The sequence below is a fragment of the Ixodes scapularis genome, unplaced genomic scaffold (assembly GCF_016920785.2).
Source record: "Ixodes scapularis isolate PalLabHiFi unplaced genomic scaffold, ASM1692078v2 PGA_scaffold3__209_contigs__length_174095766, whole genome shotgun sequence".
In the NCBI taxonomy this organism is placed as follows: domain Eukaryota; kingdom Metazoa; phylum Arthropoda; class Arachnida; order Ixodida; family Ixodidae; genus Ixodes; species Ixodes scapularis.
In genome coordinates, this window is record NW_024609868.1 from 147,959,224 (window position 1) to 148,103,402 (window position 144,179).

Sequence of the window (144,179 nt, forward strand, 5' to 3'; positions counted from 1 at the left end):
TGTCTCTGACTGTACGTCAGAAAGCTTTGACGTGCAGACAGACGTACGGTCAAAGGACGTAAAGTTCGTTCGGATACCACTATTTCGTCAAACCTATGAATACGAAAAGTAATCTATGCACGAGAAAACGATTTTGGGACGTGAGCCCATAAAACCGCTGACGTTAGAGATATGACACGCAACCGACCGACAACCTTGATCAGAAGGCCGCGGAAGCGCCGAACTAGACACTTCGCACTTCGCCGACTTCGCTTCGCCCATAGAGTCTTCGCCGAGCTTTCATGAACGATCGCTCTCGACTCGGTTTGTTTGCCCGCTTGCTTTAACCTGTCGATCCTGCCCGGGCTCTACAATGTCTTATGTTTTAGTAGAATTTCTACTCGACAAGACCCAGCCTGTTGTGAGTTCCGACGATGTAAGGGACTTAAGCGGTGTCGTTGAAGACGACAGGGTGTAGCAGGTCTACTGGGCCGGTGATGCGCGAACAAAAGGATCGTTCTACGACGCGAAAGTACTCTACATGGCAGGTGAGTAGAACTGAAGTACGGCGAGTGATGTACGAGTGCTTTGCATAACATGCTGACGGCTTAACTGCATTTGCAGCCAAAGCATTTTGTGTAAAACGAATAGTCAAATCGTGTTTCTCTAACAGTGTGGCGTAGCATAGCGGTTAGGGTGTCCGATTTGTACGCATGTGGTCGCGGGTTCGATGCGCGGTGGTGCTGCTTTTTTTTTTTTTTCTCGCTTGTTTTATCGAGGCATTTGGTGTTATTTATGAGTGCGTATAGCTTTACTCTTATATAAATGCTGCCCTTGTTGATGAAATTCCCTTGGCAGTGGCAGTCAGACGTCATCTGATGGACCATCAGATGACGTCTGATGGTCCATCACGTTCCACCAAGGCTGCTGACTGGCAGTCAGTGTCCCAAATTACGTGGCTTGATGGAATTTTCAATAGGGAAGTGGAAAGGACACACGTGAACACACTGAGCGCCTGACACAGGTACTGTCCAGGCTAAGGAGGACGGGATTTCGACTCAAACGGGAAAAGTGCAAGTTTGGGGTCAGCGAGGTCAGATTTGTTGGACATCTCATTAACGCATCTGGCGTTCACACCACACAGGAGAAAGTACAGGCCATCCTTAAAGCACCAGAGCCGAAAGACAAATCGTTTTTACAAGCGTTCTTAGGGCTCCTTGCTTTCTATGATTGCTTTCTCAAGAACCAAGGGACCGTCGCTTCGGTCGTGTACAGACTTCTTGAAAAGAACGTTCCGTGGAAATGGGAGCACAAGCACAACGAAACTTTCAGGAGGCTTAAGAATTTGATTCGAGAAACAACCATCTTGGCACATTACGATGAAAGCCAACCCCTCCTGCTGTCCTGCGATGCATCTCCATATGGTGTGGGAGCTGTGCTGGCTCAGAAAGACGCTCAGGGGCGAGAGGCGCCAATTGCATTCGCATCACGAACACTGGGAACCTCTGAGAAAAACTACTCCCAGCTAGACAAAGAAGGATCGGCGATAATCTCTGCAGTAACTTATTTCCATCAGTACATCGCTGGAAGGCATGTCACCATATTGACAGATCACAAACCACTTCTTGGTACTCTTGGAGCCAACAAGCCAGTATACCCGGTACTGTCGCCAAGAATGACACGCTGGTGCGTCACGCTAGCTGTGTATGACTACGATTTGGTATACAGACAAGGTCAACGTCATTGAAATGCTGAGGCTCTCAGCAGGTTACCTACTGTCGAATGAGGATGGACCTCGTCCACCCGGAGATATTTACTCATGTTGGCATGCAACCCGGTTCTGCAACTGTCGTCACAGCGAATTGCAGAACTTACTCAACAGGACCCAGTGCTGTCGCAGATTTACAAGGCTATCCAACAAGGTAAACTCCACAGGTTAAAAGGGGATAAATTTATCCCCTACTCTAGGCTATTCACGGAATTATCAACACAGCAAGGTTGCCTAATTCGTAGTTCTAGGTTTATCATCCCCAGAGCAGCACAACCAGAAACTTTGACCCTTGTGCATGCCGGCCAAAGAGGCATTGTTGCTATGAAGGCATGCGCTCGCGGGTACTTCTGGTGGCCCGGACTGGACAAAGACCTCGAACACAGGGCAAACACTTGTACCCTAAGTCAACAACACCAGCGAGCACCACCGAGCGCAACTTCTCCAGAGTGGCATCGAGCAACAGGACCCTGGGAAGTACTTCACCTGAACTTCGCTGGACCACTCGAAGGAAGGATGTTGTTGATTGCGGTTGACTCCTACAGCAAGTGGCTCGAAGTACGCCAAATGACGGTTATACAGTCGTCGTCATTAATTCAAGAACTGCGAAATATCTTCGCAACCTTTGTACTCCCACAGAAGGTCGTAACGAACAACGGGACTTCTTTCGTTTCTCAGGAAACTCAGCAGTTCTTTAGGAACAACGGGATTAAACACGTCACCAGCGCCCCGTACCAAACAGCTACAAACGGTCAAGCGGAGAGGATGGTGTACGAGACAAAACAGGCACTGACGAAGGATCAGGCCGGAACGCTGGAATGCAGCCTCTCACGGTTCCTACTAAAGCAGCATACCACGGTCAGTTCAGTAACGAACAAGACCCCAGCAATGTTGATGTTTGGCCGTGATCTACCGACCGCGATGACTCGCTTGAAGCCAAGTGACCAGCAAAGTGAAAAGCTTAAGTAACATTCGGAGAGTTCACGAGGCATTGCAATTGACCTTACTGTCTTCGTGAGAAGCTTTTCAAAGAAACCATCCTGGATACCTGGAATCGTTACAGAAAGGCTTGGTCATCGTTCATTGCTTGTAAAGACCAGCCGCTGAGTTCTGAGGCGCCACACTGACCACATTCGATCCTCATTCGAGGATCGAATGAGGATCGAAAAAGTCAAGCGGCGATACCCGAAAAGGATTGCTGCCTGCCATCTACATCCCCAGCATCATTGGTCAGTCCAATGACAGACGAGACACCACAACCCTGCGCCAGAAGTACAGCCACCGACGAAAACAAAACAGGACCAGCTGCGACACTTTTGACACCCAGACCGCAACGACACACGCGACCCCCTAATCGCAGCCGTCTAAAGAGGAGGCAAGGTGTTGTGTCTGTGAGGGATGTGCCTGTGTTGAGGGCTTATTCCAACGCGCATCCCAAGAACGAGAACGCGGAGAACGGACGAGCGCGCACAAAGCTGGTGCGGCTCGGGTTACTTTCAAGGTTCTTTTCGCCCTATGAAGCAAAAATAACATCCGCTGGCTTCGGAGAACGTGCTCCTCGGGCAATTGGCGCTCGTGAGAACACCGAATGCTAGAGGCTTGGAGCGGCCCGAAGCCAGACGCACGGCGCGCCCTTTTTCCATAACGTTGAACATAACAGCCCTTGGCTAAGACAGGCTAATGCTGGCCAGCCTAAGCCAGTCGATAACCAATGTTGGTAAACCAATGACTAACACACGCCAATGTTGGCCAGCCTAACCCTATTGGAAAGACCAGTTTAAACTGGCAACCAGTTCAAACTGGTACCAGTTTCAAACTTGGATATTGCTCCAGCTTGACCAGTTTCATACTGGTTGAACTGGTCACACTGCTGATGGTGGTTGAACTGGTCATACTGGTTGAACTGGTGATACTGGTTGAACTGGTCATGGTGGTTGAACGTGCCATGGTGGTTTAACTGGTCACATTGACTTGTCACGCTGGTTCAACTAGTATGTACTTGCTGTTGTGCAAATAATTCCACTGTGAGACGGTATAAGGAATCACTTCCATTTTATTCTTTCGGAGTGACCCTCTTCCTGCCCTGCCTCGAAACATCAGGCAAGAAGCCTTTCAGGATGTCGCGTACCACCGCCTGGAGCTCCAGGATCTGGCGACGCTCAGGCTCTGGCTTCTTCGCTCTCTCAAAGTACTTCAGGAAAACTGGAGAAATTGTAAATACATCTGTATTAAACAGCTGTTCAAGGAAGAAAACTTGAACTTTTGTTTTTCTTTTTGTTATAATTTTGTAAACATAATATATATAATTTAAAGAAACTGGAGGGCTTAATTCCCTGTAAACTTTTTGAAGCATTAGAAATGCACAACACAAAGACAGAATTACTCTTTCTGCCAATAGGGAAGCGCGATTCGAGAGCGGCCATGAATGACAAGTATTGTCAAAATGTGATCGGTACATTCAGGTTGGTGTGGGCGTAACATCATTTGAAACTTACAAGTAGATCTATCAAGGTCAAAGCATATGGTTTTGAACTCTTAACTATACATAGCATTGAAAAAATTGCTTCTTTTTTTAATGGATGAAATCTCAACGGTAATAGGCCACGGATGAATTAATAGGAACATTAAGATGAAGGACAGAACGGGCACATCCTTCACTGCATTTTATTTTAAATTAAGTCGGTGCAAGTCTACAAATCATTGGTAAACATTTTAACAAAAAATGAAAGCCGCTTACAACTCCCTGTAACGCCGAATTAGAGCGCAGCTCTTGAGGAGGAGGAGGAGGGAAGGGCACTGGGGGTGGGTTAAACTAACCAGGGAGGGGGTCATGGACCTTGGGGGTCACGTGACCCCCAATGCCGATGATGTCATCACTGACGTCACTGATGACGTCATCAGTGACGATGGCGATGCGGGTACCGATGACGTCATTAGTGACGTCACTGATGACTTCACCAGTGATGATGACGATGACGATGCGAATATCGGTGACGTCATCAGTGACGTCGCTGATGACGTCATCAGTGATGATGACGATGAAGATGCGGATGCCGGTCACGACATCAGTGACGTCACTGATGACGTCATCAGTGATGATGACGATGACGATGCGGATGTCGGTAACGTCATCAGTGATGATGACGATGACGATGCGGATGCCGGTGACGTCATCAGTGATGATGACGATGACGATGTGGATGCCGGTGACGTCATCAGTGATGATGACGATGGCGATGTGGATGCCGGTGACGTCATCAGTGATGATGACGATGACGATGTGGATGCCGGTGACGTCATCAGTGATGATGACGATGACGATGTGGATGCCGGTGACGTCATCAGTGATGATGACGATGTGGATGCCGGTGACGTCATCAGTGATGATGACGATGACGATGTGGATGCCGGTGACGTCATCAGTGATGATGACGATGACGATGTGGATGCCGGTGACGTCATCAGTGATGATGACGATGACGATGTGGATGCTGGTGACGTCATCAGTGATGATGACGATGACGATGCAGATGCCGGTGACGTCATCAGTGACGATGACGATGTCGATGCCGGTGACGTCATCAGTGATGATGCCGATGACGATGTGGATGCCGGTGACGTCATCAGTGACGATGACGTCATCGGGGGGTCACGCGACATCGGCGGGGGTCACGTGACCTCGGGGGGTCACGTGACCTCGGGGGGTCACGTGACCTCAGGGGAGTCACGTGACTTCGGGGGGTCACGTGACCTCGGGGGGGGTCACGTGACCCCCCAAAAGGTCACGTGACCCCGGTGGGGGACTCGCGCGGTGCATTATGGGACATTTCCCATGATGCACCGCGCGGTTACGCCGACGGCGACGGCGACGGCGACGGCGACGCCGCTCAAGCCGGGAACGGGCCCCTAAGAGCTGCGCTCTAAAATGAAAGCCGTTTACAACTCCCTGTAACGCCGAATTAGAGCGCAGCTTTTGAGGAGCAGGAGGGAAGGGTACTGGGGGAGGGGTGGGTCAAGGGACCTCGGGGGGCGGAGTGTCACGTGACCCTGAGGAGTGGGGGTCGCGTGACCTTGTGGGAGTCACGTGACCTTGGAGTGTCACGTGACGTAGGGGGGTTAGGTGAACTGGGGGTCACGTGACGATGCCGATGACGTCATCAGTGACGTCACTGATGACGAGGTCACGTGACCTCGGGGTATCCCCAGGTCACGTGACCCCGGGGGGGTCACGTGACCTGGGTAACCACCGTGACCCTTGTGAGGGTAACCTTGGTAACCCTTGTGACGGCAACTCTCGTGACCCTCATGAGGGTAACTCTCGTGACCCTCGAGATGGTAACTCTCATAACCCTCGTGAGGGTAACTCTCATAACCCTCGTGGCCCTCGTGAGGGTAACTCTCATAACCCTCGTGGCTCTCGTGAGGGTAACTCTCATAACCCTAGTGACCCTCGTGAGGGGAACTCTCATAACCCTCGTAACCCTCGTGAGGGTTACGAGGGTTAGTAACCCTTGTAACCCTCGTGAGGGTAACCCTCGTGAGATTAACCCTCGTAAACCTCACGAGGGTTACGAGGGTTACGAGGGTTAATCTCACGAGAGTTACCCTCGTGAGGATTACGAGAGTCAGTAACCCTCGTAGCCCTCGTGAGGGTAAACCTCGTGAGATGAGCCCTCGTAACCCTCGTAACCCTCACGAGGGTTACGAGGGTTACTCGCGGTTACGCCGACGGCGACGCCGACGGAGACGGCGACGCCGACGCCGCTGAAGCCGGGAACGGGCGCCTAAGAGCTGCGCTCTAAAACATACCACAAGTGGCTATAGTGGCAATTATAAACCTAGGTTGGCAGTACCAAAACACCTGGCCAAAGACACCAATCAACCTAAATCCAGGTTGTAAAACATCCATGACCATGTAACTAATAATTTTAAGAGCTGATTTTCAGGCAATATGTCTCCGTCTACTCCCGGCAATGTGTCCATACATTCCCGAATACAGAGATTTAAAGGGCCTCTCCAATCATTTTTAGAGCGCAGCTCTTAGGCGCCCGTTTCCGGTTTGAGCGGCGTCGCCGTCGGCGTAACCAAGGTCATCCCAAGGTCACGTGACCCCCAAGGTCACCCCAATGTCACGTGACCCCTCCAGGTCTCGTGACCCCCCGAGGTCACATGACCCCTCCCAAGGTCACCTCAAGGTCACGTGACCCCCAAAGTGACCGCCACGTGACCCCCTGAAGGTCACGTGACCCCCAACGTCACCCCAAGGGCACGTGACCCTAGGTCACGTGACCCCTCCGAGGTCACGTGACCCCCGAGGACACGTGGTCCCCTCCCCAAGTTCACGTGACCCCCCGAGGTCACGTAACCCCTCCCAAGGTCACCTCAACGTCACGTGACCCCCACGTGACACCGCAAGGTCATGTGACTCCCCAAGGTCCCCCAAGGTCACGTGACCCCAGGTCACGCCTCCCCGAGGTCACGTGACACCCCCCCCCGAGGTCACGTGACCCCCCCGGAGCACATTAAAGAATGAGAGGAGGAGGAGGAGAAGGAGGAAGGGTCTACCCTCCCCTCAGTACCCTTCACTCCTCCTCCTCAAGAGCTGCGCTCCAGTTCGGCGCTACAGGGAGTTGTAAACGGCTTTCACTTTTAGAGCGCAGCTCTTAGGGGCCCGTTTCCGGCTTGAGCGGCGTCGCCGTCGCCGTCGGCGTCGGCGTCGGCGTCGGCGTAACCGCGCGGTGCATCATGGGAAATGTCCCATAATGCACCGCGCGAGCCCCCCACCGGGGTCACGTGACCTCGTGGGGGGGCACGTGACCCCCCCGAGGTCACGTGACCCCGGTGCATCATGGGAAATGTCCCATAATGCACCGCGCGAGCCCCCCACCGGGGTCACGTGACCTCGTGGGGGGCACGTGACCCCCCCCCCCCCCCGAGGTCACGTGACCCCCCGAAGTCACGTGACTCCCCTGGGGTCACGTGACCCCCGCCGATGTCGCGTGACCCCCCAATGACGTCATCGTCACTGATGACGTCACCGGCATCCACATCGTCATCGTCATCATCACTGATGACGTCATCATCACTGATGACGTCACCGGCATCCACATCGTCATCGTCATCATCACTGATGACGTCACCGGCATCCACATCGTCATCGTCATCATCACTGATGACGTCACCGGCATCCGCATCGTCATCGTCATCATCACTGATGACGTTACCGACATCCGCATCGTCATCGTCATCATCACTGATGACGTCATCAGTGACGTTACTGATGTCGTCACCGGCATCCACATCGTCATCGTCATCGTCACTGATGACGTCACCGGCATCCGCATCGTCATCGTCATCATCACTGATGACGTCATCAGCGACGTCACTGATGATGTCACCGACATTCGCATCGTCATCGTCATCATCACTGGTGAAGTCATCAGTGACGTCACTAATGACGTCATCGGTACCCGCATCGTCATCGTCACTGATGACGTCATCAGTGACGTCAGTGATGACATTATCGGAATTGGGGGTCACGTGACCCAAAAGGTCACGTGACCCCCCAAGGTGAAGTGACCCACCCCCTGGTTAGTAAACCCCCCCCAGTGCCCTTCCCTCCTCCTCCTCAAGAGCTGCGCTCTAATTCGGCGTTACAGGGAGTTGTAAGCAGCTTTCACTTTTTTTTACTTGTCTTAAACTTGTGCCGAGAGTGACCGCAGACAACGCAATAACACTGAGAAACTACCGTATTTACTCGAATCGAACTAAGGTCCAAAAATCGAGTGCGACTCAAACGAGTGCGACCCAAAACTGCGCTACTATATGGCCATCGATATTCCAAAATAGTCGCCCATTACGCGCTAAGAAGCTACGTAGCCAGCTCGTGTTTCTTTCGTATCAGCGTGGAAGTTACCACTGCAAAGACCCGCCGCGTTCACCATGATGCTGGATTCAAAAGAAAAGGGATATTGTGCGCAGAGAGCGATGGAAATTGGGCCGCATCACGTGCGATGGGCGAGAGATGCATGGTGCACGATCCCGTCTGCCATGGTTATCAAGGCCTTCAAGAAGTGCGGAATTCCTAACTCTATTCCTAACGCCCCGACGACGACGCTTTTGTGGAGCGTTCAAGTGCCGTCTGACGGCAGTTCAAGCATTCAGTCTCCGTCCCAAAGTGTTAATCACAGGTCATGCTAGTTCTGACGTCTTGTCCCAACAGCAGCTCGCCACCGATTTGTTTCATAAAGCGGGAGCGAGAAAAACGTTACAAGAGCGGGCAGCATGATTTTTCGCCTAAGCTAATGCCTGTGCCGTAGACACGCGCGGTCTCTTCGCGTTTGCCGAACAGGCACACTTTCCAAGTTTACGATTGTGTGATGTAAAAAAAGAAGAGTTTAAGTGTCACGTGTTTTAGTGGTGGCGAAATCCCTTACAAAAAATAGAGCAGCCAAAGAAAGCAAAATAGTAAAGCCATACGCACTCCGGAGAGCACTTCGGACGGAAATGGCTATACGCACTCCGCGGAGAGCTCATGCCGCTCGGGCCACCCTTTTTGAACGGCGCTTGTATCACTGGGGAGCTGGTTAACACAGCCCCCGCCTGCGTTCACGACGCTTCTTGGCGACAGTATAGTATATGGCTGCTAGTTACAAAACGTAACCAGCACACACCGCTTCGCGGCGTCCAGCCGGCAACCCAAGCCCCGCTTTCCCCGATCGCACCTCTCAAGAGGGAGTCCCATACCATTTAGTTCTGCAAAGCTTCGTCGACAACATTCGTATTTTTGTTTTCAGTGTTTATTGTAAAAACCAAATGTCGTAAATATTACCAAATGCCTCGAAAAAATAAAAAGCTCGAGAAAAAAAAAAGTAGGCCCACCGCGGATTGACCTGCGTCCACTTGCGTATAAAGCCGACACCCTAAACCCCATTCTATGCCATCGCTCAGAAAACTCGTTGTGACCATTTGCTTTATACGAGATTAGCGGAGTGCGTATAGCCATTTCCGTCCGAAGTGCACTCCGGAGTGCGTATAGCTTTATTCATAGCAAAAACATAAAGAGAGGTAGAAAAACACCTAATGTCCAATCTGATTATTGCATGGAGTTGGAAGACTACCACCGTACCAACTCGCCCGGTTATTCTTTCTGTCAAAGAATAATAGCCAATAGTAAGAAATAAATAAATGCCAACTGTTAATTGGTTACAAAAATCGTAAATGATGCAGTGCAGCCCTACCCTGCTCTACTCTTTTTATGATATCAGATCATGTGTAAATGTATAGGACAGTTCATAGCTAACATTTATGTCCGACCCATTATATTGAATCTTTTCTCTAAGAGCTCGAAGTTATATAAAAAAGTGTTCTTCCTAAATTGAGCTGCACCACTGAATGTACAATAGCATGTGACTTGTATGTATGTTTTCAGCAAAAGAAAAGGATGCATTCAAAAAGCGCCAATCATTTTGCTTTTTCTCTGTTAGAGCTTCTTTCAGGTATACACAAAATGTGGGTGCCTAGGTCTAAAACAGTGGAGTAAATTGGAGATTTGGGCCAGTTGGTTCATTCCAAGCAAAAAGCGCCGAAAAAATGCAGGGACACAGACGAAGGGAAACAGGACAAGGCGCACTCTCAACTTACGTTTATTAAAAATTCACACGTTATATAGCCACACACACAAAAAAAAAAATCCTTTCTACCCTATCTACTCAGCCCGCGTTTCAAAAATTCAAACTCATTTGTAGATAAGGATACAGACGTGTCACTTATACAATTCTTGACTCTGGTCCTAATTTCATACGCCTCGTGTAATTCCCGCGACACTTTATCTTTGTACCTAGCCAAAATCTTGGTGTCATTGAAGGCCGGGGTGCAAGAGCATCTATTTCACTGAATTGCAAAGTGCCCCGAAGGCGTCGTTCTTGTAGAGGCAGCGTGCTCTCGGGTGCGATCATTAACGCACCTGCCCGTCTGGCCCACGTATGTCATCCCACACGTCATGGGGATCTCATAGACGACGCCAGTGGCGCATTCGACGTACTTATTTCGATGTTTGGTAGTGCAGGGATCTGAAGATGGCTGTGGTGAATTGATCTGGCGACAAAGTCGCGCCATCTTATTGGGCGCTGAAAAACCTACCGGTACATTGTAGCGCTGGGCTACCTTTTTCAGATTGTGCGTTACATTGTGCATATATGGAATGGCAACAGGCCTCGTGGTCGGTCTATCGCTGTTTGATTTCCGATTACCTTTAATCTTTTTGATTAAGCTTTCTGCCACTTCAACCAAAGCTCTCAACGGAAAACCAGCCCTCTGCAGGCGTTCTATCTGACCCTCGAAGCTGCCTTGCGCACTGTGCAAACATGACTTTCTGAGGGAAGCCCCCAGGCACGAACTGGCTATGCCCCTTTTCACTACTTTCGAGTGGGCGGAATCAAAAGGAAGGATGCCCTTCCTAGTTCGAGGCGCGTACTTCGAACAAACATGGTCCCCCAAAAACGACAGCTCGAGGTCCAAGAATTGCAGTTTGCTTTCTTTTTGTAACTCATGCGTGAATGTCAACCCGGAGCAACACAATTTACACACGTCTAGCAACTGAGAGACTTCACTGCAAGGGGGCCCCGCCGAGCGGCTAAGGATGAGGAAATCGTCGACGTATCTGAAGATTTTCACATTGTCATCGTTCGAAATGTTCAAAGCGATGTTTTTTCCACAGCTGCCTAGAAAAATGTCACACAAAACAGGTGCAACACTGGACCCGATGCAAACGCCTTTTCTTTGCACATAAAGACTCCCCTCGAATGACACAAACGTATGTTTTAAGTAAAAAACCAGGAGCTCAAGAAAGCTATCAACATTGATGCCCGAAGAATTCTGGAAAGCGACAACTCCGTTCTGGTCTGTGCATTGTCTCACCGCCGAGAATAGGGGTTCATGAGGAATCGAGTAAAATAAATCCTCGACGTCGATGGAAAACCCACTGCGCATGCACTGGCCCCCTTGCCTCAAAAATTCAATGACACATTCTGAATTTCCCTCTATGAACGGGTCATGCAACTCAAGCGCGCACAAATGTTTGCGCAGGAAATTACCCATGTGAAACTGCCAAGCGCCTCTTTCTGTAACAATGGCCCTAAAGGGAACTTCAGGCTTATGTGTTTTAGCAGTAAAGAATATGTCGAGGTTCAATTTCTTGCTCGACTTCACGCTCTCCAGCCTTCTACAGGTCATGCCAGGAGAATTTGCAGAATTCTCCGGTCTGAGACCTGGAAAAAAGTTGAGAGGTACAGGGATTGCTTGAAGATCACGTGCTATTCTTCTGGTGCCGGGACACACGCTGCGGAACAAGCCTTCAGAAAACACCTTCGAACAGCGGCACAATACACAGATGTCCTTTGGGAGCAAGTCCGGACTTCGCTGGTGAAGAAGAGTGCCGCCAGCGTCAAGAAGCAAGAGGATGTCACCATTCTTGGAGGTGCCACTTTACCACCAGACATCAAGTCTGCCTTAGACCACGGACCAAAGTTTAGCCAGGAACCGAGATTGTGCCCTGTCACAAAGCTGTCCTTGGTGAGATGGATGGGCGGCTTGGCTGTGCCTGAGCACCAAGAACGATGCGTGGCCGACGGCGTGGACGTTCTCCAACGCACCGCTGGCCAATCAACGCGAAGCTTCAAGACCAGCAACATCGTCACCTACTTTTCGGAACACAACCTCAAGCTGGTTACTGCTGACAAGGAAGGAGGATTCGTCGTTGCTCCGTCCGCTCTGTACGGTGCGAAGGCAAGCCAGGCCATCGACAAGAATTTCAAGCGAGTCTCTCCGAGACCCTTGTCAAAGGTGAAATCTCGGGCCCAGGACTTATGCAGCAAATTGGAACTATCTGGGTTGCTAAAGAGCGTGAAGTCGAGCAAGAAATTGAACCTCGACATATTCTTTACAGCTAAAACACATAAGCCTGAAGTTCCCTTTAGGGCCATTGTTACAGAAAGAGGCGCTTGGCAGTTTCACATGGGTAATTTCCTGCGCAAACATTTGTGCGCGCTTGAGTTGCATGACCCGTTCATAGTGGGAAATTCAGAATGTGTCATTGAATTTTTGAGGCAAGGGGGCCAGTGCATGCGCAGTGGGTTTTCCATTGACGTCGAGGATTTATTTTACTCGATTCCTCATGAACCCCTATTCTCGGCGGTGAGACAATGCATAGACCAGAAGTGAGTTGTCGCTTTCCAGAATTCTTCGGGCATCAATGTTCATAGCTTTCTTGAGCTCCTGGTTTTTTACTTAAAACATACGTTTGTGTCATTCGAGGGGAGTCTTTATGTGCAAAGAAAAGGCGTTTGCATCGGGTCCAGTGTTGCACCTGTTTTGTGTGACATTTTTCTAGGCAGCTGTGGAAAAAACATCGCTTTGAACATTTCGAACGATGACAATGTGAAAATCTTCAGATACGTCGACGATTTCCTCATCCTTAGCCGCTCGGCGGGGCCCCCTTGAAGTGAAGTCTCTCAGTTGCTAGACGTGTTTAAATTGTGTTGCTCCGGGTTGACATTCACGCATGAGTTACAAAAAGAAAGCAAACTGCAATTCTTGGACCTCGAGCTGTCGTTTTTGGGGGACCATGTTTGTTGGACGTACGCGCCTCGAACTAGGAAGGGCATCCTTCCTTTTGATTCCGCCCACTCGAAAGTAGTGAAAAGGGGCATAGCCATTTCGTGCCTGGGGGCTTCCCTCAGAAACTCATGTTTGCACAATGCGCAAGGCAGCTTCGAGGGTCAGATAGAACGCCTGCAGAGGGCTGGTTTTCCGTTGAGAGCTTTGGTTGAAGTGGCAGAAAGCTTAATCAAAAAGATTAAAGGTAATCGGAAATCAAACAGCGATAGACCGACCACGAGGCCTGTTGTCATTCCATATATGCACAATGTAACGCACAATCTGAAAAAGGTAGCCCAGCGCTACAATGTACCGGTAGCTTTTTCAGCGCCCAATAAGATGGCGCGACTTTGTCGCCAGATCAATTCACCACAGCCATCTTCAGATCCCTGCACTACCAAACATCGAAATAAGTACGTCGAATGCGCCACTGGCGTCGTCTATGAAATCCCCATGACGTGTGGGATGACATACGTGGGCCAGACGGGCAGGTGCGTTAATGATCGCACCCGAGAGCACGCTGCCTCTACAAGAACGACGCCTTCGGGGCACCTTGCAATTCATTGCAATAGATGCTCTTGCACCCCGGCCTTCAATGACACCAAGATTTTGGCTAGGTACAAAGATAAAGTATCGCGGGAATTACACGAGGCGTATGAAATTAGGACCAGAGACAAGAATTGTCTAAGTGACACGTCTGTATCCTTATCTACAAATGAGTTTGAATTTTTGAAATGCGGGCTGAGTAGATAGGGTAGCAAGGATTTTTTTGTGTGTGTGTGTGTGGTTATATAACGTGTGAATTTTAAATAAACGTAAGTTGAGAGTGCGCCTTTTCCTGTTTCCCTTCGTCTGTGTCCCTGCATTTTTTTCGGCGCTTTTTGCTTAAAACAGTGGAATTGACTTTTCCTGCAGGGCTGGAACACCTGACTCAATTTGGCTAGCAGCTTGAAACCTATGGGAACCTGGGGAACTGAACCACAAGAGTGAGAGGGACACCCGCCTTGCACTTCCTCAACGATGGCACCATGAGGAAAGGGGAGCTGCCCTAAAGTGAATGCAATGGCAGGTGGGTCGTTCCAGTGAGCCCCTATACAGATGATGCCAAGCAGAAAATTATTGAAAGATGTATTATTAAAAACATGGAGTGTGAAGGGCACGGACAAGAAGGGGGAGATCAACACAGCGCTGTGTTGTGTTGGTATCCTCTGCTCCAATATTCTTCATGCTTTCTTTTTAATGATTGGCTACCAACTGGTTCTGATGCTTGAATTTGTTGGTACATAATAGCAGCATGCTTTTATTGACTAGCTTCGTAAAAGTATGCGGCTATTTATTAGTATGCATTAACACTGTGCTTGCAGTTGAATCCTAGTCATTCATTAATGAACAAAAATTAAAAAAAACGAGGGTACAAGGTAGCTATACAGGCTAAACACGAATAACTTATTCAAGACGGGTTCTCAGGAAGATAATAAAAACGTAGAGAAGTGTCCATCACAGCTAAGTTTTAATGGACGAAAAACGAATAGGTGACCCAAAACAGGAAACAGGGGAAGACATGAAGTCACTCTGTACAATTTCTCGTCTGCTTACCACCACTTTACGAAGGGAATTCCTTCCTGGACCTTACAGCATAATACTGTTCACAACTCCTAACATACCCAAAAACAGTAAACGCAAAGAAGCAACCTACTAACATCTGGGTAAATCTGATTAAACAAACAACAGGAAATCTAAAATCTTGATGTTGTGCATGATATTTTTTATTTCCTGTTGAAAGCCCTTGAGGTTTCAACAGGAAATAAAAAATATCATGCACAACATCAAGATTTCAAAACACAGACGGACATCACACCTGCTTCTAATGAAAAATATAGGCCAAGAAACCTCTTCCACTCGATGGCAGAACACAGGGAAGGCATTCAACTAATTTCTGGGTTTCATCATTGTTATTGATTCTTTCAGTATACACTTGTGGTCACTCTCGTTAGTAAAAATTTGTTCAGTAGTGTTCTATAAGGCCACAAAATTATTACATAGATCACGTGTTTTTAAACAGCTGAATACAGATCCTCATTTTTCTGCAACATTTATACTAAGTTCAATCAGTCCTTAATGCGGGGTTTCGTCGCATGAAGTGTTCTATGAGTCGAGTGAGACTTTTTAGCGGTCCTTGGGACATGTCATGCTGTGGCTTATGCATTACTGGCTTTTCGTTGTTAATTTGTGGTATACGGCAAGCTGTATTAAATTTATTGCAGGTCCCAGCTGCACGAAGTGGGTAGACTCATCGTCAAAGACTTCAAGCCGCTATCTTCAAGCCGCACAGAGTGTTCTATGAGGTGAGCAATCATTTCTGGCGGTCCTTGGTACTATCGGGGAAAAATGAAATGCGAACAGAGGAGCCCGTGGCTCGCGGTACAGGCTGCGCCGCCTGGAAGTGAGCCTAGGGGCGAGGGTGCGTGGCCTACTCCGATGTGTTCACACCCTTCGATTGGCGCTCCCCAAGCTTCAGCAGTGCGCCTCTTAGTGCGCTGAAAGCTATCACAGCTATCTTTGCTGGCTCAGCGCGTGCGGTGCAAAGAAGCTCGCCGCACTCGCCGAGCAGGCAAAGATAGCGGTGACAGCTTTCAGCGCCCTGAGAGGCGCACTGCCGAAGCTGGGGGAGCGCCAATCGAGGGGCGTGAACACATCGAAGTAGGCCACGCACCCTCGCCCCTAGGTTCCCTTCCAGGCGGCGCAGCCTGTACCGCGAGCCACGCGCTCCTCTGTTCGCATTTCATTTTTCCCCGATAGTACATGCCGTGCTAGGGGTTTATGTAAAACTGGCCTTGTCCACTTTTATCCAATGTTTCTTAACGAAAAAGTGGACCTCTATAGTTGGATAGTGCACGGCTGCATGCACATGCACCCGGAATTTAAATATATTTTTATATACCATATATACAAACGTTTCTACTTCAATTCAAACAAAATAAATTTTAAAAAAACGGCGTGAATGTTACTTGAATGCCGCCTTCAGCGTATGTTTGTGGGGCCCTGAGGACATTGCATAAGGGGAAAACCCTTTGCAGTATGTTATTCAAAACTATTTAACCAAAATTTTAATAATATTTTTAATAATGGTTTTATGGGATATTTTTCAATTCTAGTTTCAAAGGCAGTGAATATTAAGGACTAACCCAATCGACACAATTTGCGAATGGCAACAATTTTGAGATATTCAATCCTCAACATCTGCCTTTTTGTCGCCCAATACCAAAACCTTGCGCTCAGAAGGCCTCAGGATGTCGTGCGGACGTAATTGCTTCGGACGCACCTTCACTATCCTGGAAGTATGACGCCGATGCTTCCACTAAGGACACACTGTCGAGATAGTAACGACGTACCCGGTACGACTATGTCACTCTTCTACCCGCCATTAGCGGCACGAACTCTTGAGCTCACTCTGAGCGCGGTTTTTACATCCGACATTAAAAATGCAAAAGTTGGACAATGAATACCTCCAAGCCGCTTGGCTTTTCGTGATTGGATTAAATCGGTATAGCCTTTCATATTGACTGGCTTTTAACACTGCAGTTGCAACATGGTCCATAAAGCCATCAATTACAAAGCTAACAGATTATGGTCAATTAGTCAACATGCTGTGACAATTATTCCTTTCACTAATGTCCGCCGAGTCCCACGAACACGCAGTGAAAAAGGCATCGACGATCACGGCCTTTTTTAAACATTCTATTAGCTTTCAAATAGAGTGTTGTGTATGCATGTAAAACGACTTGTAGAATATAATCATGCACATAATTTTTACAATGGTTTACGTTTCACACAATTAAGTATTGCATTTTTTATCGCAACCTTTAAAACATAAGCAAACCATCCAGTTTGATACTGAAAATGTATTCTATTCGGAAATAAATCAACAGACTACTACTTTGTTCGCCTTTGGCTTTATACTTAAAATAATAGGAATGTGCGAATCATAGATTTTGGGCTTAAACTGAATAATGATTTGAGCTTATTAACTTTTCAGTTGAATATCACATAGCTTCTGCACCTCTCTCTATGCTCGCGAATTCTGGGTCTGTTTACAGCAGTCATCCAGCAGCTGCAGGTTACCTTTAGGGCCTCCGAGATTGCTCTTCTCTTGACCTTGACAGCTCGTTTTATATTTTGTCAAGAACACTTTTTGTCTGTCACGAATTCAAGGGGTGCAGCGAGGTTAAAACTCAACAATGTCTCATAGATAGCTGTAGAAATATATTATCACGAGCACCTTTTTATGTGCAACCCCCCCCCCCCCCCCCCCTCCACCGTTGATAACCACAACCGTCAACTTCGCCAGGCTCGACGCGCTGCGCTCTAAATTTCCGCTGCTCCGGTTGATGTTCGACAGGGGAGTTCATATAGCCAGCGGCTAGACATAAAATGTAGCTAGTGAAACTTAATTTCTACAGCTACATGAGAGACATTATGTTTGCTGTTTTCTGTAACCTTCATCTTTGGGTTTTTCAGTGTAGCAAAGGAGGCAAAAAATTAACATTGGCCAAGGGACAAATATTAGCATGTACCGTTATGGTCAGTCGGCGGCCCTATACGGTTCATAATGCCGAGTGGCGTGGTGAGAAGGGTGCGTCCGTGGCAGACATAGATTGTAGCACCTGAGCTCCCCGCCTTCTGTCTGTGTTTGTCCCTTTTTTTTAAACTTGTCTTCCCTTGGCTATGTTCGCTGATACCGTTAATAACCCATTATCGCACCCAATGAACGCTGGCGATCGATGACACCGCCTGGCAAAGTGTGTCGACCCAAACGTCCTTGCTTTTTGTCTTCTGACTCTTTTGGACATATTGTTTCTCAGCTGTGCATCCTTTTGCCCAAACAGAAACCTCAAATGTACACAGGAAGGCTGCTGTCTGCAGAGAGAAAACCGGCCGCTGTAAAAGCGAAATGCGAGAGCAAAGCAAAAAACCACTCTCATTGCGAAAACGAACCAGTGATGCGTCGGATTTTGGGTGTAGCTTCTATTTTGTTTTTACCTCCAAACCTGTCAGTTCATTTCCAACAATAAATGTAACAACATACATAAGTCTAGCAGCGTATCATAATACATCGCAAAAGTATTTCACTACTGAAACACAAATAGATCTCGCAAATGCATCTTGATACAGAAATAGAGATACTCAAAAGTGTCGCTAAGATTATATAGCAATACTTTCATGTCGTGATGTTGCCCGATCGTAATTCCCCGTTCGTTTTTATTGCTGCAGACGCCGGTTACTTGTTTAAACATAAGCACTGTATGTCTGTGTGAAGGCTGATGCTCATGACCTTAATGGCAGCGAATAATAGCAGTTGACGAGAGCAAACATGTTTTGGCCTTCTACATTATAATATATTGTACTTTATCTTTTTACCTAACGCAGGGCGAGAACATCCCACCGACACCATGTGTCCTCTACACCAAGCAGGAGCTGGACGATGCAGTCTTTCTTCACCTTGTTGTGGATCGCGAGCGCTTGTTCCCCTTTTTTAATGCACAAGAGGGGCTGTGCATCTCCTTGGCAGCATATTGGCTGCTCAGCATCCAGTACGAATGCAAGCCCTCCAACACGCTGGTTGCTATGGGGAGGCTTTTCCTTGGCTTAAAAGTTTATAATGCACTTTTCTCGTCAGTATTATCAGGTTCACTTATAGTTTGCTTCCAGAACGAATGATAGAAGGTTTTATAGAGGCATGTTTTATTTTTCTTTCTTTAAATTTTAAGCACTTTCTGTGATAACTTATGCTGACCTCCTGAAGGCGAGGCATGCTTAGAATTTAGATGTACGAGTTCTTTATCCATAGTCGTCTTCCAGAACTTTATAATGTTCTTTGTACGTGAGCAAGAGGATAGCGTCTTCTACCGAAACATTTGCTTTTTTGCCGTGGAGTGCAAGTTCATTATGTGATATTTTTCATTACAAGTTTGCAGATAGCATTCTTCATGTCACGAAATGGCATACGTTGTATTTTTCATTTGTCTCTTAGGGTTCAATAAATGTTCAATTTAACACATTCTAATTGATGTCGTAATGAGCGTCCCTTACTGAATTACTGCTTTGGTTCAGTCAAGGGCTAGACCACCCCCCTCTTCCTTGTTTTCAATTAGTAATCAGATGCGCATAAAGAGACACGTGATAAGTGAAGCGTGTTGCCTGCAATCCTCTGAAACAAACAAAACATGTCACTTGATCTCCTAAAAGGAAAGCTCCCTTTGCCTCGTTTGTGGCAACCCATGATGCTTACAATGGTTCAGCCGTGCAGTACGATGCTTGTGGCCACTGCTTGCTCGCTTAGAGTTCGAGAAAGGGGGGCGCCGTAGCACTTCCCAATAGACCGATGTCACCAAGCGAACTGCGCAGGCGCGCGCATTCCGGAAGGGGTGCCGCCGCCATGCTACTTGTAGTCATCCCTTCCCGGCTACATACGGCTGCGCGCACGAACATCATCATAGATTATCATTTGGCACGCCCCGGTATCATGTTGATTCTCTTGCATGTTTTTACTTCATTAGATTGTGTCGTTTGTGATGCCTTACTTTCCTCAGCAAGTGCACAAAAAGCTGTTTCAGTCGTCTTATCGCTTTAGAATCGCTTTGTCGTCTGCTTCTTCGTCTTCGTGAACGCGTCAGCCCACTGCCGTTCACGCGGTAATACGACTGCGGCCGCGAAAAAAAAAAAAAAAAAAAAAAAAAAAAACGGGGCCATTATTCGAGCATTTTGACTCCTCGAACGTCTCAATTACCTTGCAAACAAGTGAACATCTAGTGCAATAGCAAAGAACAACAAAATTCGAGGGACCATCGGCTCGGTGTAGCACCACGGAACAGCATCAAATGTGATGAAAAACTGAGTTTGGTGGTGCTCAGTCTCGTGCATAACGTTTAATCAGCCATCAAGTAAGAGGAGCTAGACTTTCTCGGTGAGCGATAGTTTTCTAAAAGTTGTTTCATTCTGGTTGACAGCCTGTGCGACAGAGTACAGATGAACAGCGGGAGAAGCCTGCACACAAAGAACTGATCTACAGAAAGGCCATGCCTGACGCGCCGTAGTAATTGGCATCTATCAAAAAGAAGCAACCATGCCAGATACAGTACCTGAAAGCTTGGGCTGGAGATGATTTTTCGTGCACAGTTTCTATTCAGTTTTATTTTGTTTGCGCAAGATCCGAACGCTAACAGTCGCCCGACGGGGGAAGCTTTTTTCTGCGGTCTCGACTGGTGCTAGTGCAGAATGGATCAGTAATACCAGCCTAAAAGTCCACCACAAAATGAATGAGGTTCGTTTGTTACATTTTTGGGGGTAAGTACGTGTTGCACTTCTAAATTGCATGATGTAATGTTTTCACGTTTATATGAAAAAAAAAAAAAATGAAGGCTGCTTCCGAAAAGGTTGTTTAATTTCAAGTAGCGCATATCGGGAATTGCTGCTCTTTTTTAGTGATTGTCCTAATCTTTTGAAGCACAGTTGCGCTTGAAACATGTCGTCGCAATAACAATTATAACCACCAAAGTACACCGAGCAAGAAGTGTATTAAAAACGGCCTCCACAAAGCAGTGCGGAGGTCCTATTTGAGATAGACCAACGAATAGACCGCTTGGGAGCAAATGGTGAAAGAGATTCCAGCTTAGGGAACACTTCGGAACGCTCTTTGTCTCGTGCCCTGTAATCTTACACATTTTAGCTGACGTGCAATAGGTTGGATATAAATTATGAAGCAAATCGCGAAACAAATCGTAAAACGCTATTTTTCCTGGCGCTCTGTTCGGCTCTGTTGACCTTTCTTTGCCATGCTTCTTTCTTGCGGGAAGACATAATATCCAAGGCCTTTTTGCCTGGTGCTGTTATTATAGCTCCGTGGCATACAACATGTGAAGCCACCGATTGAAAACCATGAGTAAACACCTGGCTAAAAGTCTCGTGCTAACCTGAAAACTTCCAAACGCCGGGCGTACAATGCGCATCGACGCGGCCGGAAAACTGGGGAGAACTACAGGTACCAGGATGCACCGCGGCAGCGGTGGCGTCGCGCAACTCCTGGTGAGATCGGTCTATTGCGTTAAAATAGAAATTGTTTTCCGCTTCGCAACTTTTAAAAGTCAACATGCTCGTGTTATTAACGCCCCGTCAACATCTACGTCACCTTTGATATGCCCCTACCTTGAATGCTTCGTGTTATTAGCCAAATAAATTATTTGAGCACACTGACCAGCGTCAGCGAGCGAGCGCACGGAAGATCTTGGAGAATCTATCCCCGTCTCTTCCGCCGTCTGGGAATGAGCCTACATTAGATGGTCGCGTCTCGTGGATACACTCGTGCCCCCTGGCCCAGCGCAACAGGCCTGATAGGTCTGTAGCTCCCAAGGTTTGAGCAGCGCTTCTCGCGAGAAAAATCATATATTCTTAGATCAACGCCTTTTTACGCACCTCACGTTGCTGAAATGCGCAATGAAAGAAAACGTGCACGAACCAGCTGAAAGAATTGCGTTCTTTAAAGTCACGAGCTGTGCACGTATTTGATCCCCGTATTCGAACGTGGGTCTTGCATGATCGAACGCTACAACGCCGCCTTTATTGTCGCGTCTTGCAGACTCAGAAGCCAACATTACATGGCCGCGTCTTGTGAACTCGCTCGTCCCTTTAGTCTAGTGGCGAGTGCAACAACTTTGTTGCCTTCTACAAGGAGTCATTGACCCAGTAAGTATGACGTCACTGCGGTAAACAAACTGTTGCTAGGAGCGTTGCTATGGACGAATACATGGGACTAGATTTCACTCTGAAAGAACCATCGTTCAAAATCGGACGTGGAATTTGAACGTCTAAAACGAATAGATATAGAGAGTATAGATTTCATACTTACTACGGCGGAAGTTAGCCGTCTGTTTATGAAATATTTGCGAAAGCAACCTCCGGTCCTTGAGACGTCTCGAGATACCTACCGCAGACGACGAACGCATACGTAATGACTGAAGTATGCCGTCCACAAAAGTTTGAATCGTTTAAATTATTATACGATTTTGATATTCTATTTATTGAGAACGTGGCAGAGCAAAGAAAACTCGTCAGGTTCCTAAAAACAAATTGCGTTTGCCTGCCATACTGAGTAGTGCCTGAATAAAGAAAAGCACACGTTTAGAGATGTGCGAAAAATACAGCGACAGAGCATTTGTTTAGAACATCCTATCAAAGCAGCGCCAGGCCCTCTTTTTGATTGTACAGTTGACGTGCATAAAAATGAAGGATCAATTTTTCTGGCTCTAACATGATCGGTTTAAGAGCTCACACTTCGCTTGGTGGGATCGCAATATGGGTGTGTGTGTTTTTCGTATCTTCGTGTGACCATCACACTAAGAAAATATCCTGCCGATCTATCGTTTGCAGTAAGACCACAAATAGTAAAATATTTTATAAAAATAACAAGCAAATTGTATATATGTTACGGACAGTTCGTTTAATCAAACACATGTGCCCGGAGGCAATTTATGTGGCATCTGAAGTCCTTGAAACGTGTGCTGGGTTGCACTTCGACATTGACGCACTTCATGTCGTATTCCAGGCAGCACAGGTCATTGGGCCAATATTGGGAATATCTTGTAAGAAGAAGGCCAACATCGGCCCACCGTTTACTCTCAGTAACCAATATTAGAAATGTCTTGGAAAAATAGGGCCGTGATTGGCCCCCTTTATTCTATCACCAATATTGGGAATCCATTGGAATTCCATTGGCTAAATTGGAAACCACCTCCAATGTTGTGCCAATGAGCCTCCAAGTCGCCCAACATTGGACGGTCACTGGCACCCTAATGGACGAAATTGGATACCAATTCCAATCAAGTTCTAACGGGATTCCAATGTTGTCTTAAACTGGGCAGTCAGTGCATGGCACTTCATTGGATAAATAGGGCATAATTTCCAATGAAGCGCCAATGGGCTTCTAATATTTTCCAATATTGTGCAGTCATTGGCATACCATTGGATAAATTGGACACCATTTCAAATAAAGCATCCAATATTTTTAAATATTGGGAAGTAATTGGCACTTTATTGGAAAAATTGGATACCACTTCCAATGAAATGACAATAGGCTTCCGATGTTTTCCAATATTTCGCTGTCATTCGCACCAAATTATATAAATTGGACTCCATTTAAAATAATGCGCGAATGGGTATCCAATGGTGTCTAAGATTGGGCCGTTATTGGCACCCCATTAGATAAATTGGATATAATCTCAAATAAAGTACCAATTATATCCCAATGGTGTCCAATATTGATTAGTCATTGGCACCACATTGGATAAATTGTATACTATCACAAGTTAGTGCCAATGAACTTTCAATGGTCTCCAATTTTGAGTAGTCACTGGCACCCCACTGAATAATAGGAAAACCACTTCCAGTGGAGTGCTGACAAGCTTGTAAGTTTGGTAAATATTACGTAGTGATCGGCACCTCACTTAGATAAAATGGATGCTACTTCCATTGAGGTCCCACTGGGCTTCCAAATGTGTCAAATATGGGGCAGTCATAGGCAACACATCGGAAAATTTGGATACCACTTCCCATGGGGTGCTAAAGTGCTTCCAGTGTTGTCCAATAATGGGTAGTTATTTGTACCCACTGGATAGTTTGGATGCCAAGTTATAATAGATTTTCAATGTTTGACGATTTTGGAGAGTTATCGGCATTCCTTTTAATAAATTGGGTACCATTTTTAATTAAGTTTGTAGGTTTCTAATTTCCCTCGCTATTGGGGAGTCATTTAACTTAAAATGAAAATCTAGATACCCTATTCAATAAGCTATCAAAGGATTTTAAAATTGTAGAAGATTGGTACATCACCGTATCTACAGAATCACTGTTTTCTAATTGCCTTAAAATGTTGAACTATACTCGAATTGTGATGGGCAACTTTGATGATTTTTTGAATATATTCCTAATGTTGCACAACAATACAAATTCAAAGGACAACCGGAATCACGATGTCCTAGTTGCCGCTCAAAATTTATATCAGAAATTGTTTGAAAAACCTCGGTTTCACACCGCGTCAATATCGGACCAATTAAATATGCTGCATCGACGTTTCCACGAAACATGTTCGGATCTCTAGTTGAAGCGTCAACCTCTTTGCTCGAAGTTACGACAGAATTAGGTAAGATGTTCTGTGAGCCATCGTATTTTGTCGGAGACTTGTGGCCTAAACGCAAAGCTAGCTGCGCCGATCCGAAACCCCGCTCTTCATCGCAGCGTTCATGCGATTGTGTCTCCTAAGTTGCGGTGAATCTCTTAAAATTCACCCCAGCAGCGTAATTCTCGTCATTTTCACGTGCCGGTTGCACGAACCAGTTCGCGCTTCGTTCTTGATTTTAGCTGCGACTGCGCACTTTCTCGACAGTGGCAGGCTCTCGGCCAGAAAGCGCGAGGGCGTCCGTATAAGACGCGACCATGTAATGACTGCACCGAGCACAAAGGGGCACTGCAGCGTTCGATTATGCACGAGTGAGTGCCGTCTACAATCGTGCGTCAGCGTCTGTCTTCGGGCGATAACTGTGCACTTCAAACGCACAAACAAAAATGTTAAAATAAAAACACAACAAAATGCAGCTTCAGCTTTCGCTGTCCTATCAAAACGATAAGTATGCTTTTATTATAGCTCGCGTTCTTCTCATTTTCTTTCACACTTTTTGTATACCCACCAATAAAATTATTCCAGCTCATCGTCCGCGAGCGACATGAAGAGTAATGACGGGCAACCGAAATGCGACCGAGAATATTACATTTTTCTCACAAGAGCCGATGTCCAAACTTGAAAGCTACAGGCCTATAGAGGGGTCCTAGCTGCGTAGCATTCCCCGTGTCACCAAGCACAAATGGAAGGGACAAAATGGAGACGCGGTAGACACTCCAATATCGGATACGCGTTCGAGCGGACCTAATCGCGACCTTGGCTTGGATTGCGAAACCCGTGACAACGCTCCGAGGACAACAATCGGCGTGCGCAGCGGAGATGTGATACGGACAGTCTTGCTTTCAGATTGAGTACGGACGTCCACCGAAGGCAGTCGGCAACCTCGTGGTCAGGTAACCAGTTGTCAACTGAGGGAAGTTTCTTTCGGATTACCCTATACCGAGGTAAGTTAGTACCGGTTTTGAAAGTGGCACGTGCGTTGGACGCCCGTGTGTGTCTTTTGTTTATTTTCGAGAAAGTATGTGTGTACTAGATCGTTGCGTGTATTTTTCGCGTTAGTTTTCGGAATGTCGTCTTAAAAGGGACGAGTTAACCGGAATGTCACCTTAGCGGCATATGTCGTTTTCGCAATCATAGAAAAGGGAACGAAACAAACATACGACGAGGTGAGCACAACTGCCGTCTCACCTGTTTTCTATTGATGGCCTCTTCGCTTTTATAGATCAATCAGATTGCCGTTCAGGTTGTAATTAAGGTTCCGCCTTTACTGATATGTTCAGTACAAACCTTGAAGCGCTCGTGGGAAGTAATCTTTGAAATTAGATATTCAAAAGCTTCGATTTTGTTTTGCATCAATTACCGATTGGCGGCAAATTTCTTTGTCCGTCCTCACAGTATTAAAAAGAACCATTAATTCTAAAAAAAAAGCAGAATAAACCATGTCCCGCCTTTAGCCATTGCGCCCAATGTACTGTTTTCGTTGAAAAGCATCAACTATACTTTAGAAATGAAAATGAGCTATCTAGGTAATGAGCATTGATTTCCACCCATGACTAAGGTGGACCTTACTGAAGAATCTCTGTGTGCTTGTCGCAACTTCTTCGGGCATTGAGCGTGCCTAGAAACGCTTATTTTTTGGATCGAACTTTATTATTTTGCAAGAGCACACCGCTACGCGAACCGCAGCGCGCAGAACGTGAAAGAAGACAGCCCCGACTCAAACGAATCGGTTCCAGCAGCCCGTTGGGAAACGTCTTGAGTTACGGCGTGCTCCTACTTCAAGTCAGCTGTTTTGCAACGTACAGTCAGCACGAAATGAAACCCGAACGCCGTAACGCGTGGCCGTTGATACAGGCTGCTCCACCTGGAGGGCCCCTGAGAACCAATGAAAATGCGCTCGGGTGCGAGGGTGCGGGTCCAACTAAGATGAACTCTACTCTCGCGCGGCGCGTCTGGGAGTTCCGCGTTTCGCCGGTGGCGCTGTAAGCGCCGTCACATCCGATACAAATAGCACTGTTACTCGCTTTGTGTATCGGATTCCCAGCGATATCTCTTCAGCGCTGTCATTCACTATCGCTTTGTGTATCGCAAGGGCGAATTGAAAGTTGAAACATTTCGTGCTCAGAAGACCCGTAGTGCTTATGACGTGTCACCGGAACCACGCTGGGGCTCCGGTGAACAACGCGCCACGCGCGGTTTCTGAGAAATAGTGAAACATCATAAACGCGAAATAAAATTTGTTTATTCGCACGACCATACTCTTTATGAAAAAAAAAACATTCTGCAACAGACCGACGCAGATGCCTAGGTTTTTATGAGCAATGCCCATGTTTTTGCGCGAGGTTATCAGTCGAATCTTAAAAAGCGAGGAATCGCTTGCTGACGCTCTCTTTGGTAACCACCGATATGCCAGGCGTATCAATTCCGGAGCAGAATAAATTCATCCCCCTGTCAGAGCAGGGCCTATCGCAAAGAGCTATAGCCAGGTTAAGCGGCCGCCCGGTGTCGACCGGGCGACAGCGCGGCGACAGAAAAGCACCCCGAGTGACGGCGCTTACACTGCGCCACCGGCGAAACGCGGAAGGCCTAGACGCCCCGCGCGAGGGTTGAGGACATCTTAGTAGGACCCGCACTTTCGCACTCAGGGGCATTTTCATTAGTTCTCAGGGGCCCTCCAGGTGGAGCAGCCTGTATCAATGGCCACGCGTTCCGGCGTTCGGATTTCATTCCGTGCTGACTGTACGTATACATTCAATCCACTTTTTTGATGAGACCGCACTGTGCATGTGCACCTCTCTTATACAGAGCAGTTAATATCGGGCTCTGAAAAATCACATTTTTTGGCAGTTATTGACCTTTAACACACGTATCTTGGGTACCATCTGATATCGGAAGTTTAGCGGTTGCCCCAGTACGTTTTTCTGCGATTCCACCCCTATCTCTTGCTCCGTTTCGGAATTTAATGTCCCTCCAAGCCGGATGCCTAGCTAAGCTTCAGATGCTTGGCAAGAGCCGGCATGAAGAAGCCTCGTTGCAGCAACAACGCTCACGAATTATTATTCCAAGTCGGAGAGGCCCAGATGAGCTTGGCATGGTCCTCCTTTCATCGCGGAGACGCCAGAATCTTCCCTGGGTCTACCAAGCAGCTTCAACCTAAGAAACAACCGGGTGGCTACCGACCCCAAGTCACTTTCACTCTGTACCATGGCGCAATGCGCGCACCGGAGGAATTGATCCCTAACTGAAGATAACGTAATAAGGCAAGCGAGCTGGTTCAAGTTCAACATTTCTAAATTCCAAGACGGAGGCTACGAGGAGGGGACAAACACAAGACGTCTCAAACACAGCTACTAAATATTATTCAGGATCCCCTCTTCACGGACCCAAAGGCACGACAACTCATGCCATTTGTGAGATTGTGGGATGTAAGATTTTTTTATATTTCTCCGCCCCCCCCCCCCCCCCCTTACCCCAAGCGTTGCCAGCCTGCCCATCACCGACCGAGACGATGCTCTGCAGCACGGAAAAAATCCGCTCGTCGAACGATGTTTTATTGACCGATCGTTTCGTCGACAAGCGAAGTTTCATTGACAGTTCGCTTCATCAACAGACCTTGCACCGTTTCGTCGGACAGACCGTTGATGTTTTTGCAACAGACTTCCCGCGTCTTGCCTGGTCCACGGAAACAGAGCGTTTTTCTTCAGCGATTGCAAAACAGCTGTTTTATGGCGACTTGACCTAACCAAGTATTTTCCACTATTTCAAAAAAAAAAAAAACTTATGACCACTAAAACCACCAAACTTATACCACAAAAAAAAAAAAAGAAACATGGCATAGTTGATGAGAGGGCATTATGAAAGATTGTGTTAGAAAGTGCTGGTACTTTAGTTCGAAAGCAAATTGCATTCATAGTACTTTACTTCAAGTCTATTGCACCCAGTGTGCTTACTACTTTAATTGAAGTACATAACCTCTCATTTACTTTGTGCTTTACTTCAGGTACTTATTAGATGTACTTTACGCAAGACTGTAACCAAGCAAACACCTACTCCAAAATTAAACTCAGGCAGTGCTAAACCTCAAAATAGAAATTATACTCCCGAAGTACATCACCGACAAAAAGAAAAAGAAAAACAATTAGACACGCAGAAGCAGAATCAAATATTAAAGCGTTTCTGTGAAAAAAAAAAGATGCTTTCTATTTTCTAGCAGAATTTCGCAAACGGATCAAAACCTGTGCACTTCCTTGCGAGAATAGGAAACGCAGTGTTTCTTTAATTACCAAACCCTCGTTATTTCATTTGAAACAACCATCGATTCCACTTGGTACAATAAAAATATAAAAGTAACTTCAAGAGTAATTCTCTACTTTTTACGGTAGTTAGTAATTTGCTCAATTACTTTCCACTTGAGTAATTTCTTCTCTACTTAAATTACTTCCGAGCCAATTACTCAGTAACTTAACTTAATTACTTATTTTTAGTAACTTGTACATCTCTGGCTCAGGGGATGAATCTTTTAGTGAAAAGTAAAAGCTCATGGCGTAATTATTTGCGAAAACCGGTAAAACAAGCCACTCGACTGTATTCCTGGCAGCCATTCGTTTGCTTCCCCACAAAGCACGTCGCAGAATGTCACGAAGGCGAAGAGATTTGCTATCGTAATATTTGTTATTGTATTATGCGGACTCCGTGAGGCTGCAATGGTTGTGTCGAATTAATGTTTGTGAAGGGGCTATTCACTTAGCTTGGAAAGATGCTTCACGGGCAGAGGAATCGCTTATCGACCAACATGAATGCAGTCAAAGCCGCGACTTGAGGCAGAAGTATACGGAGCTACGCCGTGGTGAGCTCAAAAGGCCGGTTCACATATACAGCGGAGCGCTAAGTTAGCGCTCGAAGGAGCGCTCATGTGGCGCTTCCTGGCGCGTGATGTAGCGCTCTGTTTGCGCTTCAGAAGCTCTTTGTTAGCGCTCCATTAGCGCTACAGAAGCGCTTTGTTAGCGCTCTGTTAGCGCTACAGAAGCGCTCTGTTAGCGCTCTCACGCCCCTTGTGCCGTGCTTGCTGCTGCGGAATAGCGCGTGCACGGTGATTTTTGTGTTGTTGTTTTTCCTTTGGCATTCAAAGAAGAGGAAGTAAAAGAGCCGCTCTCTAAGCAGAGGGTCGGGCAGGCGACCCAGAGTCATGGACTCTGTGCGACTAATTGATTGGGTACGACCTCATATCTTTCAATTCGATATGTGTGACGCTGGTTTCAAGGACACGCAGGTAAACACGATCGACTTTGAAAGAGCTCTGTGTCTCGGTCCCTCAGCCTAGAAACAAGGTTCGCCGGGGACCCATCGGTATCTCGGTGGCGAGAGATTTCGCGCACCCAAAAGGCTCTTCTGGGAGTTAAGCCGTCCACACAGATATGCACTAATCGCGTATGTAAGAGCATTTGTCGCATTTCTATTTGAGCATCTCACATGTCCGCCATGGTGCTGCTGATGCACACCCAACCACAAGTACCGAAACCGCATGCACCTGCTAATCCGCAGCACCGCGGTACAAGAAGCGCTAATGACGCGCTAACACGGCGCTACTGAAGCGCTATAACAAGGCGCTACTGGAGCGCTAACAAGGCGCTACTGGAGCGCTAACAAGGCGCTACTAAAGCGCTAACCACGCGCTATATTAGAACGAAGTCACGCGCTGGAAGCGCCATATGAGCGCTCCTTGGAGCGCTCACGTAGCGCTAACTTAGCGCTCCGCTGTATGTGTGAACAGGCCTAAAAACTTCTAGCGCTCATCCGAGCGCGCCACTTAGAGAATGGCTCTCGAGGAATCATAGTATACTTGAAAAAGCAAAATATAGGATATCCTTTTATTGATCTTATCATGTCAACATTAAAAACTGTGAATATAGGTATTTTCCGACATATTTCGAGCCTGTTCAGTTTTTCCCCTAGAGCGCAATCGCTGTAGGGGAGGGGACGATAGGACATCGCAGACGACAGTCAAACTGGCAACTGTACGATTTGTTCAGACCAGCGTTCCAACATGACTATCCGCAGGTCGATCGAATGCGCCGCAATCGCTCAAGCGGTTTTGAACTCTTTACTTTAAAGCAGAATGTCTACCCGCGACAGTTTAGGTCATCTCATACTGCTGTTACACCCCTGATACGCAAAACACATGGCCACATAGGCGACAATTCCACTTTTCGTTCACAACGTACGACTCTGCCATAAGAATTTTATAGTAGTACGCAAAAAAAAAAAAAAAAAAACACGTTGATGTCGGTTGGCATTTAGCCTCTGGACACATAACCGAGCGCGTAACAGGTGACGCCCAGCGGCACCCGGCGGCAAAAACCGACCGATATTTGACGCAGTTTCCTCGGTTTCCTTAAAGTCGCTCGTCGTCACGTCGTTCCGCAATCTGAAGACGGCCATATCATAGCCCAGTGTACGCATCGTTGCTTGCACTGCTCCGGAGCTTCGTTGCGTCTAACGGCTTCGTTTGCTGAACTGACAATATTACGGGTAAAAACGTTAATACGACCAAGACACCACCCTCCCCCCCCCTGTGGCGTGTTTGGGCTGGGTGTCGGGATACAGACGGCCTTCTCTGTCGCTGACGCTCAAACGGCGGCTCAACAAGGTCCGTTAGACGACGCGTGCGACGTGTTCGAAAAAACGAAACCAAAAAACGTCTTGAGGTACACCAAAGCACTACTTATGATTTCTGAATGCAAAAGCATGCACGTCATTCTTCCATTTCCTTATTTCGTCTGCAACGCATTTGCGTCGACGGCAGAGCACGCGCTCTCCTCGCCGCTCTGGCCTTGGACGTTCTGTGATACCGGCGCGCTGACGGACACGCAGTGCCATGGGGTGGCGGTCGTTGAAACTGACGCGCTGCGGCCAATGGGAGCCTCGTCGACGCGCGCCAGCCAATGGGACCGAAGCCGAAATCCATCAGCTTTACTCCGCTCCTTTGTGATCGGAGAAACTAGGTGCCGTTTGGCTAGGCTTTTCGCGTGGTTTCATGGCTGAAAGCAGGCTTCACTTGGAGAAAGAATTCAAGGTGCCGTTTGGCGCGACTTCAAAGCTGATGACGTCGGCTTGCTCTATGGGACAGTTAATGCTTTCGCATTAAAAAAATCAAGCGGGAGGCCTAAAATTTCCACCTGTTTCCCAGGAGAAGGAAACAAATCATTAGGAATGTCGTGTTCCTCCCTTCTCGTTTTTGCTGGGGGCGCGTCAGTAGAGGGAAGGGAAAGGCGCCGTCACTACTTTATTCCTCCATTTTTTCCTTAAGAGTGCAGAGATTTGGACGTAGGTGGGTATGCAGCAGAGAGGGAAGGGGAGGTCGCCCTAGGAGGGGGGAGAGATAGGTGAGCGAAAGGGAGAAGGAAGGGAGGCTAGGAAATTCATATTATCGGATGACGTATATTTTCCCGCGAAATTTAGCGGGAGGAACAAATTGTTGTCTAGGACACTTGACGTCTATTTCCCCGCTGAGTTTAGTGGAGAAACTATGGTCTTTACGGCAAAATACCGTTAAATTTAGCCGGGAGTTCGATTTGACGCGTAGTTCACGGGACGTCAATTTTTTCACTTGGCATACAGATCACGTGACACTAGGTCACGTTATGTTTATTTCCCCTCTAAGTTCAGCAGGCACACTGTATTGGTGTAACAGAATGTTCACGTGGGCGAGTCAATACATGATTACAACGTAAAAACGCCCCCCCCCCCCCCCCCAAACAAAAAAAAAAAGGCGCAAGTGATGAGTGGTCACACGCAGAAATGGCGTTTATGTCCAAGGACGTGAAATTTCCCGCTTAATCTTGCTGAAAAACCGACGTATCGGCCACGTGGCACCGATTTCTTCACTTGGTGTATAGATACCGCCCTTAGTTTTTGTGTAAAATTTGGACAGCGCTACCCCAGAGTCCTGACTACAGAATGTAGCACGGGAGTGGTGCTTTGTAAACGTAAGCTCTGATGTTGAGAAAACATTCTCTCAGTTAAGCTATGTCTGAAGACTGGACAGGTGTACTGGAGGGAGAGAAATGTTGTGCATGCAGACGATTATGTAGGTCAACAAAGGTTTGTTGAAATTGGTATGATCAAGTGAGTTTTTATACCACGTATTAATCCGATTATCTGCTCATTAATGACTTGTTTGCATTAGTAAAACATTCCGTGCACTGAGACCGATCAGTACTTTGTATTGTCAATTATAGTAATTGATGTATATATCACCAGAAAAAAAACGGAATTCTGTACAAGTTTTAGAAAAACTTAATTTCTTTCCTATTGCGAGCTTGGAAAATTCCGCCCGGATTTTATTCCTGGACTGCTGAAAAAATATAAAACCCGTAAAAGGAAGGGCCCGTTGTGCAGGTCACGTGATGTCAATTTCCTCGCTAGATTTATTGAAACATACACATGTTGCAACAACGGACATCACACGGACGGACAAAAGTTTGGGAGTGGGGGTCCGCTTAAAAATCACTTCACACATCGATAATTTCACTAGAGCCCTACGCGCGTTATGCGAGCAAAGTCAAATACAGGGTGTCACAGAAAAAGAACATACGCAATAAAATGGCCTGTAAAAAAAAAAAAAAAAAAAAAAACAATAAATTTTGACGAATCTCGTACCAACTTTTCTCGAAAATGTACTAAACTGGTCACATTGATTTGTGCAAATTTCAAGTCAGAACTCCAAGTACAAAAAATAAGAAAATAAAAAACTGTTTTTTTTTTTAACGGCGGAGCGGCAGCTGTTGGGGAGGCACCGAACGACGGCCATGTTTTTTTGCCTTATCTATATTCCGCGACAACTTTTCTTGGCAATGCAGTGGAAGGTAGAGGCCCGCGTCCCCTCTCCCATTTGGAGTGTACGCAGGCTCTCCTCCTCCCCCATTTCCAGGGAGAGGAGGAGAGCCCACGCACGCTCAAAATGGGAGAGGGGACGCGGGCCTGTACCTTCCACTGCATTCCCAAGAAAAGAAGCCCGCGTATGCCCACACCAGGTGTGGGCACTGCACGTGCGCAGAAACCAAATTCGGGAAAACTGAATGGTTTGCGCATGTGCAGTGCCGTCGACAGCGCCACCGCAGCTGCGTGACGTCAGGGCCGCGTGTTGGTCTATAGACGCTTTCTTACTCGAGCTGCCACCAGTCGGCGCGGCCTTCGCGCGCTTTCCGGGTCGCCATAGCCGACCTTCAGTTTCTCGCCGTTGCTCCGCGTTGTGTGCTGCACAGGCCCCTACCAGAGCTTCGTTTTCGTGTTCTTTTACGTTCCGCGTTGAAATCTTACATTTTCTTTAGGTATTTTCGATATTTAGGACTTTCATTTAGTCATTTGAAATCTATATTTCGACATAGCTCTTGTATTTTCTTATTTAGGGAATGGAATCGGACAGCGAATGGATCTACGATACAAGATTATGAGGCTTCAATAAGCATGTAAGTTCATCCCATTCTTACGTTTTTGACGCTAATAAAGGCCCACAACACTATTGCGACACATGTAAATTTCAACTGACGCAGTAAGGCTATTGCAGTCGTGCTTCTCACAGCATGTACGCGCTCGTTTCCGTAAAGCCGACCCGCATATAAGCGATTTAGCGTGCGGCGAGACGAGCGACTAAGATTTCTCACTCGCCCGTCGCATCGCTCGGTTTTGGGATATCTAGAAAACGTCGCTCACCTTCTTGGTCGCTTGCTCCGTCGCTTCCATGCGGTTTGCCTCGTCGCGCGACTGACCGAGCGACAGCGAAGCGGGTCGCCGTCGCTTATCTCGTCGCTCGCCAAATCGCTTGCATGCAGTTTATATTCAATTAATTTACAAGCACACAACATTGAACCATTGGCGCCTCGATATCAAGTATAAACTGCATGCAAGCGATTTGGCGAGCAACGAGACAAGTGACGGTGACCCGCTTCGCTGTCGCTCGGTCAGTCGCACGACGAGGCAAACCGCATGGAAGCGACGGGAGCAAGCGACCAAGACGGTGAGTGACGTTTTCTAGAAACCCAAAAACCGAGCGACGCGACGGGCGACAGTAACAAATCTCCGTCGCTCGTCGCTGACTCGTCGTTGCCACCGCTCGTCTTGTCGCAGGCTAAATTGCTAACATGCGGGTCGGCTTTACGGAAACAAGCGCGCACATGCAACGAAAGCACGACTGCGATAGCCTTACTGCGTCAGTTGAAATCTGCATATGTCGCAATGGTGTAGACTGTCCTTTATTAGCGAGAAAAACGTTAAAATGGGATGAACTTATATGGTCTCTGAAGCCATAATCTTGCATCGTCGATCCATTCGCTGTCCGATTCCATTTCATAAATACGAAAATACAAGAGCTGGTGTTGAAATATAGATATCAAATCATTTTATGAAAGCCCGAAATATCGAAAAGACTTAAAGAAAACACAACTTCAACGCGGAACGTAAAAGAACACGAAAACAAAGCTCCGGTAGTGGCCTGTGCAGCACACAACGCGGAGGAACGGCGAGAAACTGAAGGTCGGCTATGGCGGCAGGGTCACCTGACGTCAAGATGGCGGCGCCCATGAAATGTTGCCTGAAAGGGTCGTATACACGCGGAGCGGCTCTGTTTACCAACACGGCCGGAAGGACGCGCATGCGCGGAAGCTATGTGGGCAAAAGCGGCCCGGCTTTCCGTGTTTTAACCACTGCGTTGTGTGGCGTGCGCTCGCTGTTGATGTTGTAGGGACGCTTCTAGCTTCATTTCTGCGTCTTATTTCCTGACAACGTATGTCGTATGCTATGTCCGACTATTTGAGCTCACTACCCGAGCCTGAACAGCAGCGGTATCGAAACTAACTGTGCGTGGACGGCGTTGCCTTCGAGGATCCGTACGCCGCAAACAAGGCCTGCTGGAGTTCCAACGTGAAGTTTCTGCCACCGACGTCGACGGTTCACGTCGTCGTTTATTTAGTTTTTTCACGAAGCCAGTTCACGGCCGACACGGTGCAGGCGTACAAGTCTCTCGAGGCCTACGGTTATTTCGAGCCGGTTTCCGCACTGCCGGTGGGATCAGCAGACTGTGGGTCTGCGGGAGTGTATTTATTAATTGACTAAATACACACAGCGTCTTGAAGTCAAGGTATGATATTTTTGCTACCGTCATGACCACACGGCATGACAAGCAGTAACGCTTTATCCGTTCTGCAGTCTTGACGGTAACACGTTACAAGTAACGGCGATACCAGGAACGCGTTACTTTTTCCAGTGACGTAGGAACCTACTCGTTACTTTTTCGACACAGTGACGGGTAACGTACTTACATTACTATTTAAAGTAACGTAGTTACGTTACTCGTTACTACTTCCCAAGTCTTAAAGAAATTACACTTCAATTTTTTCCGTGTTTTTAGGCGAAAGCCATGTGAATTTCTGAGTTTTGTGCGTTTTTCTTTGCGTTTTTTCTCGTGAGTATTTAGGTGAAACCGTAAAAAGAGATAAAGTAATTATTTTCAATTTCTGCATAAACATGATGTTTCTTGATATATGAGTGTATGCATACCTGTATCGTCAAAAGAGTAATAAGGGTTAAATCATAATTTAAAAAGTAACGCAGAAGTAACGTGCGTTACTTTTTATTGGTAACCCGTTCCTTTTATTTTTAGGTAACGTAGGGAGGTAACGCGTTCATTTTATTCGCAAGTTGGGAGTAACGTATTTCGTTACTTTTTTTCGGTAACGCCTACAACACTGCCGTTCTGTCACCGATCCCCTTCTGCTTGGTAGCACGGGCGTAGCGAGCCTCCGACGAGCGCTTGGCCGATGCTTTCTGCGCGAACACCGTGGGAACAAAATCCCGGAGGTCTCGATCAGACGACGGTTTTCCTGCACACAAGCAAACCTCAGGACGGAGATTGAAATGGAAGCCACACTTGCGTTCAAGAAAGTGCTTGCCGCACGAACAGTCGCCCGCGCTCGGCGACTATTATTCTCGATCCACGGATATTATCCAGCATCTGCGCCTTTCAGAATCAGCCGGGAACTCAGGGAAACTCACCCCGCTACTCTGCTGTACCTTTCGGTGCAACTAACGGCTACACAGCTTCGCGGCATGCTGAAGTGCTATGACGCCCATGCAAAACGTGCGCCCTTTTGCCCACACCACACGGCTCCGGCGCGATCGCAGCGCCGCCGGAGCTCTGTGACGTCAACCCCGCGTGTCGGTCTATACAGACAAATCTAATTGGACCTTAAGCCCCTACGTGCCGAGTTAAAAAGTGCGCTTTTATCCGAGTTTTTGGTTCCACGGGATATTTGCTAAAATTAGGTTGTTTGGGTTTTTAGTTAAGTTTCACGATGCAGAAAGTATCACGCCATAAATATGAATAAGTAAAACCGCCAAATGCTACTCCAGAAACGACGTAGCTTCGTCTGCGACGCTTCTTCTTTTGTGCATCGTCTGCTTTCGCAGTTTGGCGCTTGAATAAGACACGAGAGGCATTCAGGAGTGCGCCTGAAAAAGCAGCGATTTGGTGGCTCTGAAAAGAGCCATTGAAATCTGAACTACGGTCTTCGTAGTTGAAGTCAATTGGCTTACTCACACACAGATACACTCGCATGAAGAAAAACAAACATTTAGACTCCCGTGTGCCGGCGTAGCGCACGCCACACGAAGCCCCGGCTTGCGCTGAGTTGACGAGAAGCACGCCTGATAGAGAGGCGGAGCCCCGCTTCTAAAGCGTCGAGAACGGCTTGGTGCTTTCTTTGTTTCGGCGACGTTTCTGCAGTGTTCGGAGGTTTTGGTTTTCACGTTTCTGCCTTGAACAAACCTTGTCACCCACTTGATGATAGTGGGCCTAGAGGTCGGTCTTCTGTTGAAGACGGCCCTGCACTACAGTCGCACTTCCTTGAAGATTCCTGACGTTGTATACCAAAGAACCACATGGAACCTCTCGCTGGAACTCAGTTGTCTCATGGTGAGGTGTTGAGCATAATAATAAAAATACAAACAGCGTTAAAAAATGAAGTTAACGCACAGTGGCAAAAGTGCGAACGCTAAACTTCGAAAGCAGACGATGCATTAAACAAAAACCGTTGCAGACGAAGGTACGCTATTTCTGGAGAAGGATTTGGTGTTTTCTTTTTATTCGTATTTATGACGTGACACTTTCCACACTGTGAAACTTAACTGAAAACCGAAACAACATGATTTGGTCAAAAATCCGGCGGAAGTCAAGATTCGGATAAAAGCGCGCTTTTTCGCTCGGCGCGTAGGGGCTTTACGTCAAGTGAATCTGCAGCGCCATCTCTGTATAAGGCAAAGAAATATGGCCGTCGTTCGGTGACTCACCGACAGCTGCCGCTCCGCCGTTTAAAGAAATGGAGTTCCATGTATTAGCCCCGAGAGCAAGGAGGTTAGAAGTACTAGGAGGGGGCACGTTGCAATATTGGTGAAGCCTAGTCATAAAAAGTTTAAACGATTTTGCCCAGCGTGACCGCAGATCTCTCTGGCGATTGGTGCGCGTGACATGTCACGTATGAGATGGATGGTTGATTCTAGAAGGACTCCTCGCAGGCTTGCGCGCGCTCCGTCCGGTAGGTTTTATCAGATCGAAGTCTAGACTGTGGTGTATTCTAGTACCCCATAGCAAGACGAAGGCGAGCTACGGTCACGTGATGTGGTCACGTTGGCAAGGTAAGTGAGGAGAGTAAGGAGGAAAATGAGAAAGAGGCGAGGCGTCAAGGGAGCATGGCTTGCGGAGGCTACGCGGCCGACGTCATGCCCTCTCCTACCCTTCTATTCTCCATGCCCGAGAGCGAACACAAGCGTCGCTGCGGTCGCCGCGCTCTGATTGGGTGAGGTGTACCGTGACGTCAGGTGGAGGACTCCGCTCCGCGATCTCGCATCGGCTCGCTTCCCAGCACCGCTTTCCTGGTTTGGCGTTGTGTGCCGCCAGCTCTTCGAGGAGCTGAACTTCGTTTACCCGGTGTATAGGACGTTGAGTTAGGCCGATATTGACGTGCTTCCGTACGTTTTATAAGCCTGCTCGTCCCTTTTACCTTTAAAATTGGGTTACAAATCCCGAAAAATATCGGTGGAGGCGATTCCGCCGATGAACCTCCCCGTCCGTTCACACGACGCAAGGCAATCTTGCGAGTGGTCGGTGAAGCGGTGGCGCAAGTGTTTAAGACGCTGGTATTCTGTTCCTTGGATGTTCATGATTTAGGACGATATTGCATTCCTCTTTCAAGGCATTTGAAGTGGCATTTATATCATGGGCCTTTGGGTGGTCGGCAAATTAGCTCGCGACCCCGACTCTGCGCTGCCACTCTGCATGTGCTGGTTCGCAGATGTTTTAAAAGCCCTGCGTCTGATGATCTTTGAATTGCTCGTGGAACAGGGTTGTTTTACATAAATGTAGCTTCTTCGTGAATTAATTATATAGTTTATACACGAATGCCGGCATACTTCTTAGAAGCTCCACAATTACTGGAAATTAGTTTGTATGGTAGCAGCAAAAACGGCCGAATGGCCCCCAGTTGCCTGTATGGTTGTATGATATGTATTGAACTGCGCAAAATATTCGCAGCAATAGTGCCGTAATTTGGAATGTTTATACTTTTTCCTGACAGTCTTTATTTTAGCCTTGGGTATTCGGAAAATACACTGTTTAGTTCGAATTGTCATTTCCAATTAAAAGAGACACTGCTGCAGGTCCCCAAAAGCTTCCTCAGCCTCCAAACTCCCCACAGCTGGACTCTCTGACAACAAAGGAAAACAGGAATAAAAGCAAGCATTCGAACGTCTGTCCAGTGGTAGGTGCTTCACTAGTAGCAGAAAATGAACCTGTGAAGGGCGACAGTCTGCGTGAGAAAAACTTTTGGTATTTTAGCTTCAGGACAATTCGATTTAAGTAAAATATCAATTTTAGGGCTTATGGGACTAATAACGAGCTAGGCACTTTCGCTTACGTTTGTTATACATTACTTGAGCGCTTACGTTTGTTATACATTACTTGAGGGTTGATATAAACAAGTCCACAGATACCACCCGTGTAGTCCATTGAAATACTATCCGAATCCAGCCAAGGTCAAATGCGAGCAATGTATATAATAAATTTTCCTTGTTTTTTTTTTACTTTGTCCCTGCACTTGGGCTGTCTTACTTGTGATTCCCTCCCCATGGCCCAGACTGTACTTAGCATGTTGCTCGAGCAGCATGCAGCTTTTTTGCTTCGGCGATCTTTGAAAACAGAGATACAAAAAAAAATACTATACATAACCTGCCAATTCGTTCAGACCACCAGCAGCATTTATTGTGCGAGATGTAAATCTATAGTGCCATATTTCTTTATTTTCATATACCAGCTGTGATTCATGGGTTGCCTGCCCTGTCAACCATGCTTAAAATGTTGGTTGAAGTTTTGCCTGTAGCTACAAGCCATACCTCAATAAAGGCACATATAAAAATTCACACTTCCTACGAAAAACACGCAAAAAAAATTAAATAGAAACGAGCGCGCCGACAGCTAGCGTCGTCACAGCCTCCACAGGGCGAGCGGGGCGAGTCGGGGAAAAGTTCTCTCCTCGCCGTGACGTCACCCCGCTTCGCCATAAGGGGGCGCCACGCGAACTTCTCGGGGCTAATAGACCGTTCCATTAGGGTCAGAGCAGAGAGGGTAAAAGAGAAAAAAATGCACTCCCCCTCTCACCCCGCATCTCGTCCGCTCCGCCGAGTGGGTTGTAGCTAGCGTCCGGCTGGCGTGCAAACTCTGTTTAAAATCACGTCATTTTGGAACTTTCAAGCGCAGATGCGCAGATTTTGGTATGCCAGTTGTCGTGTAATATTATGCGAGATAAAAAGACCCACAGGGTTCAATTGCGCTGTTACCTGCGTGCAAATAAAAAAAAAAAAAAAAAACAGGGAAACCTGCGTCAGATTGGCCGGTCTCTTTGGCGAAAAGTAAATCCGGTTGCTGTACCTTTTTTACTATACAAAAGTTCGTACTGGTGTGGGCCTTTAGCGACCATGAGTGGAAGTCTTAAATAATAAATAAAACGTGCTCTCCTGCCGCAATACAAGCAGTAGTTGAGGGTAGTACTGCCGGCTCTCTGAACTGCTATTTAAGAAACAGAAAAAATATATGCCAGTTGATCATTTAGCAAAATAGAACAACAGAGAGCTATAGGATAATTTTGGAGTAGCCACAACTATTCTAAGAACGCGAACCACTTCACAACGGAAGCTACGAGCGAGAGTTCGAAGTTCGGTAGAGCCCGCCGATACAGCCCAAAGATGGAGAACGGCAACCTCCCGGTTTGTCGTCTGCTAGCGGAGTCGGGCGCGTGCCCTCTCTCTCGTTTTACCCCGCCGAACCCGCTGAACTTCCCGGATGTGTGGAGAGGGCGCTGCGGTGGAACAAAATGGTGCCGCCCAGAGAGCGCTAAATGGAATGGTCTATACACTTTTGCAAGTCCGGTCTCGGGGCGCCGCCATCTTGCCCAGTGGGGTGCGCTTGGGCGCGGCCATAATCCGATTAGGACGCCTTAGCAAGGCTTCGTAATCGGATTATGGCCGTCTCCAAGCGCACCCCAGCGAGCAAGATGGCAGCGCCCTGACGCCGGACTTGCGACACGCTGTTTACAAACAATCCCGCGTTTGCCCACACCAGGTGTGGGCACTGCGCGTGCGCAGAAACCGAACTCGCGTGAAGTGTCTGCGCATGCGCAGTGCCATCGACAGCGCCACCGCAGCTGCGTGACGTCAGGGTCGCGTGTTGGTCTATAGACCGTTTTATCGTGGGCAGCGCCATTTTGAGAGCGAGAGAGAAGGGGAAAGGGCTACTGGCGCTTTCCCCCTTTCTGGTTGTGTAGAAAGAGTGAAAGTCGCGGATGAGAGGGCTTGGCCGGTGTTGGGTGTCTGCAGTGCCCCAACTTCGTTCGCGCTATCTTCTACGTTTCGAACTTCCAAACTTAATTAGGGCCATGGTCTTCGATGGCGACAATCCCCCGGCCATCGGGACACCATTGCTGGTTGATAGGGTGGACGAATAACAACAGAAAGCGTCGAATACTGTCCGAGGACCTATGTAGCTTGCATGGAATCCGGCAAGGCGAGTGCGGCTGCAATGTTTTTAAGCTTCATCGCTTTCCGCGTGACTGGAAATGATGAACCATTTGTAAATTTTTGCTTGCAATGGGGGGGGGGGGGGGGGGGGGGGCGTACTTCAACATAGTCGTTTTTAGTAGTAATCAACAAGCGATACACGAAACGGGAATCTCAATTAACTTTTGTAAACACCCGGAACTGCTACAGATCGTTTTGCTGCGTTGCTTTTATCTTCGTGTCCGTGTTCTTATATTTCCTTGTGGATCAACGACGAACACGCTCCAGATGTACTTATATCGAACCGCAGAAAGCCTCAAAGCAGCCACGCATTATTTTACTCTTTGTTGCAATATTTTGAGTACTAAACTCCAATTTCTATCACTGACACGTTCGCCGCCGCTGTTCCCCCGTCGCCGCACTGGCGGATGCCATGACTCGAAAAAAGAAACGTGCACACTGGGCTCGAAAACGCAGATCGCAACACACGAGACGTACCCTGCAGCGACTATCCAGGCCTTTAAAGCGCCCAATTAACGGAAACAACCCACCAGCGGCACTCCAAGAAGCGCTTTTGCCGGCACTCTGGTATCGCGCAGGAGATCGCGATTCAGAAAACCGATAGAACTATTTTTTCAACAATTTCCAGCCTCACCCGGCGGCGGAAATGAGCCTTCAACTAAGCGTTGTAGATGATAAAATCGAGTCAGTCACCACTGCAAATTATCAATATTAAGCTAAATTCAGTTACGAAATTTTACAAGCTGAAACGGCTGTTATGATAAGAAAACTCGCACGCACTTTGCGAGCGTACCCCTTGTTCATCGGCGGTACAGCGTTCGGTCGGTGCGCGCTCCATTCACAAAATGTTCCAGCGCAGTCGAGAGGATGGCGTTCAGGAAACGCCTTTTCCAATTTACGGACGCAATTCACACTTGCCTTGCCTGATTCCTTGCAAGCTACGTGTGTCCTCGGTCAGTATTCGACGCTTTCTGTTTTTATTCGTGCACCCTATGACTCAGCGATGGTGTCCCGATGACCGGGGGACTGTTGCCATCGAAGCCTGCGGCTCTAATTAAGTTTGCGAGTTTAGAACAGAAAAGGAAGCCCGAACGAAGTTGGGCACAGCAGACACCCAACACCGGCCAAGCCTCCTCATCCGGGACTTTCACTCTTTCTACACAACCAGAAAGGGGGAAAGCGTCGGTAGCGCTTTCCCCTTTTCTCTCTCGCCCTCTTTCAGTAAAACAGTCAATAGGCTCCCTACTGTAGCCAGAGTTGCGCGCTTATCCCTCTTGCGCCGACGCTCCTGCACGGAACGGGATTGTGCACATCACGTGACTTAAGTAGGCGAATAGCGGCGCCGCGCTCTTAAGGCGAAGCGGCCGTACCGGTGGTTTTCCTGCGCGGTACTTGGATTTTGCTCTTCATGTGATTCCATCTCGGCGATAGCGGCGCGGCGGCACGTGGAAAACAGACGCGCAACTCTGGCTGCCAACTCAAAAAAAAAAGACTGTTTTTATTTTTTTATTTTTTAGTACTCTGAGTTCCGACTTGAAATATTAGCACAACAATGTGACGCGTTAGACATTTTCGTAAAAAGTTGCTACAAAATCCGGCAATTCTTTTTTTCTTTTTACATTTCGAAGACATTTTAGCGAGTAAAAATTTGTTTTAACCCTGTACAAGAGCGCGAAGGTCTTTGCGAGGGAGCTTGCACTGCACGGGAATTGAGATCCCTTAAAGCTTAAAGGAGCGGTGCAACCATATTCAATTGGAATGTTTTTCACTTGACACGAGCTTACTGGCACACCTGGGACTCAAGGATACTCACACGCAACGCCGCTGGCCAAGAAACTCCTTTGTTGCGGTGTAATTTCAAGGACAAAAGCGATCATTTTCATTCAATCTCTCCTTTGCGAAATTTGATGACGTAACGTGGGGATCGCAGTACACCCAAGTGACGATATTTGAATGCGGTTCATAGATTGGACCCGAGCATTGCGTGGGCACTCGACTTGGGCTCGTGATAATTGCTAGCTCAAGAAGCATTCGGGTAGTGGCCCGTGTCCAATCGCTGCAACGACGACAACAGCCGAGCCATAACAATGTCTGGAACTCAGCGCGTGTCCTGCTCTTTGCCAACCCCAGCGCGTGGCTATGATCAACACTGGCGGCATATAATCGGCTCCAGATCACGTGGCCGCTTGTTCTGGCTGCGAGTTGAGGGGGTGAACGCTGCTCGTTTTTCTTTAATTTTTTTCTGGAACTTCTATTGCGTGGAGTGAAAAACGAACGCGTGTTTCATAGGTCATTAACGTTGGGGATCCGTTTTAAGCGGTATTTGCGCAAAGTACAAAAATTGTTGCATTGCTCCTTTAAGGATACCTTAAAGGGAACGCGTCTCGTGTTTACATTCGGATCACGACAGTCGCTCTATGTGCCCACAAAATAAGCTGTACTTAAAATATCGGCACTCCAGTTTGGATTATCGTTTGGCTACCGCCATTTTGGTGCTTAGTGCAGAATGGGCACAATTGGCGGTCCTTGTTATTCGAAAATTCGACTTCCTGAGGTCTAGATACGGGATCAGAAGCTCAGATGACATCGTAGTCCTTTGTCGCTGATTGTTTTTTTACATTTCTGGGTGGCCGAAAAACATGTTCCGCAATTGCATAATAAGAAAGCTCCAGACAACTGGCAATTATGCTTTTAAGCAGCAATATGAGTGATCTGTCGTTACTGCGGAGCGTAGCTTTCCAAGCCACGAGGCAAGAAGGCGGAAGCGGGATTGTGGCCGTTCGACCGTCAATTTCTGTAGTTACCTGTAGTTCCCGCATGTCACTAATTGAAAGCTCACCAACTTCGGAAATAGGCAGCTCTTTATTTTAAGAATGGCCGAGAAATAATCCTTCAAAAAAAATCTACATTTTTTTTTTGTGCAGTGAATTTAGCTCGGCGTCATGGGCACCTTGATGTGGAACGCTCTGGTGGCTGCAGTGGTGGCACTGGTGACCTGCGTCGCCTGGTGGATCCGTGACAGACGTCGAAAACACAGCTTCTTCAAAAATCACGGCATCCCCGGACCAGAACCGGGCCTTCTCTGGGGAAATAGGAAGGAGCTTAAGAAAGACGCCATTAACGTACGTAATGTAGACCCTTTCCCACTATTCAGCCTGAAAGTACGGTGGGAATGTACGGCGGCAAAGAAAGTAAAATGGCAAAGAAAAGTTTTGTGTGTTTCTTTTCAAGATTGTGAGACGCGGCAGGTTGCCACGATGAACAGAAACTTCTCCAGGCTCATGTTAGATCAAATTCGAAGTAACAAATTCGTGTTATGAGATAAAAGGCACTAAAATATATAGAGAAAACAAATGCCTTAATTTTAACATGCATCCAACGAGGTAGAGGGGCTTAGAGCGATGAAATGGTATCCCGTTCATCAGCCAAAAGTGATCCCTGCTTGGTTGCCGCGATGTTGTACAATTTTGACAGCTAGACACGTGACCGTACCAAATCCTGAGGCTTTTGCGCAAAACTGACCGAGATTTGTACTGCGATCGCTTTAAAAAGCATGATAAACTACTTTTCGATACTGTTAGCCCCAGAGATCAATGTCTAGCTTCAATAAAAACCCAAAATACAGCACCGCGGCTGACGGCAGCTAGCGGAGCCATTGCGAAGCTGCCCGAGTGTTTGTCGTAAAAGCACATTTTTGGACCTAAAACAAACGAAACATAACTCGTCTCGTCAATACTGTTATTAAAGATCAATAATCAATCATTTGTGCGAGGCGCTTTGTTAAAATCTAGAACTATAAGGTCACGTCTCTAGTGGTCAAAAATGTGCAACATGGCGGTGGTTAATTAAGGGTCACTGTCAGCTGCCAGTTTATCGCTATAAGCCCCTCTTCCTCATTGCCTGCATCAGGCTTAAGACCCTGTCTGCCTTTCAATCTGTGGTTCAGGTAGCATATCAAATAATTGCTGTATAGCGCAAGGCAACGATGCAAGCCAAATGAAAGCAGAAATTATAAAGTACGGGACGTCCAGTGTTAATACTGAGCTCTGACCTTTATCTGAGCCAACTCACCCTTTTGGCTACGCCTTTGAATGCAAAATTCCACTGTAATGAAAGCCAAGCGAAATTTCATCCTCGTCCGTGGTGTCCGTGGCATGTCACGTGACCTCAAGTCATGCAACGTCATGGCGTCACGTAAATCACGGTCTCAAAAAGAAAAAAAACAAAAACGCGTAAGTTGTGCTCAGTGTTGGCTTTTACAATTTTCTTTAGAAAACACCAACTAAATTATTTTAAATCACCGCTGGGAACCGAGTCTTCAGTGAATAGATGAAAGAGGGACGCTACGTTCGTTTCGAGCCTTTGACGAAGATTGGCGCTGTTAAATCAAATCAGAAAAATGTTTTGACAGAATGAATAATGGGGCAAACTACTTAACTCCACTTTCTGCTGTGTATTATACATTTTAACGCCATATTATCAGACCGTCACCATGTAAAAACAGAAGAAAACAAATTATTAATCTAAAAATGTCATCATAGACTTTTTTAAAAATAAATTAGTCGTCAGTCGGACAGTTGTCCTAATTACGTTGAGTACGTTCTCGCACCACCACATTTTTGTAATATTTGATCAAGTTCAGTTCCATATAAAGTACGCAGATCAACTTATAAACCGGGTGTTGGCTTAAGGTGGAGTTATACCCAAATAACCTTTAAGAAACCTTATTTGCCTTAATAATTCTTTACAAACACTTTTCACGTTTCTTAGGTGATGGAGAATTGGATAGAACAGTATGGGAAAGTGTTCGGCTTCTACCAGTCAGAAGTGCCCTTCATCGCTCTTAGTGATGTGGAAATAATCAAGCAGTGCTTCATCAAGGAGTCCAACGTGTTCCACGACCGACCGTCAATTCCTCTGAAGGTGGAGCCATTTGCGAGCAGTCTGCCCTTCCTCAACGGTGAGGTCGGTTTCCATTTTCCCGGGGGGGGGGGGGGGGGGGGGGAGGGGGGGGGGGCAGGCTGAGAAGTTCTCCGGGGGGAGGGGGGGGGGGGGGTGCTGCGCGTTAGCTAACGAAAGCACGCTGGGATTCCATTTCCCATGTATTTTGTCGAAATGGCAACGTGGGAGTTATTTTCTTTACATGCCACTACTAGAAGCTCGTTACATGGCACGTTAACAGCGCCTGAGTAGGAATCATTATATTCCGGGCCCGGGGGGGGGGGGGGGGGGGGGGGGGGGCGCACGAGCCCCGATGCCCCCCCCCCCCCCCCCCCCCGAACTCTACGCCTATGTTCTATCGTAATAGGTTGTATGATGAGTAGCCACCCTTGTTTGCTTCGAACTGTTTTATATAAGAACACTTTTTGACATGTTGCGAGGCCTTTTGGTATGTATGTACTTGTTACTCGTTGTTTTGTAGCGTGCTTATGTGGTTTCTCTCTTATTTCAAGTTTTAAAATACAAGGAATATCACAAGTTCGCCTACTTTACGTTCCTTTTTGAAAACGTAAACCAAAATAAAACATATTTTCGCAATCGTAGAGGCGAACAATGCCAGTAAGGTTGCTTTATTTTAGTCATATGAGCACAGATTTCACACGATTGCTGCTCGAATAGAGGACATACAACCGATATATTGAATTTTTTTATCGGCTCTTCTTCTAGTCGACTATTATATAAAAAATATGTAAAAATATTTAAAAAAATTAGGTTTTTAAAAGAATTGCTTTTAAACTTTCAACATTTTTTATTTCTCACAACGTTTCCGTAAAGGTGACGGAGTGTCTAGTGAACAGATCACAATGACATTATTATATTTATAATGGGCTTGTTTTGGGCTTTCTAGAGAGCTGAAGAAATAAAATTTGCCTTAAGTACAGACAAACTAAAAACCCGTCAAGTTTGACCAAAACTCAACCCGAACGAAGACTTTGACAATTTTTTAGCAAAAAATAAGATTGCTAAAAAATTTTTAATACACCAGGGTATCTTTATAGTGTCTATTAAATGCGGAAAAAAAAAAGTTAAGATGGAAGAGGAAAAACAGTAGAGGCAGCAGAGGTTCTCAAACATGCGACCTGCGACGGCAGGCAAAAATACTAGAACAAACAAAAATAAATAAAAGATATGCGGTTGTACTTTCTTTCATTTGAGAAATTCCCCCAAAGCATATTTCTTCGTCAAAAAAAAAAAGAAGCAACTATTAGCCTGCCCGATTTGAGATGAAACCACCCATATTTATGGCAAACTCGAAGACTAAAAAAAAAGCAACAGTGAATACTGCATAACAAGATCTCGAGCATCCATCAGAGATTTAAGACCGTGGGTCATGATGTAAAAATCATTTGGATGCTGTTGGCATTTGCACGCCATTACACAAAGGCATTTTCCCATCAGCATATAGGTTAGTCTACACAGACGTCTGGATCAGACTGGAGAGCAAACGATTATCTTATAACTATACGTCCTCCTGAGTTACAACAACAGTCTTTATAAGTGCCGTTCTTTCACGCAAAAAAAGGGATAGACGCCTTAGGCCTCTAAAAACAATGACGGTTCACTTACACCATTTAGAAATTCTTGAAAGGTACTCAGGCCCCCTAGAACGCTACGATAAACATCTCAAACCCTTTAAATGTTTGAGGGGTATGTGAAAGTATTTGAGAAATCCTGGTGGGCCCTATAGACGGTTTTTCCATAGGGAAGATTGGTCGTCTTCATTGGTATGCCTATTAATTTATGAATTATTGGCTCCTTATTAGAGTGCTCGTTGGCTTTGATTTAACACACACTTACATAAAGTAGGTCTGATGCGTAGATGGGTTATGTTTACTACATCAGGGGATTCCTAGACATGTCAAATTCATTAATTAAAGAATGTAAATCACAATTCAATATATTCCTTAAAGTTTTTTTAGAAGTAAAAGTTTCTAGATACTTCACTCCAATGTTTTAGGCGGAATGATAGATTAATATGGTGAAACAAAATATTATCTATGCGCCGACTGCCCTAGCACACAATTTTAGCTTTTTCCAGCTCTAGCTTTTCCACACATACAGTCATTTAACATCGGCATGTTTAACCCTACCGATATTGTTTATTTTTTAGAACGAGCAAGCTTACATAAATTGCGGGGAAGTTCATACAATTGCATAAAATATCTGGTAACGAAAGTTTACAGGATGCTTATTGAGACCGAAAAGGCGCCGTCAATGCGATTACAACATTACATTACATGCAGCTATTTGTTTAACGTGGCATTGAACGGCCCTTGTTTTTGAGCTTTCGTCCATAAGTGCCATGACCGACTGTTCTTGAAAAAGCTTACAGCGCTGTTGACGATGGGCATTAATAAATCCAAAACGCTATAGCCAAATGATAGCTGGCATTTTTTATCTTCCATCCACTCTCAGCGTGCCTCGCCAAGTCTTTGTATACTTGTGTTTGACCTTACGCGTCAAAGACCTGCAATAAAAAAGCGTGACTTGTCAAGTAGGTTGCGCACTTGCAATCCTGCAAATAGGTAATGATTTTATCTCTAGCTGATCTTCTAAAGCGTTCTCTCGCATAATTAAGATAATGCCGGTACCATTAGCCCTGCGTGGCTGCAGCGAATTAGTCTATCGCCGGTGCCGCTATGCCAACATCGGCGCCTGTGAGGTTCCTCTTGTTTTTGTTGTCACAAGTTCACCACGTTAAAGCTTTAGTTTTCTAGTTTTTTCGTCTTTGTCACTGGTTGTTAGTGACAATATTCAAAACCGACTTACATTATTCAGATCAGACTTTCAATAATACAATCTGAAATATTTATGCCACTGCCGGTTGTCACATAGCATTACGTTTTATATCAGTCCCACGAATCTCAGCAAACAGAACCAATAATAAAGTTACCATTAGAGCGTACTCATCACACACTACACTGATGAATAAATTTGAAAATGCCTTTGATATAGGGATTTATCAGTGGAACAGATGAGTTTGCATCGCGAGCAAAACATTCAGTACCACTCCAAGCTCACTGAAACCAAACATAACTATACGTAGACGTTCCGAGATTATTTGAAAAACACCAATAAACATCTGCCGGTTTCAAAATATTAAAATTGGATAAAAATATACCATCTGAAAAATTATTTTTACGCCGCAACGTTTTTTTTTGTCGAAACCTTGCCTTCTTACATGTTTTTCGGGTGCGTAATCTAACCTAGACTCAAGCACCTTGTAAGTCCATTCAGAATCAGTGTAATCACTGACCTTGGGGGACGGTGGTATCAAGTCAGATAATCGGTCACCACCAACTGCTACAATATTTTCCTTGTATATTTTTCTTTTTAATTTGCGTTTTAAGCGATCTTCCTCATCAGTAACTTAAAATTTCGCTCCTCAAGTACGCGAAGACAATTAATTTGGCTTATATTTCTAGAATCTCCCATTTTTTTTTCTTTTGATCGGAGGTTGTATTTTTGTGATCGAAGCGAAAAGGCATTAGCAGCTCGTCGTATGGCGATTGTGGTTTAACCGATAAACCATGTCCTTTATACCCTTAATTGCCTATTTGAATATTTCTCCGGTAACGGTGACATGTTCTGTTTTTTTTTCCACACACAATAATATTCCATTATATTTTTTTGAGACGTTAAAATAATTGAAGGTAAATTTTAATTAAATCTAGTGACGCAAACATTGCTTATGTATGGTTATGCTAATAAGTTTTTGTTATGCTAATACTTTTTTTATAAGTCTCATTGATGACGCGTCAGACTTCTTGACCAATGGAAACTAAATGTATGTTTTATTTTCGTGGTATTTGTGTTTGTATACCACAAAATATTCAACATATTATCACGTGCTTTGACCGCGAAATTAAAGTAAGACATTTTTAGAGTGCTTTAGAAGAATGTCACTGGCATTACAGTAAATGGCCATGGCATATACAGTGACCGAAAGAAGTTCGCTTCTGATGAGCACAAGATTGTGCGGAACTTCTTTATTTTGTCATGTAAATTTGGTGCTATAAAGAAATTAGTCCTCATTTTTCTTTCCGGCTACTGCATATAACGCGTGGTAGCGAAGAAATTTCGCGGATGACAGTAATCGAAACTTGAGTTATAAACTGGTTTAAACGGGTTCGCGCCTGGTAGGAGGGGTAGCTGAACCAATATTTTGCGCGGTTGACTGAACCGGAACTAATTGGGAGCAAAATTCAAAGCTGTTTATTTCTAACTTGAACCGAACCGAAATATTGACTGGTTCGACACCCTAAATATAACTACCCGAATTGTCTTGCAGCTGACACCTGGAAGAAAGTGCGCACTGTGCTAAACCCCACCTTCAGCGCAGTGAAAATGAAGCAGATGATGCAGATTATGAACGCTTGCACGGATGAGTTCGTAGACGTGCTTGATGACTACGCCAAAAAAGGAAAAGTGGTGGACATGTTCAAGGTAGCCCAGGGCCTGTCACTGGATGTGATTACAAAGTGCGCTCTGGCCTGGCAGGTAAGTCTGCATTTTTTGTGTTACTCACCACGTGCATTGCCTGGGTTGTTGCTGTAACGTATAACAACGGATGATATATTTTACCTTGACAAATACGGTAACTTTGCTCAGTTTGCTCGAGGTTTCGTGCGACCATAAACGCACCAGCTATCAGCAATGAGAGGACAGGAACTAGTTAAAGCCTTTTTCACGACGCTTTATTTGGCGCTAACGCGAAGCAGCGTCTGTGAGTGCCAGCGGACAAGTGTCCGTCTTACCGCAGCGAAATATTGGGCTGGTGTCGACGTCTGCGTTTTACAGGCACTGGTGCTTTACAAACATGTCGTTCACCTTCTGCTCTGATATTTTCCAATCACGAAAGTCCTTGATTATCCTTGACACGTGAGTAGTTCTCATAGCCTGAAACGTAAGATAATGCCTGTAAAATAAGATAATATCTGAGGACCTTGTCTCCAATGCTTGGAGCAAATGGTGACGCTCAAATTATAAAACATTTAGAAAACCAAATGTATAACAAGAAGGGATTCTGCGATGATCACGCAACCACTCCCAGCGAAGGACGTGCCTTCGTGAAGCTACCACAGACGTTGCCGCGCGCGACGAAGGTTATGTGGTCCTTGGATAGTAGAAGCAAGTAGATTCTGTTACCACAGACATGCTTCAAGTTTCCGTCGTAGAGCATTTCAAAAAGCTCTACACTAGGTTTATTGACATTCCCCAGTTTGACAATGTCACTCGCGTTTCTACTCTTCAACCAAAAATTGCCACTTGTTTTGATTGGTGGACCATGGAATGTTCGATCAGCGGAAAGCAGTTAGCATAACCTCTATTCACGGCTTCAACCTGATCGTCATTACCTTGTTCTAGCAACATACTCAAAGGGGTTGATGTCGTGTTTGCGCTAACTGTATCGCTCAGCAAGTTCTTCGATTTTCCCAGGTGTCCCGAAAGGATACGACGGAATTATACGCTTATACCAATAAAAAAAATTAGCACCGCATTAACCCAGAGTTTACCCTGAGTCAAGGGGATGTATCTGTGTCCAGCTTTTTCCCTCTCCCAGCAGGATAGCCTGAATAGTCTTGACCACTGGGCGGCTATGGCTAACCTCGTGCAGGGATATCACCATGTGTCTCTGATCTGACTACCGAGTGCTGCTTGGTTATACCTCTCACTTAGGCTTGGCTTCCTCGAGGAATCGCTTAGTCTGACTAGGGTCACTCGAGATGCCGCCTTGCTGAACTTCCTGGTGGGTGAGCCGGGTTAATTAGTGGTGAAATGAACTCTTATCATATGGGAACCGCACGCCATACCCTCACAGTTGGAGGTCGGAAACATATTCGGCTTGCAGAATGCAAAATAACTGAACACAAGAAAAAAATTCACAAAACTATAAGTAATATCAAGCGATGGCCCTTATGACCCGCAAAGTAACACCCCGCCATTCCCTATAGGAGAAGGAAAGAAAAAGGTTCCTGCTGTTACAAACATCCAGAAAGTTGCTTCAAGCGATCCTCTTTTGGAAGTGTAACCTGAGACAGCAAGCAAGGCGCTGCTCAAAGCAAACGTTTTTGGAAAGATTACGGCCCCTCTCACTGCACATAGCACTCTCAACTCAAAGAAAGGTGATCTCTTGGGACGACTTGCTAAATGTCCCAGAGAATGAATTTCTCGAGGGACTCGCGGATGAGAATGTTACAATGCGGATGAGAACGTTTAGCGAATAAAAATCAAGAAAAATGACAAAGAGATTCCAACCAAGCACATAATACTCACATTCAAAACACCTAACCTACCTTCATGCATTCACGTTGGCGACATGAGATGTGAGGTTCACCCACACATCGCGAACCCACTTAAGTGTTTCAAGTGTGATCGGTACGGTCACCAAACGGCACCATATCGTCGACCACAATGTTGTGCAAAGTGCTCCAGCAAGGATCATGATGCGAAAAAAATGCTCTAACTCTTTTCATAGTGTAAACAGCGAGGGCAAACACCCTGCCGACTCACGCTGCTACCCATCCCGGCAATACAAGAAGAATATAGTACGAATTAATATCTTACAGAAACTAAGCTGCCATGCTGCAGGAAAAGTGGTATTTGTGCAGCTGAAAACTCAATCCCTATCGTCTCAGCCCGTTAGGGGTCACCAGAATGTCAGGAGGCAAACAATAATAAAAATAATTGGTGGGGACTGTTTCTTCCATACCCAAGAACTACCAACCTCTTCTCTTTTAAACCGGCCAGAAGCCCAAACTGGTCAGGTGTATCGGCGAAGTGAAAGAACAGCCTAAGATGGGGCTACACTTGCTCTAGAACCCCTAAGACCAAGTCAAAATTGTCTGGGAGAAAGTTCTGAAAGTTAAGAGGCAGTCATCAATGAATGTTATGAGGATTCTCGTCGTCAATGACAGAGAAATTGCTGACATCAACAATCCAGCTGATGAACTTGTTCAGCACTTTGCTTTCTGATTGAGTAAGCATTCCCCTACAAGCTTTCTTAGGGAAGATATAGCCAAGCTCGAGAAAGAACGGCTAAAATACAAACTGGATGATGCTGCTACAATAATAAGATATTCTCACTTTATGAGCTGGCATATACAGTGAACAAAGTGAAAAACACGGAACCGGGACTTGACAAAGCGCACTGTGAAACGATTCGCCACCTTTCAGAAAAACAAACTCTGTTTGTTTTGCGTATTCTGTACGATCGGATCTGGACTGAGAAAGTCTCTTTTGAGTTCCTGGTGCATAGCTCATGTTATTGAACTCCGTACAGCATTGAAAAACAATATTTTTATCCAGCTAGCCCCCAGCACGGCTTTTGTCTCATCCCCGCCATTTCATATAATGGGAAATAAAGAATATTTTTATTATTATTTATTAATATCAAATTAGCTACTTGTATCTCTTTTTGAGTCACGACACTTTGTATATAACAGCCAGAGTGGCTTTCAGCGCTTCCACTCAACGCAGCATGATCTAGTTCGACTGGAGAGGGAGATAAGATTAGCTTTTTCTTGACACTATACATCTCATTATTTTTGGACGCGCAAAAGGCGTATGACACAACCTGAAAACACTGCATTTTTAGAGATATTGTAGACCTTGGAATAGGTGGTGGGATGTTCTCTTCTATTCAGGTTTTTTAAAGCAGGCTTCTTTGGGAGAATATAGGAACTAAACTTTCCCAAGTATACGCCCAGGAAATTGAGTTACTCCACGGAAGTCTGCTTAGCTTGACCCCTGTTCTGCATAAAAATTATTTCTATTTCCAAATGCCTCCCTGCAGGCATTTTTCTGTCTTTATGTTGACGACTTCCAAATGCCATTCAGGTTGTCTCAATGCTTACAGACGGGTATAAGAACTATCCAAAGAGCCCTGAATGGGCTTATTCGGGGGTACGAGCAATGATTTCAAGTTTTCTGGAGAAAATAGAGTCGTTGGTCATTTTACTAAAAAGAGAGGGATGTTCCTATTTACAGAACTCTAGCTTTGAAGCACAAAGCTCCAAACAAAACCAGAACGCAAACTCCTGGGGGTCGTGTTTGATCAGAAGCTGGCCCTTGCTCCACATCTTCGGGAGCTTAAAGCGAGCTGCATCAGAGGGTGCAACATCCTTGAAATGCTGGCTGGGACATGATGCGTAGGAGAACGTGAACCTATTTTGAAAATATACGAATCACTGCTCCGCTAGGAACTCAAGCATGAGCGAAAAGTCTACGGCTCCGCAAGGCCATCGGCGCTTCGATTTTTCGATGTTGTTTATTCTGCAGCCTTGAGAACGTGAACTGGTGTATTTATAGCTTCTCGTGTAAATAGCCTATATGTGGACGCCCACCATCTTTCTCTCGATCTGCGACGTCAATATCTATCTCTAAGTTATGCTGCAAATATAGCCGCCTTTCCACTCCACGTGGCTGACCAAGCTATTTTATCTGAGAAGATAAGAGGATGTTTAATACTCAGAAATTTCTCACTCCAACCTTTGCGGATTCAGTACCTCTGCCATGTAATTTCCATACCGTTCAGTATAGCATCTCCAACATCTGAGAAAGATATCCCTCCATAGAAACGGATGTCTGTTGCCTACGACTTTACAATGAGGAGGTATTCCAAAGGGCATATAATGCCCCCTGTGTATGTACCTTATTTCAATGAATTCCATTTTAAATATGATGGATATCAATCACCATATTAAGCACTGAAGCTCCAAGGACAAGGACAATTGAAAGACGTAGACAGGACAAGCGCTACACTCACAACTGACGCTTCATAAATGGTCATCAAAGAGGATAAAGACGTTAAAAGCATTTTAAATTTTCAAGCAATGATAGAACTACAAAAATATTCACTCGGCGTGATGTTCATTAATAGGAATAACCATCATAAATATAATGATTTACATAATTACAGTCTATATTACACACATTTACATAAAATGAAGATTAAAGTAATTAAGTGACGATATTTAAACGCCAAAGAAGGAAGATGAAGGTAATTCAAGAGCACCAATGATAAACCTCTAGCGCTTTAAAGACAAGACTATCGATGCCGAACTTATGTAAACTTCCCCTTTCGACGCTAAGCCACAGTTACCACGCTGTACTCTTGGACAACATTTTGTGGCCATGCAGTCAAGACTATGGGCGTAGGTGCTCTTCCATATCTTGAGCGCCCATCAGAACTGCGCACGCGCACTCTTCACTTCTGAAATAACTGTCCGAAATTATAGGCCGTACTAGTCCCTACAGTGTGGTAACTGTGGTGAAGCATAACTGCAGTTAATAATATATTTATAATAATAATATTATTATTATTATAGCCAATCAGAACATTTCCCTTCAAATTCAGATTTACGAGCATCGGAAGTTCAGACTGTTATCGGATCCCTTTTGGAGGCGCGGGTATTCACAAGGTTTTATTAAAAACACACGTAAACAGATGCAGCAGGGACGAGAAAAAGCGACTAATAATTACAAAGCATGTGTGGTGGCTATCCCTTATGTGAAAGGCGTCTCAGAAGCTATTTGCCGGTCCCTCCTTTCACTAGGTACATGAACAGCTTTCAAACTCCATATAAAATTACGTGACCTCATTTCGAAGCCAAAAGATCCAACCCCTCCTGAATCTCAAAGTGGTATTGTATACAAAGTGATCTGTCAGGACTGTGACAAGTGATACATCGGAGAAACTGGCCGAAAACGGAGTACCCGCCTCAAAGAGCACAAGAGAGACGTGGAGAAAGCAACACATGCCACAATATTAAAAAATGAACTGGTGGACCATTATTGGACGACTGGTCACACTTTTGACCTTGCGAACGCTGTAACCCTGGCACGCAAACAACGGTGGGACCCGAGAAGATTTCTGAAATCATGGTGTATTCGCAGTGACCCATCCGCCTGCAATTCTAACCGCGGCCTCCTCCCCGACGTGTACACCGACATCCAGAAATAACTTTTCATTTAACTTCACATCTACGACGGACGCTAAAGAAGTTGAAACGAGAGCCGACGATGTTGATGTCTCCCGTATGCCATGGACGAAGAAGTCGGCAGAACCAGCGCTACGAATGAAGAAAAAGAAGAAGCAAGCGTTGGATTGCTGGTAGCTAGTCGGGTATTCCTAGGCCGCACTGATGATGTCTCCCGCATAGGAGACGAAACGTCTTATAAATTGTTGGTATTGTTATGCAAGTCGGAGGTATTTGTTTTGAATAATATAACTAATCTGTATTTTGTGTGCCAAAAAACAACCCGAAGATGTTCCCGTTGGTACACAAAGAACGAGTAAACGCCAAATTAAAACACAAAATAATAAAACACGCATCACAGATTGGTTGGGATTACTTGCAATTGCTTGCGGTAAACAGTAGAATTATTGAATATTTAAATACCTGCATTCTCAAAGCGATTGAACAGTGATTGAATGCGTGACAAGGGTGAAGATCTGCGTATGGTGTGGACATAAAACGTAGATTGATTCCTAGTCAAATGGTAGGGGACATGGATATTAACATTGGATAAAAGCGAATCATTATCTATTACTGCATTTACTATCTTGTGTAAAAAAATCAAATGACGTCCTCTTCTTCTGTCATACAATGACTACCTGCGTTAAGGGTATTACATTTCTAATCTCATGCATGTCGTGTGAACAACATCGGAAAGACCACTTTCATAAATTTTATGCGCAGAAAATTTCTTATCTTCCTTCTTTTCTGCTTGGTCACGATTTCATTGTACCTGCGGAAAACATCTATAGTTTCTTAAAAAGATTACCAGATTTTCAAGTTACTTTAGTTGTCGAGCTCTAGCGGCCTGATTTTTAACCCTAACAGTTATGTAGCGTAGCCATTATGCAATTATATATCTACTTTAATTTTTTTTTGTCGTATGCAGTCCGCGTTTTTTTGTCAAATACGGCCCTAGCGCAACTAAAACTTATTAATTTAATTCGTCCCTCCGTCCGTCCATGAAACTACTTTAAAGCTTTTGGATTTGCTTAGCTACCAGATTGGGTAGAATGTGAATACGTTTTTTGAGTGTAAGATATTGCATGAATTGCTTGTTTCGTTGAGCCTATTGTGTTGAGTGGAGATCCAATCTCCATGCGTAAATATAAAGCTTTAAATACTTCAGTACTATTCAATACATCTAAAATGCCCTCAATTGTGCCCTGTTTTTGATTGGCAATATGTTATGCCGCTGACAGGAGATAATTGAAACATCAAAACACTCAAATTTATTTTCAATAAGTGGATTGAACATTTCGTCCGCTTTGGGATGGGAAAAAGTCTACTAAAATGCTGCTTGCCTTTTGGTGGTCACTGGTCAGTTTTCTACTGTTGTTTTTATGTTTGATGTGCCCTTCAGATATAATTGATTTGAGTGTGGGCGTGTTTCAATATTAATTAAAAAATGTAGTATATGCCCCTGAACTTTGTGTTGTAACCAGCATGGGGACTGGGTTGTGTTCCTATTTTTCACATCGTGCCGTTTTTGTAATTATTTCAGCAACTCGCGCCAATAACAAGATCGAAAAGATGTTCCTGGGAACTGTAATAAATAGATCAATATTGTTACCTTATTAAGTATTATTATTAGCGTTAGTATTAGTATTATATGTCCTTTTTACGTAACTAAATAGAAAAACGGTATTTTTTAAATATTTTAAAGATGAAAATGAAATTTTTTTCAAGTGGCAATCGTGGTACATGCATACCGTGTTTGCTCTATGCGTATTGGGTTGGGCGGACATTAGATATAAGGTTAACCATTACTAACAGTAGGATAATTGACTAGAACCTTTTTGTTAACTTTTTAATAAATGATCTCACGGGTCACGTTGCAATTGACGTATCGACAGCGATTCCCAGTGGAGACTAAAACAATTTAAAGGTTTTCTCAAAAGGCATTGCAATATCCACCGATCAGTTTACACGCTTTGTCGCATGATTACAAAATTGATGCAAAAAAAAAAAGCGCGGGAGCGCTTTTCACAGTCATGCACACAAGAGTGATGCACCCGTCTCTAGCGGGAGGCATTCAGAACGCCGAAAATAAAAATGCCGAATAATCGGAATGCCGAAATTTAAAACACCGGAAATTCAAAACGTCGAAAATTCAAAATGCAGAAAATTCAAATAGCCGATAAGTCAAAACACCGGATCATCAAAATGCCAAAACATCAAAATGCTGGTATTACGCCGGTTCACTTAGCTATACCAGGGCATAAATTTTCTTCGTAATCTAATCAAAGTTATGGGAGAGCTTGCACCCCCCGATGTGCACGCCGTTTCGGCCTATTTTCTAATAGCCATGAAAAGTTATTTTTGAATATAGCTTCCCTTCGCATTATTCAAGTTTAAAAAGAGAAAAATATATATTTTTGTACATATTGTCGGATAGCTGAGCGATTCCTTGTTTGCATTTGAGACGGATAAGTTGTGTGAAATTCTTCGAAGAAAGCTTAGAACGTCGACATTGTCCCGGTTGCCCAGAGCAGCCGCCAAACGATTTTTGCGCACATTCTGCTTCTTGCTTCGTGGAAGACGGGGGTGTCTTTTGATCGCTCCCTCGATGTCGTGTTCGCCTGTAGCTTGCTCCCTTTTCATGATGGTGATGACCCCGAAGACGCTTACGTAGTGTCCGCCAACCAATGTCTTCCTTCGTGGGTGCCATGCCCCAACGGAGCTATTGCCTCTTGGAAACCCGTTCTCAGCGAGAGAATATCAGTGGACCTCATATATTTCGCTGGAGTTTACTTCTGGCGACACGGCCAACATGGTGGCGTAATTTCCCAAGCAGGTAGTTGTCCCCCACCTTCGCAGCAGAACAGGCGCTTCTCGCGGGAAGGATGGCTTCAAGGACGCATATTCAACCCGTAATTGTTTGGTGGGTGAAAATGAAAGGGCTGCAAGCTGCCTCAGCTTGATGGCGAAGTCATCTACCCATTTACATAATTTTTGTAGAGAACTGACACTCCAAGGTGGCTGCACTCTCCTCCATACTGACTGGCACAGGTGGAACAGAGAACTATGCACATTTGACGGCAGGAACAACGGCCGAATAACGTTAATTTCTGCCAATTCAAAGTCTGTATTAACGGTTTTCGGATTTAGTCAAGTACATTGTCTGCGACAAAGTTTAACACTTCGAAGTGCCTTGTATAAAATCTGGGTTCGTCGAGTCATGATGCAGTAAACTAAAAGAAACACATGGTCACGAAGATAACTTGAATTATGTATAACTGCTCGAAGAGCGGCGAATAAATTTTTCTTCCACGAGCCACTTCGGAGTGTCGTTCAAATTCTTGAAGATTTTTTCCGGGAAAAAAAATTGAAAGCCGAGCTCCATCGGCCCTGGTGTAGTCGCACCGTAGAAACTCCCGGCAATCTAAAGCTCAAATTAACTGAAAAGCGTGTATTCTTTCTGTTGCAAATCTAAAGCTGTTCTGAACCCGTCCTCAATGATGAGCGCCTGCACAGAAGACGGCTCGTGTGGGCAGTACGCTTTCCTCTTTCTTTTCACAATCTGGCGCAAAGCTTCATTGCGTGGAAAGTGTTGCTTTGAAGACGCTGCTACATCAGCCGTGACTTGCTGCAATAGGTTCACGGTTGCCTCACGCGAGGCCGCCGCCAGAGCTTTGATCCGCTCTCGAGTACAAAAAACGTTAACCTTGCACATATCCGGAGCATGACTTGCGTGGGTTTCGGAATGATCATGTGAATACTTTCTACAGGAAGGTCGATAATGATTCTAGCGAAGCTTTCGCCTTGCTTTTCGCATCTCCAATAGTGTCTAGAACCCATTTTCTGGTCAAGTACGTAAGTACGAAAGGCAGTGTCTTCGAAACTGCCTTTCGCTTTTGCCTTTTGGGAACACATAATTACGTCTTCGTCCATGTCCCTCCGAATCAGTGAAATGACTACTGCTGCTGATTGCTGCTTCTCTTGTAATCTAAACACTGGGCAGCGCTGCTTTTTAGAGCGCAGCTCTTAGGGGCCCGTTCCCGGCTTGAGCGGCGTCGCCGTCGGCGTCGGCGTCGCCGTCGGCGTCGCCGTCGCCGTCGGCGTAACCAAGGTCATCCCAAGGTCACGTGACCCCAAGGTCACGTGACCCCCAAGGTCACGTGACCCCTCCCAAGGTCATCTCAAGGTCACATGACCCCACGTGACCCCCTGAAGGTCACGTGACCCCTCGAGGTCACGTGACCCCTTCCAAGGTCATCTCAAGGTCACGTGACCCCAAGATGACCCCACGTGACCCTTTGAAGGTCACGTGACCCCCAAGTCACGTGACCCCTCTGAGGTCACGTGACCCCCGAGGTCACGTGGTCGCCTCCCCAAGGTCACGTGACCCCCGAGGTCACGTGACCCCCAAGGTCACGTGACCCCTTCCAAGGTCATCTCAAGGTCACGTGACCCCACGTGACCCCCAGGTCACGTGACCCCTCTGAGGTCACGTGACCCCCCGAGGTCACGTGACCCCTCCAAGTCACGTGACCCCAAGGTCACGTGGGGGTCACCTTTGGGGTCACGTGGCCTTGAGGTCACCCCCAGGTCACGCCTCCCCGAGGTCACGTGACCCCCTCCCCGAAGTCACGTGACACCCCCCGGAGCATATTAAAGAATGAGGGGAGGAGGAGGAGAAGGGGGAGGGGTCTACCCTCCCCTCAGTACCCTTCACTCCTCCTCCTCAAGAGCTGCGCTCCAATTCGGCGTTACAGGGATTTGTAAACGGCTTCCACTTTTTCTGCTGACAAATAAGAGCTCCTCTCTGACTGCTAGGCCTAGATTTACGACAAATAGCAAAATACAAAATTTTAGATCTGTTTAATCTACATTGATACTGGTGTCCTTGTAGATCGAGCTAAAAAGGCTCGTGTCAATGGGAAGTGCTTCGGCGTAAAACGAACAAATGGAAATGACAAAGCTCGTCATTCGATTTCGCCTTTTGTAGTTGTCGGCGTTATGACTTTTCCGCATTTAGATTTTTCGGCATTTCAACTTTTTCTGCATTTCAATTTTTCGGCGTTCTGACGTTCGGCCTCTTTATAAGTCAGCCTCTTATTCTTCGGCGTTTTGATGGGGACCCGTCTCTAGCACCTCACCACTCTCTCGGCGTATCTTCCAAGGAGGCGCTGCCTAGATAGTCACGACGTGACTCAAAACGACTACGTTACTCTAATAAGCGTAACTCTGGGGAGGGATTCTATACTTCGTCTCACCGTGACATGGCAAACGGCGAACGCTACGGTCCCAGTGAGCCAGTCAGCGCGTCGGAGGGAGACACGTGACATCACTCGATCTTACTAGTTGAGCGCAGTGCTGTTGAAGCCACGGGCGGGAGAGAGCGGAAGGACGCTTTTGTACGAGTGTTTAGTGACAGGGGGACAAGAGCGACTTCAATATATGCACACGTAAATCATAATATTTTTGTTAATTCAGATGCCGAATTCGTAGATTATGCTCATTACAAAAGTATATTTTCTATGTTGAAAGTGCTGATTTGTTATTTGACAAAGCAAACCTGACGCTTTCTTGGTTGAAATGGTGGAGTAGATTTAATTTACTTCAAATAGATAATAAAAAATATGTGTTGAATCCTCCCGAAAATGAAGTAGTCACCCTTACGAAAGGCCTGAGCATAAATTCAGAAAAGAATACTTTGTAAACTTAAAAATTCTAGACGTAATTTTTATATATGTCATGGTATTATCACATAAGCCCCATTATACACAAATTTTCAGAAGTTGTGGCAATGTTATACCGTCATTGTAATACTTTAGCGATGAACGTGAAAGAATGGTTTATAATTTCGTGTTCTATTCTAACCTAAATTACGGTCATTCAGTTTGGGGCGCACCAACTTCAACGACTTTTGAAAGGGTACACCCGTTGCAAAAGAAAACGGTAAGGACCATAGGCAATATTCTATTTCAGCCTCATATATCAGACCTTTTAAAAAAGTTCTGGATCATAAGCGTTCGCACTTTGTATCACTACAGACATGGTACTAACCTAAAGAAAGAGGTCACTAGGAATACGAACTTTCTAATAGCCCTTGATCGTATCTAAACAAATATTAGTGTGTGTCCTACACATAGCACCAGGTGTTTGGCTGTGGTAACGCAAAACGAACCATGGCAAACTTGAAGAAAGAGTAAGTGAACAGGCGATCTGTTTGATGCAACACGTACTAACAATGGAGATGACGGGCAAAGAAGGGGACAAACACAAAACGTATCAAACACAGGTCCTAACCTTTATTGACACAACTGTTTATATACCGTCTCACACACACACGTCTCCAGGAGTTTGCACACGTCTTTGCGACCTTCCACCGCGGTACAACGCGTCGTGACCTCAATTCACAAACGTATGCCCCATGCAACACACGCCTTTTGGAATTTTCACACGTCTTTGTGACCTTCAACCGTGGTAGAGACCTCCTCCTGTACAAAACAATGGTACACGGAACACTTCAAAACAAAGCAACCTTCTCAAAGCGCACCCTCATGAATCCGTTCACAGGTCCCACCCTGCCGCCTGATAAAGCAAACAACAAACCTGTCACCAAAAAATTAAAAAAAAAAAAACTGTTGCAACAACAAAAACTTTCCGGTCGCTCCATCTAGTCCTATCGACGGTTAACTGATGGAATTTCCTACGAACGCAATTCTGATTGCCTCCTTCAAGACACTTTTTGCACAATCTTTTGCTTTGCTTAATACCACAATTTTCCGCCGATCAGGAAAACGATATTGCATTCCTGGACATGTTTAGCGATCTCAAAATTCGGAGATCTGTTCTTGATCATCCCCATGTGCTCTAGAAGTCCGTCATATAGGTATCTTTTCGTCTGCCCTACGTTCGAAAACCCACAGGTTATTGGGATATCATTCAGATCTCTAAAGATGTACAGGAATGCAATAATGATTTGCCTGATTGGGGGAAAACATTTGAGTTAAGCAAAGAAAAAGATCGTGCAAAAAAAACTTGAAGGGGACAATCAGAATTGCGTCCGTAGGAAATTGTATCAGTCAACTGTCGATAACACTAGATGGAGCAACCCGAAGGTTTTTGTTTTTGAAAGAGTTTTTTTGTTAGCTTTAGGTGATAGGTTTGTTGTTTGCTTTATCAGGTGGCACTGGTGGGACCTGGGAGGGTGCTCTTTGCGGAGGTCGCTTTGTTTTGAGGTGTTGCTTGTACCATTGTTTTGTACAAAAATAGATCTCTACCGTGGTTGAAGGTCAGAAAGATGTGTGGAAATTCCGGGAGACGTGTGTGTGAGAGATGGTATATAAACGGTTCTGTCAATAAAGTTTAATAGCTGTATTTGGGATGTTTTATGTATGCCCCCTTCTTTGTACGTCGTCTCCAGTTTTTTCAAATGTTTGCTTCTGGCAAACAGACGCTACGATGCAATATCCTAATTTACTAAATCTTTATAAATCTAAACATTTCGATTTGAACAAAATGTCATTTAGAGAAATTCGTTCATTGTTTTTTTACGGATGCTTATGATGATTGGCTGCATTTACTGTTGTTATATTTGATATCGGCTGAACTTGTTAAGGTGACTTTTGTTATTGTTTTTTTTTCTATACTTTTATTTCCTGCTGTGCGCCCGTCGCAGTGCACTGTAGGCTTATGATTATTATTCTAGACAAACAAAAGAGGGCCCGGGTAAGAGGGGTTCCTCCTCCCCCTCCTCTCCGCCCGCGCTAAGCTCCCAAACCTGTACATTTGGGAAGGGCCCTCTCATGTGCTTCCTCAATCACTCTCGTTTGCTTGAGGGGGCCGTAGCTTTCGTTGTACAAAGTTACAGTGAAATGAATTATAGCGTACTTTATGCGTCCAGTTTTGGAATCGGGCGACAACAGACACGGTAACTGGTCGATGAATATCTCAGAAACCGTCGCTATTCCACAAATTGTTTAATTTGATCAAGCTCCTGATAATGACTGTCTTGAAAGCCGAAATTGCAACATAGCCCATCTGCTAATTAATTAAAAAGGTCATAAACAAAATTTAGTTAGTCTACTCACTGTGTCGGTTATTCTGTCTACTATCGTAACGTCCGCCGAGGTCGCTACACAAGAAATGAAGACAATATGCGGGTAGCTGCCACTCAATTCGTTAAAATATGCAAAATAAAACATGCGCCCTGTATATTGGAAGCCTCCAACAAACGAGGTTGCCTCAAAATATTATTCGTACTTTCAGCTTCTTTTTTTTTTCTCGTATTTTTTTTCCTGGTACAAGCGTAGTGCCTCTTGCTGTCACTTTAACTGTGTTCAGTCGGGTCGTAAACACTAAATGACCTTCATAACCATGCGTGTGACGTAGATATGTTCTTGTTGTCATATAAATAAATAATATTTTTAATATTATTTTCAGTATTTGTTCATTTCATCAGCATTTCTCAAGATGCAGGCGTGTGTTTCTTCAGTAGTAAGAAAAACAAAAACGGAGTCGTAATGCCTTACGAGCTTTAATGCATATCATATGGTGTCGATACCTCCACAACCTTATTTTACTTTCTCTCTCCTTCTTTCTCTTTCTTTCTCAGCGTAGACACATCTTTATACAAGTAAGCGGGTTGTAGTAGACTAAGTGCTATTGCGTGCGTGATATCATCCTTTGATTAGAATGCAAGATATTTTATGTTCGAGCAATTAATAATATTCTATTCTTTACAATCCCACAGGTGGACTCCCAAAGAAATCCCCATGAGCCCTTACTCCGTGAGGTTCGGAACATATTCCTCAGTTCAGATAATTTTGTGACAAGGGCAGTGTTCTGGTTCCCATCTCTGAACAAGCTGATCGAATGGTTGCATCCGTTCACCAAATTGGCAAGAACTCTTAACAATATCACTCAGAACCTCAGCAAAGTAGTCCATATACGACGGAGTGGAATATCGCCTGATGTGCCGGACATGCTTCAACTGATGCTAGATGCTCAAACCGAAAAAGGCAGCAGTGCTGACGACCATGACGAGTATGAGCCGTTGATCGAAGATCGTCTGCTCATTGCAAACTGCTTCATATTTCTGCTAGGTGGCTTCGACACAACCGCCGTTGCACTGGCGTATATAATGCACATCCTGGCCAAGTACCCCGAAGAACAAGACAAGATTCTCCGCGAGATAACGGAAGCGTTCCCTGACAAAAAAGAACTGGGCTACGACGAACTCCACAGGCTCAAACGCCTGGAAATGGTGATCAGCGAGAGCTTGCGCTTGTACCCTGTGATTGTGACCTTCGTGTCTCGGAACTGCCAGCAAGACATCACGGTGATGGGTCAGTTCATCCCGGCCGGTGCCAACGTGACTCTTCCGGTGTGGCACCTTCACCACAGCGCCGAACATTGGCCGGACCCTCTTAAATTCGACCCTGAGAGATTCAACGAGGACAAAGGGAAGCCCCATGTGGGGGCCTACCTTCCCTTCGGACTCGGTCCTCGCGCGTGCATCGGCAAGCGCTTTGCGATGCTCGAGCTGAAAGCAACTGTCTGCAAGGTCCTGCGTAGCTTCAGAGTGGTACAGTGTGAGGAGACGCAGGACCCATTAAAAGTGGTCGTTCCGAACGCTACTGCGTACCCGAAAGATGGGGTTAAGTTGAAGTTAGAACTGCGAAACCCGTGAATATTTGATTGCAGAATTGTCGCTTTCTAAAGGGGCCCTGCAATCATATTTAAGCGTCTACCTTTTTTGCTTTTTCCACGTCTCTTGGGGTTCGGGCAAGCCAGCGGGCACGGAGAGAGTAACTAAATATCAGTGCATCATATTTTCACCGGGCGACGCGGAAACCTCCTCCACCTACGAGGGCGACCCGCGTTGCCGAAAGCACGCAATATGTGACGTCTTTGGTCCTGGGCTTACTACTGGTCAAAGCCGCTAGAAGCTTCTTTTTAGTCGAAATACAAAACATAAGTGGCGCGAACCGTTTCAATTATTTATAGAAGTACTTTTTGTTCAGTATTTTAGATCAGACAAGAAACAAATGCAGTTTATAAAGTACGGAAACAAGAAATGACCCGTCGACATACCCGCCACCAAGCGATGGAAAAGGCGGCGCATACTAGAAAAGAGTAGTGGGATCAGGCGCCGACACGGAAAGATCCCGGATGTACGCGGCGGCGCTGCGGTCGTTTACGGACTGGAGGATCCGACCGGCTCCGAGCGTTCCGAAGGCCTTCAGCGAGTAGCTTTGTCTTGCGTTCTGGCCATTTCGCGGTACGGCAGCGTGAAGTGGCTCCCATTCTGAACTGGTTTTTACCCCGTGTTTGCTGTCGTTTGTGGCCAATGAAGTGTCATGCCGAATTAATGTTTAATCGCGCAGCAAATGCAATGAGAGCCGCTCTGGCTGCCCACTGCGTACAGCTTATCCAGAACACGCTTTAGTGGCGCCCCCTCGCGCCGTGGACACGCAGTGCGGCAGCCGTGAGCGCTCGCTAAGCTGACTATCCCTCCTCTAGTTCACGGCCACTCAAGCACCCAAGGACGTCATGAGGGAGGTTATTTTTTGCTTGTTTTTGTAATTTTAATTTGCCTCTAACTTTTAAAATAAAGTGAAATTCGAGAAAAGAAAAGTTACATTACGTTACTACGGTCAGTGCGCTCAGGTTTGGTGCAAATTAAAAACCAGTAAAAAAGTGCTTGCTGGGCCCCTTTAAGGCATCGGCTCGGTGCATTTTCTGGCAATCTTTTTAACCATATAATGATGACGGTATTCAAGTAACAGATTCCTTCATCGGGTGCTCTTAACTGCATTCGAATTAAGAAGACACCGAAAAAAACGCCAAAAACTCCAAAATAAGTGAACGGCACATAGCACGCGAGGCTTGATTTGCAAGTTGATACTCGCTTAAGAAGTGCGGTTAAGTTAACTGCAGTTCATTTGTCGCTTGATTGTACATAAGAGCTTTCTACTGTCCAAGTAAGAACTAATACATTTGACGTAACGAGGTGTTACGTGAAAAGGTGCACGAGTAAACGAGGATCCCTATCACCTATTTGGTTTTTAGCGTATTTGGAGATTTACTTCAGATGCAAACGGCCCAGTACAGATTGCAACGGTCTTAACAGAAGTTTCAATGAAGTGCTTCCTTTAAAATTAGCTCAAATTATTCATCTGACCCAAAGGGAGTCCAAACTGTTACGGGATTTTCTAGAGCTAGTTCCCATACTAGTTAATATGGTTGTCTGAAATTTTTACAAAACACGAACGTAAAGCAGTGAACAAGGACAGCGGTGACCTTGCTCACTTCTTTACCTTCGTATTTCGTAAAACTCAGCTGTTCACATTAAAAAAGTTTGAAAAACATGCAAAGCGTAAACCAAGGTTTGTGAAATATTGCGTCGCTTCTTCAGCTTAGATGATGATCAACATTTCATTTTGGAGAAATACCTCTAGTAGATTGAAAGAAGCCCATAACGTTTTCTCTATTACATCGGCTAATTGTCATTTTAACGTTGGAAATAAATGTTTGTTGGATAATAAAAGGGAAGAGAGTATTGATTGTTTTATACATTTACATTATTCTATACTTTCATACACGTGACACAGCAATCAAAGAATCAGATTATATCAACATTTTGCGAATTATTTTTATTAGTTAAATATTTGTGCATAAGGGTTGTAAAGATATTGAATTTTTGGTTTATTCTAGTCTCCTTCTTTTTTAATAATTGTCATGACCATTAGCTCTTCAACAACAGCAATAGTATTCTTTTCCTTTATCGCTTAGATATCTAAGCGAGCTATGCAACTGATTGCGAATATGACTTCAGAGTTTTAATGAGCCCAAACTTCAATAAGCTGGACCTACCCGTACGCTTTAGAAGGACACAAGATTGAGCTTTTAAACTATTTACGATAAATATGGTAATGCAGCGATGCACCGGAGCCTTTACACTATATCACTAGTTGCCCACAGTGTTGCCAAAAGTACAGAGGTAAAAGCGTAACCCAGGCAGTATTAGAGGAGGGAGGAACTGCCCCCTCCTGACCCGGATCGTGTTTCGTATGTCCCAGACGTCGTTTCACTATCGTTCTTCTCGCACATGACTTCCGGGACACTGCGCCCAGCTAGTGACATAAATAATAGCTTCGCGGCCTCGGAAGCAAGCCAAAAATTAATAAATAGTCCCATGACCATAACAGATTCTACTCAATCTGTTACAAGTAACAAAATTATTTAAGGTCCATTACACTCTCAGAAAAAAGGAAGCCTATGTTACTACTTTTGGGGTGGTGAAACGTTGTCACAAATATAACTACCCCTAGGATAAAAAGGAGGACTCCATACCTAGTAGAAAAAACAGGCAGTAAAATTTGGCTACCTCCTAAAGCAACATGGCCCCCGGTAAGCGATGCTCGAATTCCCCGATAAGGCCTAGCGAACAGGACGGCTTTTTGGCCGAGGAATAGAATAGAGCACTTAAATCTATTTGACGTCTTCCAAATGTCATGAAACACTCCAAACAACCGTCCCCAAACACCAATACCTTGCCTACATCCTGTAAAGACGGCAGTGTGCAAGCCGGAATCACTGCGATTGCGCCCGACGGAATCTCGCCAGATTTACAGTATTTTTACCGCCGGCAGAGAACGCTCGAAAAAAAAAATTGTTACGCGAGGAATATATATGCTGCTTTTATTGAACAAACAATCGCTGGGCACCTTTCTTCGATACCGACCAGAGGCGTTCAGCTCGCACCCACGCTACCGCTATTTGTTTATTTTTATCTCTTTGTTTGTGCCTACCTCTACCGACGTGGTTATCCATTCGTGTCTGTGTATGCCTGCATTTCGCGGCTCCTTGACACAGAACGAGCATTTAGGTGGCTGAGTGGCACAGTAATTACGATTGTTATCCGGCTGAGAGGTAGGAATAGTAGTGGCCCACAGGCCAGCTGTTTTTAAATCAGTACATACATGTCTGCTCAACGCCGAGCTTCTTGAATCAGGCGGCAGCATGCGCCACTTAGAAAGGGTAGTAGTAACCGCTAGATGGCGCAAATTTTTTTTTATTGTAGACTTCCTGAGACAACCATTTATACACCAACTCATACATAGAACGAACACCAACCAACGAACAAAACACTGTTACAGGCACATTCCTGTCACCAGTACAAGGCACAAACTCCAACGCCACACCTCCGCGACACTCTACCCTAGCCATCCTACCCACTCGATTCGTATAGATGCATTACTATTTTTTTACAATGATTGGGCAAAAGAGTGGCATCCTTAACGAAAAACACCAGTATAACCTTTCACAGCATGGATTATGAAACTGGAAATCTAACTGGAATTGTTTCTGGAAATTTGAAATTCAGTTTGCAGACAAAGGAATTATTTCCGAAAACCAGAAATCCAGACGGAATCCAACTAGATTTTCAGTTTCATAATCCAGATGGCAAAAATTTGTACGGGTCTTTTCAGTAGGGAATGTTTACCAGATGAATGCAAAGTGTATTTTTAAGTATTATTTGCATACAACTGCTATGTGTACTTGAATTGGCAGGCAAGACAGCTATCGTTGTCTAGCGGTTCGAAGTGCAACATGGTATGAAAGTAATCGGCTAAAGTAAGACGCAATTGCTCCCGGTCAGTTTCAGCTGCGATTCGCGCAGTGATAAGCTTACCCAAGCCATGTTTCATCTTGACCGAAGCAGGACCCGCGGAGGTATTGCGTCGGACACCCCCAAAGGGAGTGCCCTCGATTAGCACAAAACTATGCTAACTTACGCCTCGCATAACTGAGGTGGGACCCACAGGGGTATTGCAGGGGCCGCTCAAGCCCACTTTTTGCACACGTGGGCCTACATGGGTCCTCCTTCATCTGCTACCGTAGATTCTCTCGAATCCCTTGTTAGGTATCATACACGACTCATTGATAAATTATAAGTACGGTTACGAGTTTTCAGATAAATCAGAAAAAGAAACCGAAAGACACTCGCCAGTAAAGGTTTTCATCAATTCGAATTTGTACGAAAGACGCAGAATTCCGAGGTCAGAACGACCATTTAAAAACAAAAAGACGAGGTTTTCGAAATAATCTTCATTAAAGCACAGGGCCAGTGGTCCTAAGGAGATGGTACTGCAGTTTCCTTTAAAATTCAGAACTACTGACAAAAGAGGTTTCCCTTTTAGCTCGTGAACATTCCGTCCGTATAAAGTCATGATAAAGGAGTTTATTTTCTTGAAGTAAGAGCACAATACAATTGCTAATTTTAAGGAATTTGGAATATAATAAAAAAAACTGAGATAAACATCAAATTTTTAGGGAAAAAAATATCCAAAAGCACACCCTCCAAATTTCCCAAGGAAAAGAACAGAAAACGCAGAATCTTCGTTGTAGGAATAAAGTATACATTTTTCTATCAAATGCGTTCCTTCACAGGGCCACCTCATATGAACTCATATGAATTGAATATCAAATCATATAAATATGAAAGAAAATATAGTTATTGTGTAGGTGAACTGGTGAATATGAACCATGTCAAATTAACTAGAGACTGGGGTACAAGAGAAACATCAAAACGTAGAAGGAACAGAAAATAGACAATACGACGTGTGTCTATTTTCGACGCCGTTCGCTCTTTTTGTTTTTCGCTTCTACGTTTCAATGTCTCTCTTCTACCCCAACCTCAGGTTAATTCAACATGGCATGTAAATATATAATTTCAATCTACGCCATATCTTATCATACTCACGATGGACTTCTATATAGGTTCATATGTGGTACTGAGAAACAATACGATAGGATGCGAACTTTTTTTTCACCATAGTTACCGCTGGAGAAAGGGAGGCCGCAGAAATGCGTCCTGACGAAGCTCCACCTTCTTACAATGGAATACAGTCATTACGCTACAAATATATTACACGTTCAGAAAATAAAAAAAAAATGAAATGCGCGCTTAACGTGGTAAGAAAAAGGTCAAGTGAAGGAGTGAAATATTCTGCAGCTGGATAGTTACATCACGTCTACATTGCAATCAAAATAGCCGTTCTGTGGAAGAGGCAAGGAATAATTTATTATCTGCGTTCAATATCTCGGTCTACACTTTGGAAGCTGCCGAGGCTGCTGATCTAGACAAGTGACTCCTATTTTTTTTATTTTAAGTTAGAAATCGGAACAAATGTATTGGAGTGCCCATATGCCGTATGCTTACACGCAATGATATACATTTCATTCTTGACCGTGGATCCCAGTTTAACTGTGTCTTGCTTGACTTTTGTGAGGCATCAACAAAGTTTCTCATGAACTTCTAATTTTTAAACATAGTAAACTTAAGATAGACCCGAATGTTCTGTCATGGACTAAATGATTCCTAACTTATCGTTCTATTTTGCTTACTAGCAATGAAGCTAATTTCTGTCCCAGTCCCGTTACTTCTGGCGTTCCCCAAGGGTCCGTTCTATGGCTCCTTTAATTTCTTATTTATATTAATGACCTAACCACCTGTGTGTCATCATCCATTAGTTTATTCGCCGACGACTGTGTAATCTACCGTGAAATTACTAACGAATCTGATAAAGCACTTCTTCAAGGTGACCTATGCGTGGTATCCGACTGGTGTAACGTCCCTGAAATGTCTCTTAATACTAACAAATGTGAAGCTATGAATGTCTCTCGTGGTAATAAGTCCCCATCGTCATACTCAATTTGGAACACTCCTCTGCAGTTTGTGTCTTCGTATGAATATCTTGGTGTATATATTACTTCTGACATTTCATGGAAAGTTCGTACTGATCACATTGTCGCCAACACTAATTCCATGCTTGGATATCTAAAAAGAAATTGCTCTTCAGTACCTGTATCCTTAAAACTACTTTTGTACAAAGCTCTAGTCCACTCAAGCCTCTAGTAGGCCTCAGCAATCTGGGATCTCGGTCAAACAACGCTCATGAATAACATGGAAGCCACGCAAAAATCGTGCAGTACGTTTCATTTTCTGCAACTATACCATCGCACGGCTAGTGTTTCATCAATGTAAACAACTATATCTCTGCCTGTTCTTTCATTACGTCGAAAAATATCACGCCTATGGCTGCTTTACAAAATTGGTCATTCTAAGAAACTAGGAACAGCGGCTCACTGAAGGACAGGCTATTTCTAAGCCAATCTGTTATTTCTTCGCGATCATCATTTTAAGGTCGGGAACTTAAATCCTTCATTCCTCGAACGTCCTCTGATTGGGACCACCTTCCCGCATCTTTTGTAAACATATACCATTCATTGATTTATTTAGAGCTGCATTAGTTTATAATTTTTGCTAATACACTTTGAGAAAAAAAGGACATATTTTACACCCTTCGCGCTGACTTGGAACCGACATTTTCAGAAAAAAAGGGCATATTTTACGCCCTTCGTCCCATATACTACATCCCAAAACTTCAGTTCAACGAACAGCGCGCTGACTTGGAACCGACGGTACCAGCTTTCACGAGGGGCTTGATAGCCGAGTGGTCCAACCTATTAAAACAGCTAATGTACGTGTTAGTGATTACAAAAAAGTAATCGGGGTTCTCTTGGCCCTACTGCAAAACCGCAGTGTTTTTTTTTTCCTGTGGTCTTTGATGTGTACTTTAACTGCTTAACGGGGTATGTCTCACCGTTCTCAAGCCTCTCGTAAAAGTTGGGGCCGTCTGTTCTACGTCAGTGCACTGCAAGTCGAACTTAAGTTTCGGGGTGTCGTATATCGAACAAGGGGTGTAAAAATACACCCTTTCTTTCTGAGAGTGTAGACCTTAGGCTGAATTTTTTTTTTTTTTTCAGTCTCGTAGAAGTGCGAAAAAAGCCTTCGTTTTTTTTTTTATTGTTCTTGTTTTGTTGCTGTTCTTGTCCACTCCCCTCTATAATTCCCGCCGGGTCCCGAGGGTACTAAAATAAGTAAATAAATAAATATATAGTTAAACGATAATTACAATGATGGTTTACCATAAAGAGAAGCTGTAGAGGTTTTCAAAGAAAAACAGTTTGAGGTGAATTCTTAAGAACTTTTATCCTGCGAAGATGAATATCACGCTCGTTTTCTCCAAAGAAATAACTAAACCCGAGAAAAAGCAATAAAAACCTCCATCCATTCCTTGCGTCAAACCAGATCTTTCAGCCACCAAGCGCGTGTCGCTGGTGCGGGCAGCACGTGCAATTGCAAGCTTGTCAGGTGTGTTCCCCCACACTGATACCAGTCGTGATGTATTTTACTGACCTTTTCGAAAATAGCAAGATAGGGCGTGCTTAGCTTTGACAGGCGCTGAAGGTGCGCAAGAGCGAACATTCCGAAAACTCTGGACAGGACGTCACGCTCTGGGAAGGACAGGAAAATATTGTTTTGCAGCCTCCGTGCTCCAAATTGAAAGAGAGTCTCAATGGACGTAATCCTTGAGGCGAGATGAAGATTTCCTGAAATACAGAACCACTTCAGTTTCCCTTTAGGGATTATTTATAATTTATTTAAACAATGATTGTGTTGGGTATATTGAAAAAGCATTTCATATTATGTTTATTGACTTTTTCTGCAACAAATATGTGTTATGTAGATTAGAAAAAAGATGTATTGCCCCATGTCAACTGTGTTTATGTCAATTCACTTGAGCCCATTCAATCTGTCGCTGGTCAGTTTGTCCCTGGAAAATTACAATCGCTTCTTAAGCACAAATAAAATAGAGAAATAGTTCTACCGTTTTTTGTTTTTGTTTAAGGAGCGCCGTAGAATTTTTTTTGTTTAACCATACATTTTGGCTTAATCATACTAACAATCACCAAATTAAATCTATCTGCGAACAGATTATTCTTGTATTGATTGAAAATATGCCTCCAGGAGAGGTATTTTAAACACTAATTAATTGTGTGTACCACATCAAAGTGGAATTTATTAACACTAGAAGTGGTGTGCCGTGACAATGCTGATGCGTTTTAAAATGCAGCGTGCATTTTGAAACAAAATAATGCTCAAAAGACGCTGCGGGTTTTCCTGAAATAAATGAAGGAATAAAAATTAAAATTCTTCAGCTACAGTAACACACTTGGAAATGAAACGACGAATGAAATAAAATATTTTTGTGTGTGTTGGGGGGGAGAACGTGTCTCTGCTTGTTAACAATTCCTGTGATAAACGGTTAGATCGAATAAATGATAAGCCACGCTAAGTGGGAGAACTCAGCAGCACTTGAAAATAGATCGATAAACGAGGGGATGATGAAAGAACGTTGCAATATCTCGGCTGTCGATAGAACGCCCAAGCCCTGTCTATTTTTCGCAGCTAATCTTGTCTCCTTCACGTATGAGTGCACCAAGTTGTCAAGGTTCGATCTTGATAAAAAAATGGTATATACCAAATTGTTTTCTGGCCCTCTTAATCTGCCTATAAACGCTAGTGATGCATAGCGACCAGCTTTCTTCATTTTTTGCCAGCCTCCCGTTTGGGTCCTGATGCGCATCACACCGAAAGGCGGTCGTTCTATCGGAACTCAATGGTGCACGTTAAAGAAAAACTGAAATCGTCCCCCCCTCCCCCCGGAAAAAAAAAAAGAAGATGTATTTTTTGATTTAGCGTCTTTTCGTCCCTTCGAATTTGAATATTACAGGCATTTGACCCGACAGTATCAACAGACGTGAGAAAAAAAAAACAAAAAAAAAACACGAAAAACCAACCTTTGGGTGTGACTTTCATACCCAGAGATTTCATCTGTCTTGCGCGTGCAGCTTGTGAGGGAGCGCTTGCAGCACTTTTGACTGCTCGGGTAAGGCTCGGGGAAAGCGCGGAAATGTTAAGATCTCGGTATTTGACGTCATGAATTTCTTCTTGCACCGAACACGACGAGCAGGACGGGGTTTCAGCGATATCTTGAAAGCACTGTTCTGGCTACTTGGTGCGTCAATTGAGAATATAATTTTGATATTCGCAATCCTCGAGGCCAGATAGAGACGATTTAAAAGATTTCTTTTTCTCAGACACAGTACCGCAACGTTAAGACTAGTAGCGCACTAACCGAAGTGCGCATCAGCAGCCGAAACACGACAAGTCATCTCAAACCATAAATTTGACATTTGGCTCCAAATTTAATTTTAGGTGAAACTGTGTTTCACAAGATAACCCGAACACTCATTTCTCGGGTATCTCATATGTCCAACACCTAAGTATTCAATTAACATTTTTAACTAATAAACTTTATAAAAAAATTGGGCAAGTTTATTCAGTTTAAAAGCCTCCTATTCTTCGAAGTGTCGTCATTCCAAAAAAAGGACGATTCCTTCCAAATATAACCTGTCATTTTTCTTTAATCTCATACCTACGTTACTAACCTTTATGTTTATTTTTAACCCCGTGTTGCGCTTTTTTTATGTCTTCCTTTTAAAACCAGAAGGCAAAAAAAAAAAAAATTTGCTAGGCATTTTTAGGCAGCAATATAACACTACTGAAATACAATCGCCTCAACGGCTTTGTGCAGCCCTCAGTGATATTAACTGCATTTCAATATATTCTTCCAGACAAGATGTCTCAGAGCGCATCTCCTTGAAGCGCGCGTACCTAAGTCTAAGTCATTGCATCATTTTTGTTTTTCACCTCGTTATCAAGGAAATTCACAGCGTACTTGTGAGTACTAAGGGTCACGAGACTATTTGTACCGATAAGAGCACAAATTCTTTCGTAACCTTCTCTGCATAAGTTTGAGAGAAAGAAGGTGCGATAGCAGCACGACGCTTATCACTTTCCCCCAACCCCTTTGATTTAAACAGCGGTGGCTGGAGTGGACTTCGCACTGCGTCGGTCGGCATAACTAGTCCCGTGACTCTTAGTGTTCAGGTCGAAAGTATTCCTTCGATAACGAGGTTGTATAAAGATATGTCAGCTGTGGAGGCTCAGTGATCCGAATCCAAGTGCTTGGCTGTCCATGCGAAGGAGCTCCATTCACCCGCTCCACGAGGTATGTACTACTGTGCCAGTAACGAAGATTCGTACAATACTTTTTGTCTGAAATATAACGCTGTTATGATTCTGTTACTATGTAGCATACAAGATCCACCGCGAAGTTCAAGCAAATTACTATTTAAGTTTCCTTAATGTTTATTACATCGCATTGGAATCTGCTGACAATATTTATTTATCAACACTGTAGGTCATTCAAGACCCTAACAGAACTGGACATTTGTGCAGACCAGAAGGACTACAGTGGTATAAGAGATTCGCAATAAATAGAAAGAAAAAGAAGACGCATGAGCGGAATGTTAGGCTAGTGCAGAGAAGTGAGAGTCTCAGCAAAAGACTGGGCTGGTGTACTATTTACGATTTCTTCTGGTAACTTATTCTACTCATCAATAACGTGGGGGAAGAAGGAATATTGAAATGTGTTGTTTTTTGCTGAATACGCCCTGATCGTCTTGTTGTGGTTGGTTCGCTTTGAGTACACAAAGGGGCCTTGGGGTATTTTTCTTGTGCTATATTTATTTGTTGTTGGTGCAGTGCGTACAAAAACTTTAGGCTTGCAATTTTTCTTAGATCTTTTAGGGTGTCCAACTTTGCGTTAGCAAGCATAGCGGTAACGCTAGCCCTCCATAAGTAATTAGAATAGATGAACCTTACTGCGATCCTTTGAACTTTTTCTAGCTTATTGACAAGGTAATCCTGATACGGATTCCAGATAATACTGGCATATTTCAACACTGGTCTGACCAGTGTCGTGTATGCGACAGTTTAGCTGCAGACAAAAAGTTTTTCTTTTCTTTTATTTCCTTCTCAAGCAGCCCAATTTCTTAAATGCATTAACGCATACGTTTGTGACATGGGCCTTGAACTTAAGGTTACTGGATGCTGTAACTCCCAGGTACTTTATTTCATTTACTTTATTAATGGTTTTATTATCTAACATATATGATAAGTCTAACGGGCTTTTCTTGTTGGTGATAGGATATATTAAACACTTAGGTAAAAAGTGAATATCTTTTTAACCAGATTTTACTAGAACTGTTTAAGAATGTACTCATATCAGAAAGGGCGAGTTTATTTTATAAAATATTTTATTAGTGCGCTTAGGGCCCCTGATAGTCTTCAAATTAAAACGAAAAGGGGATAATAGGAGTCACAAATTCAGAAGCTTTACTTTGTATAAAAGTGTCCGCGGTATGGTACAGCAACACCGTTTAGTTTAACGTGTGCAGAAAGGCGCGCTCGAATAAGATGAGTATTTTCTGCATATTGGTAAAGGTGTTGACAGATCCCGGACTAAACCCGCGGTGTGCACGGTAGTGATGTACAGGGTGAAACAAGGAGACGCCAGGCTCTTTAAATCGACCGGAAAATTCGGTTTCTTAACCTATCGCGTTACGACTTTCTGCAGCGTTGCCCACAGATGGTGCATTTTTTTTTTGTAAAATTTGCGAAGAGCTAACTTACCTGAGGAAAAAGTAAAGAAAGAAAAAGGCTTAGCTCCTATGGAAACGCAGCGACGCCACCGGTCTGCAAACAACACGGCGCCGTTTCGCACGGGAGACAAGAGATGGCGCAAGCGGTCGCGACGCCAACTGCCGCCAACGAACGAGCAGACGACGCCGAGAGCCGGCCCTTTTGCAGACAAGGAACTGCAGTTCCTTGCTGTTACCGCGCCTGTCTTTTTTGTTTCTGCGACTGTCGCCGCCTGCGCAACGCGCGCCGCTTTTGAGTCGAAAAGATCGTCTGCTAAAAAGGCCTGCTCTCGGCGCCGTATGCTCGTTCGTTGGCGGCGTTTGTTGCACCATCTCTTGTCTCCCGTGCAAAACGGCGCCGTGTTGTTTGCAGACCGGTGGCGTGCTGCGTTTCCATAGGAGCTAAGCCTTTTTCTTTCTTTACTTTTTCCTCAGGTAAATTCGCTCTTCGCAAGTTTTACAAAAAAAAAAATGCACCATCTGTGGTAAACGCTGCACAAAGTCGTATCGCGATAGGTTAAGAAACCGAATTTTCCGGTCGATTTAAAGAGCCTGGCGTCTCCTTGTTTCACCCTGCAGTGCTTTCCAAGTTTAACGCTGCCACTTGGTTCCCGAGACATTAATTTCGGGCCGGCCACGAAGAGCAAATCAACCCCAGGAGTAGTAGGTGCAAAACACAAACTATTTGGCGGCAAGATGCATCGTGGTTTGGAGCGGACCAGTAAAAAGAAAAGTTGGAACCAACTGCCACATTCCATATTGTTTCAGTACAGGCTCTATGTGACTGACGCTCGGCTGCTCGAGCTGAAATTGCCGCGGACATAAGCCGCACACACTGACACATATAAACTCGCTGCAGATATCAGACTACTTAGACAAAAAATCCCATAAAACCTTTCGGTACACTTTTTGTGGTTTATAGCGCACGATTCTCGTACAACGTATTCTTTAAAATGCTGTTTGGGTGTAATGAAGTTACTCAAACGTGCACGCAGAACCTCCAACAATATGAAAGACCAACTCGGAGCGCTTGGCCGAGACAGGGAGGGGGGGGGGGGGGGGGGGTGTGCGTTGTGGGCAGCTCCATATCGCTCCGCAGGGAGCGAGGCATGATAATGCTGCCCTGCAGAATCGGGCGCACTGAGGGAGCATTGTCTCAGTCGAGCCCTCCGAGTGAGTCTTTCAGATTGGTGAAGACGCCTAACGCAGAGGCATATCGCTAGCCTATAGTGACAAGCTTGAAGACGCGGGTTTTTACTTATGTCTGTTTCCCTAAATCATCGTCAAAATAGGTACAAAAAGAAAACACTCGCGCTTCTAGTGACGATATGAAATTTCTGGAAATGTACGAACCAAGCGAGAGAGCCGTGGCCAGAGTAAATATAAAGTATACAAAGATTTGGAAGGTGGATTTAAAATGTTTTCAAACCGGTCACGAAGAGTGCGACCAAACGAAGCATGAACGGCCCCAAAACTCATGACGCTGAAATTTCAACTCGTTTCATTCACAGTGACACCAGCCCGAAGCCATGGTGGGATTTCTCTTGAAAGTCCTGCTGGCAGCAGCGGCTGTTCTCCTCACCTGTGTCATCTGGTGGATTCGTGACAGGCGTCGAAAACACACCTTCTTCAGGGATCTGGGCGTCCCTGGGCCGAAGCCGACTCTTCTCTGGGGAAACAGGAAGCAGCTTAGTGAAGACACTATTAAGGTGTGTCACTCTACTGTTTTGCACTCTGGGTTTAACTGAAGCCTCCGAATATTTCCGAGGCGCTTCAGTCTAATAATGGCATTCTTCATACCTAATGCGGTGTTGGCGATGTTTCCCCAAGTAATACAGAAGGTGTCCAAATGAAAGCTCACCCTGTTGTGTGGGGTACTACTAAAGAAGGAAACAAAGAGGTACGAGGGAGGTAGATACCAATAGAAAGAACTCCTGACATAGTATTTGAATTCAATTTCTCACCAGCACCACTATCTTTGTAATAGAGCGCACCGGGGAAGAAAAATCGTACGGCGTTGTGGGGTTCCCCAAGCTTTAATCGGCCATTACGGGGCGGCGTCTGTTCCGACGGACGTTTGAAAGAAGTTCATCTGAAAAGAATACTATCAAGGACTGGTATGATCATTTCTTTCTATAGCGTAATTTTTTTTTAGCGGAAGATTTTTATTTTTGTTTTCCGTCCGTTCGTCCGACTTTCCCCTGTTAGATTTAGCAAGAAATTTGACGTGGACGTAACCCGACGTTGTCTGATGTCAGGTCATATTACACCGTGCCGTCAAGGAGTCAAGTGCTGGTGTTACGAGATGCCATGATGTCACGTTGCGTCAAATCGTGTTAGGCTAAATTTCCCGCCAAATTTAGCTGGTAAATTGACGTCGCGTGACCTGCAGAGTCATGTGAGGTCAGATCGCGTGACGCCATAACGTAACGTTGTCAAATCCTGGTTTTACGTGATACTATTACAACCCGTTATGTAGGTCATGACTGTGGTTTCCCCGCTAGCCGCGCAATCAAAAAAACGTGGCCATTTTTTACTCCCCAAATGGGCCAGCTACCGTCACTGATCTCTACTATAGGGGGCTGGATAGCGCATAGCCGCTCTCCGAGCAGGGTACAAGTGAAGCCACCGGAAGTTCGATGCCTCTCCCGGAAGTCGGGCGTCTGCTGGGCTTCCTAGTCCGTTCAGTCGATGTTTTGGTTCATACTTTCCTGTGTCTTTCAGTGGGTTTTAATAATCCTGGTCCGAATTAAATACCGAAAATGAGGCATTGGAACTTCGGACACATGTAAACTTGATCAACAAGAATCGCAAAATGTTTACATTGAATGGCTTCCCCTGATACTTCTCGGGCCTGCATGCGCTCTTACTGCGCAACAAGCAGGCTCTCTTGAGGTGACAAGCGAAAATCCAGCGCCCTAGACGCTTTTTGAACCAGCACTCGGAAGGGTTACAAAGCCTGCCAAATGGTTACTTCTGGGACAAGCCGCTTGGTGGCTTCATACCTGTTTGCTCCGGTTACTTCGGGTGGTTTCATACCTGTTTGCTCGATGCGCCATCCAGCCCCCTATAATAGAGGTCAGTGGTTACCGTCTTCAAACCAATCGAAAACATCGCTCATTTAATGGATTATCGGACTTTTGAATATAAGGCTTTTTTTTTAGATTGGTCGTGCGCAGAGGGGTAAAAAGCCAGTGCGATAAATGAAGTGGAAAAAGCTATGGCGCCAGAAAGAGTTGAGGTTATCGGCGCACTATCAGGTTTGCTCAGCGACTCCAGCGCCCCAATAGTGACTGCTGCGGTGGCTAATTTTACACATCACGTAAGTAGCTCTTCATATATTGTTGTGCATCTCATTTTAACGCGATAGCGTTAAGCAGCTCGTGTCACACAAAAGCCGGCGTCAGCGTTGCTGGGACGGGAAAATCCTGATAGGTCGATAGGCTCATGGCGTCACAAGCACATGACCTAGCGCGCGTACTTCAAACTACCGACAACGCTCACGTGAAACATGGCGTCACGCGTGAAATAAAAGTGATCAAAACACGACAAGTAATGCGAATTAAATGTCGCCGCACGTCTCAGAGAATTTTCGCCGGGATTCGATCCCGCGACCCTTTGGTTGCGAGCCCGACACGCTGCTGATTAGGCCTCGTAGACACGCTTCCATGGTTTGGGAGCGAGCGGGAGTTGATATGTTTACCTATCGCGTTCCACTCTTATATGTGAAGCTTAACCGTTCTCATGTAATTCTTGTGTCTAATTTCCTTTTCCTGTAATACACCGCAGATATAAGTGATAAATGACATACACACCTTGCATTAGTCACTATCTTAGCCATTCAAAGAAAGTTAAATTAAAAATTGGCTCCAGAAAGCACTATTGCTCGTTATCGATGAATTGCGATAGCCTTCGTCATGAGACTCACGACGCAGCTCACTGTGAATACGACGACGCAAATCTTGGGTAAACACATTATTTTATTCATGGTTTACGACACAGTCGTTTTACGTCAGCAAGACTGCAGCGCACCACTTCGAAATCGAGTGATTGCTTCGTCTCTGTGCAATCGTTTAATGTTCTGTCTCTGCATGATCGTGTGATGTTCAAGCTCTTTTCCCACCATTGCAGCTTCGTGTGAGTGTCTTCTTTCCTCCCTATGTAATCGTTTAATGTTCAAGCTTTTTCACCACCATCATTGACCTGTACCAACTGGCTCAACTCAAACCGATAATTGTTTTGTAGCCTGGGTTTCAAATGCGAATGTGTGCGTACTGCCGCTCCGTGTCTGCTCGGTGCGGGTTTATCTGCTTGCTAGGACGACGCCGAGGAGGACGTCCTAGAGGACTACGTCTTAGACAACGTCCTAGGGAACTACGTCTACGACCACCTACCTCTAGGACGACCTCCAGGGTGATCACAAGGACGATCTCTAAGACGACCTCCAAGGCGACCTCAAGGACGACGTCTAGAATGACCTCTAGGACGATCTCTAGGACGATCTCAAAAGCGGCGTCTAGGACGGGCTCAAGGATGACCTTTAGGACGCCGTCGAGGACTGCGTCCGCATACGCGCACCACCTGCATATCCGGACGTCGCGCGTATGCGGACGTCCTGCGCATGCCGAGGCGCCGCGCACGTACTTCGTGATTTGAGGTCAGAGAACGTATCTTGAAAACCGGGTGAAGTAGCTAAAGAATGCTATCGCATCAAAAAAGACACATTTAGATACCTGGCAGTTCGAAGTCAATGCAGGATGTACAACTCGTAATGCCGCCTTGCTAATCAAGAATCGATATTGAAATACTACCTTGGTTTGAGGAGTCAGCTGGCGAAAACGGGACAAGTGGATGTCAGAGTTCGATGTTTTGCGTCCATCTGATTCACCATGGAGGACAATGTAGCCTACGACACGATCCCACACTCACGAGGAACATAAAAGTAGCGTCCATAAAGATGCAATGATATTACTAATATAATTGCTTATATCGCTTTGACCTCTGATTATTACCTGGGCCTAGACACTTTGTGAAATGCTGTCGTCGGGAGGCCTATAATATATTCAGTTTTACGTACACGTGTATCGTGGCCCGGGAGGCACTCACTTGATCGAATGACGTTTTAGCGAACGCCCACGTTTCATCGAACGACACTTTAGCGAATAGTGGGACGCCGCGAAGCGGCGTTTTCGGGTGGGCCAAATGAGTTCATATTTTTGTAATGAGTTGCCGCAGACTGTCGCCGCGAAGCGGCGTAAAGCGCAGCGCGACGGATGGGTTAACGCGCGCCCCGGTTATTCGCTAAAACGACCATTCGCTCAAATGTCGCCGTTCGCTAAAATGTCATTCGCTCTTCTGATATGAACCCATCGTGGCCCTACCTCTGCTTCATCAGTCATACGCAGTTGACGCTAACGCGTTGCAAGTAACGGTGTTACCGGTAACGCGTTACGCTTTCCGGTAACGTTGTAATGTACTCTTACATTTTCAAAGCAGTAACGGGTAACGTACTTAACGTTACTCATTTTGAATAACGTGTAACGTAGCTACGCTACTCGTCACGTTTTTCTCCAAGTTTCAAAAAAATCACGCTTCAAATTCTTTTTCTCTTTCTAAGCGCCAAGCTATATAAATTTGTAATCATTTTGCATTCTTTTGCGTACTTTCGTGTAAGTATTTACATTGAACAGTTAAAAGGACCAAGTAATTATGTTCAGGTTCTGAATGGACATAATGTTTCTTAAAATATGACGCTTATGCATAGATGTAACGTCAAAATTGTAAAACGTGTTAATTATAATTTAAAAACGGGACACGGAAGTAACATGCGCTACTTTTAACGGTAACGCGGCAACGCGTTCTTTTTACTTTGAGATAGGGAAGGTCGGTAATGCTTTCCTTTTATTTTCAAGTAACGAGTAGCGCATTTCGTTAATTTCATTCGGTAACGCATAACACACTAGTCTTACGATATACCATTATCCTGGTAACCGTACCCGGAAGACTCCTCCATACTGGAAAACTCCATAACTTGGAGGGTGAATGCTTTCTGTTAACCTGATACGTTGCAAATACTACATTTCACCAGAACACTGAACTTTTTTCTTATAAATAAATGGCTTGCACTTGTGGTCATCGCAGCATGCTGCTGCTCACTGCCACTTTTTCTTGAGAAGAAAAAAACGTTTGGTGATGGGAAATGTGTGTTGCGGAGGGTAGGAGATCAGGAGCAAGGCCACTAAAATAGAAGCTGATGTAATGTCCGTGTAAGCTATATATTTGAAAGAAACAAATTATTCTGGCTTGGTGCTGCGTTGTGAGGAAGGGCGCGAGCGTCTGGCACCACAAAAGCCCACTTCCTGGCACGATTGTTTGCGTAAATAAATTAGTCTTCGGGGCTAGCTCCCTGGTCTCTGACGTGCAACTTGTTCAAAAATAGTTTGTTTTTGTTTTTTCCACGCAAATTTAAGCTTCGCATGCCAAAGTTTCAGAACTAACCGATAATGCAGTAAAAAATGTTATAAGTTTTTTTTTTTTTAAGTTTCAATGAAAAAATAGGTTCGTTTTAGGTAACTGGCGTCATTCCGCTTCATGTACTTGAAGGCTTCGTCGGCCGCCCCCTTCCAATTGAAAATTAAAAAAAAAAAAAAAAAAAACATTCACACATTTTGAATCAGGTGACGGTAGGTTATAAAATTTTGGTATCTAGTTTTCACCTTTGCACCTACATTAGGAAAGAGGCTTATGGTGGTGAGTCCTTTATTTTTGCGGTGAGAACAAACGTGTAATTTTCCTAAGGGGGGACCCCTGAACCTACGGCGCCGAACAACGTTTACAACGTTTACAACGCACTATTCTCCTAGAATCATCTCCCAATTTTTCGAGCCTTTCTCTGTTTATTTGGCAATCAATTTTGGCGGTCACTTTATACCCAAAGACTTGGAATTTAAGCAAAAAAGAAAGGTGATCAAAGCTGGTGGGAGAACTTGAGGACGAACCTCATCTGAGACTCACAGTGCCTGAAATGGGCTTAGCTTCTCAGATTTTAAACTCTCTTTTTGAAACGTTGGCTGTTCTTCTGACGCCACCGGTATCTTTCTCTTCATCTACCTCCGCCCCGCACCTTCTAGGGGCTTGTAGTTTTATGTAAAGTTCATTCCGGTCAGTAAGTCGCCTTTAGTCATTTTAATACTTCTCTGCTTGGTGAAAGCATTCTGTAGCAATTCAGAAGTATTCCGTCTTTTTGCAGGTCATGGGGCAGTGGATAAAGACGTACGGAAAGGTGTTCGGCATGTACCGTTCCGAGTCTCCGGTGCTGGTGATAAGCGACGCGGAAATGATCAAGCAGTGCTTCGTGAAGGAATTCGACGCCTTCCACGACAAGCCGGGACCCCCAGTGCTTGTGGAGCCCTTCAAGGACAGTCTGCCGTTTTTGAAAGGTAATGTCACTCTCGCACCAGGAATTCTGTCGCGGTGGAATCTTCTTACATTCAGGAGTGTCAGCAGATGGCACCACCCAGCATCTGGCTCGAAAGAATGTCCACGAATATATTTCCTAAAGCTAGAAGTATATTACGCTGTAGAAAATAATTTTAGAAGTTCAGCACAAGCATCGGACACGATACAACATATTGTATCAATCTTCCGAGAACCACAAAACGTCTGACTGCCAACTTTATTAAACAAGAAAGGGGTTGCTTTTATTTGCAAGGAAATATCTGGTTCAACAACGGCGCTCCACCAAGTGGCGACATCCGTATCCTCCCTTATAAAGTCAGGAAAGAAAGAGAAGGGTTATTCAATATAAATAAACGTTCGCTATTTAAAACATCTTTATTTTCACTCAAACCTCAATCAAGAAATATGTGATAGCGTATTTTAAGAGCTACTATTTCTCCCACTCAGCAGTGTCATGAACAGCATGAAAGATTTCCCAGCGCAAACTTCCTCGGCAGGCCCGCCAGCCATCACTTGTCAGAGAACACTAGTCTGTAAAAGGGTTTGTTCCTTTATCGCCATAAGCGGTTGCTCGATTTATATGAAATTTATGGTTTTCGTATAAGTAAGGTACTCCGGAAGTCTTTTTAAGTAGTAAAAGTATTCACGTACTGCCGGAGGAGGGTGAGCAAATTATACCATCACGAGGATACGGGACCCGCAATCAACGGCTCTTCGCACATAATGATCATTGTCAGCCTTTAGTACGTGTTGCCATTTGGGCGGATTGAGCAGTCGCTTCATTACTTCCAAATGAGATTACACCTCTACGTTAGCGTAATGCCATCTAATATGATATTTTGGGCTAAAATGCTACTAGATGTCGTACAACATGGGGCGTTTAAAAGCAGCGCTTGTATGCTAGATAAAAAAAAAAAAAAACTATTGGCGTAAAGAAATGTTATGCCAAAAATAGCGCTTTTGAAGTTTTCGACTGATTATTAGTTACTGGGGCAGTTTGAATCCCGGCCCACGGGGAGAGCACTTTCGGCGGGCGCAGTCCCTACTTATTCAAAGGCTCCATTTCACTTGAAGTCCGAGCGCTGCCGGCGCTAGGATCCAATGGACCCAATCAGGCAACTCCAAAATAATTAAAAAGCGCAACAGGAAAACGGACACAGAAGAAGACACAGACACAGCGCTACTTACAACTGAACTTTATTTCCGCTGGAGCTCGGTATATATTACCGGCAACAACACAAACAAGTTAGGAAGATATAAAATACACATCGTAAAGGTCTTTGAAAACAACATAAAATGACTAAAAATTCCTGCATCACTCATCACTCATCGGCACCCACCAAAACCAGTCATGCTTGGTCAAGAAACTGCAATTCTTTTTCTGATAATGATAAAGAGGGTGCGCTTACACATTGCAACCCTAATCTAGCAATTTCTCGAGCCTGGGGTATTTCCCTTGTGGTTTTGTTTCTGTTTTTGTTCAGTACTGTACAATCTGTGAAAATCGGAGTACAACCACAATCCCGGCAATGCACACCGAGGTGTCCTGATATGACGGCATCAACGTTGTAACGGTGTTCCCTCAATCTTTCATTTAGGCAGCGACCAGTCTGTCCCACATAATGACGCCCGCACGATAATGGCACGGAGTACACAACCTCTTCTGTACACTCAACAAGGCAAGTTTTGTGCTTTTTCGTTCAGCCGGGTGCACGACTTATGATGTTCGAGGGGGAATTTACCTTTTTACATAAACTAGCCAACTTGACAGGTCCTGAAAAAACAACGTTGACCCCTGCGTGCAAGCCCACTCTTTTCAGGTTATGGGATACTTTATGTAGGTATGGTATGACCACTGGTTTCTCTTTTTTCTTTCTCTGTACTTCCGTTCCTTCCCTATTTTTATTCTTTAACGTCTTGAGAGTGTTCTCTGCTACGGCTGTTAAAAGAGAGACTGGATACCCCGCGGACTTGAGTCTTGACACCTGATTTTTAAAACTTTCGTTGATCTTGTGAGTGCACGACTTCTTTAGAGCGTTACCGAAGCAAAGATTGATTATCCCCCTTTTCAGGAGCTTTGACTGCGCCGACGCGAATGGCAGGATTAGCTTGGATTAGGTTCATAAATCCAACATACATGCTCGGGTCGAAAGTCAAGCCTCAGGTCTAAAAACCTAATGGAACCCCCCTCTGGCACTTCATGTGTTATCACCAGGGGCCTTAGACAGTCACTAAAAGTAAACAGGGTCACGGACACCTGCTCCTCAAAGACATCCAGCCGCAGTCCAAGAGGAATAAAGAATCGTCCACAAATCTAAAAATGCTTACAACCGTAGAACGCTCAAGTTTGCTAGCCAGAGAAAGAAAAAAGAGAAACCAGTGGTCATACCATAGCTACATAAAGTGTCCCATAACCTGAAAAGAGTGGGCTTGCGCGCAGGGGTCAACGTTGTTTTTTCAGCACCTGTCAAGTTGGCTAGTTTATATAAAAAGGTAAATTCCCCCTCAAACATCATAAGCAGACCCGGCTGCACGAAAAAGCACAAAACTTGCTTTGTTGAGTGTACAGAAGAGGTTGTGTACTCCGTGCCATTATCGTGCGGGCGTCATTATGTGGGGCAGACTGGTCGCAGCCTAAATGAAAGATTGAGGGAACACCGTTACAACGTTGATGCCGTCATATCAGGACACCTCGGTGTGCATTGCCGGGATTGTGGTTGTACTCCGATTTTCACAGATTGTACAGTACTGAACAAAAACAGAAACAAAACCACAAGGGAAATACTCGAGGCTCGAGAAATTGCTAGATTAGGGCTGCAATGTGTAAGCGCACCCTCTTTATCGTTATCAGAAAAAGAATTGCAGTTTCTTGACCAAGCATGACTAGTTTTGGGTGGGTGCCGATGAGTGATGCGGGAATTTTTTAGTTATTTTATGTTGTTTTTAAAGATTTTTGCGATGTGTATCTTATATCTTCCTAACTTGTTTGTGTTGTTGCCGATAATATATACCGAGCTCCAGCGGAAATAAAGTTCAGTTGTAAGTAGCGCTGTGCCTGTGTCTCCTTCTGTGTCCGTTGTCCTGTTGCGCTTTTTAATTATTATGAATCACCAACTCGCCCAACTTTCTACCCTCGTCAACTCCAAAAGTTTCACGGCGCTCGTTGGCCGTGTGTCTTTGATATTCTCAACTAAACCAACCACGCGTAGTGAATGCGCTGCGACACTGCGCCTTTTTAATATTGGGTTTTCTGAGTCGATTTCACAAGAACATCGTCATAAAAAAGTGTCCACCAATCGACAAGCACGAGCGCCATGAACGAGCGTCACCAACAAGCGTCACGAACTGTCAATATGGACGAGCGTCACTAACGAGAGTGACACACTGGAAGCCTTAAAAGGGTCATAAAAGGAATTTTTAACTTTTCCTTTTTAGCTTGACTCCTCAACTCACAAATCGTGCTTTGCACCACAAAGTTCAAGAAGACGAAAAGGAGGGACTCCCCTCTTGCTCGGACCCTCGTTTGTGTACCCGCGGACACCGCCATTCTGCTCCTAGAAGATTAGCCCGTCGCTCAAAACTCGGACAAAAGTTGCTTTCCCCACTCCGTTCACCCCGAAGCTGACAGTGCTGTGGAAGCTACATGCTCGTTGGGCCAGCCACACTTTTCCCACGTCACCACGCTCCCTCCCGCATGCCCACCAGCAGAGAATGCGGTGAGCAGAGCAGGTGAGGTGATGAAAGGGAGGCTGCTGATAGGTCTTGCAAGCGCAAAGCTTCCACCGCACTGTCAGCTTAAATTGGAAGGGATTAAGTGTGGTCCGGTGTCGTGTGACGTGCGTTTGGGCCGGGTGACGCGCAATCGGTACCACGCATATATCACAGTGAAGGGGCAGGGAGCTTTCGAAGGGAAGGAGGTACGAAATAGACCGGTGTGTTTACAAATTTTCTTACCGATAATCAGGCTTTTGACTTTCTACCCTATTTCTTTTGGCCCACTAAACGATATGCTATAAGTAATATCCCAGTCTAAACTCACTTGTTCCAGCCCAAAATTTGTTTCATGGCCCCTTTAAGGCTGTTTCACACGTTTGTGTCGACAGCGTTGCGCTGTTTTGCGTCGTGCAGCGCAGCGCCTCCCCATTGTGTCGCCATAAGGGTCGCCAAAGCAACAGCTCGAGGCAGTCAGTCTTAAGGAAGTCAAACGCAGTCAAACGCAGCTGTGTGAACGAGCCTTTACGCGACGTTAAAGGGGTTATGACACGAAAATTAAACTGATAGATTATTCTTGAAATGGAATCCTCATAGGCTACTTAGCATATACACCAAGTTACGCGATTTTTAGAGCTCTGGTAATTGCAATATTCAATTTACGAATTTTTATCATTTTCATCTGGCGACCAGGCAACACTGCCAAAGTTAGTCACACCATGGTGTCCATAAACCACGTGACCATAAACGCTCTCTCATTCTAGGCGCCCTCGTGATCGCCCAACCTCTCCTCGACGCGGTACGATCAAAACGGCTCACGGAACTCGGTAACCCGAACGCTACCCTCGCTCTCACCCCCGGTCCGTTGACCTTCCACCCTGCATGCGCCTACGGGATATTCCCGGACGAGGCTGACCACGGGGAGCTCGTCCGTAACTCGCCGTCGCTGGAGCTGGTCGCTAGCGGGTCGCAGTCAAAATGAACAGCTTCCAACATCTCTTAAAAGCAATCACTCTAATTGCTGCGGCGATCAATGTCGAACACTTTGACAAGGCGAGCGATGCCGTAGACGTAATCGTCACGGACCGCATGCTCGCAACATGGAAGGTAAACGAAGATGCTGAGGCTCGAGACGCCAAGAGAGCCAAGTCTGTGAGTGCGTGCAAGGACACACTGCGCTGGAGGCTGACTACGTAGCCAACCTCCAGCTCCGCCCGGATCCGCCCCTCCGAGGGACCCGCATAGTAATCGATTTATCCACGAAACTATCGCGCCATTTTCAAAACCAATTTAGCAGGATTATAGGAACATACAATGGGTCCTAGCAGTGTAGTTCTCTCATATTTCATTTTTGGCGTGCCATAACCCCTTTAAAGGTACCTTAAGGAGGTTTCTGAAATCGCCTAAATATGGCGATACCTCACTCTGTTGCCTCTAAGCATCCCAGAAATTCCTATATCGTTACGATGCGCAGCCGAATTCTCTATTAAAAACAAGAAAAAAACAATCCAAGATTGCTATGCACCGAGGTCATCTCCGGCAATGGGAGGAGCATGTTTCGAAACCAGGACCCCTGTCAGCCAATACACCTTTCCAGAAAACGCTCCTAGGCTGCCGCCATGTTGCTGATGCGGCTAGTGAGACTCTCGCGCCCTCTATCAGCTAGAAATTTTCTGCCACTCTCTTGGACTGTGAAGACCCGCTCAGCGCGATTGTCTACCTATGTTGTTGCGGTTTTGCATTCGACGTTTTCTGGGCCCTTTTGAAAGTTTCTACTCACTTTTTCTGATGCATGCTGCGTACCCTTTCTGTGTTATCTTTCATTGTGAGAAACAGGGCTGGTAATTGCCTGCCATTCAAGCTTTCTGCTTGCCATTCACGGGAAACGAAGTCGGGGAAGGACGTCAAACGGCCCTCGACGCGGTTTTTTGGCGAACAATGACAATTGTTCTCCCCCCTCCCAGAGATAGCTGTCCGGGTTGGGGTGGGAAGCCGGTCAGTCGCGTTCGTGCCTTTGCCTTGGTACTGTTGTGAAGAAAGGCAGCTCTGCCCAAACCGTGCCCCAAAACGAAGTCATCTTGGATACCGTCCGATCGTCAAGACGTGACTGTGGTCCACTGTGACTGTGTTATTTGAGATCTTTCTCAAATAAATTACTTCAGATAACGCTGCATCGTGTGGTAGGTACAATATATTGTTTAAATGTTAACACTTGCTAAATTGTATGCCCGTGTCCGGTCCCTCGGTAAACATGTTATTTGTGAGCGTGAAAAATACACGCCTTTCGACTATCTTCTGTCGTAATTTATTTTCGACAGCTAAGCCCTTTGTCATTTGACACGCGACTATCGGGCGGCGATGTCAGAGCTTATCGTAAAAAAAAAAAAAAAACAATAACTAACATTTTAGTCGCATTCGTACTGTCGCGCGCCAACCAAACAAAAATAGTTTACAGGTGGTGTTTTTTTTTGTTGCTTTTGTTTTTTAAATGTGGTACAATGCTTTCTTAGTGTCCTCGGAAAATGCATGCACCATGAAACACAATATACAGCGTGAAAAGACAAGGATTTAGCAAGCAGCAGTGTTTGAAACTGTGCCTATATACAGGGTGAAACAAGGAGACGCCAGGCTCTTTAGATCGACCGGAAAATTCGGTTTTTTAACCTATCGCGCTACGACTTTGTGCAGCGTTGCCCACAGATGGTGCATTTGTTTTTTGTTGTAAAATTTGCGAAGAGCGAACTTACCTGAGCAAAAAGTAAAGAAAGAAAAAAGGTTTAGCTCCTGTGGAAACGGAGCGACGCCACCGGTCTGCAAACAACACGGCGCCGTTTCGCACGAGAGACAAGAGATGGCGCCAGCGGTTGCGACGGCAACTGCCGCCAACGAACGAGCAGACGACGCCGAGAGCCGGCCCTTTTGCAGACAAGGAACTGCAGTTGCTTTACAGTGGCTTAAAGGGGGTAGTCTAACGAACGAAACCGGAGAAGCGGCACAGCGTTGGAAGACGGCCGCGGGTGGCGCTGGCGCTTGCAGCACTGTCGTTCCGGCTATAGCTCCGGTTTGGTCGCTTGGTCAGCTTGGCTCCGGCCAGCTCCAGCCGATTCGAAGCTGTCGACTACACTGTCGTCTGCTAGCTTCACATTTTTATTCACCTTCAAACACAAATCATGTCGTTGGAAGTTCACTGAAAACAAATAATTGTTCTTGAGGCATTTATATTAGTTATGAAGCGTGTTAGGGTGCCTCTATCTGCCGGCCGATTGAGGCACCCAACGGAGCTGCGGATCGAAGCGCCACCTACACCGTCTTCCAAGGAGCGGCCGTTGCCGATGCATCGTGGAGGCTACGCGATAATCACACTACCCCCTTTAAGCCACTGTAGTTCCTTGCTGTTAACGCGCCTGTCTTTTTTGCTTCTGCGACTGTCGCCGCCTGCGGAACGCGCGCCACTTTTGAGTCGAAAAGATCGTCTGCTAAAAAGGCCTGCTCTCGGCGGCGTATGCTCGTTCGTTGGCAACGTTTGTTGCGCCATCTCTTGTCTCCCGTGCGAAACGGCGCCGTGTTGTTTGCAGACCGGTGGCGTCGCTGCGTTTCCATAGGGGCTAAGCCTTTTTCTTTCTTAACTTTTTCCTCAGGTAAGTTCGCTCTTTGCAAATTTTACAAAAAAAAAAAAAAGCACCATCTCTGGGCAACGCTGCACAAAGTCGTAGCGCGATAGGTTAAGAAACCGAATTTTCCTGTCGATTTAAAGAGCCTGGCGTCTCCTTGTTTCACCCTGTAGGCGCAGTTTCAAACACTGCTGGTGACAAAATCCTTGTCTTCTCCCTCTGTATTTTGTGTTTCATGGGGCATGCATTTCCCGAGGACACTAAAAAAGCATTGTACCACATTTTGAAAAAAAAAAAAAAGCGAAAAATACTTTTAAACTATTTTTTGGGCATGCGCGACTGAACAAATGCGACTGGAATGTTAGTTGTCTTTTTTCTACAATAAGTTGACACGACGCCGCCCAATTATCGGCGTGTTAAATGAGAAAGCGCTTAGATGTCGAAACTAAATTACAACAGAAGATAGCCGAAAGGCATTATTTTTCACACTCACAAATAATGGGTTTACTGATGGAGAGGACAGAGACATACAATCTAGAAAGTTTTAACATTCGAACAATATATTGTACGTACGACACGATATAGCGTTATGCGAAACGAATTTATCTGAGAAAAATCTCAAATAACACAGTCACAGTGGACGACAGTCACATCTTGACGATCGGACGGAATCCAAGCTGACTTCGTTTGGGGGCACGTTTTGAGGACAGAAGAAGAAGAAGAATACAGCTTCCTTTTTCACGGCAGTACCAAGGCAAAGGAACGCAAGGGACTGACCCGTTTCCCACCCCAACCCGGACGACTATTTCTGGAGATGACTGGGAGCTCTGCGCGAATTACCTTTGGGAGGGGGGAGAACAATCGTCATTGTTCGCAAAATCGCGTTGAGGGCCCTTCGACGTCCTTCCTCTCCTTCGTTTCCCGTGAATGTTGAGCAGAAAAGCTTGAATGTCAGGCACTTAACAGCCCTATATCTCACAGTGGAAGATAAGGGAGAAAGGGTATGCAGCACGCATAGAAAAAATTAAGTGGAAACTTTCAAGAGGGTCCAGAAAACGTCGAATTTCAAAACGTCAAGACATATGTAGAAAATCGCGCTGAGTGTGTCTTTACAGTCCAAGAGAGTGGCAGGACATGTCTAGGTGATAGAGGGCGCGACAGTCGCACCAGCCGCATCAGCATCAGCAACATGGTGGCAGCCTAGGAGCGTTTTTTGGAAAGGTGTATAGCGAGCGAAGGGTCCTTGCGCCTCCGACCGGCGGAACCGCGGAGTGATATCTCGGATGCGCGCGGATCGTTGCCCATGCGGCCCGGACTACGATTGAACCCAGCAAGTGCGCTCTGGAGAGCTGACGACCGGACGCATCACTCCCGCAAAAGACAACGAAAGGCTCAAAAAACAACAACAAAACAATGCTCTGTTTTCGGGACGAGTGTTGCGGTATTATGTTACCTCTCCGAAAAAAATTAACAGTTTTCGACTACCCTTATTTGGTTCTATCATCTACAGAAGCATACACATTTTGTAATAACCGCGTTTGCGATCTCAACAAAATGTCGCGTTTTCATCGGTCACATGTCGTCCTGGTCGCCGTAACAATTCTCCTTCCATTGCCGGAGATTACGTCGGTGTGTTTTATCTTTGATTGCTTGTTTAGTAGGAAAATCGGCCACGCATCGTTATGATGTTTAGATTTCAAGGGTGCTTAGAGCCCGCAGACTGAGTTATCGCCATTTTGGGCGATCCCAGAAACCTCCTGAGGGCACCTTTCAGGTAATAAACAGAGGGTTCTTGGAAACGTGGGGTAAAGGTACGTTTATACTCCAACGTAACGTCGACGGGCGCGGCGTAGCGCAGCGCACATAGATACTGATTGGTCGCAGAAATCGAGTTCCTGCCGCTGGCCAATCAAAGGCGCGCGTTTTGCGCTACGCTGCGTTTACTGCGCTCAACGCCGGAGTGTAAACAGCCCTTAAATCCTTCCTGCTAAAAGTACTAGTCGCACAAAAAAAAAATATTGAAGCCGTAGTGGTCTGCGTCAAATTTTTCCTGCTAAAAGTACGCGTCTATTAGAAAAAACGATTAGTTCAGTATAATTGGGTAATTAAATACTTTTGAGTAAATAAATCTCTTAATATGTTTCGATATGCGGATTCACACTGGAAGCTTGATGTGAATCGACCGAGAGCACTAAATCCACCAGTACTACAATGATGCAAGTCAAGCGCTGCATGTCACCGCGTTCCAAAAAAAAAAAATTCCTCGATTTAGATGCGTTCCTAGGATTCGGTTTCTAATCTTGGCTTATCTCCGCGCCGACGATCCCGCCCCACGTGGCCAAGACGCCAAACGTGCCTGAGCCGCCGCCATGCATCGCACGTAAAGGTGCGTCTTCACACTGGCACCGACTCTCAAAAAGAAAAACTCAAGAGGCAGTTCGGAGGTCTTCTTATCTATAGGGAGTGTTCACTGACGTAATTTTGTCCGCCATCTTGTTGTTTTGAGCTGTTTAGCGTGCGCAGAAGGCAAGCATTCCAAGGATTTACATAACCCCTTACATGCGTAGAGCACAAAAGATTACAAATTTTACCACGCTGACATCTCCTCAACAGGTTGCGATGTTATCCTTAATATTAGTAAATTTGTTTGAAAAAATAAACGAACAACAAAATGGCGGATTGACGTCGTATGAAAGCAACCTATAGCCACTTCTACGTGCTGTGCTTGGCGCCGCACGTACATACGTTGAACCACGGGGAGCCGGATTGATGGCGCGTAGATGCGCCCCGATAAGAACCCGAACCACAGAAACACGCCCATATCGAACATTTTTCGGAACGCCGTAGAATGCTGCGAGTCTTATATCATTCTAATGTGGGTGGATTTACAAGTTTTTCATGATTCGTATCAAGTTTATAACTGAAGCCACCTATTTAAGTTAATAATTAAATATTTAATGACTGAAAACTAAGTAATTACCCAATTACTGAACGCTAATAATTTGCTTTAATGGGCCCTTTTTGCGCAAATCATCGCGACCTCAACCTTTTTTGTGTTCGATCTGTAATTGTAACAGGAGCTAATTAGTCCGCGTTTTCAAAACAGTCAATAAAGTTTAGGTCTAATGCCCTCGGTCGATGTGGCGCTAGCCTGATACTATTGGAGATATGCACGACCAAAATGGTCGCTGTAGTCGACATTCCATCATTGGCGTCTTGAGCATGATGAATTTTACGCGTAATATTGGAGGTAAGAATAATGTCGGGTTGTGAACTTTAGAGGTGAGGGGTTAGGACATGCCAAAAATAAACTATCCTCTTGAAACCATTGTATGTTCCCATATTTTTTTGTGAAACTTGTTTAGTAAACGACGAGACAGGTTCGTGTGTATAACTCGATTTATATGCGGGACCCTGGGATCCACCCTATTCGGGAAGGACGCAATATTTGGTGGGCCGGTGACGTGCACGGCAAATGCATGGCGTCCCCTTTCTCGCACTCGCAGACTTGGTTCTCTCTCGGCATCTCGCGGTTCAGCTTCCTCATTCACCGTCCGCGTTCCGAGCACGCGGTTCGAGACAATGACGTCTATGGCATCCCTCGCTTCCTCGGAGTCCTCGACACTGATCACAGCAGAGATGAGAGTAATTGTTGTCAAGAGATGTTGGAGCTGGCCATTTTGACTTTGACACGCTGGTAACCAGCTCCACCGACGAACGACGAGATCGTCACGGACAAACTCGCCGTCGTCTGCGACGGTCTCGGGTGTGGATGGAGGGTGGAAGGTTAAAGGTCAAGGGGATGAGATCGCGAGTAACGTTTATAGCGTGAGAGGATGCGGTCGTACCGTGGCCATGAGCGCTCTGGCGAGGTCCAAGAATGAGAGGGCCTTCAAATATCACGTAGTTTATGGGCACCACGCTTGAATGAATGTATGGATGTTAACGGCTGCACCCTTAATAATGGGCGGTAGCTTGCGCCACCTAGACAGTCAACTAAAAGTATGATTCATCATATCGCCCTTCTAAGTCAAATAGTTCCCCTTCTGCATATTTCTTAATGCGGCTAACTTGGGCAGTGTTGCCCGTCGCCAGATGAAAATGACTAACATTAGTAAATTCATAATTAAAAATACTAAAGCTTTAATTATCGCGACACTTGATGTATATAGAAAGTAGTCTACGAACACTCCATTTCAAGAATAATCTAGCTGTTCAGATTTTGTGTAGTTCTTTAAAGCGTTAGCTTTTGTGTCCTGGTACCTACGCTGACCTTGCACTGCTTTGGACTATTTGGACTAACCAAAGTTCGCAACGTCGTCATGGGACTGCGCCACAGCCGCACGGGGTGTGGAAACTGGTTAGCAAACACCTTCTCCAAGCGCCAACAATGGCCGGCCGGATGCGGGTGTGCGCCTTGGACGCGCTCGGAAGATCGGAAGACCTGTGGACGCACACGGGCTGCGGATTCGTTATTTGACCTACCATGCCTGCCTCGCCGTTCTTGACGCGCCAGTCCTCTTAGCTTGTCACCCTGTCGTAAGCGCACGGTGTAGTCGCCCCTGGATGCACAACACGCGCGGCAACGCAAGGCCCAAGAGAACCGACGACGCCGTTTGCACGAAACCACCGACGTTCAAGAGCAGGGCTTAGCCCTCGGAAGACAACAGTACGCGGACCGCACGCGCCGATCGAGCGAACGTGCGCTGACTCTTACCGAGGCTTCTGGTGTTCGTGAGCAGAGATTGACCGGTATATTCGGGACTCCAGCAAAACGAACGGCACCTAGCGGGAAAACACTGAACTGGCCGGAACAGGTCCCTTTGCGATTTCCGCTCGTCTCTTCTGGCTTCCGTGTTTACATGTTGTCGGTGGATTGCGCCACAGAACGGTTCTACCGGTGACTGTGTCGTAACCGTAGTATCGAATTGGGACCTAGGTTGCTCTGCACTCGACCAATGTCACCGCGTGAGCCAGACATTCTGCGTTTTTCAGCGTTCATCAGCTCCGTGGAAGGACAGTGGGCAGTCCTTTCCTCGTTTCTTCGAAAAAAGTCAAGCCTCTGGAAGTTCGCTTACCCCAACACATCGCCGTAGGTTCGAAACGTGGAAGATAAAACGCTTGGGAACCAATTTTAAGCCCAATGCTTACTTGCTGCTGCCCCAGCGTTGTCCGTTGAGCTGGCACATGACACGGCACAACCTGGATTCGGCCGCCAAATTTGCCCGATAGTGGCGTCCCCTTTAGGTGGCTGGAGTCGCGAATAACATTCAAACGGCGGCATACGTGTCACTTCACGTTGCGCAAGCTGCTCGTGCGCTTGATCTATACTTCGTTTCAGCTTCGGTCCAGACGCAGCCGATCCTACAAGCGCGAGCATGTGGCCCAGAACTGTGCTTGCACTGCACGAGCGCGCGTGCTTGGCAGGGATGCTGAAAGCCGGGAGCTCGCGCTTGTAGCCTTGGCTGCGTCTGGACCGAAGCTGAAACGAAGTATAGCCGCCGGAGGACAAAACGCACGTCCCCAGTGAATAAAGGCGCACAACAAGAGAACCGTGTCGTTTGACGTGCATCGCGCGAACGTCCTTCATGCACACGCAAAGTGAACTGATCTGCTTGCTCCAGAGATACTAGTGGTTTCGGGAATGTTCACACCGCGGAAATACCCAACTAATACACAACTCCGGCGCGAAATGCTCACATTTCTTTCAGAGTCAGCGTAGCGGCCCCAGCAATTTGGGCCCACTTTTTTTTTTTCGTCGCGTTCTTTAAGAACGCGACGACTTGAAGCTTCCACCCTGCTTTTTACACACGCCTTTGAAAGTGTCGCCGTCATTTAATATCCTGGAAATGACGTCACAAATAGGAAGAACAATAGGGAGTCACTGAAACATCTCGTCGCAAATAGCCACTGAACTGCGAAGCAGGGTTGCACTGGAGGGCTCCCGGGAAGCAAACGTCCCGGCGAGAGCGGAGTGATGTCGTATACGTAGCGATCACGCGCCTCAGCGACGTCTCACGTCTCCAACGTGGGCCTCCCTCGTTCACTTGGTCTCACCTTAACTAACATCTGGGGTACACAAGAAAAAAACAAAACTAGCACAAACCACACACGGATTGCGGTTTGGGCTAGTTCCTTCCGCGCACCTCTTCCGCACGCGTGAGACAGTCAGTCCTCCCTTGTCTTTAAAGCAATGGTCTCGTATGCATGTTTAGATAGCCGGAAGTTATTAAGCCTCGATGAGCGACCTGTCCCTCAGCAATAGATGGGATATATAGAAAGCATAGTACAACCGCTAGCCTAGGATCTTTAACGTGCACCACTCAGAAGTGATACACAACCACAGGCCGGTACGATGCTCATTCAGAACAAAACGGGCATGGTGGATTGAACCGAGAATAGAGTGTGCTAGAAAGGACGAGTCAGGCCACCGGAGTGCTACTTTTGCACCTCCGCATGTAGAAAAAAGAAAACGGCTAATCCAAGCCACTTCGCTCGTAGCGCCCTTTCGGGAGCTACGAGCGGAGTGATTCGGATTAGCCGTTTTTCTTTTTTTAAGAAAAACGCGTTGCGTTCCAACGCTAAGCTCGACCGGCACACCGGTCAAGTTCATAAGAACAGTGGAACGCTGTGCTATATTTTTTTAAAGCCTAGGCGTCACGCATCACGTCAATATCATAACGTCACCGGGACCTGACTTGTCATCAAAACGCCATACAACATCCCGACAACGCCTTGACGTCAACGTCGTCATCGACGTTGACAATACGTGTTGCATGACATCAAGATTGTGTTCTGACATCATATTGCGTTGAAAGCGACGTCGACGTCAACGTCGGTATCGACGACCACGTCCACATCGTCCTCGATGCGGCGGGACGTCATGACCGCGTTACAACGGCGACTTGATGTGGCGAAACGGCGTCGTCCTCGACACGACGCGGTGTCAGGAGGCGGCGTCAGCATCTTGGCGTCACGCAACATCGTAGTTGACGATGATGCCGTGGCGCCGTCGTAACGTCATGTCGTCCTGGCGTGCTGTTTTGACGTTGCCTCTTACGTTAAAAACATAAAAAAAATACAATATAGTCTCTAAGGGACTTTATTTCCCAAATGACCTTGACCTGTGTCGTGGTTCGCTGCGATCACAACGAAGGTGGCGCTGCGATCAAAGTGTCTTGGTTCCACCTGATCGCTTTGCCCATTTTGAGGTGCAACTGAAAGCATGAGCGGAGTTTGTAGAGCTGGCCCTAGCTGGCCCCACTCAGTCGTTTCTTGTTCACTCTACATAGGATACTTGGGTTCTACGGCATGAGCTTTTGCTCCATGCGCTCGGAACGGCGGCGCGTTAGCACATTCGTCCGCCAATCCCGCCACCCTGGTCTTGTTCACCATGATGAAGCGAACCAGAATTTTTCCTGCGGGTGCTAAAATACCCCAAAATAAAACGAGCGCCATGACGATATACTTTTGGCGTTGCTTGAATGGCTTCATATATTCATTCCTTCTGCTGCGGTTGGGCTTAAAGTGAAATGGAGGATATCAGACCTGATAAATTTAATCCCCTTTCATTCGTTTCTCAGTTCGGCCGCCAGGACGCGCTAATTCGCGTTGCACGTTTGTATATGCGATAGCACCCTTCTCCTTGGCGCTTTCCTCGAAGTTGCGAGCACGGCGCCTCTGTGGCCCGTGTCCAGAATAACTCTCGGAAAAATCGGTCTATAAAGTCTTCCCTAATGGGAGGAACAATCTTGTAACCTATTAGACATGATTAAAAAAGCGCAAACTTGACAAGGGCAACAAAGAAGGCACACGTACAACAGAACTGGCGCTTACTTCCAACTAAGTTTATTTCATCATCAACCAAGCAATATTTACCATCGCCAGCTGTTTTTATGTTCGCTGGCAATGGTATATATTGCTTGGTTGATGATGAAATAAACTTAGTTGGAAGTAAGCGCCAGTTCCGTTGTACGTGTGCCTTCTTTGTTGTCCTTGTCAAGTTTGCGCTATTTTAATCATGTCTAGTAAGAACCAACTAGCCCAAACAAAAGTCGTTTTACAACTTGTAACCTATGTTCGCTCAGAAAGGCAGAAACTTTTGTCCGTGAAATCAAGGGAGCAAAGTTCTTCCCCCATCTGCATTTAAGTATGGCGGCCCCGAATTGAGCAAATCGAGCTGGACGAGGCTCAATGATGGCGTCGATAATTATACGGACTGCTACCACAATTGAGCCAAACGTAGTTACCACTGGAAATGCCTAGTGATACTGTCGGATTCTGACCGACGGTCGTCCAGAAGCCGACAGTCAACGGTACACTACCCGGTTATAGCGCAAAGGAAATTTATTTCGCACCTCGTCGGCCTCGCTGTACGATTTTGTTCACTGCAAATTTTCTAAACTGTAAATATACGTATATCCCACCGCTTTACGGAGAGATGCATGCTTCTCTTCCGTCGTATATTAAGTGTGTATAGCCCTTCGAAAGCGCAGTCGCTCTCGGTGAGGAGACAAACGGGCATCGCAGACGACAGTTACGTTCGTCAGTCTGCGATAAATGCCAGACCACCGTTTCACAAGACTATCCCCATGACGGTCGATTGTACTGTTATCACTCAAGCGGTCATCTTAAGGCCCGTTCATACGATGCATTTTTCTCGCGCATCTAGTGTCACGAAACGTAGTTTCACGAAATGGTTGCGCCGTCTGGACGAGTCCGGAAAGGACGCGCGTCCGTTTCGGACTCGTTCAGACGGCGCAACCATTTCGCGAAAATACGTTTCGCGACACTAGATGCGCGAGAAAAATGCATCGTGTGAACGGGCCTTTAAGTCCTTAATGTGAAACAGATGTAAACCCTCTACCATACGTTTTCTAATCTAAACACCACTGGCACGCAAAGCACATGAGCGTTGGTGGCAATTTCAGTCTCCATTCGCAGCGCGCAACACTGTCATGGCGATGATGATGAAAGCGGACATAAAAAAAAAAAAAGTTGATCGTCAGTGGGCACTTGGTAAGAAAAAGCAGAACCGAACGTGGCGCAGAAGTCGCGCAGGAACCCGGCAGCGAAACCTGCCTGTCTTGGGTGCAAAGTTGCATAACGTCGTTGCCAACATATGTAGATCTATCGGTCGACAAGCTCCACGGAGAGGCGGTGTTCGTAAACGGTTCTCCTCCGTTGCCTGCATGCGATAAAATTGTCCAGTACTAGCAGATTAACCCGCCAAATGTTTGGGAGATATTAGTGGCGAGATGTTTTGTTGGCGACCTCCTATGGTTCGCTCTCGTGATGTCATCACCTTGCGAACAACGAGTTGGATGGTGTTTTTAATCAGCATGGTGGAAGCTTGAGATCATTGCGTTCTCAAAGCAACACTGCCAACACCGTCAAAATTCAAGCTCTTACATTCTCCTCATTTCCGTCGATGAGAAATCCTATCCTGACCTCACAGTCAGCATGCGGCCAATCGTGTAAGGCCGATCACAGCGACGCTTTCGATCGCGCACGTCGCCAATAGTTCATAAACAGTCAAAAGGTAATCTATAAAAATACCCCGAAGCATAAAACTTCCTACAGGGTATTTTAAGCATTTCTTTGGAACACCTATGCCAACTTACGAGTGCTTACAAAAGAATGTAAAGAGAAGACCAAGTTTCCAGAAGAAGTGGCGAAGCACGGGTACACCCCAGCTGTACTAAAAAGCACCAAAACAATCTTCAGTCGGTAGTACTTTAGATAAAAATGATTGCGTCTCCGCGACAAATATCATAGACCCATAGATCCCAAGTCTTGAGCAGCGCCCCTGGCGAGCAAAATCGGACAGTTTTAAGTGGCGGTTCCTTGATGCCTCGCCTTGCGTACCCTTTCAAACGCCGTTTTAGTGCACCTTGAGAGACACAGAGGGAGGGATCCTAATAAACGCTAGCGCGCTTTCGCGGAGCGTGCATGATGGGACGCTGGGACGTCGCTTCACGTCAACATTAAGCTCGCGCTGCAGAACCCAGGGATCCTGGGTTCGAGCCCCACCCCTGCCCGTTTCGATCTGGATGAGCATCGTACCGGCGTGCGGTTGTGTATCACTACTGCGTGATGCACGTCAAAGCCCTCAGGCTAGCGGCTGTACCGCACTGGCTAAATTTCTCATCTACAGCTGGGAGACTCGTCGCCCCTGTGAGGCAGACTAAGTTCTAGGCTGTATAAACATAATGCAGTTAAATGCAAAGGTGCAAGCGAGCTGGACAATAATGATGAAAATAATCCCTGGAGAAGGGGAACAAGAGGGACAGAGGACAAACACAAATCTCCAAACACAGCTAGGTGACTGGTGAGCGACCGAAAAAATCCGCCTGGTCCGGGTATCGAACCCGGGACCTGTCCATTACAAGTGGAGTGGTCTACCAACTGAGCTAACCAGGGGTTAGACGCCAGTAGAGCAAACGGGTTTTATCAGCCGCCACCAGTCGAACACCAACAAGGGTGAAGCTTGCAATTTAAAGTTATAATTATAATGCAGTTAAATGCAAATGTGCAAGCGAGCTGGACAATAATGATGAAAATAATCCCTGGAGAAAGGGAACAGGAGGGACAGAGGACAAACACAAATCTGGGTTTGTCCTCTGTCCCTCTTGTTCCCCTTCTCCAGGGATTATTTTCATCATTATTGTCCAGCTCGCTTGCACCTTTGCATTTAACTGCATTATAATTGTAACTTTAAATTGCAAGCTTCACCCTTGTTGGTGTTCGACTGGTGGCGGCTGATAAAACCCGTTTGCTCTACTGACGTCTAACCCCTGGTTAGCTCAGTTGGTAGAGCGCTCCACTTGTAATGGAGAGGTCCCGGGTTCGATACCCGGACCAGGCGGATTTTTTCGGTCGCTCACCAGTCACCTAGCTGTGTTTGGAGATTTGTGTTTGTCCTCTGTCCCTCTTGTTCCCCTTCTCCAGGGATTATTTTCATCATGTATAAACATACACACAACCCAATTTTTTTGTCAACATTAATATGTTCCTTCTCATGCACACTACAGGAGGCGTCCTCCTTGAGGTCGCTGATAAATTCGCAACGCTCTCCACAATAGGCGAGGGAGGCAAAAGTCTGCTCAGTGGGACGCACTCCAAATTAACGAGCGGACGACGGCATTTTTGGAGCCACCAGCTTGACGCAGACGGTTTGCCGTTCATAATGGCCACTCGTCGAACCTGACAAGCCGACTGAGCTTTCCGACACTGCCACTGTCCAGCTGCGAAAAAAACATGTTGCGTAGACTGGGTTCATTGTCTGTTCCACGGGGCCCATTTCACTGATAGCGAGGAAGACGGCCGCTTTTGGAAACGTCCCTCAACCTTCAGCCGCCTCGGAGTGGGCGGCGCGTGATCGCCATCCGTGGAGCTCAGGTCTCTTCTTAAAAAAAAAAAAACTCGTCCCGAAGCATTTACGATGGCTAAATGGCGCACAAAAACGCCGAAGATACGCCATGTCCGGGACGAGCTTAAGTATCCATCCAGAGAGACTTTTGTTAGATACAGTGCCTTTTGTTCCGGATCAATTCTTTGTTTTGATTTGTATACTTGTATCAACCCCGATCTTTTGGAGTGACGGGTCAGTCTCTCAAAAATAGATCACCCTATTATGAAAATGACTTATACAACTTAGATCTACTTTGAAAACCTTATATTCTAGGTGTTTTCTACCTTTATTTTTATGATAGTACCACTCCCGTTGTAAACTCAACAGATAACGGGGAATGTTTAAATATATACTTTAATTCCTCATAGTATTCATGTCTCGCTGCATGGTATTAACCTACTGAAAAAAAAAAAAACACATACGACCCATATCTCACATTCCCACACAAAGGAGCCATATAAGAAACAATTTAAATCATGTAAATTTCTGTTTTGATATTAGCCTAAGGTTTCGGCCTAAAAAAACACGTTTACGGTGCACAAAAAATAAATAAAATTTAGGTGACAGACAATATCTCAGAACCGTTATCAGCGGACTTCATAACTTTAGCTGGTTCAATACACATATACTCGTATAATACGTGTATTATAGCCATAAAACTCACAAAATATTGTCAATGCTGGGCGTCATATCTGTTTAATGCATCGATGCTTTAAAATTATACAAGACAACTTAAAAGACAGCCGTTTATGTGCCACCTGAGAGAGAAAGTATAGTATGCAACCATGGACAAGCATAAAGCGACATGTAAGTTCTTCACTGAGAAATAATAGCATACAATGTCATGTGAATTTTTTAAAAAGGTGTTTCGGAACATAGATGATATGGATAGATGTTTTTTGTCAATAGGGAGTTTCTCTGCAACTAAAGTGAAATAGAGTTCGGAATGACCAACCAATATCAGTTGCACGGCGCTTTGTCCGGACCTGTATGTCGATGACTTGCCTCGGAGACCCCGAGGCTGCAGGGCTGCGAAGTGGTTCTAACATCCTGCAACACTTATCTACCCACCAGTCACAAGGGACGCCTAAGGACAATGAGTCTAATCTTTGTACAAAATAAAAAAAACGTTGTCAGAGTATCAGGGCAGTACTCAGACAGACAGTAGTGCTGGGAGTAAGTTACAAACAATTATGCTCGCAGGTGACGAATGGAAAAAAGTGCGCACGCTCCTCAACCCGGCGTTCAGCACAGCGAAGATGAGGCTGATGATGCAGACCATCAACAAGTGCGCCGATGTGTTTGTGGACATATTGACTGAATCTTCCCAAAAAGGAGAAGTCTTGGAGATGTACAAGGTGGCCCAAGGTCTCTCACTTGATGTCATCACAAAATGTGCTCTGGCCTGGCAGGTAAATATACATGGCGTCTAATCAGAATACCGGATAATATGCTACTGCTAGTTTTACTGTCCACTGCAACTAGAGGGCAGAAGCTTGCACTAACGCTGGGACATTTTGCTGAAAAGTGCATTCCTAAATTTCAGCTGAACGGTCTAGTATTATCCGGGCAGCATTTTACTGCAGAGAACGGTGCTGCTTATGCAGGACTGTGAGGGGTTGTTTGGAGCATTCTTGATATTGAACCTTGAAACCTCAGATTTCCTGAGTGGTTTTCTTTGAGGAACAAAAGGTAACGAAATAACACCGAAAATTTCAATCGCAACATTGACAGCTTTCACGACATTGACACGTGAGGCCGTTCCTTTTTGGGCTGCGTATGTGTCTTAATATATATTTTAACATTTCAAGAAAGAATATCAAGAAATAGAGTTATTCTTTCATGAGAGAGCGGCTTCATTTATTTTAAGCCGGAAATTTTGAACTTCGGAATTATTAGACGTGCTAGAGATTTCGAATTAGCTTGTGGGTTCAAAAACGAAGTTGCACATGAGTTCTTCCATCTGGTAAATATTAAGAATTGCAAATAACAACACAACTCTAGTATTATTCTTATTATTTTATCCTATTTAATATAGGATTCTTTATTATCACGAAGGTTAAAGAGTTGTCGTTTGCAAATCTACAAAAGTAATACATTGTTGTTAAACATATCAGGCCGCTTTAACAAGAAGATGGCGCTATCAAAACGAAGGACAAGATATACACTTGAAATCTGTCACCCAGTTATTTTTAACATACGCGTAATTTCTGTACCTAAAGCCCACCATAAATAGCCTTCGTCTTACAGCGACTACATCCGTTAAATACACAACGCTAGTCTCTACAGTGTCCTTTGAGCGACACGTGATTTCAGCACCATTCGGTTAGCCAATGCAGCGATTACCTATTTCTGGTTAAGGTGGCATTTACAGAGCAGAGATGTTGCCTTTTTGGAAACGTGTTGATTGGCCATCCCGTGACCGACGTATTTGTCGTTGCCGATTTTGTTTTTATTAAGTGCCCAGCTGAGAGCCTTTTCCTGCGTGCACTTATTTTACTTTGCCCTGTTCTTTTTTTGTTTCCTTTTTGCGCGCTGTCTGCCCAGTTGTTATTACGTATTTTGTAAAGATGCAGTCAATGTGTCTTGAAAATTGAATGAGTTAATATCCTGTGTTTTTGCTTTCAACAAAACAGGTGGACTGCCAAAAAAATCCGGACGATCCTCTGCTCAAAGAACTTAAGAACATATTTCGCAATACCAGCAATGTTGGAGCGAGAATTTCTTTTTGGTTCCCAGCACTTAAACACGTAATCGAAATACTTCACAAAAAATGGCAATTTATGGTCACCCAAGAAAATATAATCGCCAACCTACGCAACGTAATCTCTCTTCGACGGCGGGGTCAAGCGCCTTCAGTACCAGATCTTCTTCAGTTGATGTTGAACTGCCAGTCGGACGCCAGCAACGCTAAAGACCACACTGATCAGAAAAACCTGCTCCTTGAAGACCGCATGCTTATCGCTAACTGCTTCATCTTCATCTTAGGCGGCTTGGAAACGACATCGCTGGCCTTGGCTTACACCTTGTTCCTCCTCGCCAAGCACCCTGAAGAGCAGGACAGACTTTTCCAGGAGCTCACAGACATGTTCCCTGGCAACCAAGAACTCAGTTCAGACGACCTCCGCAAGCTGAAACGTCTGGACATTGTGTTCAAAGAAAGCTTGCGCTTGTACCCACCCACCGTGGCATTTGTGTCTCGTACTTGCCGGCGAGACATTACGGTGATGGGCCAGTTCATCCCGTCAGGTACCAGCGTCACAGTCCCTGTGTGGCACCTTCATCACGACGCTGATTACTGGCCGGACCCTTTCAAGTTTGACCCGGAGAGATTCAGCGAGGGTCAAGAGAGGCACCCACCCGAAGCGTACGCTCCGTTCGGCTTGGGACCTCGTGCCTGCATTGGCAGCCGCCTTGCAATGCTCGAGCTGAAAGCAACTCTAGTCAAAGTGGTGCGAAGGTTCAAGATTCTGCTGTGTGACGAAACGCAAGATCCACCCAAGATTCGCATCCCGCTCTCCTTGACTTTGCCTGAGAATGGAATACGACTGAAGCTGGACCGTAGAGACCCATAAACAATCGTTGTCAGTCTCAGCAGAGCACGATTATTTACAGGTGTGGACAATGTGTGGATGGTGCAACACAACGCTACAAGTACTCGTGTCGTACGAATCAAGCCTTTGAGTTTCCAGCACATACCCGCAGTGTCAGTGAACTTGTGTTTTGATATTTACCTTCAGTTGAAGTAGAAAGTGTTCCAATTTATGCACCCTAAAAAATCCTGTTATTATGGTCAACCAAAGGGTCATCCGTGTATAGCTGAGGTCGCTGTTTCCCTAAAATTCTACGAACCCAACTTAATAAACTTGCTGAATACAATAAAAATGACGCCTCCTGATTTGGTTACACAATTTTGCCCCTCCTCCCGGAGAAAGTTCATAAACATTTATCGAACATTTTTATTCGAAACGTTGCAAACCCTTATAATAAAGGTTTAAAATAACAATGAATGTTCTTTATATACAGAACAACGTAACATATGCAATTTTCGTCAGATAATACGAATTGGAAGTAACATAATTGGAAGTAACTATCAAGTATGAATGAAATGCGAACAACGAAGCTCGTGGCCATTGATAGCTGCTGCGCAACCTATTGGCCGCTTTGTGATAGGAACTGATAAAACTGCGGAGTGGAGAGGCCTACAGAGGTGAACACCACAGGGGGAGGCGTGCACCCTCGCAGCCTGTTTTCCTTCCCGCTGTTTTACAATTCCCTAGTTTACTTTAGGTAGCGTAGCCTGTATCAAAGGACACGCGCACCGCTTTTCGCATTTCTTTCGTACATGGTAGTACAGCGACCTGGAGGATGAAATCTTAAACAACAAAAACAGGTCGGAATAAGTTGCACTGGAGTAGCGAACGCAATTCTAGGAGCATGCGCAGTAGGATGATACGGGGCGGTACCTCATGAGATAGGTTTTGCTAGTTTTAACAAAACCCTGGGCTTGTCGAGTTTCCAGTATCTTGTTTTTACGGCGCAGTTAATAAGATTGCGGGATGAAGAAAAAGAAGAGAGCACAAAGAAAAAAGCATTTCGTCAACTCTTCGCCCTTTTCAGCTTTCTGTAGGTATAGGTGTCAAGACAAATTATGATCACGCAGTACTGGCTTTGGTGAAGTTTCCTCCCTTCCCAGTTTTTATCAGAATTATTTTTGAAATACGGCCGAAAATAACATATTGATCCGATAGACGCAGGTAATAGGAACTATACGTGTTTTTAAGCTGTCGAAAGACCACCCCGTGGAGTTCAAAAGATGCAATGGTAAGTAAATTAAATATAGTAAGTTATATTCCGGGTAATGGAATTTAATGAAAGTAGAATTTAAAAAAAAAGGAAGAAACTGAACTGCTAGCTGAATGTCGATCGTCATCGCGAGGTGTTTTTCGAGTTTGGCGGATATTAGCTCAGGGAACAGTCGTCATGGTAAGTTGGCTAATAAACTTTTTTTAACTTTTTTTTTTTTTAACTGTTAACTTTTTTTTTTAACATTGGGGTTACGAATCGTGTTGTAATTGAAGAAATGACAGTAATTACTATTAGAGGCCAGCAAAATGAAAAGAAGTTGCAAACTAGAATTAGTTTTGCAAATATCACTTCTCCAGATTTCACGTTATTTGGCCAGATTTAAGACTTCCGCCCATAAAGCGCGCCGCAAGCCCTGCCCATAATGACGCTCAGAAGCGCGACCACGTTGTCGTGTTTCAGGTAGGACGAATGGAAGCGAGACGTTCGTTCCTTGGCCCCAGCCAAGCAAGTAATTCCCTTTTTTCGTGTCAGTTCCACCGACTAGAGTTTCTTCTCTCAGGAGCAAGGGTACGCATGCGCCCGCTACGTGCAAGTCAGCTTGCGTCGCTCAGGCGACGCATGGTTATAAATAAACTGTCCGTACCCTTTACTACAATTATCAAGACACCATTACACCACATCCCCCTTTTTCAAAGTAAGGCACTATATGTACAAAACAAGAAATATTTGGCGATCAATGGGTTTCATCGGATGGAAAAGCGCTAGCAATAGTTCTTCCTTACCTCGTTTTCCCCCCTTTCCGTTTGTATGTGACCCCTTTCCATTTTTATATCATCGCATCCATATCACTCGTGGAGGAAACCGCATTCGCCGTTTTCTGCACACACACATATACGAGTATCACAGCCCGTGCACCGCTAGTACGGAAACCCAGAACGGAGAAACTCCGGCGTCGGCAAAGCGGCCACTAAGCACGCCCGCACTCCACTGTGCCGAGGCGCCATTAAGTAGTACATGATACGTAAAGGGTGGCTGGCGCATTGGTGCCCAATTACTCATGGATTCGTAATATTAGTGCCATCAAAAATTGTTCTCCGTGAACTTACATGTTTCTCAAACTATTAGTAGCTTCGAACTTTTTCATAAATTACAACGACTGCTACCGGGGCTTTGGCAAGACGCACGACTTGGCAGCCACTATAACAGTAGCGAAGGGGGCGGATGCGGCATGCTGTTGGTATCATTGTGTGGATTTCTTGACGTTCCTTCTTTGTTACGAACGTGAGACGGTTAAAGTGCAGCCACGATGAGAGTCTTTTAAGCGTCTCTTGAGCGTGAGCTTTGCCGTCGAAAAGCTCTTTTCTGTTTCCCATAAATTCGAGCGAGAAGACGCTCCAAACAAGTAACGTGTTGCCTTGAACGGTGCTTTCACTTCACGAGCGTGCGTGAATTACAGGTTCGATTGAAGCGTCGTGCTCGCTCTCGTAGCTCCGCCTTCGCAACAAAATGTTCGTTTGGGATAGTTGGTTCATGACCAGATTAAAAACAGATAAAAACCTAAATAAAGCAAAACAAAAACTGGATAGAAGCGCCTTCGGTGCTTCTATCCAGTCCTCCTTTGTTTCCATTTACGGTGGAATGGAGTACAAAGTTCTAAGGGCAACTAAAGCACAGTTATTTGTGTTATGGTTGTCTTTGTGATCATAATAAATATTTGTGCATTACTCGATTTTTTTTGTTCAGTTGTCTCTTGTTCTTTCATGGTTAGTTAAGTGCTTTTAATTTTATTTGCATTTTGGGCGTGCTCTGCTCTTGAATTTAGAATTTACGCGTGCATTTAAAGGGCAATTCCGGTTTATAGTTTCGATTTTGTGGTTAGCGCAGTCAGCGTCCCTGAATTACGAGGTGTAATTTTTTTCTTGATATTGTGCGTAGATTTAAAGATATCGGCGCCTCAAAGTTTCATTTGGGGCATGGTCGACAACACCGAAACTAGCCGCTCGAGGACCCGGCAACACTGGAGATCAGTCGCCAGGCAGACTTGACGCCATGGTCGTTCTCGTTCAACAAGTACGCGGTCCAAGCGGCACCTACCTCTGTTGCGCTAGCCGTTTATGCATGAAAGGTAAGCGACTTTCGTTTTAATACTGTATACGTGGCAGATATCCAGCATATATAGCACGAGTTAGTGGGTATAACCAAAAGCTAGCGACTGGCAGGCGAGTGAAGTCGTTCGGTTCCGGTGTAGGGCGCCGATTGACCCCGTAAGTGATGACGTCACAACATGGCGTCTGGGTTCAAACAAACCGTTGCTAGGGACGTTGCCATGGACTAATGCATGTAGACTCCACACGAGGCTAGATTCTCGCTTATAAGTAAGTAAATAATTTTTTGTAAGCAACCTAACTTTTTGATAACTAATTATGAAGATGTTCTTGACGTTTCAGTGTCGTATTGCAACGATGAAAGCCATTTCTGAAGTATTCCACTCCGCTTTGCTTTGGTAGCAGACGACACGATAGGTTCACTGGCCTCTGTTGCAGCGGGCGTCTTCATTGAATTGCGTCGGTAAACGAGGAACACAAGCAAGTGCATCGCCAAGGCCGCAGAATCCTCCGCATTGCGCGTTTTTTTCTGTGAAGAACCCAGCTTAGTTCAGAGGGGCGAAAATCCCGAAAAATGAAACCACGTCATGTTACGACGACGACCTGAAATGCATTACCGGCGTAGTGCATGAGAAACAAATCGTACGCCGTTAAGATAAGTAGTTTGTTATTATTATTATTGAGGCTGTCAGGTTATTAAAATATTGCATGTCTATCGCAATTTCGCAATTATTATTATTTTCTTTTGTATACATTAAAATTAGTAGATGTGCTCTTTCGGCGACGATCTCCATCGAACCCGCGATGAGAGTACAATCTGTAATAAACTCACCTTATGTTTTTTATCCAGTTCTTTCGCGTTTTGGGGTTTTGCGTAAATCTGAAGAAACTGCAATAATCTTTCTCCACGCGATGATTACAACCAGGTACGAAGCACCCTCCAATAGCGCGAGTCCGCAAAGAAAGTTTGGGATCTCTATCGATTGCCTGAAGTGCTTTTCTCACGGGTGCAATGCGATCTTTTGCAGACGATCATCTCGATCGACGCCCGGACTTTCGATAAACCATATTTGGCATCGCACCCCACTGTGAATTCTTATAAGTGTCTGAAACTCATTATATTTCAAACAAATTCAATATCAGAATATCGTCTTTATTCACCGGATTCAGACGCCGGCGCCGGCTTGGCCGGCGGGCGTGTGGCAGACGGCATTCTTCTTGCATTCGTCGTCTGCTGCAGGCATCTTAAGGACCGGAAGTTTCAGTAGTAAATATTTCGGAAAGAAGCGATTACCGGCACACTTCTGTCGAAACATATATGACATTCAAGCTTTCTATATCTGTAATTTTTAGAAGTTTAAATCCTATTCCTGATTTTTGAACGGTCGGGTTTTCGTCGCGAATCCTACCCACATGTATTTGTCCATTACAACGACCCTAGCAACGGTTTGTTTGGATCCATGACGTCACACTTACGGAGTCAATTTTGGCGTGCGCCAAAATCAAAACCGTAGTCGTTTATTCCGCTGAAACGGCGGAAGTAACTTTCTGCGCCAAATCACCCTGATTGTTTGATGTTTGAATAATCGGTGGAACGCGCGCGCGGCAGGCGTTGATTAACTTCATACCCGGGGTCCGTCGCCGTGCGTGCGCTTGTCCGTACCAGGCCTCTCGCTTTCGCGCTGGGTGTCAGTCCCAGACACGAAGCTTTGGGGCTCTTTGGAGCGGGCCGCGGCGTCCGAACACGCGTGTGCTTGGCTATATACGTTTGTTTTTTCGTGTTTTTTTTTTCCTCAGGCGCGTAAAAAGCGAATTTGTAAGCTATGACACAGTAATTCGCTACATAAGTTCGTCTAGGTGGTGGATCTAATTGGTGAAAATATCAAAGAAAAGGCTTGACGCACTCAAAAGTTACAACAAAAAAAAAATTGTGAATGGAGCCAGTTAGTGGTTGTAGTCAACATGCCCACCATTCTCCATTCAACGGAGCGTCAATGTTTTATGTTCAACACTGCACAGGACAATGACTGCTTTATTGATCTGGATACTTTTATCATGCTTACCTTTTGTGTACGGCATGCCACTTCGTAATGCGAAGTTCATTGCTATGTTGACTGCATGTTTTAGTTTACATCTTCACTATTGTTAGGCTGGAATCCTACTTTTCACAAATTTAATGCAGGACGTAAATCGACAACCCACAAATGTTTTTTGTTCTTTTTTATCTCTGCCCCCTTTTTCCATATGGGATAAATAAAGCATTTGATTTTGAATCTCCGCATCAAGGTCGTGTGCCAATTTCCAAACTGAACGGGCTTTTTTTTTTTTTTTTTTTTTTTTGAGCAGACGCTTTGTTTAGTGAAGACATCGAAGACGACGATAGCTGGAGTCATAACTCATATGCGCATGACCCGCTGCCACCTGCTGGCGAACTTCGCAGGGAGAGCGCTTCCGTCTGACACCACGATGCTCGTGAGTGCGCACCGTGTTGCTCGCTAAAACGAGCCTTGGTGTGCTCAGAAACAAATAAACAAAAGGCTATACAGAAGCTACACTGACTACAGATGAAAGCAACGGCTAAACACGCCAATCCCCAGACGAAGTAGCGGCGGCAGCGTGGCGCGTTTTTCTGCACGCGGAAACGCGAAGCGCTATGAACGCTCGAGCGGAAGCTGACGCGGGGGCACCCGCATGCAGCCAAAGCCAAGCGCCGCCGGCCGCGCGTTATCAGCGTTGCCAGATAACCGATTTCTCAACGCGCGATGTAATTGCTCGCGCAAATGCTACAAAATAAGAGTTAAAGTAACAAATAAGTAGATAAAACGGGTTTTTGTGTCAAAAAGAACACGTTTTAAATTTTTACAAGGCCAATAAAAATGTTTTTGAACACTTTGAATTGCGCTGAATACGAAACAGCGTACTGAGCCAGCCGCGTCGCGGGTGGTGTGTTGTTCGTGTTGCGTACTTTCCTGGCTTTCCTGCGCTGAAGTGCAAGTGAAGTTTACTTAGTGCAAGCTCTATTTGCCAGAAACTGAGATTTGCTCGAGGCCAGTATGGAGCGAAGGCGAAAGCTACACCTGCTAAGAAGTATGCTTGTGCTAAAACAGGCACTGCTGGAGGATAGATCATCTGACTGGGTGCGTCCTGTGTGGCTGAACAGAAAGGTTCAAAGCGAATACTACGCAGCGGTAAACACCTTTTTTTGCATCTGCCATATAATTAACTTCGAAAATCTACGAAACTAACGTTTCCGTTTACTCTAGATGCAGGTCATGAGAGATCAAGTTCCCCAGTTTTTTTTAGGTTTTACTGCATGTCGCCGCAGCTTCTCGACAAGCTACACAGGCTTGTTGCCCAGAGGCTGACAAACAGCACGTCGTGCGGGAGCCGATCACCTCCGGCGAGCGCCTGGCGATGCCGTTGAGGTAATGAACCGGGCAGAACCACTGGCGTGATTTCACCTGGTTTCTATTTCTTCAGCTGTCGACCCGTTGCTTTCAGCACCCATTACACTCACCATATTTGTTTGTTTTTTTGCATTGATTAGACAAGCTTCCCACGAAGGGCGTGCCATATTGATTTACATTTTCATTTCTTTTTGAGTTAGGGGTCAGTAGGCGTGCAACCTTTTTTACGCCCTGGGGACAAATGCACTTCTGTTTTGCTGGAAAAAATAAATTGTAATAAAATATGGTGCACCTCTCGCACCTTCAGCATAGCATTCCAGTAGACAGTAGGTTACTTCATTTGACTGATTAGTCAGTTAAACCAATTCTTGAATCAAGCCATGTGTCAATTTACATACAAATTCAAATACCTCATTGTTAGGAGAAGCATTGAAATGATTATGAATGAAATAAAAACTGTGTCAGGACAGTAGAATTTCAATAACTGAAACTAACATGCAGGTCACGTCCGAGTCTTATTATTTGACGGCTATAATTTGAACTCAGCATTGTTCAAAGAAATTTGTGATCCCCTTCGGGTTTGAATTAACGAGATTCCAGGGTACTGATTTGTAGGTAACAAACAGAATGATTAATTTTTCTATAAGATGGTCATCTTTTTTGCAGGTACTTAAGCTCCGGCAATCCCATCATGGATATCGCCATGGAGTTTCGGGTTGGCCTTGAGACGGCCCGTGAAGCAATTCACTTGACGTGTCAGGTGTTGTGGGAGGAGCTGGCCCCCCGTTACATGGAGGTATGTATCATAAGAAAAGTTTAGCTTTAACGTCTTAAACGTTTAGGGAAACAAATCCGACTGTTGCCAAGTTTTCTAAAGTTACGCACTTTTATTTGTGTACCATATTCTGGTGCCAAAACTAGTTTCACGGTACATAAAGAGAACATGGCCTATAATAGTACTTGTGGAATATAATGATGGTTATTGTTAAGCGATTTGTTATTCTTTTGCAGCCTCCCAGTAAACAGGACTGGCAAACCATCGCGGACGCCCATTGGATGCGGTGACAGTTCCCAAACTGCCTTGTGGCTGTCGATGGGAAACATGTGCAGGTTGAAGCACCAGCCAACTCGGGCAATCTCTACCACAATTGTAAGGTATAAAAAAAAGGGATAAAAATCAAATTACAATGCATGCAGATTTTGTGCCCTAAAATTTTCACATGTTTACATGGAGGCTTGCTTTAAATGCACTTGTACCATGCTCATTTGTTTCGTTTCAGGGCATTTTCTCTATTGTGCTGATGCCAGTGGCCGACAGCAGTTATGTGTTCCGGCTGATTGATGTCGGCGTTCCTGGTGGCATGAGTGACGGCGGGGTCTTGAAGATGCCCCCAATTGGCCGGCGTCTCCAAGCTGGCTTGCTCGGACTGCCGTCCCGTGCCCAGCTCCCCGGCTCCAAGATGATACTGCCCTACACATTTCTGGGCGACGAGGCCCTCCCGCCAAGGCCCGACTTCATGAGGCCATATCCCGGGTCCAGGGAGGAACCAGCCGAGCGCTCTTTCAATTACCGACTGAGCCGTGCACGGTGGCTCAACATAAAGCATTTCAGTTGGCACATTAACAGATAAGTTAAATTACATACTAGTGTTACTTTAAACTCTCTTTTCTGACAATTTACCTTCCTGTGTATCTTGGCTTATCGGTCCTGGCGTTCTCGGGTTCAGGGAGAACACCGATGTTCACAACGTGGCCAAGGAACTTTAATTCACCGTAGGTGATCCGACACTTTGTTTGCTTGAGTGACATGTCGGCAGTCTTTATGGCTTGAAGCATGGCTCAAAGTCGCCTCGTCTCGGGTGCTTGTCGAAATCCCATGAAAATACCACGACATCGTCCAGGTAGAAAAGGCAGCTCTGTCATTTCAGAACTGCTAGCACGATGTCCATGACACGCCGGAAGGTGGCTTGTGCTATACAAAGTCCGAACTCATACACTCCGTCAGGAGTAACAAAGGAAGTTTTCTCGCGTTCGTCGACTTCTATCTACCAGCAGTCTCTCTTCAGGTTCATCGACGAAAAATATCGGGAGTGGCGCAGTCGGTCTAACGTGTTGTCGATATGGGGGACCGGTTAGTCCTTAGTCACAGCATTCAGTCGACGATAGTCCACGCAGAACCCTGCGCAGAACCTCAGGGTTCCGTCCTTCTTTACAAGGACGACTGGCGACGCCCACGGACTTCTTGAGGGTTGTATGATATTATCATGGAGCATTTCCTGCACTTTATCTAGAATCACCTTCCTTTCCTTTAGGAGACTGGGTACGGCAACTGGTGGACGGGAAACATGTCGTCGTCGGTAACAGCTGCAATGTTTCGCCACTGGTGTTTGGCGAACGTTCGACGACATGGCAAGGCAGTCGCTGTATTCAGCGAGGATATCAATTAGTTGAGAGCACTTTGGAACTGGGAGCTCGGGGTGGATGTCGAGCTGCAGCAGCGACATGCTTTTGCGCTGTGACGGCGAGGTTTCCTCAGAGATTGCGGTGACCACGACTGGCGCCTGAAGCTCCTCGATGTGGCCCACTGTGGTATTCTTAGTTAAGTGATGCGGCTCCTCGCGAAAGTTTGTCACGAGAAAAGTTGTACGTCCTTCTTGGAGGTATGTTAAGCCTCATGCGACGCCAATTCCTTTTTTCAGGAGCAGTTGGACGCTGCCTTCCAGAAGAGTTTTACCATGCATATCTGCGTCGGTTTTACAAAAACACTCGACTGCGGCGGCAGGTTCACATGGTCGGCAATAACTCAGATTGTGGTTGTTGCCGTGTTGGCCTCCACCGGCGGCAGAACAGGTTTTCGCAGCGTCAACTGGTTTGTCCCGAGGGCGATGACGGTGCTATACTCAGATAGAAAGTCTATTCCGGGGATAACGTCCCTTGCACACTCTTGCAGAGCGACGAACTTCACAGAGCATGCCTCACCGTGGATCTCCACGTGAGCAGTGCATCTCCCGACTGGTTTAATGAGGTGCCCTTAGTCGGTTCATGTTTGAGGTACATCCCATGGCGTCGTCACTTTTCGAAGGCGGCAGGAGAGCCTCCGACTCAAGACACGTCATACACGTGTTTCGGGCTTAACTGCTGCTCGCCATGCGGAGCTCCTTTTGTACACGCATAGGCTTCTGGAACAATGGGCGTAGAAGATTCAGTGCGTAGAACATTTTAACTTCGAACAAGCGACAGGGTTCTAGAAGTTACCAGAACGCGACAATTAGAAAAATAATAAAAAGGTGCCTCCGTTACTAGGTACCGAACCTCGACTCTTTGCGTGGGAGCCACGCACTATAACTGTTCGGCCACGGGCCAGCTGCCTACTTGGCCAGCAACGCGCGCGGCAATATCAAGTTCCATGAATAGGGAATGCCTTTGCTGCTTGAAGAAACAAGAAATGTACATTGTCCGTGTTTTACCCAATGATGAGTTTCCCTGCAATGTATCGACTGAATTGCCGATGGCATATCGACTGGTCTCACAAATCTCGTGCTACTACATGATGGCATAAAATAATGTGTGTCAACCACTTTTGTAGTGTACTTTAAACTGCTTTGAAGACAGATCGCACATAGGCAACTCTTACCTCAGATTTGCTTGCCTTTTTTTGTAGTAAAGGTGATGTTGTTTTTGTTTTGTTTTTTCTACAGGATGTTCGTCGAGAACTCATTTGGTATTCTGGCTGCCAGGTTCAGGATATTCAGGGGGCCCTTCAAGCTGAAACCTGAGAACGCTGAAAACGTTGTGAAGGCCTCCTGTGCTCTGCAAGGTCTTGAGCCTTGAAATTGAAGGGCGGTCGGCGTACTGCCCTGTGGGCTTCGCGGACCATGAGGATACCTTCGGAAAGGTTGTCAAGGGACAGTGAAGGAAAGAAACTGCCACGGACACGGATACCTTCGACTTGGAACCCACCCACGCAAGGAAGAGTAAAGAGACGGCACAGGCAGTGCGTTACAACTACGCACAATTCTTCATGAAGGAAGGAAAAGTGCCCTGGTAGTGGAAGATTCTAGATATAAAAGAGCCAGACAACTAAACGTCTTGGGACAAGTGGAGCACTTTTGTGCTTAGTTTACAGGTTTTTAGCCTATGGGGTAGTTTTTATTGTAAATACTGTGTAAAAAAGAGCGAAGTAAGTTTCCGAATAAAAAAAAACGTGAGCGCATCAATACTGTCCTTCCTCTTGCACGCTCAAATTAAGTGTACGAAAATGACCAAACAGGAGACAAAGTAAAGTCCAGAGAAGACAGTATTTCCTCACTTATTCACATGGTGGATACTTTGCTGCTGTTTGCAGCAGCTCGATCTCCATGGCAAACCGTTGTTGTTTTGGGCACTGGCGGAGCTTGTCGGCTGTCACTAAGCCGAAGTGTTCGGCTCAGTCTGTTTCCTTACATGCCAGTTGGCCAAGCAGGTTAATTTCTTTATCAAACGGCTTCTCGGCGCGTCGTTTCTTTCGAGGTTTGCCTGGTGCACCATTCATACCGGTTGTGGTAACTGGATATGGACGGCTTGATGATGCACTTGGGCATGGTGGCTCTGTCACGTTCATAGGCTCTTGGGACTCTGGCAGGGTGCTCGCATCGGCGCTTGTGTCATCGCACATATGTTCGAGCAAAAGCTGTGCAGGGGTGAGCTCGCAGGCTCCTGTCGTGTGCGACCGGTTCTCCATCGCTGGCAAGTTTCCGCTGGTCCTATTTGAAACGTGAATCAGTTATAAGACATTTACTTAATGCTTCTGAAGACATATAGTCCTTGTTTTTCAGAGTGAAATCAAGCGTTTGAACTTGTCAAGTAATTGTATTTTCAAGTGTCACATGTGCCATTTTATAATGGCAGTTGCACTGTTGGTAAAACATAACTGATTCTAGCTGTCTAGAATACATTGGAGCAAACTGCATTACAGGATACCCATATACAAGGCCTCAACGAGAGCGAATTGTGTATGGCATTTTGAGACGTAATGGTGTAACTCTACACCAGGAGCTGGATCGTTTTCTTAGTTTTCATCTGTCCACTACATTTATTAGATCTATGTCAATAGCGTATAGTTCACCAGCTGACATTTCATTCTGTTAACGGAGGTCTGTCGAGCCATGTGCAGTTATGTCGACAATTGGTTCTAGCACAATTCAGTGCAAATGAATAGTTATGAAGACTATAGAGAACAAGTGCAAAGAATTATTTTACATACTGTGTATATTCCAAGGTGTCGTTGAGAAACGTCATCCGCTTAAAATATGCCGAGCAGACCACGACAACTTCGTCCGCACCTGCTCCACTTCTTGGGGCATTGACATCTCTTTTCTTTTTAACATAAGTGTCACGTAGCGACTTCCACCGCTTCGTTGCTTTTGGCCCTGTAAAACACGTAAAAACAAATACATTGTGGGAATAGGTGAACATCAAAAGCGCCTTAGACTTTTGATAAACAAGACGACGAGGAGGTGGCAACGAGTGAATGACAGGATCGGTGCTCCAGATTCATTGACATTCTTGCACAGGAGACTGATATTTCTCTATCGGTCAAAGTGATGTGACCCGATAGAAGCAAATAAAAAAAATAGGTTATGCATGCTGTGGTGCAGTAGTATTTAAAAAAAGGTGTAAGTAGGTGGTACAAGGTTTTGTTAAAATATTAAAAGAAGAGCATATCCAGTAATAACCTGCAAATATAGACATTCTACTACTGAGAAGAAAAAAAAAACACGTTTAGACTTGGTAAATGTTTGATCTAAAGAGACGCAAGAAATTCGCTGCCTTCTTTCTTAAGGGGTATCCACACGAAGGAGAACTCCGCGGACGGATGTCGTGACGTCAACATCCCTCGAAACTCCGTCCCCGGCTCCGCCGCGTGCACTCGCGGAGCTTTCGTGCTGTCAGCACAAAGCCTCCGCGCCTCCGCCACGGAGGAGAACGTGCCGCGAGGCGTCAAAAAGGGATGACGTATGTCTCACGTGATGCACGCCCTGCGGAGGAAAAGGGCGGATTTCTCCTTCGTGTGGATACCCTATTATGGGGTATCCACACGAAGGAGAACTCCGCGGACGGATGTCGTGACGTCAGCAACCCGGGAAACTCCGTCCCCGGCTCCGCCGCGCGCACTTGCGGAGTTCTCATGCTAAGAGTACGAAGCCTCCGCGCCTCCGCCACGGAGGAGAACGAGAGAACGGCGCCACGCGGCGTCAAAAAGGGATGACGTATGTCTCACGTGATGCGCGCTCCGCGGAGGAAAGGAACGAATTTCTCCTTCGTGTGGATACCCCTTTAGGAGGGATCGGTGGCCAACGTTGTCGGTGGCTGAGTGGACTAGCGCACACCAGCTCGGAGCACGTGGAGCGAAAGCTTGCGCTGCAGAACCCAGGGATCCTGGGTTCACTCCCCTCCCCTGCCCGTTTCGATCTGGATGAACATCGTACCGGCGTGCGGTCGTGTATCAATACTGCGTGGTGTGTTGCAAGTCGTGTTGCAAGTTGCGCCAGGGAACGGTGACACGATAGAAAGGCAGAACAAGAGGTTTAATATGGCGATCGGCTCAGAGCCGGGTACGTTCTAGCCACGGGCGCAAGGCACGAGTTCATGCGCACGAGCCGCGGAGCTCTATCTGCTCGGCTGCTCAGTGTAGCGCTATCCAACATCTCCCCCATACAGAAGAGTCAAAGTCTTTGGGGAGCCTTGACGCGTCGGCCACTTCTCGTGTGTGAATGAAGATTGCCTTCACATTCTGTACGTGGCTCTTGAGCATCTTCGCTGTCAACGACTTCCGCCTCCCGGACATTTGCAGGAAAAGGAACAAGATGAGTTCGGTTACGTCGCACAACCCCGTTGTCAGTGTCTACGAAGTAAGACCTAGGTTCCTCTGCTGGTCTCTGCACTGTACCTTTCTGCTTGATGTCAGTGATCAAAACTTCATCTCTATTTAGGACTTCAGGCAGTGTGCGTACGCCATGCCGTCGATTGAAGTCTTTCTTCTGGTTTTCTCGGTATAGTTCTTCAAAGTCGCGAAGTTTTCTCATGTCTGGCATGTGAGGCATGAGCATCTCGGGAACAATAGGGAGCTTGGTTCCTAGACGTCGACCCATAAGTAGTTCAGCGGGGCTGTAGCCGTTCTTCAGCGGAGTCGACCTGTAAGAGAGAAGGGTCAAGTATGGGTCTTTCGTTTTTTCCATTGATTTCTTGATGCATTTCACGGCTGTTTCCGCAAGTCCATTACTTTGGGGAAAATATGGGCTTGAGGTGGTATGCTTGAACCCGTATTCTCGAGCAAATGTAGCGAAATCTGATGACGAGAACTGAGGCCCATTGTCGGACACTACCACCTCTGGAATGCCGTGGCGAGCGAAGATTGATTTGCAGTGGTTAATGACGGTAAGCGATGTGAGTTTCTCAAGTCGTGCTATCTCGGGGTACCTTGAGAAATAATCTGTCATGATCAACCACCAGTGGCTGTTGAAGTAGAAAAGATCCATTGCAACGCGCTGCCATGGTCGGTCAGGAAATTCCGTGTTTAGAAGCGGCATCTTGCGATTGCACGTGGTTTTGATGCATTCGTTGCATTGCTTTACTGTGGCAGTTATCTCTGCTGCTATTGTTGGCCACCAGACACAGTCCCTTGCTCTTGTGTTTTCGTGATGCCGAAGTGGCCTTCGTGAAGGAGGTGCATGATCTCTTTTCTGCACGAGACAGGAACGACGACACGGGCTGCAGAGAGGAGCAAGTCGTCTTCTACGGTGAGCTGGTGTCGGTGCTCAAAGAAAGGTTTCAGGTCTTGTGGCAAGTCTCTTCTGGATGGCCACTCCTTTGAGCTTAGTTTTCGTAGCTGGTTACAGACTGTGTCCGATTTTTGGCTTTCTTTTAGCCATTGTAGGCAATGGTCCTTGACTGGGATAGCTTTGTTCAAGGAACAGACAAAAGCTTCGACGTCTTTTTCAAGGTCTGTGTCCCCTGTCTGTTGTAGAGGTGCTCGGGAAAGTGTGTCAGCAGCTAGTAGGTCCTTCCCTGGTACATATTCTACGTTGTACTGGTAGCGCATCATCCTCATCTTCAGCCGCTGGAGTCTGAGTGTCAAGTCGTCAAGAGTTTTCGACATGAGGATGGGGACGAGCGGCTTGTGGTCTGTCTCCAGTTTGAACGTTTTTCCAACCAGGTAATCCTCGAACTTCTCGCATGCCCAGACTAAGGCAAGAGCCTCTTTCTCAATCTGCGCGTAGCGCTTTTCGGTGTCTGAGAGCAATCTTGAGGCGTATGCAATGACAGCGAACTTGCCATCTGTTTGTCGCTGCCGGATCAGTGCTCCAAGTCCGAAGGAGGAAGCGTCTGCGCTGACGACTGTGTCCTTTCCGGGGTCGTATACGCCCAGTACGGGACGAGAAGATAGTACTGTCTTCCATTTGTCAAATGCTTGTTGCTGTGGAGAGTCCCAAAGAAACTCCTGCTTCTTCGACAACAAGGATGAAAGTGGCTGAAGAACCTCTGAAAGGTTTGGCACGAAGCGGGCAAGGTACGTGGCCATACCCAGTACTCTTTGCAGCTCACTTTTGTTTGTCGGGCGTTTCATTTTCAAAATAGCTTCTACCTTCCTTTCATCGGGTCTGATGCCGTTGTAGTCTACTATGGCCTAAGAACGTGAGCTTTTGGACGTTATATAGGCACTTGTTTTCGTTCAGCGTCAATCCAGCTTTGGTTAATCGCTGCAGTACGGTGCGTAGCGTCTCGTTGTGTTCTTCGGTTGAACCCCAGACGAGGATGTCATCCATGTGACAGACCACTCTGTTAATGCCATGCAAAAGACTAGACATCTGTTTTTGAAAGTGCTCTGGAGCAGACGATATGCCGAAAGGTAGTCTGTTGAAGGAAAACCTCCCGAAGGGTGTAATGAAGGTGGTGAGCTTCCTGCTGCCTTCGTCCAGTGGAATTTGCCAAAATCCCGAATTAGCATCTAATTTTGAAAATATCTTCGCGCCGTGCAGCAGTCCGAGTGTGTGCTCGACGGAAGGAATGGGATGCCATTCTCTCAGGACGTGGTGGTTTAGACCAGTAAAGTCGACACAGATTCTTACCGATCCGTTTGGCTTGAGGACGACTACCATGGGCGCACACCATTCGGTTGGTTCGTCGACAGGAGAAATGACACCGATTGTCTGCATTCGCTGTAGCTACAACCTTGTTTTCTCGTACAAGGGTATCGGGATGCGGCGTGGAGAGTTGATACAAAATGGTTCCGCTCCATCGCGCAAGCGAATGCGGTGTTCTTTCTGCAGCTTGCGAGACCTTGGAATAGTGAAGGAAATTCGACTTTTGGGATTACCTTCTGGGTGACGGCATTGACGAATGTAAGTATCTGCAGATCATTGATGGGGGGCTTTCCGAGCAAGGACGTGTGGACGTCGTGAAGCACGTAGACGTCTTGAATTGTTGTCCTGTCTCGGTAAGCGAGTTCGAGTCTTGCAACGCCCTTAGTTGCGAGAAGCTTTGCGTCGGGCCCGTAAAGTTGACGAGGTGCTTCTGAAAGCAGAGGCTGACGTTTGAGCATGTCGAATGTTGCTTGTGAAAGGACGGTTTCGTCGGCCCCCGTGTCGATTTTGAATTTTACGGGTTGGCCTTGAACCAGGATTGTAGACTCCCATTCCGAAGTTTCGGAGGACTTGACTGCTCCTAAAAATCCTTGTTCGTTGTTGGTTTCAGGCGCTTCAACGAAGTCGACTCATCGAGACCTGCAAACAGACGAATAATGTCCTTTCTTGTGGCAATTACGGCACACTTCCGACCGCGCTGGGCATTGGGCGCGTCCGTGCTGCTCTTTTCCGCACCAGCGACACGGTCTCTGAACGCCGCTCTTGCTTGAGCTTGGAGATGGCTTCACTTCTGTGCGAGGTCGTTCGTCGTTCGCGTGAGCAAATATCGCCGAAGTCTTGACGAAACGTCTTTGGTTTGCTCCTTGTTGACGCGTCGCGGCGACTTTGTTGACACTCGACTTGTCGGGATTGAGCTCAGCTTGCTGCTGACGTACGCTTTCGACCTGTCGGACCGTCTCAAGTGCCTTCTGAAGCGTGAGGTCGGCGTCGAGTTGAAGTCTTGCTGAGAGCTTCTGATCTTTGATTCCAACTACTAGACGGTCTCTGACGAGCTGTTCTTGAAGCTCGCCGTAGTCGCAGTGCTTCGAAAGTGCGTGGAGCGCCGTGACAAAAGCTTCCGCAGACTGGCCTTCTTGTTGAACTCTCGTGTTGAAACGAGCTCATTCGAAGATGACGTTTCGCCGCGGGATGAAATACTTGTCGAACTGCTCCATGACGACTGTAAACTTCTTGGCCTCCTCGGCAGACAGCTGGAACGTGCCATATATATCTTCCGCTTGGTCTCCCATGATGTAGAGCAACGCATCTATTTGGTGTGGCTCGGGCTTGGCGATAAGTCCGGAGGATGTGCGGAAACGTTCGAAACGTTTTTTCCACTTGGACCACTCGGTCGGTGATGAGAAACAAAATGCTTCCGGTGGTTGTATGACAAAGGACGCCATCCTTTATCGCGTGGCTGCAGCCGAAGATCCCCGAGAGCAAAGTCGCCTACCTTCGTGTGGGTCCCTGGTTGGCGCGGCGGTGCCCGCTGAAGAGCTCTTGAAATCGGCTCATCGTTGGCGGCATCCCACTTCTGACACCATGTTGCAAGTCGTGTTGCAAGTTGCGCCAGGGAACGGTGACACGATAGAAAGGCAGAACAAGAGGTTTAAGGCTGCGGTCCCACGGCAGCCATCTTGAACAAGACGTTAGTTCAACCAATAGATGGCGACACGCAACCGTGCGGTGGCCGAAACATTGGTTCACAGTGGGGTGGCTCGAGCACCATCACGTTCCTCTCGTGGCCTTGCTCGCGCCGCTGCCAGCTGTGCTCAGCTGGCTCAAGTAGCGTGGCCCAGCAAACGGATGTATGCGAGAATGTCAGGCTGGGTATAAATTGTTCTCTGATATAGGGAGGTGCGGTAAGGCGGTTGTAACGGGCTTTCGCTATAAATCTTACCAAGAAGGAATCAAATGTTGATTGACGTGGCAATATTCTATCAATGAAAATTTCTTCTGCAGGAATGCACGCTCAGTAGACTCAATCTTCCAAGACACCAGTGGTAGCGGACGTCAAGTAAACTGCGTCGCGATTTACGGTACTTACCTTACCATTATAATGACGACTAAAGTATGGTCACGAAATATTGTGTTTCACGGGGTCCGGAAGATGTTGTAAAGGTTGTTACATTATAGTTTTCAGAAACTTTCTGGAAAGACTCGAAGTCTTCCTTGAGTCCAACGCCATCACGAGCAGTAACTGAAAACGATCCACTATTCAGTCGGTGGGTGACGAAACGTATCCGCATCTGCGGAGTCATGGTCGATGCGTACTCTAAGTGGCTGGAGGTTTACACGATGCCTGCCAAGACGTCAAAACACGTCATTGACGTTCTGCGGTCTCTTTTACTTACTTTTTCCCTACCGAAAATACTTTTCTCTGGTAACGCGCCAAATCTTGCTTCAAATAAAATAAACAAGTTTTTGATGAAAAAAAAAACCGGCATCAGGCATCACATTAGTGCACCATACCATCCTGCAACTAACGGGCAAGCAGAACAGATGGTGTGCGAAACGAAAAAAAGCCCTTTTGATGCTTACAGAAGAAGCAGTTCAGTAAAGAATCGCCAGGTTCTTGTTCCAGCAGCACGCGACGGTCTCATATTACACGGTAGAAACACCCGACGAAGCAATATTCGGCGGACGAAGAGCCACACCCCTCGATCTCATGATACTATGGCCTACGAACGAAGATCGAGAGATTCCCAGATCAGGAGTATTGGCAGTTAATTCGGTCGGAAAACTCGTCTACGTGAGAAATTTCAGCGGAAGTCGGGCCTTCCATGCAAAACTTGAGTAGAAAAGGCTCTTTGTTGGTTGACCAGAAGGTGTCATTCTTCTGAATACGTTGGATATCAATGCCCTTGAGTGTAAATACAACTAAATCACATAACTCTCTTTGTGTATTGTGTAACTGCCCTTGTATTTGATAGTAGAAGCTATGGTGGTGATTTGCACCTTTCACACCAGGCTCCTTTTTCTTATTTTTCGCCTCATACTCCATTGCGGTTTAAGTACGCTTCAAGAATCTTTTGGAACGGGGACACTTTAAGTCAACGAGGCCATCTGTTCCAAGTAGTCAATCAGGGAATGCTGCTAGAAATCTGTCCCTTATATTAACGAATAAACCGCACTTCTGCACAGTGCAGTTTTCTGTTCCACGTACAGTTGTAAAGCAGCATCCTCATTGATTCTGCCATATACTGTTGCGGGTGAAGAAAGTCTTTAGGTACACGATACTTGAAACAAGTCTGGCACTGTACGTTGTGGTTCGACACCCACTAATGTCGTCGTCCTTATAGAGCCTCATCATTTAATCATTACCTCGTCACCTCATATTGCTCTTCATCAACAGTAAGTACAATAGGCTACCGCCATATTACAATCCAAGAATTGAAAAATTGAGTCGTTCAGCCCTTCAACAAATTTATTATTTATATAATGTCATTACGTTACATTACCTCGAGACGATCGACGTCCATCGTCGATCTTCAAATACTTATACCTGTATATAAATTAGACGCACAAAGGGGGTGGGGGGGGCGGTGGCCGAGTGCATGGTCTAGCGCACACCAGCTCGGAGCACTTGGAGCGAAAGCTCGCGCTGCAGAACCCACCCCGCCCCTAGCCCTTTCGATCTGGAAGATCATCGTACCGGCCTGGCGGTCGTGTATCCCTACTGCGTGGTGCACGTTAAAAACGCCAGGTTTGCGGTTGTACCGCACTGGCTCAATAGCTCATCTGCAGCTGAGACACCAGACGCCCACTAAGGCAGACTAACTTACGGCTGTATAAACATACACACAACAATTTGCTATTAGACGCATAATAACAAAGAACACACCTCTTTTCTTTGGATGCCTTTTTTTAAACCAGCAAAAGCTCACGCGCTCTTTCTTTTGAGACGGTTAGAACCAGGGTGTCGAACCGGAACCGAACCGAACCGAAAACCGGAACAGAACCGTTATTTTTAGCCGAACCGGAACTGAACCGAACCGAAATCTTCGCCGCCATCTTGGAACTGAACCGGAACGGAACCGGAAAAAAATATAACGGTAACCGGTTCAAAACGGTTCACGGTAATTTTTTTTTTGTTAGTATTACAAATTTATTATTTGGGAATAAAAAATTGGCACGTGAATTCCTCTAAGTATTGATCAAATCGTCATATACAGAATTCCAATGTATAATAAATCCTGGTTTTTTTGCGGCGCTTTCTTATTGGCACTATGGATAGCCATGTGTCACATCGTCACGTGACGTCATAATGTCAAGACATGCTGTCAAGTAATGTCACATCACGTGACCCCGTGACGTCACGTGACTCCCCGCGTAAAGTCGATTCCAATTGAGGACGTCGCTAGATCTATTAACGTTATTGATACCGTGACGTCACATGACATCACAACTTCGCACTGAGAGTTCCGTGACATCATGATGTACCCGATTGTCATGATCCCGAGTCAAATGCTCTGGTTCATGACAACCAGTATCGCCAAACATTCGGGTAACGGCTCGTGTTCAACTCAATGATTATGATGGGCCCGAGTCCCACTAGAGCTAGAAGCAGAAACAAACGAAAGCGACAAGCCTCAGGCACATGCAGCATGTTCGCGATGGTACCTTTATACGGCTTTGAGTTGTTCGGTGCTCGCGAAGTTAGCACGAGTGTTTACAAGCCTGTAAATGGTACCATCGTGTGCATGATACTCGTGTTTGAGCATAGCCTTCTTTATTCTACAAAGCCTGTCAAATCGCGAAATACTCTGGTTTAAGGCTAGCCGCTGTCGTTTGTTTCTGTTTGTCGCTTTAGTGGGGCTCGGGCCCCATTATAGCCCAACTAACACTATATCTGAAGATTAGCCCATGCTCTGCTTTGCCAACCCTGCTCATGACTATGATAAACACTGACGCTGCATATATTAGGATCAGATCACGTGGCTGATAGTTCTAATTGCGAGTTGAGGAGGGGAAAGGTGTTTCATTTCTTTCTTTCGACTGTCTCCCATATCTCGGAGGGGCAAACTAATGGATGCTTTTGCAAGTTATCAACGTCAAGGATTACAACTTAGCGGTATTTATTGAACTGAAGGTAAAAAAATGCTGCACGGCCCATTTTACATGTATGCACACCATTGAGGCTCCCAAACATGTTTTCGTTATTGCTGAACTGCCTCAGAAAGTTGTACCGAGAATAGAAGTGTTAAAGGGTCTAAATGTGACGTATTAGTCCGACGTTACATGGAACTATTAGTGTCTACGTGAGGGATACCTGAAAAGAAAGATCCTAGTGGCCTCACGGGGATAGCCAAACGTTGGCAGCCGCTCTAAGTCTCACAGGAGTGTCGTTTTCAAGTTCTCCAAGTTTCGACCGACCTGTATTTTGTTTAACCTTCACAGTTTGGTGCAAAGTAAAAGCAAGGAAGAATTACTGTTAACGAATGACACAAGTATAATTGTCGAGTGAACACCACTCAATACGGAGCAGGCAACCCCTGAGGAATAAAAAGTATCTTGAGGAGCAACTAAAAAAAAAGGGAGTGGGGAGGGGGGTAGTTTTAAAGCATACTGTGTCGTAAAGATTCCTCTACCCCGCACTTTCGGCGCAGACTAGAAAGCGTGGCCTGGAAACGATAGTGACAGATGGGTAGCTGGTACAACTTTTATATGTAAAAACACTCTTGCCAGAAAGAGCGTTTTCGCCGTGCCAGATACTCGCACCGTGTCTAACGACGATGCACCAACAAAAAAAAATGTGTGCCTCTCAAATACATAGCTTGCACTGAGCGCGAAAAGTTTGCAGCGTGCATTTTGCCCCATCGGATTTGATATTCTCAGCAAGAACAACTGGCAATGACAACCAGTATCTAGTGCGATTACGTCACGTGCAAACCATGTTAAATACTTCAGCTTTCTGGTGAAGTGCGACGTTCGCAACACTAGCAGTATACGTCCAAGGTGTAAAATTGTGTAGTATTTATAGCAGTCTCGCAATGATATACGGCAGCCTAATGAAATGTTGCAGCACATGACTGACAAAGAGCAGAGTCGTGAAGTAAGGCCCCAAAACAAGTGCACGTAAAACCTAAGGTAACATTAGCCTCCCGAGGTAGTATCTCGCGACGTTTCGAGCTGAGGCAAGCTGATGCCCAAAAGTGATTTATATTAGGATTCCAAAAATCTTCTTTTGCCCTGCGCGGAATCTATGTTTAATTAGGGATATAATTGTACGCATTTCTATGCATTTCTTTTTGCAGTAAAGCGTTGTGTAAGGGATTATTTAGAAAAAATTGCGTGTCATCTCCTTATTTCTGCACATTTCGTGTATTTGCCTTGCGATATATCATGTGACCACAGTGTTTTTTGGCATACCCTGCAACCCAGTATTTTACACTGCAAAACAGCTAACAAAAGCACGTTGCCGAAGACTCAACAGCTGGCGTATTTTCGAGTATCGTCCTTCCGTGTCGGTCTCAGGCAGTTATGTGAGCTTCATAAAGTCAAATTTATCGATGATAATACAAATATACTTAATTCCTGTCTGAATATTTGGCAGCATAAATAGAAGATCCTCACCTCAAAGATATATAAGTAAATGCACCTTTAAATTATCTGAAAGATGTTCTGCAAATCTTTTTCGGCGCTTTTATCCTCTATAGACACGTTATAGGTGATTTGGAAAAGCTTTAAATAATGTTGTTTTTTTTTATTTTGTAGCTAGTTTAAAGAACTATATGTGTTCCTCACGCATATATAACTTCTCAAATATATAGAAGTTTATTATTGCGTTTTTTATGTGTTTTTATTATCGCCTTTTTTTACTGGAACGAATGATGGAACTATGACGATTGCACACTTAAACTCTCAGAAAGTGTCCCATTAAGTAGCTTCCGAATTGAGTAGAGCATGAAATCCCACTTTGTTCTATTTAACAAAAATCATCAATTAGAGAGGGTGATGCTTATTTGCAAATTAAATTGACCGGCATTTTGTCAAGAGCAAACCTCAGAACCAGGCTATGCCAGTTTATCCAATATAGAAAATGTTCACATGGGTAAGCACTATTTTAGGTCAGATTTGATCTCAGTACGAAGGTTCTCATAGGTTAGAGTGAACAATTTCAGCCACTCCTTTTCGCATGATTCGTCGCCCCCATCATGGTGCTAAGAGCAAACAATGCTAGTTAGAAAAAACAAGCATTGCGATTGTCGCTTAGTGTTTTTATAAAATATAGAGTGGAAGGACTTGTCCCGTGACTTTCGTGACATTTTTAAAATTATATTGCCTTAAGCTCAGTCGTCTCGTTGTCATATATATATTGTGAAACGTATTCCGTAAAACACATTTTATGGTATATATGGCGACGAGGTGCCCATTTCATGATTTTATTCACTGTAATTAATTTCTTAGTTCAAGGGCAAAACCACGATTCAACATCTGATACTGCGATACAAAGTTGTACCAATCACGGGTATTTTAGGCAACCTACTTCACTTCGCGAAAACATTTCGATTCAGGTACAATGTATGTGACTCTGGTAAACGAAGGGAGGTTGAGTCGTATAAACACGACGTTTGGTATGTTAATGTAGATTTTCCTTTCTTATTGTGTAGGTATAAATAACAGAATTTTATAATTTTTGTACCTGAAAATAAAACTGAATTGAACAAACGATAAAAAAAAGAAAACTATATACTGTAAACGACTTATTTTTCGTGGGCTCAATATTTCGCGATTATTATTTTTTTTTTTCTCTCAGTTGCTTGATTGTTGTTTCTCTGATTGCTTGTTTTCTGTTTTTATTGTTTGTTTCCTGGGGGGTTGGCCAGCAGACGCTCTCGCGTACGGGCTTTCGCCTATCTGCTCTCGCCTCGCACGCCCCCCAGGACACAGTCCGCTCTTTGTGCTAATAAAGATTATTATTAATATTATTATTAAGTCAAAGCTGAAGTTTTGGAATAATTCGTGGGTTGTAATTTTCTCGACGCGGTGGAATCTCACTATAAATTTCAATCTGTTTACATTTTACCGAAATTGTTCGCGGGACCCACTTTTCGCGATTTGTAGGCGATTCGCGAAATTCTCAAGAATAGGTCCTCGCAAAAATCAGATTGTTTACAGCAGTTAGTTTCATGGCCTAAATAGTGCCTATTGACAGAACAACGCAGAAAATATATTCTCAATTTAGCGGTTCAAACCGGTTCGAACCGTTATTTTTGCGCCCCGGAACTGAACCGGAACTGAACCGAAAGCCGTGAACCCGAACCCGAACCGAACCCATAAAAATATCGGTTCGACACTCTGGTTAGAACGGTCGCACAAAAAACCCGCATTTCTCCTACCCGGCCGCTTCCTCCTCTCATTATGTGTAGTTGGTTATAACTAAATAAGCTATAATAATGGTGTATTATTCATATTTACTTTCAGTTTCAGTCAGGGAAAAGGACTTTCGCGGGAACTAGAGCCAATAAATGAACTGCGCTTAGAGTATCGCGGCACTCTCTTCCCCAACAGTGTTGTGAACGCCGCCATTCTGGTGCTTGTGCAGAGCAGGCGCAACTGCCGATCGTCATGATTCAAAAGTGCGACATCCTCAGCATTAGATTCGGTGTTAGGAAGCTCACGTAGTGTTGCTTTCCTTTGTCGCAAACTGTTTAAAATGGAGGACGGAAAAGCGTTTCTTGTGATTTCAGATAAAGCTTCAAATAACTGGCAACCATGATTTTAAGCCACAATATGGCCAAGTGTCGCTACTCTGAAGGGTAGCTTATTTAATGACACTATTCGTGCTCTTGTTCAAAAGTCTTGTAATACCTGGAGGGGCCATGACGTAAGCCCAGTGGATTCCACAAGCCACTACCTTTTGACACCTGCCTCTTCCTCATTGTTCCCGCTTGTGCCACTAAATATAGCTACGGTTCAGAGTAAAGACACTTGGCCATATTGTGGCTTAAAATCATGGTTGCCAGTTATCTGAAGTTTTATCTAAAATCCCAGGAAACGCTTTTCCGTCCCCCACAAATGTTTAAACAACCCGCGACGGAGCATTGCAATATTGCATCAGCTTCCTAGCACCGCATCTAATGCTGAGGAAGTCGTACTTTTGGATCATGACGATCGGCAGTTGCGTTTGCTCTGAACAAGACCCAAAATGGCGGAGCCCAATACAATATTGGGGAACGGAGTGCCGATAATTTAAAGCTCATTTAGTGACTCTAGGCATGAAGTGAACTCGGGTGTATTCTTTCCCTCTTCGTCTTTATTGTTTACTGATTTCAATCATATCGAATAATGAACACATTATATCACGCTACGCTTGTGTAATTATTTGTCTTAGATTTATTAACTTGACCCACTACTTTGACCATTCATTTATCGATAGTAAATCTTCCAATATATTTTTTTAAATGTGGAGGTAAAAAGGCACGGAGATTGATGATGATACAGACGCCAACGCCGCCCTCGGAAATTTTTTGAACATTAGAAATCAGCAGTTTGTCTGCCATCCGTTAGGTAGCGCAACAAAACGCCCAAACAGTTTTTAATTGTTTTTAAAATTAGCTAAGCTCTACACCTATTAAAAAACCAAAACAAGATCATTGTGAAAATTTAATACATCGCAATGTATATCTATTCCAAACAATAAATGTTATTAGATGCCAATAAATCTGTTTGATGTCCAAAAAAGATATGCGTCAAAAACAGGTAAGTTTGAAGGGCTCCTGGAGCGTTATGACATTGAAAATGAAAAAAAGCCATCGTCCACCTCTTGGGCAATCATTGTAGCTCTAAATGTTATAAAAGATTTGATCATAGTTTAATTATTTCCTCAGCGGCATTTGAAGTACCATGACTCGAAGCACAGAAAAGTGCTACGTTTGATATAAAATATCTAAACAAGAAAATTTTACACAGCATTACATTTTTTTCTGCATATTACCAATTATAAGCACTACATCTGTAGCTAATTTCATTGTCCTAGCACTTGTCATTAAAAACATATTTGTGCTGAAAAATGTCAATTTTAGGGCAATATTTGGAGGGACGAAAAAAATAAAGTATTGCAAATACCAAAAACGTGTATCGTTACATTCTGCTCCGACATCATCTTAACAAAACTGCTATATTGGAACCGTGTTATTTTTAATTGATCGTTCATAAAACCTGAACTAGCGGAGCAAGTGAGGGTCCGCGCCATTATATTCGCAACGCTACAAATGTGCATTAAAAGTAAAAACCAACACATACTTAATATCAACTGAAAGAGGATTGCATTGCCTTTCGAATGACATCAATCCCACAAAACAGTATCTAAAAGGAGATGAGTAATGTCCTGCCAAAAAGTACCTAAACTGCCACATTCAGTGGGACCGTGGCCTTAATATGGCGATCGGCTCAGAGCCGGGTACGTTCTAGCCACGGGCGCAAGGCACGAGTTCATGCGCACGAGCCGCGGAGCTCTATCTGCTCGGCTGCTCAGTGTAGCGCTATCCAACATGGTGCACGTTAAAGAACCCAGGCTAGCGGTGGTACTGCACTGGCTAAATTGCTCATCTACAGCTGGGTTGCATAAACATACGCACACCCCAATTTTTTTCCCTTTTCTGTTAAATCAAAAGGCACAAAACGCTTTTTATTTTCTCGCTGTCATAAAAAAGACTGTCTTGAACCGTAGAAAAATTATTGTTTTCAATGGCAATTTATAATCTACGCACCGTTGTGACAAAGCACAAACTATTCCCCCTTAGTAAAACATATAGGATAAAATATACGATGACGAAGCGCAATGTCGCTGACAGCTAAATTCCTACGCAAGCAGCATGCACACGGTGCTTGTGGCACAAAAGCGGAAAGGGCACAAAAACGCATACCTTCCACTCCCAGGATAGCACCTATGGTATTCCAGACGTCTTTCTTATTGTCATTATTTTTATACTCCTTATCTGATAGGTCCCAAAGAATGGGGCGCTTCTCAACCTCGTCAATGAGAATTTCTTTGAATACGCGTTTGTCAATCATCGCACGTGCAATCGGCAAACAAAAAGAAGAGCAGTCAAGCCGCCAAAACCAGAAGCGGTTTTCTGCGCAGAATCATGTGATGCTTCGAGCGACGCTCATTTGGCGAGAGCCGCTTCGACGCTTCGGCGCGCGCGTCTTGTTCTGGGTCGGCTAGAAACCAACACTCCCGCGAAAACGCGCGGCCGCGCGCAGGAAATGACGTCAATTTGACGCCGACCCGCCTGAATCGCAAGCAAAAACGCTCCATGCGGTCTGCGCTTTAACGCTGCTCGACCACGCAACGCGTAAGCCCGCCCGGACCGGGAAAAAAAAAGAGAACGACCATGAAGTCACGGCCCAAGGTTGCTTTAGCGATCGGTGGCCCGTTGGCGGCCGCCTAAGGAGCGGCTGCTCGCAGCGGGTCGCATTTTTATTACTGGCATTAGTTGAGAATACGGTGTCCCCTTGACGTAATATTTTTGTTGGTGCCGTATTTTGTGTCACTAAAACAACACCAGTAATTTATTTCCTTTTGAATTTTGACCAATTCCTACCTAAATTCAGAAATTCTAGTTAGTCCCGGCAGACTAGGTGGCGCAAGCTACCGCCTAATACGAACGGAATCAATGAAAGTTATCCACCCATTAAGATACCAGCTCTCTATGTCTCCAGCCATGTAGTGAACGGAAGTGCCTAAACTAGAAGCCGAGACCAACTTCACAACAGCCGCTATGTACGCTGACAGAAAACTGAGCTGCTGGGGCATATGAGAATAGAATAGAGTACTCGTACAATAGTTTATTTCAGTTTCCGTCCACAATACACTTTCCAAATCCGTCTCACTTAAGCACATATGTGCTTGTGTGTGAGAGTGGCCAGTCTTTACGTTAAACTCTATTAATCCATGTCGGCGCCTCCTCCACTCTGGCTCCGCGCCAGCTGTGCGACGTTCCGTTGACAATAATTAAAACTGTCGTCGTGACAAAAACTCGGTGGTGTCTGTCAGTTTGTTAGCGCCGGGAAGAGAGGGAAAAGGAGAAGGTGACGCGTTTGACGTCGGCGCTTCGGAGCAAAGGAACGTCGCATGCGTCACCCACCTCTCTCCTTCTCTATCTCTCACCGTCGCTGACAAACTGACAGACACCGCTGGGTTTTCGTCAAAACGAGCGTTCTAATGCTAACGCATTAAGAGCGGCACCCGAGAAGAGCTTTAGAATAAAGGGAAACTGTAAGTGCGGCATTCGGAAGCAATATACCGCTCTGGTTCGCGCACTGGGCGACCAGATCGCGCTAGATGCACCAGAGGAACCGCAGGCAACGGAACTTTAAGCTCTTGTTCCTAACTGTTCTGGCAATCTACGAATCGGGGCGACCAGAGACGCTATCGGTTTTCGCCTGTCCAAACTCGTAACAATCTTTAATAGAGTCCACTCTTTCCAGGGCCTGATTCAATAGGACAAGGAAGGCTATGTTCGGCAAATGCTTCATTTCTCCTTAAAAAAAAAAAATACTGAAGTGACAATCTCGCAATAAAACTTATGTCGGAAACTGGTAAACCAAGTGCGTCGCCCCCACCGGATGTGACGAAACATTGCTGTTTCGTCTGTAAACGGGTCGAGTTCGTCGATGGTGGCGTGAAACCGATAGACTTTGTTTCATCATAGTGATGAGTGCCTTTTTGTTCCGGGAACAAGGCTTGGTTGTCTTACTTAGTCTGTTTGTGACATGAATGAAGAATGATTTATGAGTAACTGCTACTGGAGTCACCACGTGGCATGTTCGAATCCCGGCCGAGGTGCCCGCAATCTGACGGAGGCTTATTGCGGAGAAGGCGCCGTGGAACCGAGCTTTCGGGTCGCACGTCAAAAGATCCCCAGGTGGTCGAAGTTAATCCTCAGCCCTCCGCTGAGGCGTGTAAAATGCCCGTCGTTGTTTTGGCACGTATAACCCCCAAATTTGACTTTTATCTGCCGCTGGCAAAAAACGCTTCAAAATGGATTGTGCTACCGCGTCGGTCGAGAGCGCAGTGGCGAGCCCGGCGAGGCTGCGACGGATACGCTTGTGTCCTGCGGGTTCGAGCTCGTTTTACCATTTACCTTTATGCAAGCAAAGCTGTGTTGGTGTCGTCCTGTTACCGAATTGATTGTGAATCCCAGCGTTGCGTTCGTCACAGTAGCGCCTGTACTACGACGTGTTGACGTGGGGACACATAGAGATCACCATGGACCGTGCACTTCGGTTCACACCGGTGGTAACTTCTGCCATTTATGCAAAAGAGTTACCGGAAGTCCAGCTTTGCGACCATGGTACGTGTACTTCTTCTCCGTGGTCGGTGTTTTGTTTCATTAGCCGTGGGCAGAGAGCATATCAAAATTACGTTGTCGTCAAGTTTGTTATGTTGTTTCAGTACGTGTGTTTTCTTGACGTATGCGTATCCGAGAGCGCACATGGCTTGTGCACAGCTATGTATAAAGAATGAGTCCGCCTACACTTCTGGGATGTGCCTAAATGAATTTATGACAATCTACGGGTAGTGTTTTACCGTACCTTTTTTACTTTCAGTTCAATCCTCTACGTTAACCGCTTTGGAATAGGTCATTTTAAGCTCAGTTCGTTGCAGTGAAATATCGCTAACGCATACAATCGCGGCGCCTGCTTGCTTGATATACCTCAATGTCTTCATAGTGCTCTAAATCTACTATTTTTCTCTTCCTGTTCTAAATGCTTGCAGCACGGCAGCAACATTGAGAATCTATGTCTGGTAGAAGTTCCAGATGGCAGAGTATTGTCAGAGAGTCTATTTAGCATGAAAACCATCCCTGAATATGATGTCCCTGCTCTCAGTGCCCGGTTTAACTAGTAACACAACATTGTTTAATGAGAGTGCTCTCGTTAATTTTCTAGGGTAGGTTAGTGATGCCTTTTCTTGGGATCCATCCCAAGTCATGGACAGGTGTCATGCAAGGAACCTTGCTGTTGGTGTGGCACATTCGCCAAAGTCTGCAACCCCCACCATCCTCAAATGTCAGTTCCCAGACATCTGCTGTCGTCCGAGCCTGTCGGACTGGCACTTTCTGCTACTTGGCAAGTCTGTCAAGAGTGCATGCACTTTGAGAGACTGCTCTGGTGTAGCAATGGCGGCAACACCAGCAAGGAAAACTGCCGTCTGTTATGCCTAAAATAAACGAGAGTTTAACAATGCTGGAAGTTGCCTTGTTAGAAAGTCGTTGTCAATTTTTTTTTTGCTTTGCTTTGCTTGCAAGAAGTTTTTTTCTCCAACGTTCTGGTGAATGGTTCTAGGTTTCATTCCTAACACATAGTGGAGCAGCTAAGTCTATAAAATGTGTACACTTTGAGGTGAATAACCTGAAGGAATCGCTGGACCAACACGGTTTAAAGCTCCGAACGGCCCTTGAATGGTAACCACCAACTGGAGCTTGAATATCTTGTTCATTCACTGGAACCTTCTATGCCTCCTTGTCAGGCTGTCTGGGCAGACCGGCAGGTTGAAATAACTGTAAGAACTTTTAAATAGTGACTTACATAAAATAGGCAAATTAAACTTGTTTATTTTGCTTCAGGTAACGGACGAGGTCTTGTGTACATCACTGATGGAGTAGTCAACATGTTATACCAACACTGATGGAACTTCACACAGCTCGTGCTTGCAAACCTAATATACTGCAATTACTTTTCATACAAGATTACTCGCATGTATGTGGAGAGTGTAGAAATATCATTAACCCTTTGACGGTCGTCGCCGTACATAAACGGCGGTGCTTACATATTTAAAAGTGCCCGCCGAAACGCAAAACTTTAATTAGACGCTCAGCGCACGTGATGCTCAGTTCGCATAACGGCTGCTCTGGCAGTAGGCGCTTCCGAATCAGAGTTCCAGCGCTCTTCGGAATTAAATTTAAAGGATGGGAGATCTTCATCCAACGGGGAAGCTCCGTTGGGAACCTGAAGCAGTTGGAATGCTGAGGAAGCGGATGCGTCAAAATAAAAGCGAATAAAAGAAAGGTGACAACTCTTCGCTTTCAATATTATCCCTTGATGCTCCTAAACCTAAACCGCCTGCAAGCACTGTGCCTAAACAACCTGCACATCGACCCTTTCTTTATACTATTCCGTTGTAAACCAAACCGGACCGCTGGGAATCATCATTTAGGGGAAAAACTCAATCGTTAAAGGTTTAATTGTGCGACCGTTTACGTAGCATGAAAACCATCACTGAACATGATAATACCTCTTCAGGGTTTGAGCTTGAACTAGAAACACAACATTGTTTGATGAGAGTGCCCTAGAGGAGTGTATTCTGTCATCTAGAGCATCTACCAGACATATGTTCTTAATGTTGCTGGCGTGCTGCAAGTAAACAATGCTTTCCTGAACAGTGTCTGGGAGGTGCAGTTTGTGCATATGGCGCATTCTTTACGAAGCGGTGAACACATACTTGATGAACCGTGAATGTTGCACGCTCGGTTAAAAAAAAACTACAGAATCGCAGCCGCACTCCTCGCTCTTCATAAAAATGACATTGTTTGCTGCAGACATGATAACAGAATTATATGCGGCCACGCCTGAAACACGTTAGAAGTCCTTTGGCTTATTCCACATCTATGCGTCGACCATGTCTGCAGACAGTTGTTGTGTGCCAAATGTTGACAGCGCCGTCATACAAGTGGACGCCTCAGACAGTGATTGCAGGCTTTTCTTTGTGTCAACTGTGACCTCGACTTAAGCGTTGTTAGGAAACAAGCTGTGAAACGTGCTGGCGCGTGCGTAGACGTGTGCCCGTTACTTTAAAAATGTAATAGATTACAATTAATAACTAGCGAGCCTCAGATGTCAAAGATTACGGTTACAAATTGATTTTTCTGAGAAGTAACGCTTTGCTTCCGCCGTTACGTTAGGAATAACTTTCACCTTATTTTTGCCGTACTGTTATCATGGAAAAATAGAAGCAATGGTAACGTACTCAAATATTTTCTGCGAAACACGTTTTCATTTCTCATGCACCCGCATTATGGTAGTATATTTGTAAAAATGAAATATTGCAAATAAGAGGTAAATAGTAGGCACACTCCTTTCACCTGTAAGCTGACAAGGAACTGAAAGCTGAAACTACACCCGCCATCCCGATATCTTACGGCGACCGGAAACGAACCGCTGAATTTTGCCGGCAAAGCTAGCCGCGCGCATGCTCAGTATCAGCGTCCACCTCCTCTAAGATATGAAGAAGACAACGCCTGCTCGGCATTGTCTTCTTGTTCTTCGTTTTTCACATAGTATTTGTATATGCCTTGCACACTTTGTGATGGTTTCAGTGACCGGTAGCTCAAAAGATTTTGTTTCCGATTATTCTTCTCTTCGCGCTGTTTTCTATTTTGTTTAACTTCCTTCTTTACGCTGCTGAAGAGACTGCTTATATTGCTCCAATTTCTGTATCATGGTCGTATTTCTAGAAAGATAAAGAGTAATAAACTAAATCAAAAACAACACTTAGTTACGAAATTAGATTACAAGTTACTGCCACAAAAATAACGTGGCAGTTACAAAATTACTTAATAGTAATTTAACGCATAACAAATAATCTATTATTTATAACGAATTACTTCCCAAATTTGTGCGAGCGAAATTTTATTTAGGGGCCTTCATGACTCGCTAAGGTGCTCATGTACCTTGAAAAAAAAAACAGGATAATGGTCATAACTGTAGCGTTGCAAGTGTGCTGAACAAACAGAGCGCTACCGCGGCGGGCAGAATAAGAATCGGGCAGCCATTCCCATTCCCTGGCTTTATTCTACATCCTCTTCTTCGTCCCCGCCGCTATATACGGTGGTCACGCGCAAACATAAAATCTACATCACTACATCACTTCCCCCGAGAAGCAAAGAAATAAACAGAGCGAAACGCTTTTCAGGAGCAGACGTAGTCCCTGAGTCTTGTAGGAGGGTACCTTGTACGGACCGGTCGTGTTGTTCCGGATAGATCAGGGCCAGGGGCTTCAACGAATCGCTGGTTTCTTTCGTCCTCCTACACGTCGAGCTGTTGTTCAACTTCCGGAGTCGGACGTGGTCCTTCACTGGATCTTTGAGCTTCGTTGGGTTCCAGGTATCGTCTCTCCCCCACGTCGATGTGTTGTTCAGCTTCCTGGTAAGGGTGAGCATGACGCGTATTCATGGAGTTTTCTTTCTCAGCATCATCCGCATTGATCAATTCATTATGTACTCTGAGCTTCGCAGTCATGGGGAGAAGTTTGAAAAAACTTGAGTTTCTTGTGATCATTTTCTGATCTCTCTGAGCAGTTACCTGTGTCCCTTTGATTTCGACCACTTTACATGGCTGCGGGTCATAAGGAGGAGGGAGCTTGTTCGACGGAGGCTGTCTACACAGTACCCGATCTCCGACTTCGAGGTTGTGGGGTCTCGCACGTCTGTGTTCATCTGCGTAAATCTTGTGCTTCTTTCAATTTTCGTAATCCTTGTGTTGCCATGCCGGTGGCACGTTGTTAGTGGCTGCGGAATCGGGAAGGAGGTAGCCCATAGGTCTTCCAAAGAGTAGTTCGAAGGGCGTTTTCCATGTCGTTGAGCGAGGTGTTGCCCTATAGGCCATTAGAAATTTGCTCAATTCGGAAGTCCACGTAGAGTTTTCCAACGTTGTCGTCTGTAGAAACCGTTTAAGTGTGCGCATGAATCGTTCGACCTCACCGTTCGCTTGCGGTCAGCAAGGCGTGATGCGCTGATGGCGAAATCCTAGAGAGTCAGCGAAGTTTTGAAGTCAAGGCTTTGGAATGGAGGCCCGTTATCCGATTTGACGACCTTAGGAATCCCGAAGGTACTGAAGATCTTCATAAGGTTGGTGATGACAGTTGGAGCCGCTAACGATGATATTACCGCCACAAGGAGGTAGCGTGACGTATCATCCATTAGGACCATTATGTATTTGCCGTTAGGGAAAGGCCCCGCGAAGTGAAGTGAGAGCGCCTCCCAAGGTTGATTTGGCTTCGATGGAATCACGACGGGGTCAGAGTGTTAATGTTGGATGGTTGCCTGACACGCCATAAATTTTTTAAGAGTAGTTTGTACCATGCTGTCTAGGTGGGGAAACCATACTTTTCGCTTCATGAGCGCTTTCGTTTTGGAGATGCCCTGGTGCCCAATGTGAGCGAGACATATCGCCTGTTGCTGGAGAGCAGCCGGTAGAACGAGGCAATTTCCTTTCAGTAGTAGGCCGCTGTCCGTCAGAGAGAGCTCGTGCTGTACGGATATCAACTGTCTGAGTGCTGGGTCGTTCCACCTTGCAGGATTGCTGAGGGCAGCGATCACCTTTTGTAAATGAGGGTCTTTAGAGTGGCGGCAGCTACTTCTGCACGAGTCATGGCTTTGGGAATGTTGTGGTGGGCAATGAAGTTGACATATGCATTAGCGCTATGAGCCAGGCGGGCATCAGCAGGAGAGCTCGGCATGGGATGGCGAGACAGGTAATTCGAGGGGTTGTTGATTCCACACGTGTGCTCCACCCTGAAGTTGTATTGTTGGATTCTCAACACGAGGCGCTCAATTCGTGCAGACGGACACGCCCGTTGGGTTGGTGAGGATGGAGACAAGGAGTTTGTGGTCTGTGCGAATGAGAAAGTTGTTACCGTAAAGATACAGATGAAAGTGCTCTGTCCCCCAGACAACTGCAAGCAATTCACGTTCAATCTGAGAGTACCGTGCTTCAGTGGGGGTCAAAGCCCAACAAGCATATGCTACAATCTCGGTGTTGTTGCCTTCCTTCTGTGCTAGGATGGCACCAAGGCCAACAGGCGACGCGTCGACCGTGAGAATTATTTCTTTTGTACGATCAAAAAAGACAAGGTTGGGAATCTCAGACAGCTTTTCTTTCAGCATATCCAAAGCACCTTGCTCTTCTGGTCCCCACACCCGCTTTGTATTTTTTTTTTTGTGAGAAGCTGAAGAGGGTATGTTATATCAGCAAGGTTAGGTAGGAAGCCTCCGCTGTAATTTACTGTACCAAGCAGACTTCGAACTTCATGAGCGTTGGCAGGGGCCGGCATTTTTTTTAGTGCTGCAATCTTCTGGGGGTCTGTTCTGATTCCAGAAGCAGAGAAAATGTGACCGAAAAAACAGAGTTCTTTTTGTGCGAAAAAACATTTTCTTGGATTGACCGTGAGGCCGTTCTCTGTCAACCTTTCGAGAGTTGCCTGGAGAGCCTGATCATGCTCATCCTTTGTATTGCCAAACACAAGTATATCATCACTGATGTTGAGGACGTGAGGTATGCCGTTGAGTACTTGACGGATGGTTTCCTGGAAAACCTCGGCAGCTGCATTAATTCCAAACATAAGTCGTTTGTAGCGGTACAGTTTGTTGTGTGTTGCAAATGTTGTGATTGTTCTCGATCCATTATCAAGTTCTAGTTGGTGGTACCCATCTTTTAGATCAATCTTGGTGAAGAGTGTTGATCCGTTCAGCGCTGTGATCCCGACGTTGATGTTAGGGCAGACGTGCCTCTCGCGAAGAATAGCCCTATTCGCACATTTCATGTCGATGCATAGGAGAATGTCCTCTGGACTGTGCGGCTTTGGCACAATTACGACTGGAGATACCCATGGAGTAGGTCCGGTTGCTTTTTCGATGATATCAAGGGCCAAGAGCTGGCTTATCTTCTCTTCTACTTTGCTTCGGACTGCAAAAGGGATTCTGCGATGGGACTGAGCAACCGGGGCAATGGCTTTGTCAATGTGGAGGTGTACTTGGAAGTTTTTTAGTTTGCCTACACCCGCACACGACTCGGTAAAAGCAGCGAGTGGGGTCTCGAGCAAGTTTGGAGGCCGTTCTCTATTCGAGCTTGCATCTTTTTGTGAGTGTCCTTGGATGGCGTAAGTGATTTGGATGAGGCCCAGTCTATTTGCAGCGAAGCTCAGCAGTCACTTTACGGTTCCCTCTATTACAAATAAGTCTTCTGTTGTGTCGCTGTCCCTGAACTTCAGCGTGACACTGAGCTTTCCTATGATTGGTAGCGGAGCATCCGATCCATACGCGTAAATACGCGTGCCTGCTTGCTGGAGTTTTGTGAGTGCTCCAAGCTTGTTAAGGGTAGGGGTTCCAATGACCGATACTGAAGCACCTGTGTCAATAAGGAATATTACAGGGGTGTTGTTAACCTGCAGATGAACCTCTGGGAGGTTTCGGTGAGAAATTGGGGATATAGTTCCGACAGCATAAACGCTCTCGTCGGAGTCAGAATCATGAGAAATCTGGAAGATAAGCTTGTGTGCTGATTGGCACACCTTGCCATAGTGTCCTTCTCTGCC

General features: G+C 45.6%; 2 protein-coding genes across 2 annotated transcripts; both read left to right on the plus strand.

Annotated features, from left to right (window-relative positions):
- The first annotated feature begins 25,201 nt into the window (after positions 1 to 25,201).
- On the plus strand, positions 25,202 to 68,272 carry LOC8027128 (cytochrome P450 3A18). Its single transcript, XM_040222473.3, has 6 exons — positions 25,202 to 25,573; positions 44,672 to 44,869; positions 46,518 to 46,707; positions 51,040 to 51,248; positions 65,472 to 66,437; positions 67,440 to 68,272. The coding sequence occupies exons 2-5, from the start codon at positions 44,690 to 44,692 to the stop codon at positions 66,408 to 66,410; spliced, it is 1,518 nt and encodes a 505-aa protein (XP_040078407.1). The 5' UTR covers positions 25,202 to 25,573; positions 44,672 to 44,689; the 3' UTR covers positions 66,411 to 66,437; positions 67,440 to 68,272.
- An 8,229-nt stretch (positions 68,273 to 76,501) lies between these two features.
- Positions 76,502 to 108,259, plus strand: LOC8029725 (cytochrome P450 3A29). The gene is made up of 5 exons (XM_029980020.4): positions 76,502 to 76,707; positions 79,693 to 79,890; positions 85,431 to 85,620; positions 105,578 to 105,786; positions 107,011 to 108,259. The coding sequence occupies exons 2-5, from the start codon at positions 79,711 to 79,713 to the stop codon at positions 107,947 to 107,949; spliced, it is 1,518 nt and encodes a 505-aa protein (XP_029835880.2). The 5' UTR covers positions 76,502 to 76,707; positions 79,693 to 79,710; the 3' UTR covers positions 107,950 to 108,259.
- Positions 108,260 to 144,179: the final 35,920 nt, after the last annotated feature.

Coding starts and splice junctions, on each gene's coding strand:
- LOC8027128 (XM_040222473.3), top strand. CDS start 44,690: ATGGGCACCTTGATGTGGAACGCTCTGGTGGCTGCAGTGGTGGCACTG. Junction 44,870..46,517: donor TTAAGAAAGACGCCATTAAC/GTACGTAATGTA, acceptor CACGTTTCTTAG/GTGATGGAGAATTGGATAGA. Junction 46,708..51,039: donor CAGTCTGCCCTTCCTCAACG/GTGAGGTCGGTT, acceptor ATTGTCTTGCAG/CTGACACCTGGAAGAAAGTG.
- LOC8029725 (XM_029980020.4), top strand. CDS start 79,711: ATGGTGGGATTTCTCTTGAAAGTCCTGCTGGCAGCAGCGGCTGTTCTC. Junction 79,891..85,430: donor TTAGTGAAGACACTATTAAG/GTGTGTCACTCT, acceptor GTCTTTTTGCAG/GTCATGGGGCAGTGGATAAA. Junction 85,621..105,577: donor CAGTCTGCCGTTTTTGAAAG/GTAATGTCACTC, acceptor TTATGCTCGCAG/GTGACGAATGGAAAAAAGTG.